The 144,179-nt window shown below is 42.8% G+C and overlaps 1 protein-coding gene across 1 annotated transcript; it reads right to left on the minus strand.

Annotated features, from left to right (window-relative positions):
- Positions 1-376: 376 nt before the first annotated feature.
- Positions 377-80,688, minus strand: LOC109872996 (polypeptide N-acetylgalactosaminyltransferase 10). Its single transcript, XM_031808319.1, has 8 exons — positions 80,409-80,688; positions 59,141-59,246; positions 58,567-58,705; positions 49,097-49,263; positions 18,002-18,187; positions 17,597-17,780; positions 9,737-9,854; positions 377-1,403 (listed from the first exon to the last, which is right to left on the minus strand). Exons 1-8 carry the CDS (start codon positions 80,565-80,567, stop codon positions 1,278-1,280), a joined length of 1,185 nt encoding a protein of 394 aa, XP_031664179.1. The 5' UTR covers positions 80,568-80,688; the 3' UTR covers positions 377-1,277.
- Between the last annotated feature and the right edge of the window lie 63,491 nt (positions 80,689-144,179).

Raw genomic sequence — 144,179 nt, forward strand, 5'->3', positions numbered from 1 at the left:
GCCCCGTACCGGCAGTAGAAGGGGTCCGGATATTGTAGCCCAGGAGTGAGCCGGGAGATAGTTCTTGCATGGGTTAGCCCCAGGCTAGTTGGTGCTAGCTCCAGGACGGAAACGTTAGCCAGGAGTAGTCAACCCTGGTTGCGGTTAGCTAGCTGTGATGATCTAGATGAAAAAGGTTCAGAGTTTGTGGTAGGAATTCGGGGATATGGAGAGAAAAACAGGTCCGGTATGCTCTGGTTTGAAACGCATTGTACAAACTGGCAATAGCTGGTCGCTAGTTAGCTAGCTAGCTTCAGTTGAGGTATTCAAGTCTGGAGGTAAATAGAAACACTTATAAAAAATAAAAACACAAATCCACACCACATTGGGTGAGGCGGGTTGCAGGAGAGTATTTTGAAGTTGAGGTTTAGGAAAAATATTAAAAAGAACGCAAAGAAAAATATTTATACAAATGGGATGAGACAAGACAAAGACAAAGACGTCTGACTGCTACGCCATCTTGGATATCTAAAATGTGAACTGGCTTCTCAGTTTTGTTTGGGGAAAAATTCTGAATCATTCAATTACTGGATGCAATGTAGCAGTCTACTGTATTTGGAATATAAAACTGAATTAGGCCTAAATATATGAGCTTGTTTCAGATCTCCATACCTGATCTAGTCCATCAAATATTCCTTCTCAGATAGGTCTACAATTAATGTAATATGCCTTGTTGTCATTGGTGAACTGACTAGGCTATTATCACATCATTAGCAGCCTTCTGTTGACATACAGTAATATAAGGATGACAGATCAAATACTGATTAATTAAGTCTAACATAACTTTCTGTGAAGGACGGTATTAGCGGAAAAGCTCTCACTTCTATCCACGCACAGCGCACACTGAACTACCGCAAAACTGTACGCTTCCTTGTCAATGTGCTCGCAGATATCAAAGCATGTGCCGCCTGCTAAATAGGCTACACATACACACACGTTCAGGAGCAGAGATGTTGTTGGTCAAGCTATTTAACGAGTGGGGGGAAAATGCAAGAACCGGCAGAACCCTGCACATATTAGAGCAAGTGCACATAAAAGCAGGGCAGTAAGCTTAATAAAAAATACAAATAAAAAACTTGCCTCAACTTAGCAAAGTAGCAAGATTGATACGGTACCAGCGTACATGAACCTCAAATTGCGTGCATGGTACACAAAATGCATACAGGTCTGCATGATATACTGTAGTATGTTTTTCTTTGTAAATCCTTTTCTAGAGGAGAAAAGAGGAAAAGGAGGGTCTAGGAACCAACACTCACCCTAGCCAGGCTGACCCCGCCAGGGACCTTGTAGGGGACGTACTTCCTGTAGATGTGACCCACCCTGGAGCACGGGATGTCCTCCATACGCCCGCCACACATCCACACCTGTGGAGAGACAGCGAGAGAGGGCGGACAAGGTAGAAGGAGAGAGGTTTAACACAGCCAGCTGTGTGGGGGTCAGGGCATCACTGCAGTGTTAGTGGGTGTGTCACCTGTGTCAGTGTGTGCCTGTGGTGTGCAGCTGTAAACAGTATGAGGACATGAGAGGCTGACAGGTACTAGGAAAGCAGGGAGGGAGAAAGAGAGTGGTTCCAGAGGGAGGGATGGAGGAATTAGAGAAAGACCAATATGGATTTTTGGGGTCAAGGAGGCTGATGGTTAATATTTTAGGGCGATATTCAATATCATAATATTTCAAAAACCATACATTTTACTAATTTTTTTTTTTACCAATCTAAGTACATAACATAATGTTAATACTTTTATTTGAATTGTAATTCTCTTGATAAACTGGGTAAATTAAGATGGCATTGGTCTACAAACAATACAGGTGAAAGAATATTCAATAGGAGTGTGTGTATGGATTGAGTGATTGAGCTTGTTTAGGCTGATCAGTGGAGTCTATGGTGCTACAGACGACAATCTGTTTTCCTTCCATTTGGGATGGACATTAGCCTAATGATCAACAACATTCGCATAGAAGCATCACTCCAGGATGTCACGCCTGTATGGAAGGACATATAGGCACTGCTGTTTGAGAATATAAAATAATATCTTTTCAATTCAAATAGCTCCTACGTAACATGATTTGTGATCGGGAAAAAGTATATTTTTCCAGCTGTCAGGACGCACCCCTAAACATCTCAGTTGCCAGGACAAAATTTTAAACAACTCAATTGGCTAGTTTAGACATTTGCCAAGAAATGGGCGGGTTGTAACTTGATCCTACTGCTACACATCTCCCTTCATCGCTCATATCACTTGGTGCCGTTTACTGTTACTATGAGAACTAGCTCAACGGCGATGACATTTGCTACCAAGCCATAAATGTGCATAATATCTAACAAGGAGAGGGAGGGTAGGAAAAATTTGTTGGACAAAGCCTATGGGAAAATGTTGTTTTTGTCGAAAAAAAAAAGTAAGGTCTGTGTTAAACACAGGTTTAAGAGATCTTACACGTTTTGCTCTATGAGATAATCTTCATCCGCCAACATCTCTTTGTGAATTTAAAAAAATGTATGTAATCCAAAAAAGCACAAAGGCTTTATAATTCATAAATGTCTTGTTAAATTGACTGATATGTCAGAACAAAACGTATAAGATCTTCTAAGCCTGTTTTAACCTCAATTTTCAACGGTTATCCCAAACCCCTATTCTTTCCCCATAGGAATGGCTGAATGAAACCTAGGTAACTAATGAATTTATGTTTTTTAGGATTACAAGCTGGCAAGCTTCATGGCCAACATTTATTTAGGCATTTTAAAACAGTTTCTCTTTTCCCTATTACGACAATCATCTAATCCGACTTGCAACCGTGAATTTACAGATACGATTGCAGTTGGTCAGATCAGCACACCAGTAAATAGATAACATTACATCGCAAGTCAGATTGCTCGTTCCCGAACATGATGCATGTGCAGAATGATAACCAGCTAATGTTAGCTAGCTATGTTGGTTATTAGCTCCTATCTGATATCTCAGCACCATGGCATAGTAGCTAATATAGCTAGCAAACTAACACCGCAGATGAACGGATTAGTTATCGTAATCGTCGCTAAAAGGTAACATAGCTATCTGCTTAGCTAGCTTGCTTATTGCATGCATGTTCCGACATGTCAACATAAGCTTTATTTATTAGTGAATTAACTAAACTAATATTTGCAACAGGAGTTTGATTTTGGTCACTGTGCCAATTCATCCTTTTCTTAATACTGCACGTGTCTGTTGGAGAATGAGCTAGTTTGCCGCTGTTGATTTTCCCACCAAGACATTCCTTGGCATTGTTCAGTGCTCATGGCTCAGGCGGTGAGTGGCGGCTGGCATAGTAGCAGCTTTGCTGTGTAGAGGGACTATCGGCTAAGCCGATAGAAGGGCCGACAGCCGATAGATTAGAAAAGTCCAATATCAGCCTGATATATCGTCTCGGCCGATTATCGATTGTTCTCTAAGAGGGATGACGGATAAAGGTAGCAGGGAGGCGCACAATAGCTATACAGTGACATCACTAACACAGATAACAAGACTATTATAAATGCCTCATGGGCCTCTTTGGACAGACATTTGACTAAGACGGAAGGAAAACCTGACTGTAGAAGACAGCATGATGCTAAAGGCAGGCCTGAAATGTCACTGTGTGAATGTGACATACTTCAGGTTGACTCTTCTGGGCTAGGTGAAAGCTTTGAGCCATGGGCCAAAACAAGTCTACTGTGAACTTTGTTCTGCAGGCCTGAAAGGGACAAGAGGTTGTCGGAGGCACCATCACGTGGAAACTCCTCATTCTGATTTGTAATCCTCCATTTGTGTGTGCCTCAAAAGTATTCTCACTTAAAAAACCTCAAGGATCCGCCCCTTTGATTTTTTTTTTTGTTGCCTAAAATGACATACCCAAATGTAACTAACTGCCTGTAGCTCAGGACCTGAAGCAAGGATATGCATATTATTGATACCATTTGAAATGAAACACTTTAAAGTTTGTGGAAATGTGAAATTAATGTAGGAGAATATAACACATTAGATCTGGTCAAATATATTGCAAAGAAAAAAACATGCGTTTTTTTTGTACCATCAACTTTGAAAGGCCATAATGTATTATTCCAGCCCAGGCACAATTTAGATTTTGGCCACTAGATGGCAGTAGTGTATGTGCAAAGTTTAAGATGGATCCAATGAACCATTGCATATATGTAATCTGTAAAGATGTTGTATCAAGACTGCCCAAATGTGCCTAATTGGTTTATTAACGAAGAAAGAAAGAAAATGGAGGACAAAAGACAAGGGTAGAGAAAGAGAAACATGGCATAACAGAGTAAAAGCGAGGGGAAGAGCAAGAAAGGGAGGAAATACTTTGTGTAGTTTTTGCTGACTAAGGTTCCTTGTTAGATGGGCTACTGCCAGATGAATGTTTAATGGCGTCTGGGGCTGGGCAGGTGAGTCCTGGTGTTCACGGAGAAGGCCAACAGAGCATTAAATATACATCACAACTTGTAGAGGCATGGAAGGAGGTACGTACTCATGCAAGTGTACACGTGCACACACACATCACACAGATGTCATACACAGTAGAGGCTCTGGAGGCCAGGCTGAGGAGGGGATACGCCTACTGACTGACCCTGGAATGAGGTCACTAGTACGACTGTGGAGCTGTGGCTAACCCACAACGGGACATTTTGGCAGAGCGGCAATGAGTTAGAGATGATGCCAAAATATTCTGCATCTTCTGCAATTACTCTGATACTTTGAATCGCGCTCAAGGACATCAAATAAATAAAAAAGTTTTGAAATTAAGGTTGGGTAAGTAATCAATTACACTTTTTGTATGTCTCTGTCAGGTGGTAGGCTAATTAGACGGCAAGATGTGGCAGTATCCAGAGCCACATGCTGGTGTTGGCATTATACTATATACACGTTCTCTTTAACCACACATTTTAGCCTTATTCTAAAATTGATTAAATCATTTTTGCCCCTCAATTATAAACAAGACCCCATAATGACCAATCAAAAACAGGTTTAGAACAAGTATTCAAACCCTTTACTCAGTACTTTGATGAAGCACCTTTGGCACCGACTACAGCCTCAAGTCTTCTTGGGTATGACGATACAAGCTTGGCACACCTGTATCTGGAGAGTTTCTCCCCTCTCAAGCTCTGTCAGGTTGGATGGGGAGCGTTGCGTCGCTGCCCAGCTGTTTTCAGGTCTCTCAGAGATGTTTGATCGGGTTCAAGTCCGGGCTCTGGCTGGACCCCTCAAGGACATTCAGAGACTTGTCCCAAAGCCACTCCTGCGTTGTCTTGGCTGTATGCTTAGGGTCATTGTCCTGTTGGAAGGTGAACCGTCGCCGCAGTCTGAGGTCCTGAGAGCTCTGGAGAAGGATCTCTATGTACTTTGCTCCGTTCATCTTTGCCTCGATCCTGACTAGTCTTCCTGCCCCTGCCGCTGAAAAACATCCTCACAGCATGATGCTGCCACCACCATGCTTCACTGTAGGGATGGTGCCAGGTTTCCTCCAAACGTGACGCTTGGCATTCAGGCCAAATAGTTTAATCATGGTTTCATCAGACCAGAAAATCTTGTTTCTCATGGTCTGAGAGTCCTTTAGGTGCCTTTTGGCACACTCCAAGCAGGCTGTCATGTGCCTTTTACTGAGGAGTGCCTTCTACCATAAAGGCCTGATTGGTGGAGTGCTGCAGAGATGGTTGTCTTTCTGGAAGGCTCTTCCATCTCCCACCAAGTCTAGAGCTCTGTCAGCGTGACCATGGGGTTCTTGGTTATTTCCTTGACCAACACGCTTCTCCCCAGATGGCTCAGATTGGCCAGGCAGTCAGCTCTAGGAAGAGTCTTGGTGGTTCTAAACTTCTTCATTTAAGAATGATGGAGGGCACTGTGTTCTTGGGGACTCTTCCCCAGATCTGTGCCTCGACACAATCCTGGCTCGGAGCTCTACAGACAATTCATTTGACCTCATGGCTTGGTTTTTGCGGTGACATGCACTGTCAACTGTGGGACCTTTTACCTTTTATAGACAGAAGTGTGCCTTTCCAAATCGTGTCCAATCAATTGAATTTAATACAGGTGGACTCCAATCAAGTTGTAGAAATATCTCATGGATGATCAATGGAAACAGGATGCACCTGAGCTCAATTGAGAGTCTCATAGCAAAGGGTCAGAATACTTATGTAAATAAGTATTTGTCATTATGGGGTATTGTGTGTCATTGGAAGGAGGATGCACCGGATCTCAATTTCGAGTCTCATAGTAAAGTGTCTGAATACTTATGTAAATAAGATATTTCTGTTGTTTTTTTGTTGAGAAAGTGGGATCAAGAGTTCTAGCAGAGTGCTGCCAGTGGATTAGAGTGCAGAACTGCTGATCCCTCCACCTTTACTGATGACCTCTAAAACCCCTGTGATACAGAGCAGGGTGGGCAGCCGATAATACAGAACCTATCACACACTACATTCAATGATCTTTAATAAGGCACACCTCAATCTCTCTCTGCCCACATCGGGGCCTAACATACAGTGGGGAGAACAAGTATTTACTTAATTAATTACTTAAAAATCATACAATGTGATTTTCTAGATTTTTGTTTTAGATTCTGTCTCTCACAGTTGAAGTGCACCTATGACAAAAATTACAGACCTCTACATGCTTTGTAAGTTGGAAAACCTGCAGTGTATCAAATACTTGTTCTCCCCACTGTATATGTGTTCGTCAACTGAGGGGTGGGTTTTGCAAACATAAAACGCTATTCAGAGTTATTTTAATTTTGTGGTTACCTCACCCGTGTCTTTGGTTTTAGATAAAACAACCATACTTACAGTATCAGAAAAACACCGCAGGATTCCAATTAGCAACAGTAGATACAGTTGAAGTCAGAAGTTACATACACCTTAGCCAAATACATTTAAACTCAGTTTTTCACAATTCCTGACATTTAATCTTAGTAAAAAATCCCAGTTTTAGGTCAGTTAGGATCACCACTTTATTTTAAGAATGTGAAATGTCAGAATAATAGTAGAGAGAATGATTTATTACCAGCTTTTATTTCTTTCATCACATTCCCAGTGGGTCAGATGTTTACAAAAACTCAATTAGTATTTGGTAGCATTGCCTTTAAATTGTTTGTTTAACTTGGGTCAAATGTTTCGGAGAGCCTTCCACAAGCTTCCCACAATAATTTGGGTGGATTTTGGCCCATTCCTCCTGACAGACCTGGTGTAACTGAGTCAGGTTTGTAGGCCTCCTTGCTCGCACACGCCTTTTCAGTTCTGCCCAAAAATGTTCTATAGGATTGAGGTCAGGGCTTTGTGATGCCCACTCCAAAACCTTTTATGGTCCTTAAGCCATTTTGCCACAACTTCGTAAGTATGCTTAGGGTCATTGTCCATTTGGAAGACCCATTTGCGACCAAGCTTTAACTGATGTCTTGAGATGTTGCTTCAATATATTCACATAATTTTCCTGCCTCATGATGCCATCTATTTTGTGAAGTGCACCAGTCCCTCCTGCAGCAAAGCACCTCCACAACATGATGCTGCAACCCCTTCATGGTTGGCATGGTGTTCTTCGTCTGCAAGCATCACCCTTTTTCCTCCAAACATAACAATGGTCATTATGGTCAAACAGTTCTATTTTGTTTCATCAGACCAGAGGACATTTCTCCAAAAAGTACAATCTCTTTTATGGCGGTTTTGGTGCAGTGGCTTCTTCTTTGCTGAGCAGCCTTTCAGGTTATGTCAATATAGGACTCCTTGTACTGTGGATATAGAGACGTTTGAACCTGTTTCCTCCAGCATCTTCACAAGATAATTTGCTGTTGTTCTGGGATTGATTTGCACTTTTCGACAGAGACAGAACGCATCTCTAGGAGACAGAACGCGTATCCTTCCTGAGCAGTATGACGGTTGCATGGTCCCATGGTGTTTATACTTGCGTACTATTGTTTGTACAGATGAACGTGGTACCTTCAGACGTTTGGAAATTGTTACCAAGGATGAACCAGACTTGTGGAGGTCTACAATTTGTTTTCTGAGGGCTTGGCTGATTTATTTTGATTTTCCCATGTCAAGCAAAGAGGCACTGAGTTTGAAGGTAGGCCTTGAAATACATCCACAGGTACACCTCCAATTGACTCAAATGATGTCAATTAGTCTATCAGAAGCTTCTAAAGCCATGATATCATTTTCTGGAATTTTCTAATCTGTTTAAAGGCATTGTCAAGTTAGTGTATGTAAACTTCTGACCCACTGGAATTGTGATACAGTGAATTATAAGTGAAATGATCTGTCTGTAAACAATTGATGGAAAAATTACTTGCGTCATGCACAAAGTAAATGTCCTAACCGACTTGCCAAAACTATAGTTTGTTAACAACAAATTTGTGGAGTGGTTGAAAAACTAATTTTAATGACTCCAACCTAAGTGTATGTAAACTTCCGACTTCAACTGTACATAATTCCGAAGATCTAGCAAACAAAAACCCTGATGTAGCTTAGAACGTTTCAAAATACAACTTACTAAGAAATTCACTGCCTGTGTTACCAAAGTATTGTCTGACAGCAATGAAGAGAATATTCTCTAGTCTTGGCCATGGTTTTATTATCCGCTTCTCTCTGAATTCCAACAGTAGAGAGAGACAGCATTACATTGGTAAAAGGCTCCAGAATGATCTAAATGAAGGGTCGCTTCTAACATTTTAGACTCCTATATCCAGACCAGGGCTGAGACCTGTCAAGGGCCCAGACGGCAAATCAACCTCTAATTTGATGAGAGGATGGGTTGATCTGCACCCTCCCCAAACGTTACCTAGGTTTTCATGTTCTAATGCAGTATTTAGCCAAGCAGAGGAGTGCCACTTCAACTTTCTGCTGACTTTTACGAACACTGGCAGTATCAGTGAGCTGAATATAAGTGAGTCTGTAAGAGCCTTGTGGTTTTAAAACCAAAATTGAATTATTTTGATGAGCTTTCCAAAAAACTTTAGCTCCAAAGGGGAAAGGGAGGGCCGGAGTTGGGAGACAGTGGAGAGACTTGTGCTTTACATGCAGCGAGAGTCCGCATAATAAATGGCTATCCTATGGAATAATTCATAGTGAGGCAGAACTCTAAAGCATAATCTAATATGGTTTCTGAGTATGATGGATGTAGGAGTTCTCCGAGCAGCAGAGCGGATTTGAACCAGAATGATTGAAACATGAGGTGAAATCTGAATACCAACATCCACCATTGCCTTAAAGCTAGTTAGTTAATGGGTTTCTGATAAAAACTTGGCAGCGGTGGCTTCAGCTTGTTGATGGTGGGACGGTTCGTCAATCGGGGTGTGCAAACCTTTGTTCCATCCCAGCACTGACACACCTGACTCAGCGGTTAGCGCATTGGGCAAGCAACTGAAAGGTCACTGATTGGAATACCCGAGCCAACAAGGTGAAAAATGTGTCGATGTGCCCTTGAGCAAGGTACTTAACCCTAATACGCTCCAAGGGTGCTATAGTACTATGGCTGACCCTGTAAAACAACATTTCACTGCACCTATCGGGCAAATTATTATCAGGCCCTTTATTATGAAGTGTTACAGTAATACTGGGCTGGAACAAAAGCCTGAACCTCCTGTGTATCTCCAGGACTAAAGATCAAAGAACACTGCTGTAAGTCAATAAGGGCATCTTCCCAAAAACAACTTTGCCATCTTAGTGTCCATTGTCATTGTGGCGTTTTACCTTGAAAGAGATTTCGTACTGCTCTCCTCCCCAGATCTCCAGTCCCGTGTCATATCCTCCCAACTCCCAGAACCACTTCCTGTCCACGGCAAAGAGTCCGCCAGCCATCACAGGAGACCTGATGGACAAAAAGGGGGGTGGGGTGTAAGACAACACCAATACATGTCACACTCATACCCCAACATGATGACATTGTCCCTCAATCAATCACTGGCTTCAGACCAGCCAAAATGACAGGAAGATATTAATTCTCATGAAGGATAAATCAAAAACATGTAAGTCAGTGTGGAAAGGTGACTGCTATGGCAGGCCTGCGGTTTATAACCGTCTTTATAGACTGTTTGTGCGAGTTGAAGGCTTTATTACTCAACCACACTCATCAATTTGGGAGTTAACTGCAGGCTTACCCTGGGTTCTCTGAACACAGAAACAATTAAACCATCAACGCCACGGCGGAACTTGACTGGCATAATAAGCACCATACTCAACTCATAATGTTAAACACATAATAAAACTCCATTTCCACTGTACAGTAGGATAGTTTCCCTCAAGTGGCGCTCAATGAAAATCAGGACATAGCCTGCATCGAGGACGTCTTCCCCACAGTGACTGTATGTACATATGCCAACCAGAAGCCATGGATTACAGGCAACATTCGCACTGAGCTAAAGGGTAGAGCTGCCGCTTTCAAGGAGCGGGCCTCTAACCCGGAAGCTTATAAGAAATCCCGCTATGCCCTGCGACGAACCATCAAACAGGCAAAGCGTCAATACAGGACTAAGATTGAATCGTACTACACCGGCTCCGACGAGCGTCGGATGTGGCAGGGTTTGCAAACTACTACAGACTACAAAGGGAAGCACAGCCAAGAGCTGCCCAGTGACACAAGCCTACCAGATGAGCTAAATAACTTCTATGCTCGCTTAGGCAAATCACACTGAAACACGCATGAGAGCATCAGCTGTTCCAGATGACCGTGTGATTAAGCTCTCCGCAGCCGATGTGAGGAAGACCTTTAAACAGGTCAATATTCACAAGGCACTGGGGCAGACGGATTACCAGGACGTGTACTCTGGAGCATGCGCTGACCATCCGGAAAGTGTCTTCACTGACATTTTCAACTTCTCCCTATCTGAGTCTGTAATACCAACATGTTTCAATCAGACCACCATAGTCCCTGTGCCCAAGAACACTAAGGTAACCTGCCTAAATGACTACCGTAGCACTCATATCTGTAGCCATGAAATGCATTGAAAGGCTGGTCATGGCTCACAACACCATTATCCCAGAAACCCTAGATCCACTCCAATTTGTATACCGCGCCAACAGATCCACAGATGATGCAATCTCAAATTGCACTCCACACTGCCCTTTCACACCTGGACAAAAGGAACACCTATGTGAGAATGCTATTCATTGACTACAGCTCAGCGTTCAATACCATAGCTTAGTGATGAGCTTTGAAGGTACTAAGGATCCTGGGACTAAAACACCTCCCTCTGCAACTGGATCCTGGACTTCCTGATGGACCGCCCCCAGGTGGTAAGGGTAGGTAACAACACATCCGCCATGCTGATCCTCAACACGGGGGCCCCTTAGGGGTGAATGCCCAGTCCCCTCCTGTAACCTCTGTTCACTCATGACTGCACGGCCAGGCACGACTCCAACATCATCATTAAGTTTACTGATGACACAACAGTGATCATTGACAACGATGAGACAACCTATAGGGAGGAGGTCAGAGACCTGACCGTGTTGTGCCAGGACAACAACCTCTCCCTCAATGTGATTAAGACAAAGGAGATTTTTTTTTATTTTTAAAATTTATTTCACCTTTATTTAACCAGGTAGGCTAGTTGAGAACAAGTTCTCATTTGCAACTGCGACCTGTCCAAGATAAAGCATAGCAGTGTGAACAGACAACACAGAGTTACACATGGAGTAAACAATTAACAAGTCAATAACACAGTAGAAAAAAAGGGGAGTCTATATACATTGTGTGCAAAAGGCATGAGGAGGTAGGCGAATAATTACAATTTTGCAGATTAACACTGGAGTGATAAATGATCAGATGGACATGTACAGGTAGAGATATTGGTGTGCAAAAGAGCATAAAATAAAATAAATAAAAACAGTATGGGGATGAGGTAGGTGAAAATGGGTGGGCTATTTACCAATAGACTATGTACAGCTGCAGCAATCGGTTAGCTGCTCAGATAGCAGATGTTTGAAGTTGGTGAGGGAGATAAAAGTCTCCAACTTCAGCGATTTTTGCAATTCGTTCCAGTCACAGGCAGCAGAGTACTGGAACGAAAGGCGGCCAAATGAGGTGTTGGCTTTAGGGATGATCAGTGAGATACACCTGCTGGAGCGCATGCTACGGATGGGTGTTGCCATCGTGACCAGTGAACTGAGATAAGGCGGAGCTTTACCTAGCATGGACTTGTAGATGACCTGGAGCCAGTGGGTCTGGCGACGAATATGTAGCGAGGGCCAGCCGACTAGAGCATACAAGTCGCAGTGGTGGGTGGTATAAGGTGCTTTAGTGACAAAACGGATGGCACTGTGATAAACTGCATCCAGTTTGCTGAGTAGAGTGTTGGAAGCAATTTTGTAGATGACATCGCCAAAGTCGAGGATCGGTAGGATAGTCAGTTTTACTAGGGTAAGTTTGGCGGCGTGAGTGAAGGAGGCTTTGTTGCGGAATAGAAAGCCGACTCTTGATTTGATTTTCGATTGGAGATGTTTGATATGAGTCTGGAAGGAGAGTTTACAGTCTAGCCAGACACCTAGGTACTTATAGATGGCCACATATTCAAGGTCGGAACCATCCAGGGTGGTGATGCTGGTCAGGCGTGCGGGTGCAGGCAGCGAACGGTTGAAAAGCATGCATTTGGTTTTACTAGCGTTTAAGAGCAGTAGGAGGCCACGGAAGGAGTGTTGTATGGCATTGAAGCTCGTTTGGAGGTTAGATAGCACAGTGTCCAAGGACGGGCCGGAAGTATATAGAATGGTGTCGTCTGCGTAGAGGTGGATCAGGGAATCGCCCGCAGCAAGAGCAACATCATTGATATATACAGAGAAAAGAGTCGGCCCGAGAATTGAACCCTGTGGCACCCCCATAGAGACTGCCAGAGGACCGGACAGCATGCCCTCCGATTTGACACACTGAACTCTGTCTGCAAAGTAATTGGTGAACCAGGCAAGGCAGTCATCCGAAAATTCTTATCTGCCGATAAAAATATGGTGATTGACAGAGTCGAAAGCCTTGGCAAGGTCGATGAAGACGGCTGCACAGTACTGTCTTTTATCGATGGCGGTTATGATATCATTTAGTACCTTGAGCGTGGCTGAGGTGCATCCGTGACCGGCTCGGATTGCACAGCGGAGAAGGTACGGTGGGATTCGAGATGGTCAGTGACCTGTTTGTTGACTTGGCTTTCGAAGACCTTAGATAGGCAGGGCAGGATGGATATAGGTCTGTAACAGTTTGGGTCCAGGGTGTCTCCCCTGCGGCAGCTTACCAATCCTTGGGGATTTCAGACGATATGAAAGAGAGGTTGAACAGGCTGGTAATAGGGGTTGCGACAATGGCGGCGGATAGTTTCAGAAATAGAGGGTCCAGATTGTCAAGCCCAGCTGATTTGTACGGGTCCAGGTTTTGCAGCTCTTTCAGAACATCTGCTATCTGGATTTGGGTAAAGGAGAACCTGGAGAGGCTTGGGCGAGTAGCTGCGGGGGGGGCGGAGCTGTTGGCCGAGGTTGGAGTAGCCAGGCGGAAGGCATGGCCAGCCGTTGAGAAATGCTTGTTGAAGTTTTCGATAATCATGGATTTATCGGTGGTGACCGTATTGGTCCCTGACTTCCCTGAACAGTTGCATATCGCGGGGACTATTCGATGCTATTGCAGAACGCCACAGGATGTTTTTGTGCTGGTCGAGGGCAGTCAGGTCTGGAGTGAACCAAGGGCTGTATCTGTTCTTAGTTCTGCATTTTTTGTGGACTGTGATTGTGGACTAAAGGAAAAGGAGTACCAAGCAAGCCCCCATTCTCATCGACGGGGCTGTAGTGGAGCAGGTTGAGAGTTTCCTTGGCGTCCATATCACCAACAAACTAACATGGTCCAAGCACACCACACCAAGACAGTTGTGAAGAGGACACAACAAAACTTATTCCCCCTCGGGAGACTGAAAAGATTTGGCATGGGTCCAAAGACTCCAGCCACCCTAGTCAGACTGTTCTCTCTGCTACAGCACGGCAAGTGGTACCGGAGCGCCAAGTCTAGGTCCAAGAGGCTTCTAAACAGCTTCTACCCCCAAGCCATAAGACTCCTGAACTGCTAATCAAAAGGCTACCCAGACTATTTGCACCCCCCCCCTCCCCCCACGCTGCTGCTCTCTTATTATCTATGCAATACCGGTGCCCCCGCACATTGACTCTGTACCGGTACCCCTTGTACATAGCCCCACTATTGTTATTTACTGATGCTCTTTAATTATTTGTTATTTTTATCTCTTACTGTATGGGGGGGGGGTATTTTCTTAAAACTGGTTATGGGCTTGTACAGTGCCTATTTTTTTGTGAAGAATCAACAACAAGTGGGACACAATCATGAAGTGGAACGACATTTATTGGATATTTCAAACTTTTTTAACAAATCAAAACCTGAAAAATTGGGCGTGCAAAATTATTCAGCCCCCTTAAGTTAATACTTTGTAGCGCCACCTTTTGCTGCGATTACAGCTGTAAGTCGCTTGGGGTATGTCTCTATCAGTTTTGCACATCGAGAGACCGACATTTTTTCCCATTCCTCCTTGCAAAACAGCTCGAGCTCAGTGAGGTTGGATGGAGAGCATTTGTGAACAGCAGTTTTCAGTTCTTTCCACAGATTCTCGATTGGATTCAGGTCTGGACTTTGACTTGGCCATTCTAACACCTGGATATGTTTATTTTTGAACCATTCCATTGTAGATTTTGCTTTATGTTTTGGATCATTGTCTTGTTGGAAGACAAATCTCCGTCCCAGTCTCAGGTCTTTTGCAGACTCCATCAGGTTTTCTTCCAGAATGGTCCTGTATTTGGCTCCATCCATCTTCCCATCAATTTTAACCATCTTCCCTGTCCCTGCTGAAGAAAAGCAGGCCCAAACCATGATGCTGCCACCACCATGTTTGACAGTGGGGATGTTGTGTTCAGGGTGATGAGCTGTGTTGCTTTTACGCCAAACATAACGTTTTGCATTGTTGCCAAAAAGTTCAATTTTGGTTTCATCTGACCAGAGCACCTTCTTCCACATGTTTGGTGTGTCTCCCAGGTGGCTTGTGGCAAACTTTAAACGACACTTTTTATGGATATCTTTAAGAAATGGCTCTCTTCTTGCCACTCTTCCATAAAGCCCAGATTTGTGCAATATACGAATGATTGTTGTCCTATGGACAGAGTCTCCCACCTCAGCTGTAGATCTCTGCAGTTCATCCAGAGTGATCATGGGCCTCTTGGCTGCATCTCTGATCAGTCTTCTCCTTGTATGAGCTGAAAGTTTAGAGGGACAGCCAGTTCTTGGTAGATTTGCAGTGGTCTGATACTCCTTCCATTTCAATATTATCGCTTGCACAGTGCTCCTTGGGATGTTTAAAGCTTGGGAAATCTTTTTGTATCCAAATCCGGCTTTAAACTTCTTCACAGCAGTATCTCGGACCTGCCTGGTGTGTTCCTTGTTCTTCATGATGCTCTCTGCCCTTTAAGGGACCTCTGAGACTATCACAGTGCAGGTGCATTTATACAGAGACTTGATTACACACAGGTGGATTGTATTTATCATCATTAGTCATTTAGGTCAACATTGGATCATTCAGAGATCCTCACTGAACTTCTGGAGAGAGTTTGCTGCACTGAAATTAAAGGGGCTGAATAATTTTGCACACCCAATTTTTCAGTTTTTGATTTGTTAAAAAAATACATTAAATGTCGTTCCACTTCATGATTGTGTCCCACTTGTTGTTGATTCTTCACAAAAAAAATACAGTTTTATATCTTTATGTTTGAAGCCTGAAATGTGGCAAAAGGTCGCAAAGTTCAAGGGGGCCGAATACTTTCGCAAGGCACTGTAAGTAAGCATTTTACTGTAAGGTCTACACCTGTTGTATTCGGCGCACGTGACAAATAAAATTTGATTTTAAATCTTGTTGAGAATCCCAAGGAAAAACATACTCCTGTCAAAACTTGTGTGTGTGTGTGTGTGTCAGTGGTCAGGCGTGTGTCAGAGATGCATAGTTTGGTAAGTCTTTGTTATGTGTGTATTCAACTGGGGCCAAAATGGTAGTAGTCATTTGCCCCTCCGTGATTTGATGTGCTGTCACTCTCATGACATTTAAACTTATCTGATGGGGTTCTAATAAATCAGTTGCAGAGGGGTGATTATGAACGTAGTGTGCTAATTGATGAACCAGGCAGACAGGATTTGTACAGAATTTGGGGGGACCCTGAATGGCATCCTTATTACTGGAGACGTGTCCCTGACTGGAAGGGCTATCAGAGGGAGACAATGAGACTATTAAACAGGCAGGCTACAGTCTCCACATACACACCACAGGCTGTCATGGCAACTGGCAGCCCCCTTCAACTCTAAATTGGAGGCAGAGATGAACCCTCTCTGGATGGATATTGGAGGGGAGAGAGAAGTTAGATGTTCGAGTGACTCGTAAGAAGGCCGGGCAGGCAGATGTCTGGGTCCTAAACTTCTCTGTTAGAATGATCAATTAAGGGAAATCGATAGTTACATATCGCAATATTATTTTGGAAGATATTATATTGAATCTTTGACTCCAAGTAACGATTGGGGGGGAAAAAATATTTTTTAAATCTGGTAGGTAGCGTGAGCTAGTCGGCTGTACCGGCGCCAAAACTCTGGTAATGTTCATCCTATAGCTTGTTCTCCATCTTTTTAAATAGCGAGCCAACATGTTTCACACTTTCATTTCTATGACTGATCAAAACTAATTTTCTCACGCTCTCCCTTGTCTCTCTGCAGCAGACATATAGTGAGCAAAATGTTCGGAACATCAAAATGCAATTAAATCGCATTATCGAATTGCAATACATATCGCATCGGAACTTAAGTATCGTGAGGTCTGTGAGGTGAGGTGAAATTCCCAGCTCTAATGTCTGGAATGCTGAATTACATCTGTTTGGGGGCATTCAAATGGCAGAAGTCTTTGACATTCAACAGCGTGAACCCAGAGGCTGCGCCACACAGATAAAGAAGGTAGCCGTGGAGGCAAAGGGATGTCTTATGTAAAGCATTTATCAGCAGAGGACTGCTCAGCTGAGGTTACTCCCTCACTGGCACCACGTCATTTCTATTCCACCCCTCCCTCCTTCCTGCCCTCTCCTCAAATTTATCATCACACTATTCTGTGTCGCTTTGCAAGAATTACAATTCCATTTAAATTCGACCATGAATATTCAGTCACAATTTAGTTTTACTTCAAATTGCAAAGCCGATATTCCCAATTTCAGTCTATTGACCTCTGAGGGAGCGCTCACAAAAGTGTGGAGCCGAGAGAATCCTTGTGTCATCTTGCAATGAAAGGGGAGTGGAGCATATTGCCCATCAGGCCAGGAGGCATGGAGCATGGAGGGATTTAGAGGCTTTCACACCCAGGGGCCAGCATGGACGTTTGCCCCCTAATATGTTCTCGTCAGTCCATCTAACCCACTTCTCATTTCATGCTACTGCACTGTCAATCACACAGAAAATGAGTTGACTCAAACTGTGTGGCATCTGGTGACTAGAAATGGGATCATTCTAAATGTGCTGATTTGTTGGGTCCTGATGTGCTTTCTGGTCACGTGACTCACTCAAAGGGTTCGCTAGAGTCCTCTTTTGTCAGCTCCGAGGGGATGGGGATGCGTTTGTAGTACATCTCCCAGTCAAACGCCCCTCGCATGGCATCGCCCGCCTGCGTCTCGTAGCCAAAGTTGTCGTGGTCGATCACGTCGATCATCGGACACACGATGGACTTCCTGTTTTCGGCGATACGGTCTAAGAGATAGAGCATGAGTGGGGAGAAAGAAAACCAGACAGAAAGCGGTATATGGCCTCAGTCAAACATCAGTGTTAAAATGTTGCCCCCTTTGGTCAAGGTAATAGGCACATTGTACAGATGAGTAATTCATATAATAGTATATTCATCTACCACAGAATGACCAAAAAGAAACTATATAGCAAAGCATTGCGCAGTGTGCTCTAACAGGATGACTCACCCAGCAGCGGGGGCAGCCAGTTGATGTTGGCTTCACAGTGGGAGTCCAGGAAGGTGATGACCTCTCCATTGGCTGCTGCCGCCCCCAGTAGACGGGTCCTGATGAGACCCTCCCTCTTCTTGGTGCGCAGGATCCTCACCTTGGGCAGCCGTACCATGTACTCCTCCAGAGACCCCTTTAGGTGCTCTACAGGGAGAGAGACAGGAGAGAGGGGGTTACAACACAGTCAGACGAACATGCACGCAGACAAACATATGCATACACTGCATCCCTCTAGTAAGGCCTCCAGGAGCACTGAAGGAGACCCATCAATACAAAAGAACAGACATGAGAACACGTGAACTCAAACACACAAATTCAGAGGAACACACAGTAGGTCTGGCACAATTAAGTGATAATGCCCAAGAAGCCGGTGTTTGGAGGATATATTGGCACTGGTGTTAGGCCCATGATGAAGTTGAGTTCCAATATATCCTCCAAACACCGGCTTCTTGGGCATTATCACTTAATTGTGCCAGGCTTCGAGGGCAATATAACTTTTATACAACGTGTTACCATAAGATATATTAAATTGAGTTGCACACTCTATATATAAACTCATAAAATATATATATATATATAGATACATATATAAATACATATATATATATACATATACAGACATATATACACACATACATACACACATATATATATACACACATACATACACATATATATATACATATATACATACACACATATATATATACACACATACACACACATATATATACACACATACATACACACACATACATATATATACACACACATACATATATACACACATACATACACATATATATATACATATATACATACACACATATATATATACACACATACACACACATATATATACACACATACATACACACACATACACACACACATACATATATATACACACACACACACACACATACATATATATACACACACACACACACACACACACACACACACACACACACACACACACATATATATATATATATATATATATACACACATACATATATATATAGTGCGGCAAAAAAGTATTTATTCAGCCACCAATTGTGCAAGTTCTCCCACTTAAAAAGATGAGAGAGGCCTGTAATTTTCATCATAGGTACACTTCAACTATGACAGACAAAATGAGGGAAAAAAACAGGAAATCACATTGTAGGATTTTTTATGAATTTATTTGCAAATTATGGTGGAAAATAAGTATTTGGTCACCTACAAACAAGCAAGATTTGTGTCTCTCACAGACCTGTAACTTCTTCTTTAAGAGGCTGTCCTTCACTCGTTACCTGTATTAATGGCACCTGTTTTGAACTTGTTATCAGTATAAAAGACACCTGTCCACAACCTCAAACAGTCACACTCCAAACTCCACTATGGCCAAGACCAAAGATCTGTCAAAGGACACCAGAAACAAAATTGTAGACCTGCACCAGGCTGGGAAGACTGAATCTGCAATAGGTAAGCAGCTTGGTTTGAAGAAATCAACTGTGGGAGCAGGTATTAGGGAATGGAAGACATACAAGACCACTGATAATCTCCCTCGATCTGGGGCTCCACGCAAGATTTTACCCCGTGGGGTCAAAATGATCACAAGAACTGTGAGCAAAAATCCCAGAACCACACGGGGGGACCTAGTGAATGACCTGCAGAGAGCTGGGACCAAAGTAACAAAGCCTACCATCAGTAACACACTACGCCGCCAGGGACTCAAATCCTGCAGTGCCAGACGTGTCCAGGCCCGTCTGAAGTTTGCTAGAGAGCATTTGGATGATCCAGAAGAAGATTGGGAGAATGTCATATGGTCAGATGAAACCAAAATATAACTTGTCATGTTTGGAGGACAAAGAATGCTGAGTTGCACCATACCTACTGTGAAGCATGGTGGTGGAAACATCATGCTTTGGGGCTGTTTTCTGCAAAGGGTCCAGGACGACTGATCCATGTAAATGAAAGAATGAATGGGGCCATGTATCGTGAGATTTTGCGTGAAAACCTCCTTCCATCAGCAAGGGCATTGAAGATGAAACGTGGCTGGGTCTTTCAGCATGACAATGATCCCAAACACACCACCCGGGCAACGAAGGAGTGGCTTCGTAAGAAGCATTTTAAGGTCCTGGAGAGGCCTAGCCAGTCTCCAGATCTCAACCCCATAGAAAATCTTTGGAGGGAGTTGAAAGTCTGTGTTGCCCAGCAACAGCCCCAAAACATCACTGCTCTAGAGGAGATCTGCATGGAGGAATGGGCCAAAATACCAGCAACAGTGTGTGAAAACCTTGTGAAGACTTACAGAAAACGTTTGACCTGTCATTGCCAACAAAGGGTATATAACAAAGTATTGAGATAAACTTTTGTTATTGACCAAATACTTATTTTACACCATAATTTGCAAATAAATTCATAAAAAATCCTACAATGTGATTTTCTGGATATTTTCTTCTCATTTTGTCTGTCATAGTTGAAGTGTACCTATGATGAAAATTACAGGCCTCATCTTTTTAAGTGGGAGAACTTGTACAATTGGTGGCTGACTAAATACTTTTTTGCCCCACTGTAACTTCAGTTATGGATAAGACCACTGATTGGCTGTGGCTGTAATTAACCTAGCTATCGGTGTCTGCCTCTGTCATGTTTCCGAGGGCATTATTTTTCATGAGCACAATTCATAGCCAGGGCATGGAGAGTAGTTTACCCATGAAGACATGACCACAGAAGACCTTGAAGCACAGCAGTGAGATTGCTTACAAAAGCATGCTTCTATAGTTGAATATGAAGAAAAAGTGCACAGGCATAAACGACATGGATGGCTACTTCAACAAACATGTGCATACACATCCCTCGAGACCTTATTCTTTTACAGTCAATACTTAAGATTTTTACAGCACAGAACTCACATTCTTTTGTTGCATTCACCCTTCAGGGAGTATCTTTAGTAAGGCAATTACTGACATATTAGCAATGTTTTAAGCACGAGAACATATTTAATTGTGATAAGGTATTTAACCATTCCTTTATAGATGTAAGGCATAGAGGAGAAAATAGCCTCAAGAAGAACTCTCGCATAGAAGGAAGAAAAACAAGTTATTGGTAGCTGTGTTTTTTCAATACTTTTCTCCCAATCTCAAATCTATCCTCAGAGCAGTAGCTACACCGCATCAAAAATAAATCAATCCACTCTAATAGGACTTTATAAATCTTCAGGCCTGACATCTGCATTTCAATAAAAATGTAAAAATATCAGGGAAGTTAAATCTAGACCTACATTCAGTTGAGAGAAAACATTCTCTATTACAATAACAACCTGGCCATTCTGACTGGATAATATAACATGACTTATATGGATTTGTTGTTCAAGGTCAGTGTGTGTAACAAAGACAATCAAATCAAATGTATTTATAAAACCCTTTTACATAGCAGATGTCAAAGTGCTTAAACAGAAACCCAGCCTAAAACCCCAAAGAGCAAGCAATGCAGATGTAGAAGTACGGTGGCGAGTAAAAACTAACTAGAAAAGGCAAGAACCTAGGAAAAAACCTTGAGAGGAACCAGGCTCTGAGGGGTGGCCAGTCCTCTTCTGGCTGTGCCGAGTGGAGACATAATCAACATCTATATGTGCAACCGAATTAACTCGACACGGATGACATCAAATTCACATTAAGGCCCTCAAATAATGGATTAAGGTGATTGCAGGCAAATTTCCATAAAATCTCCTGCCCCCACCCCCCTCTTCCAGCCACAGAGGAGAGCCCCATATCCTGTCTTCGTTATACTCCAGCAGGCCAGTAATTAAATCAGTCAGATTCTCCCACTCTCCAGTGTTCCCTCTCCCTCATTTCCCTCTCTTTCACCATCCTTCTCACAGCAGTGCCCAGACACATTACTGAGTTATTCCTTCTGACACCACAGTGAAACTTATAGGGTGAAAGCTGGAGTTGTGTTTTACATGAGTACATACCGCATTTTTATCTATACCCTTTATTAGTTATTGGAAAACTGGATGTATGGCAGGTTCATTGCATTTAGAAGTTGTTTTGCTACAAAACAATCTTAATTGGGAGGGATCTTGAGCCATTTTATTTGGTAAAGTGTCCATATAATGGTAGTTTATAGATTTTTAAGTTCAGAGGCTTCTGATATAAAGGGTTTGCCCAGGTCCAGTTGAGTGTGAATATAACTGTAACCACTCACTGTGCACACAGAACACTCCTCCTTTCATTAAAATGGCCTTACTCTGGGCCTTGTACAATATAAGCACAAAGCACGAGGCCCCTTTAACAGACAACCTTTTATGGGAGGACACAATGGCTGAGCTTAACAAAGGAGGGACTGAGAGAGACATCCACCACCCACCACCAAACTCTCCGCAATCAGGTGAACAGCATTTTAACTGTCAGCACTAAAGTAAGATTCATTCAAACGCAGTGGTAGCGGCGGCAGTAGAGAAAAATGATAATGCATCACATTACGCATTTGTGTCGGCCGTCAGGGCTGGAATTGGAAGAAGGGCCCCAGAATCATATCTACTATAAAAGTAATACAATGTAATGAATTGCAGAGGATGGGAAGGCAATGCCGGAGGGACCGTTTCCAACGCTGCCTGATAAATGGACCAGCCAAACAGAATAATTTCATATTGGGACCCTGTGGATCAAAAAGGAGGCTCTTCCACAAAATTACTGGGTATATATAAAAAAAATATATCACCTGGGCTGCTCCCCCCCCCAGACACTAGGCAACAAGGGACACGCATTACAAATGTGAGTCCGTCACTGGCCTCCCCTTCCTGGCAGCCACAAATTGGATTCCAAAGATCGGGGGAAAAGCAATGACCCTTTCAAAACTTTTTCTAAAACGGTTGCTGGGCTACTAAAAGTGGCTCACCAAGTGTGTTTAAACCTCTCGGTCTGATTTCTCAGTGGTCCGGGGCTTGTCTTTTTGGCTGCCCAATGCTCTGGAAGGGTAGACTTGATCCAAAGTGACAGCTGGGCCAGGTTTCTCAATCTGTCGCTCTCTCATTTCTTTACCTCTCACTCCATTTCTCAATCTTTCACTCTCACTTTCTCCAGCTTTCCATCTTTATCCCACCTCCCCCACTCTCTTTTTGGCAGGATGTGTTGTGGGTAGTGAGACTGTCTGCTGTTAGCTCTTTAGGGAACCTGCACTGACCAAATTAAAAACCATCTCCATGGATCGCAGTATCAAATATCAGAATCACCAAAGTCCTCAAGTTCCCATCTGTTACACAACCCCCACGATCAGCCAGTGAAACACCTGGGCGGTGGTAGAACAACAACAGATAAAGGTCCGGGAGAAAGAAAAACACCATATGGTGGGCACAGCAACAACGTTTGAAGTCAATACTCAATTACATTTGCATTTGGTTTAGCAACATACTAGGCTGTTAGAATATTATAAATTGAGCTCTAGTTTGACATTGGAACAAGGACTATGAGGGAAGATGAGGGCAGGTCCCCTCATATGCACCGTCAATAAATCACAGGTTATGAATGAACCATTATGAGATTGATTTTGGCTAATTCTGACTGAAGCACACTGACAAACTTTACTTCATGCTCCCCCAGACATCCTGTGATTAGACAACGAACATTTTCATTGTGAAGTGACTAAGGGAAAAGGTTACGGGGTCAAATTTTGAATGGCTAATAAATGCATAAATTATCCCGAAGACTCATCTGGTTTACTCAAATTGGGAAGGAAATTAATCTGTGGAATGAGCGGGAAGGTGATTAATCTGTGGAATGAGCGGCACCCTGCTCGGCAAAAACATTAGACTTTATTAAATGTGGGACAGGGAATATGATTGGGGCTGTGACTTCATCTACATGAATAATTTTACGGTACAGATGAGGTGTTTACTACCAAGCGCCTCAAATATAATTTTTCTGCTTGGAGGAACATGTCACATTTCCCCAAACAGCTAATTGAATGAACGCAACAACATGAGAGAAGCAAGTCACGCAAGCAGCAGCAATTATATGGCAAAACGGCAAAACATTCACAATGATTAATATTGCTAATGAAGCCGATATGGTTTTAGAGGTGTCTTTCAGCATATCAAAAGGTTGGTAATGTCAAGTCTATAAAAGGACCTGAGTCATGTGCAGCTTTATCTACAACAGAGTCACACAACCTTGATATGCCAAATGCACTCATGTTGTGAATTTAAACCAACATACCCTTTTCAAAACAGATTTACAACACACAGTGTACACAGAAGCAACTTGCAATGTGTGGGTATGACTGTTTTCCTTATGTAACAAATAGCAAGAATGTCAAGTGCCAAAATCAGTAAACACTCTTACCCAGTAACTTAGAAGTTACCAACTTCATGACCATGAAGCATAAACTGACACAAACAAATGAATTAGTTCCATCCAATGAGTTACAGTGTGAAGTAACTGAGTGTTTTGATTTGAACTGCTGTGGTCTAGAGACATCTGGGAATGGGAGAGACAGGGACAGTATAGTACATTTGGGGACACATGATCAGTAGCAGAGACAATCTCTGGTCCCACAGCCATGTTCTCCTAATGCACTTTTTAAAATTCAATTAGCTTCCAATTACAGTGGAGGCAATATGGCCCAGGGAGGATCTGTCTGAGGTGGTGAATTCATTCCCAGACGCTTGGCAGCACACCAAAGACTGCAGTGGGGCCCAGAATGTATTCCTCCAGCAAAATAATCAAGTGTCCTTCTGAACTTCATCACACTCCCCTCTCCCTGGGCATGCTGCTATGATTTGCTAAGGATTTTTTGTGTGGCCACCATTAAAAGTTATGTCTGTAAGGATGATGGGCTTGGGAGAGTATGAAAGGCTCCCTATTCTGGGATTTGGATGAGCCATGTACAGAGGGAAATACTCAGGGAGTAAACGGGTAGTGGGGATATGGTAAGAGATTTTACAGATGAGCACTGACTACACACAGGCGTACAATAAATCATAGAAACCAGCCTTATAAGTGATAAGTAGCGTTTCTAACAGGAATGGAGTGACAAACGTTTGCATAGGAACAGTGTTTGATGAAGGGTAAAAATACCTCACAGAGCTAGTTAGCTCAAAGAACCTGAAGACGTCCTGGTCCCGTTACCTTTCAGTCAGCCACAACTGTTCTCTTATTCACACATTTCCAAACTCTCACACAGTCTCACAAACGACTAACAAGTCTGAGGACGCATGGCGAGTTGCACAATTCTGAACCTCTGAAGCCGCAAAAGAACAAAGTTGTGGCGCTCCGCTCCGAGTTCAAACCAGTTGAGATACTCAAATCCCTGTTGTTTGTTCATTTTCTAAATATTATTTCCAGCTAAGAGAAAAAATGTGTCAATGAAATATTCATGAGCCCAAACTCTGAGCAGAGGAGTGGGAAGATATGTGTTCTAGTGCATTATATCATTCATTTGTTTAGCAGAGATCTGCCTCTCTTCATCCAGGGCGACGTATCCTCCTTAGCACAATAAAAAAAGAAAAGAGTTTCCATCCACAAACTCATTACGAAGAGAGCTATAAAAAAATATTTAAAAAAAAAACTGGGGCAATTGAGGCAAAGTACTTTGCTGTAGGGGTAGGACAGCTGCTCCCCATTAAAGAGTGAACAGTGAAGCCAACATCCTTCGGATCACCAGCGGGCTGCTTTAACCATTCGGCTGGTGCCCTGATTGAAGTCTCCCTCTCCCCAGAGCTGCTCCCATTAGCAGAACAGCAGGAAATGGGCCTTCTGCTCTCCGGGGTAGGGCTATTCAAATATTTGTTTTTTTTTAGGATGACAACAATGACTCCATTAAGCCATCCAACTTCTCAACAGTTATTTTGAGATGGTGGTCCTCTGTAGCTCAGTTGGTAGAGCATGGCGCCAGGATAGTGGGTTCGATTCCCGGGTTCACCCATACGTAAAATGTATGCATGCATGTGTAAGCGTCTGCTAAATGGCACATATCATTTATATTATTTATACCATTAGATGCTAATGAGCCAGGGCCCCACAGGGAGCGGCACTAGCTCGCCCCAAAATAAACTCAAATTAAGACGTAAAAAATTACAGATTAATGAAAACATTCTCACATCATCGACTACAGATGGCCTGCATGAGCGCATGCATAAACACAGCAGCACAGGCTCCTGAAGAACTCGTCAAAAATACAAAAGGAGAGAAGTTATGACAAATGAGTCTCAGACAAAAGGAACAGTAATGCCATCTCCGGGGGCTGATAAAAAGCCTTCCTTCAAATCAAATTGTATTTGTCACATTAGCCGAATACAACAGTTGTAGACCTTACAGTGAAATGCTTACTTACAAGCCGTTAAAGAGCAGCAGTGAATAACAATAGCGGGGCTATATACAGGGGGTACCGGTACAGAGTCAATATGTGGGGGCACCGGTGTTGAGGTAATTGAGATAATTATGTACATGCAGGTAGGATTGTTAAAGTGGCTATGCATAGATAGAGTAGTAGCAGCGTGGGGGGGGGGGGGGGGGCAAATAGTCTGGGTAGCCATTTGATAAGCTGTTTAGGAGTCTTATGGCTTGGGGGTAGAAGCTGTTTAGAACCTAGACTTGGTGCTCTGGTACCGCTTGCCGTGCGGTAGCAGAGAGAACCCTCTATGACTAGGGTGGCTGGAGTCTGACGATTGTTAGGGCCTTCCTCTGACACCGCCTGGTATAGCTTGACTCTGGTGATGTACTGGGCCGTACGCACTACCCTCTGTAGTGCCTTGCGGTTGGAGGCTGAGCAGTTGCCATACCAGGCAGTGATGCAACCCGTCAGGATGCTCTCGATGGTGCAGCTGTAAAATCTTTTGACCATCTGAGGACCCATGCCAAATCTTTTCAGTCTCCTGAGGGGGAATAGGTTTTATTGTGCCCTCTTCACGACTGTCTTGATGTGCTTGGACCATGTTAGTTTGTTGGTGATGTGGACGCCAAGGAATGTGAAGCTCTCAACGTGCTCCACTACAGCCCCATTGATGAGAATGGGGGTGTGCTCGGTCCTCTTTTTCCTGTAGTCCACAATCATCTCCTTTGTCTTAATCACGTTGAGGGAGAGGTTGTTGTCCTTCCACCACATGGTCAGGTCTCTGACCTCCTCCCTATAGGCTGTCTCATTGTTGTCAGTGATCAGGCCTACCACTGTTGTGTCATCGGCAAACTTAATGATGTGTTGGAGTTGTTTGGCCGTGCAGTCATGAGTGAACAGGGAGTATAGGTGGGGACTGAGCACGCACCCGAGGGGCACCTGTGTTGAGGATGTGTTGTTACCTACCCTTACCACCTGGGGGCGGCCTGTCAGGAAGTCTAGGATCCAGTTGCAGAGGGAGCTGTTTAGTCCCAGGGTCCTTAGCTTAGTGATGAGCTTTGAGGGCATTATGGTGTTGAACACTAAGTTGTAGTCAATGAATAGCATTCTCACATAGGTGTTCCTTTTGTCCAGGTGGGAAAGGGTAGTGTGGAGTGCAATAGAGATGGCATCATCTGTGGATCTGTTGGTGCGGTATGCAAAATGTAGTGGGTGTAGGGTTTCTGGGATAATGGTGTTGATATGAGCCATGACCAGCCTGTCAAAGCATTTCATGGTTACAGACATGAGTGCTACGGTTCGGTAGTCATTTAGGCAGGTTACCTTAGTGTTCTTGGGCACAGGGACTATGTTGGTCTGCTTGAAACTAGAAGTCGACCGATTAATCGGAATGGCCGATTAATTTGGGCCAATTTTAAGTTCTCATAACAATCGGAAATCTGTATTTTTTTCTCCACCTTTATTTAATCTTTATTTAACTAGGCAAGTCAGTTAACAACCTCTTACGGCTTTGATCCCCATACAGGGATCAACATCGGGGGAAATTTCAGAGTGACTAACTAAAAATACAACGTCGTAACATTAAACATTCTTGAAAATGCAAGTGTCTTACATCCTTCAAAAGATTAGAATCTTGGTAATCAAACTATGTTTTCTGATTTAAAATAGCTATTACAGAGAACAAATACCATGCGTTTGTTTGATAAGAGCGATCAACAAAAAACATTTTCCGCCATGACAGTTTTGACACATTCACATCTGAAGGTAAAATTATGACTTACTTTCTGATATCTTGCTCTTATTTCTCTTCATGAGGGTCAAAGTGATCAAATGAAGTGCTGTTTTCTTCGATAAAATCCATTCTTATAGCATAAAATGAAACATTTTGTAAACCGTTTGTGTCGTGAATTCCATCTCTATCAACTTTTGACGGAGCATTCAACGTAATTACACACAGTAAACAATTGTTTATCTAGTCATAGTTGGTTTCAGTGCAATCCTCAGGATGTTTGCAACACAGCCAAACTTGATTGTTTTTTTTGCGGGGAGTATTGACCGAAGTGAAATGATTTGAAGACATCGAGCAACGACTTCATTGAGCAGCAATAATATTAGCGAAGCTTCGTTGATTGACTGTATTTCTGCTCAATGACCACTGATCTTCTTGAAATCTAGCTGGGTAGATAGCCAATGAGCTGAGGTAAATGCCAGTATGTGATGGTTATGGGTTGGACCACCATCCCTTGGTTGTAAACGCACGCGTAACGAACTGAATTCTCGCCATTGACCATCAGACTATTTCCAGTCACACTTGTAACGCACAGCAGTGTTTTGGAAAGTAGTATTTTGGAAAGTGTTTTTTCAACGATTTCATTGAAGACATCATGGCGAATAAATCAGGAAAAGCGAAGTCCAAGTCTAAGTATACAGATTTGCACCAGGTTATAGAAGAGATTGATCGGGAAAGTGAGACAGATTTTTGTTTGAGGAATCTTTGAGTGAACACAGTTATGATTGAAACATTGAGCTGTTTCTACAAGGACAGGACGTACTTCTGGACTGGTAAGTGCTAATGCCATTTTATGAAATATAAATATAATTTATTTTGCAAAAACATATTTTTTTGCAATTTGCAATGAAATGTGTGATGAAATGTGTAAAGTACACATTGGCTATAGTGTGTGTGTGTGTGTGTATGTATGTGTACGACCCATAACCTGTGTGTGTTTGTTTGTTTGGGTGTGTTTGGGTGTGTGTGTGTGATATATATATATTCCATGTCAGATATATATATTTTCCATTTTTTATTCAAATGGAATGGAGTAGAACAGCAAAAACACATGGCCACTGCGCGTGCTACTCCTCACCATATCCATAAGAATTGGATGCTGTTGGGGGAGGCTCATAACATTAAAAAACATATTTGTATTGTTTCTTTCAGTGATAGCGACTCCGACTGGGAGGTCCGGTGCCAATCTGCCCGCTCTACCTCTGCCCCCTCTACTCCTGACTCCAGTGGTGTTCATATGCCACAGCTTATTACTGCAGGCATGACTGTGCATCAGGGACAAAAGGGCACAGCATGGAGGCGTCGTTGTGTTCTGTGTCGCATGAAGTCCCCCATCACCTGCACCACTTCTTCAGTTTGCCTCTGCTTTACATCAGAAAGAGACTGCTATGGGACATGGCACAGGCAGCAAAATATTGTATAGAAGACTTCCAAAGGGTTTACCCCTATTAAAAATTGCTTTTTGATATGTTGTATATAGTTATGTCATTTCACCAATTCGGCCACTTGGGTGCATTTGGGCAACTTGTGTGGGACACCTGGGTGACTTCATGCTAAATGTCATGTAGCTCACCCATTCCTGAAGTTATCAGTCTGAAACTTTGCACACCTACAGGTGTCCTCTTGTGTTGTCCATCAAAATTATCTCCAGCATCCTATCTGACTGTGTGGCTATTCTAGTACATGTGAAAGATGATGCTACAACAATAAAAAACAGAAAACGTATGCTCTTTCTTTCCACCAGATCTACTGTGTTATATTTTCCTACATTCAATTAACATTTCCACAAACGTCAGAATGTTACCATTCAAATGATACCAAGAATATGCATATCCTTGTCTCTGGGGCTGAGCTACAGGCAGTTAGATTAGGGTATGTCTTCAGGCAGAAATTGAGAACAAGGGATGCAGCCATAACAAGTTAAGGTCCATTACCTCCCCTTGCAGTCAGTCTTTCCTCAACTCCTCCATCTCCATTTCGCTCTTGCATTCTCTCCATTGGTTTGCAAAGTTTCTCACTCAATCACCAAGTCTCTCTTCCCTTTTGTTTCTCACCTTCATTTCCCTGTTCCATCTCTTCCTCCCACTCTCACCCTTTGACAGATTTCACAGGGTCTGATAAAGTTCAAAGTGGCTCCACCACTGCTGCCAGCGGTGTCTGGCGGAGGGCACAAACATTATGAAACCACACCTTAATTCACTGTTGCTTAATGATGATTAGAAATGGGAGGTGGGCATGCCAGGGTTTAAGTCACCAGACACAGAATCAGTCATGTTACGTCAGGGGAGAAAAACAAGTTCACAACAACACCCAAGCCTTATTTGGGGTTGGTTATGACTGATGGTGATGACAGATGCCACAGAGCAATATGGAGGCCATCTCAGTGTCATCTTCCCAGATGTGTTAGTGCAGGTCGGACAGTATTTCTACCGACTACCTAAACACACTGTCTGTGGGACAGGGAGATGGGAGGTGAATGCTGCAAGACCAGCCAAGGTCAAAAGGCAGGCCAGGGGGCCGTATGTGGCCCGCGACCTGATTCAATACGACCCGCGGAATCATTTATTTTGAAGGCACGTATAAATAACTGCATGAGGACAGACAGTGACTGACAGGCTGACACAAACGTCACAGTTACAAATAGTAGCTAGCTAGAAATTGCGCAAAAATTAGTTTAAGGTTTCAAAGAAAAGGAAAGTAGACAATGAATATAGGGTGTTCCAGCAAGAGTGGACATCGAAATGTTTCTTTATTGAGGTATCAGGGAAAGCTGTGTGCTTCGTGTGCAAAGAGAGCACCGCTGTCTTGAAAGACTACAACTTGTCCCGACACTTCCAGGCAAAGCATGCAGAGAAATATAGGAATATATATTCTGAACAGAGGACAAGTGCAGCAAAACTGCATTCAGCAAACAACGGAAATTCATTAAAGAATGTTTAATTGTCTGTGCAGCAATACTTTGCCCCGACAAGAAAGAGCTGTTTGAAAATGTTTCCCTGTCAAGACAAACAGTTACACGGCGTGTTGAGGACATTGCAGGTAAAGGATTTCACCCATTTCTCCTTGGCACTGGATGAGAGCAGCGATTCACGTGACACGGTGCAGTTGTTGATATTCTTACGAGGCATAGCCCCAGACTTTGGCCTTTTGAAAAGGATACAAGATCAAGTAGCTGAGCTGAACCCAGATCAGAAAATTATTTTCCTGCATTGCATTATTCATCAGGAGGTGCTCTGTAAATGTGTTCTGAAAATGAGCAATGTTGTGGATACAGTCACTAAAGTGGTACATTTCATAAGAGCAAAATCTTTAAACCACAGGAAATTTCTCTCACTGTTGGAAGAGAGTCATGTAGATCTCCCCTACCACACAAACGTGAGATGGCTGAGTTTGGGGAAGGTGTAAGAGGAGCAAAATTGCAAGATTATGTTATAATACTTTTATTGCATCAAATGGTTGTTTTATGCAAAAGAATAGAGGGTTCTTATAAACTCTATTGTGTCTGTGTGAATTGAAAGTGGGCCTCTAGGAGATAACACTGACAGGAGATTTACGATGGCTTTTGGGTGATAAAACCTAGAGACCGCATTCCAGAGCATGAGTTAATGTTTCTGTTCTATAAGATACCAGGGAGAGATGACCCCAGGGCCAGACCTTGGTCTCTACACAAAGATAACTGTTTTAACAGCATATACTGTCTGCTGTGAATTATAACTATTTGTTATACTAGTCTTAACCTTGTGACCCATTCCATACATCTGTTGTTTGTCATGTATACTGAAGGGGGTGCATCTTCGCTATAAAATACCTTTGTACTTTTGTCTCGGGGCTCTCAACAAATCATCTGAGGGCGATTCATCGACCAGCCATCATTATTGTAGAGCACTCAATTGATTCACTGTATGTGTGTGTTGTATTGACCTGCTCCCTTATTAATAAGTGAATAAAGATTTAGTTTAAGCATAACTCTGACTTGTGTGATAAGTTTCTCTCATTTGATAGTAAAGAAATGAACCACCACAGGTGTTTAAAATGGGGTGGGACCTGAAGTTGGAGATTAATTTGCAAAAACTCAACAAGGAAAATATGTGGATTTCACGCAACTGCAAGATTTATTTATTTACCTTTATTTAACTAGGCAAGTCAGTTAAAGAACAAATTCTTATTTTCAATGATTGCCTAGGAACAGTGGGTTAACTGCCTGTTCAGGGGCAGAACGACAGATTTGTACCTTGTCAGCTCGGGGATTTGAACTTGCAACCTTTCGGTTACTAGTCCAACACTAACCACTAGGCTACCCTGCCGCCCCAAGACAAAGAATGGTTGGCTGATTTTGCCTTCACCGTGCACATCATGACCCTAATGAATGAACTGAATTCCAAACTTCAAGGAAAGGGCCTTTTTGCACATCAAGATGTAAAGCCTTGTCAAAGCCTTCAATGGAAAATTACTCCTCCTGATCCTCCAAGTAGAAGCCAACTATCTCCCCCAACTTCTGACATTATTAGCCTGTTCCCTATCAGATAACCAGTGGGAGAAGTATACATCGCTGCTGTGTACTTTGAACGGTGAGTTCTCATTGTTTTGAGGATTTCAACATTTTGGAAAATGACATGGTGTTGGTTTCCTCTCCTTTCAACTTCAATGTGGATAACGCTCCCACTGACCTGCAACTTGAACTTATCGATCTTCAGTCTGATGCAGTGATTAGAGAACTATTCAAAACAATATCACTGATGAGGTTCTATGCATCTCTCGATGAACAAAACTTTCCAAAGATTAGGAGACATGCTCAGAAGTTTGTTTGTAATGTTTGAGTCAACCTATGTATGTGAACAGACATTTTCAGTGATGAAATATAACAAGTCAAGGCACAGATCATCTCTTACTGACTCTCACCTCTCAGCAATCCTGTGCATAGCGATGTCAAAAACTATACCTGACTTCACTGCTCTCGTCAATGCCCATCAGACTTCACTCCTCACACTGATTGAGTAGTTTAAAAGGTAATTGTGAGAGCCCTCTTTTTCTTGTGTTTTTGTGCATACCCGTTAACAAGAGTTCTGTCCGTGGTGCTGAATGCAGTGTACTTTTTTCTCCATGTAGTTCATTGCACGTTTAATATTGAAAATACCTACCAAAAGGAGAACATGGATGTGGTTTATTTCTATGCAAGTTAAAAAAGTAGCATATCTGGACGGGATTTACAGTAGATATACAGTGGGGCAAAAAAGTATTTAGTCAGCCACTAATTGTGCAAGTTCTCCCACTTAAAAAGATGAGGCCTGTAATTTTCATCATAGGTACACTTCAACTATGACAGACAAAATGAGTTTTAAAAAATCCAGAAAATCACATTGTAGGATTTTTAATGAATTTATTTGCAAATTATTGTGGAATATAAGTATTTGGTCAATAACAAAAGTTTCTCAATACTTTGTTATATACCCTTTGTTGGCAATGACAGAGGTCAAACGTTTTCTGTAAGTCTTCACAAGGTTTTCACACACTGTTGCTGGTATTTGGCCCATTCCTCCATGCAGATCTCCTCTAGACCAGTGATGTTTTGGGGCTGTTGCTGGGCAACACGGACTTTCAACTCCCTCCAAAGATTTTCTATGGGGTTGAGATCTGGAGACTGGCTAGGCCTCTCCAGGACCTTGAAATGCTTCATACGAAGCCACTCCTTCGTTGCCCGGGCGGTGTGTTTGGGATCATTGTCATGCTGAAAGACCCAGCCACGTTTCATCTTCAATGCCCTTGCTGATGGAAGGAGGTTTTCACTCAAAATCTCACGATACATGGCCCCATTCATTCTTTCATTTACATGGATCAGTCGTCCTGGTCCCTTTGCAGAAAAACAGCCCCAAAGCATGATGTTTCCACCCCCATGCTTCACAGTAGGTATGGTGTTCTTTAGATGCAACTCAGCATTCTTTGTCCTCCAAACACAACGAGTTGAGTTTTTACCAAAAAATTATATTTTGCTTTCATCTGACCATATGACATTCTCCCAATCTTCTTCTGGATCATCCAAATGCTCTCTAGCAAACTTCAGACGGGCCTGGACATGTACTGGCTTCAGCAGGGGGACACGTCTGGCACTGCAGGATTTGAGTCCCTGGCGGCGTAGTGTGTTACTGATGGTATGTTTGTTACTTTGGTCCCAGCACTCTGCAGGTCATTCACTAGGTCCCCCCGTGTGGTTCTGGGATTTTTGCTCACCGTTCTTGTGATCATCTTGACCCCACGGGGTGAGATCTTGCTTGGAGCCCCAGATCAAGGGAGATTATCAGTGGTCTTGTATGTCTTCCATTTCCTAATAATACCTCCCACAGTTGATTTCTTCAAACCAAGCTGCTTACCTATTGCAGATTCAGTCTTCCCAGCCTGGTGCAGGTCTACAATTTTGTTTCTGGTGTCCTTTGACAGCTCTTTGGTCTTGGCCATAGTGGAGTTTGGAGTGTGACTGTTTGACGTTGTGGACTTTTATACTGATAACAAGTTCAAACGGGTGCCATTAATACAGGTAACGAGTGGAGGACAGAGGAGCCTCTTAAAGATGAAGTTACAGGTCTGTGAGAGCCAGAAATCTTGCTTGTTTGTAGGTGACCAAATACTTATTTTCCACCATAATTTGCAAATAAATTCATAAAAAATCCTACAATGTGATTTTCTGGATATTTTTTTCTCATTTTGTCTGTCATAGTTGAAGTGTACCTATGATGAAAATTACAGGCCTCTCATCTTTTTAAGTGGGAGAACTTGCACAATTGGTGGCTGACTAAATAATTTTTTGCCCCACTGTATCTGTCAACATAGTCATACAAATGACATATAAACCTCTATTGATTCTGGCCCGCGATGGCAAAAATATATTCTAATGTGGCCCTTCATGGAAAACAATTGTCCAGTGCTAGACTGTGTACACAGCTGTTGATTAGATAGGGAGTTTAAATGTAATATACTAATAACACAATGCAGAAGGGAATGTTCTGCACCGCCTCAGCCACAACAACCCTGCTATTACTGTTAGATAATGTCCTGAATTACATCTCACACAAAATATTGTATCTAGCTAGGCTCCATACTTACGTTTACCTTCAGCAAGTGAATATTTTGGAAATAATATTTTGGGTAAAAAAATATATATAGTTTAATCAAAATGCAATAGTGCAGGGAAAACCTGTTGATATAAACTTACTTTCAGCAAACTTAACATAATATTTGTATGAGCATAAGATTCAACAACTGAGACATAAACTGGACAAGTTGCACAGACATGCGACTAACAGAAATGGAATAATGTGTTCCTGAACACTGTTACCCCACTCTTCCACCAAGGCACCTGCAAGTTCCCGGATATTTCTGGGGGAATGGCCCTAGCCCTTACCCTCCGATCCAACAGGTCTCAAGACGTGCTCAATGGGATTGAGATCCGGGCTCTTCGCTGGCCATGGCAGAACACTGACATTCCTGTCTTGCAGGAAATCACACACAGAATGAGCAGTATGGCTGGTGGCATTGTCATGCTGGAGGGTCATGTCAGGATGAGCCTGCAGGAAGGGTACCACATGAGGGAGGAGGATGTCTTCCCTGTAATGCACAGCATTAAGATGGCCTGCAATGACAACAAGCTCAGTCCGATGATGCTGTGACACTACGCCCCAGACCATGACGGACCCTCCACCTCCAAATCGAGCCAACTCAAGAGTACAGGCCTCGGTGTAACACTCATTCCTTCGACGATAAACGCGAATCGAACCACCACCCCTGGTGAGAGAAAACCGTGAATCGTCAGCAAAGAGCACTTTTTGCCAGTCCTGTCTGGTCCAGCGACGGTGGGTTTGTTTCCAGAGGTGACGTTGTTGCTGGTGATGTCTGGTGAGGATCTGCCTTACAACAGGCCTACAAGCTCTCAGTCCAGCCTCTCTCAGCCTATTGCGGATAGTCTGAGCACTGATGGAGGGATTGTGCGTTTCTGGTGTAACTCGGGCAGTTGTTGTTGTCGCCATCCTGTACCTGTCCCGCAGATGTGATGTTCAGTTGTACCGATCCTGTGCAGGTGTTGTTACACGTGGTCTGCCACTGTGAGGACGATCAGCTGTCTTCCTGTGTCCCTGTAGGTCTGTCTTAGGCGTCTCACGGTACAGACATTGCAATTTATTTCCCTGGCCACATCTGCAGTCCTCATGCCTCCTTGCAGCATGCCTAAGGCACATTCACACAGATGAGCAGGGACCCTGGGCATCTTTCTTTTGGTGTTTTTCAGAGTCAGTAGAAAGGCCTCTTTAGTGTCCTAAGGTTTCATAATTGTGACCTTAATTGCCTACCTTCTGTAAGCTGTTAGGGTCTTAACGACCATTCCACAGGTGCATGTTCATTAATTGTTTATGGTTCATTGAACAAGCATGGGAAACAGTATTTAAACCCTTTACAATGAAGATCTGTGAAGTTATTTGGATTTTTATGAATCATCTTTGAAAGACGGGGCCCTGAAAAAGGTATGTTTCTTTTTTTGCTGAGTTTATTATCCTGCTGTTCTCAGGAAGAAAGCTACAACTAGGGTAACTGGTGCTCTGACTCAATTGACAGAAAGCAATGACAAGTGATTGAGTGTCAGTGGAGAACGGGAGAGAAAGAGTAAAAATAAAGGACGACAACAGGAAGAGAGAGGTGCATGTGTCAGGGTGTGGACGGGGGGGGGTTGGTGAGGAAGGATAAGGGGACGGAGAGTCATGCATTTGAGCCATTCACTCAATTGATCCCATTGGGCCCGAGTGAGCAAGTAATTGAACGATCAATCTGTAAATGACAGGCCTCCATCACATAGCGCCGCATGGCGAGAGCAGTGGTCTCGCTACAGTCCCGTTGAGATGAATGGGGCTCCATCATCAGATGCAAACACCTGGTGCAGAGTTTTCAAGCAATTCCCAATAAAATAAAGCCCTATTTAGACAGAGGGACATTTTAGTGGCACAATGAGTCTCGGTATGAGCTTAAAACCTGTTAAGGCTAGGGCAGAATACTGCCCCCGTTGGTGAAATGCGTGCCCATAGTAAACTGACAAAAAACATTTTTTTAAATTGCTAATATATGCATATAATAAATATTATTGAATAGAAAACACTCTAAAGCTTCTAAAACCGTTAAAATTATGTCTGTAAGTAAAGCAGAACTCTCAGGGCACTCATTCTCCCAAACTCTCTCTTGTCATCCAAAAAGTTGGCCCAACTTTGACGTCATCGCCCCCACCCTTCCCAAGCACCTACAGTCCTGGGAACAGTTCCTATGCCTTCAGCGCGGTGTCCGCTTTCAATGGGGCTTCTCATTGTGTGAATCGCGCGCTCACGAGAGTAATGACGGGCCGAATCCTTTCGGTCGCGCGAGAACTCACGCGCATTCTGCGCCTGTGGTGTCTTTCTTTCAAGATTGATTAAACGATGCGTGTGTTTCTCTTTGTCCTGAGAATTGCGGTGAAGCTATATAGCATGCTAACGCTGTGTTCTGAACCAAGTTTGACAAGTTTAGTCGACATATAATATGTAATTTCGACGTTTTGGTGCGAACTAACTTTACTTTTTGGCTGCATTTCAACCGAAATATGTCGTGTTTGATAACCGAAAGACACAGACTTCAAAACTAAAGCTGTTTTTGGTAAGTATAAACCCTTCCAGGTCTTCTGATGGAAGAACAGCAAAGGTAAGGGAACATTTATGTGTTAAATTTGGGTTTCTGTGGACTCCGAGATAGAGGAGCCAAAATGCTAATTCCTGAGCGCCGACTCACATTATAGCCTAGTGAACGAAATCTGTAAAGTTAAAAATAAATGTAACACAGCTGTTTTTTTACGAAGTGTATCTTTCTAAGTATATGTAGAACATGTATATTTAGTCAACGTTTATGATGTGTATTTCTGTTATCTGGCAGAGTTACCATAATTTCTCCAGGCATTGTTGTAGCATTTTTTAGCCATGACCTTCTATGTAAACCGTGATTTATGGATATAATTAGCATATTATTGAAAAAAACATAAATGTACTGTATAACATGTCCTATTCCTGTCATCTGATGAAGATTTTCAAAAGGTTAGTGAATTATTTTACTTTTAATCCTGCTTTTGTGATTGCATCTATTGTTCTACAAAATGGCTATGTAAATTAGCCTATCTTTGGTGGTGGTTTGACATAAATATGTGCTATGTTTTCGCCGTAAAACATTTTAGAAATCTGACTTGGTGGCTAGATGAACAAGGTGTTTATCTTTCATTTGAGCTATTGGACTTGTTAATGTGTGGAGGTTAAATATTTCTAAGAATATTTTTTGCGTTCTGTGTGCTACTGTGTCAGTTGAGCAGTGGGGGGAGGTGCCCTAGCGGGACGTGTGGTGCCAAGTAGTTAATGCAGGCAAACTTAAATCCGTTTGACCTAATTTCTACCGGTAAGTCACATGCGCAACCAGAGGAAACCCCCTTTACTCCACACACAGAGACGCGTACAACGCTCTCCCTCGCGCTCCATTTGGAAAATCTGACCATAATTATATCCCGGACCATAATAGTTTGTTGGGGATGTGGACACTAAGAAACTTGAAGCTCTCAACCTGTTCCACTACAGCCCCGTCGATGACAATGGGGGCGTGCTCGGTCCTCCTTTTCCTGTAGTCCAAAAATATCTCCTTTGTCTTGATCACAATGAGGGAGAGGTTGTTGTCCTGGCACCACACGACCAGGTCTTTGACCTCCTCACTAATCTGGACGCTAATAAGAAATCCCACTATGCACTCAGACGAACCATCAAAACAGGCAAAGCGTCAATATAGGACTATGATTGAATCCTACTACACTGGCTCTGACACTCGTAGGATGTGGCAGGGCTTACAAACTATTACGGACCACAAAGGGAAACCCAGTCGCGAGCTGCCCAGTGACTTGAGCTTACCAGACTGGATAAATGCCTTTTATGCTCGCTTCGAGGCAAGCAACACTGAAGCATGCATGAGAGCACCAGCTGTTCCGGATGACTGTGTGATTACACCTTCAGGTCAACATTAACAAGACCGTGGGGCCAGATGGATTAAGGACATGTACTCAGAGCTTGCGCAGAACAACTGGCAAGTGTCTTCACTGACATTTTGAACCTCTCCCTGACCGAGTCTGTAAATCCTACATGTTTCAAGCACACCATCATAGTCCCTCTGCCCAAGAAAACGAATGCAACTTGCCTAAATGACTACCGCCCGCCGCACTCACGTCGGTAGCCATGAAGTGCTTTGAAAGGCTGGTCATGGCTCACAACACCATTAAACCTGGAAAACCTAGACCCCTCCAATTCGCATACCACCCCAACAGATCCAGAGATGACGCAATCTCAAATCGCACACTGCCCTTTCCCACCTGGACAAAACCTATGTGAAGATGCTGCTCATTGACTACAGCTCAGTGTTCAACACCAGTGGATGCTGGACTTCTTGACGGGCAGCCCCCCATGTGGTAAGGGTAGGTAACAACACATCTGCCATGCTGATCCTCAGCACGGGGGCCCCTCAGGGGTGCGTACATGCTTAGCCCATGTACTCCATGTTGACCCACGCATGACTCCAACACTATCATTAAGTTTGCTGACGACACAACGGTGGTAGGCCTGATCACCCACAACGATGAGAGAGTCTATAGGGAGGTGGTCAGAGAACTGGCAGTGTGGTGCAAGGACAACCTCTCCTTAAACATGAGTAAGACAAAGGAGATGATCGCGGACTACAGGAAAAGGACGGACGAATACGCCCCCATTCACATCGACGGGGCTGTAGTGTAGCGGGTCGTGAGTTAAGTTCCTTGGTGTCCACATCACCAACAAACTATCGTGGTCCAAACAGGGAACGACAACACCTTTTTTTCCTCTCAGCAGACTGAAAAGATTTGGCATGGGTCCCCAGATCTTCAAAAAGTTATACAGCTGCACCATCGAGAGCATCCTGACCGGTATCACCGCCTGGTATTGCAACTGGTCGGTAACCCTAAAGAGGGTAGTAAGTACATCACTGGGGCCAAGCTTCCTGCCATCCAGGACCTATATGCTAGGCGATGTCAGAGGAAGGCCCAAAGAAATGTACAAGATTCCTGTCACCCAAGTAAGGTAAGCGGTACCGGAGCACCAAGTCACTTTACCCCTACCTACATGTACAAATTCACACGACTAACTTGTACCCACGCACATTGACTCGGTACCAGTACCCCGTTTATAGCCTCATTATTGTTATTTTATTGTAAATATAGTAAATTATTTTCTTAAAACTGCATTGTTGGTTAAGGGCTTTTAAGTAAGCATTTTACTGTAAGGTGTTGTATCCAGCACATTTGTAAAAAAAATAATTAGGCAAGTCATTTAAGAACAAATTCTTATTTACAATGATGCCGCCCCACATGCGCCACCCCACGTGACAAAAAAACATATTTGATGCTGTGGCACTAAAGCCCCATGTCACATACAGGAAATGGGTCCGATGTGATTTAAACATGGGGGAGATGGAACAATCTGGACAGATTAAATCAATTAGGGGGAAATCTCCATGAAAATGGCTTGTGGGAGAAGGCCAGTGGGGGCCATCAGTCAAACAGCTGCCTGACAGCATCCCCCCCCCCCATGGGAGAATATAGCGTAGCAGTCTGGTTGCCATGTCAACTTGGAGAAAAGCGAGGCCCACTTTTCTGACAGGAGCTGCGGGGGATGAGTTTAAAACATGTAAAATCGTGAGAGAAATGGAAACCCTTAGAGCGATCTGAGGGGCTTTGCTGATACCTACAAAAGCAGAACATGATGAAGCAATATGTGACAGGGAAAGAGATCAGCTGATCGACCTCACAGACCAATGACTGTGCACAAAGCCCTCAGAGCTGACTAGCATCCTCCCTGTATGGCCCTGACAACCCACTAGACAACTTTCTGCATAGTCTCTGACATGCAGAACAACTTCCTGTGCTGAGCGCTGTTTTGTCTGCTGCACCGTAAAATCACTTCTGCTCAATGTCAAATGCTGCATGAAAACAGTAGGCACGGAGTTGAAGCACACAGGGCTCTAATGCCACCCTGCAGGTTGTCAGAGACCAAAGGACATGGCCGTTTAAAAAAATAATATTTTTTTTACACATTCCTGAGGTGACTGACAGCCATTCCACCACAGTACCAGGCCCCTTCCATCTCCTCATGTGTCCACCAAACTGGGTGTCCAGGAAGGAGAGGGGAAGGGGATGAAGAGTGAAAACAGAGCCCCTCCCTAAGGGTGGGAAGAGGAGACGGATGGAAAAAAGAGAGAGCAAGTGTCGCTCGCACACTATCTGTGACTCAGACCTCACGCCTGAGCTGCTCCATGGAATTAGAGCTGCCCACAAGATAGACCTGGCAACACAAGGTGATCGTGGAAAAGACAGAGGGAGAGACAGAGCGAGACAGCAAGGTTTAACAGCCACAGAGAGAGAGACGGAGAAAGAAATGTTACAGAGGATGGGAGAAACGGGCAAAGAGGGGACTGTGTGTGTGTGTGTATCTCCTATTCATGAGTTTTTGCACTCTGCACACCTATACTCAAATTGAAGATCTCATGATGAGGCGAGGGAAACAATGATACAGAGAACATACACTGAATGGAAGTTACACTGAGAAGTCCAACAACAAAAGACTGACTTTGCAGTGACTTACTGAAGAGGAAGAAAAAGGTTTTGGTTGAAAAATCCAAATGAAGCTGTCAGAAGACAAATAGAAATGATCAAACATTGCTTGTGATACAAAAAGCTGAAAAAAGTCTAGATGACGCAGCAGTTTGTTGTGTACTGCTGTAATTACATAATATGTACACAAGGATGTAATTACCATTTTTATTTATTTTTATTTCACCTTTATTTAACCAGGTAGGCTAGTTGAGAACAAGTTCTCATTTGCAACTGCGACCTGGCCAAGATAAAGCATAGCAGTGTGAACAGACAACACAGAGTTACACATGGAGTAAACAATTAACAAGTCAATAACACAGTAGAAAAAAAAGAGAAAAAAAAGAGTCTATATACATTGTGTGCCAAAGGCATGAGGAGGTAGGCGAATGATTACAATTTTGCAGAATAACACTGGAGTGATAAATGATCAGATGGTCATGTACAGGTAGAGATATTGGTGTGCAAAAGAGCAGAAAAGTAAATAAATAAAAACAGTATGGGGATGAGGTAGGTAAAAATGGGTGGTCTTTTTCCGAAAGACTATGTACAGCTGCAGCGATCGGTTAGCTGCTCAGATAGCAGATGTTTGAAGTTGGTGAGGGAGATAAAAGTCTCCAACTTCAGCGATTTTTGCAATTCGTTCCAGTCACAGGCAGCATAGAACTGGAACGAAAGGCGGCCAAATGAGGTGTTGGCTTTAGGGATGATCAGTGAGATACACCTGCTGGAGCGCGTGCTACGGATGGGTGTTGCCATCGTGACCGGTGAACTGAGATAAGGCGGAGCTTTACCTAGCATGGACTTGTAGATAACCTGGAGCCAGTGGGTCTGGCGACGAATATGTAGCGAGGGCCAGCCGACTAGAGCATACAAGTCGCAGTGGTGGGTGGTATAAGGTGCTTTAGTGACAAAACGGATGGCACTGTGATAAACTGCATCCAGTTTGCTGAGTAGAGTGTTGGAAGCAATTTTGTAGATGACATCGCCAAAGTCGAGGATCGGTAGGATAGTCAGTTTTACTAGGGTAAGTTTGGCGGCGTGAGTGAAGAAGGCTTTGTTGCGGAATAGAAAGCCGACTCTTGATTTGATTTTCGATTGGAGATGTTTGATATGAGTCTGGAAGGAGAGTTTACAGTCTAGCCAGACACCTAGGTACTTATAGATGTCCACATATTCAAGGTCGGAACCATCCAGGGTGGTGATGCTGGTCAGGCGTGCGGGTGCAGGCAGCGAACGGTTGAAAAGCATGCATTTGGTTTTACTAGCGTTTAAGAGCAGTTGGAGGCCACGGAAGGAGTGTTGTATGGCATTGAAGCTCGTTTGGCGGTTAGATAGCACAGTGTCCAAGGACGGGCTGGAAGTATATAGAATGGTGTCGTCTGCGTAGAGGTGGATCAGGGAATCGCCCGCAGCAAGAGCAACATCATTGATATATACAGAGAAAAGAGTCGGCCCGAGGATTGAACCCTGTGGCACCCCCATAGAGACTGCCAGAGGACCGGACAGCTTTCCAATCCTTGGGGATCTCAGACGATATGAAAGAGAGGTTGAATAGGCTGGTAATAGGGGTTGCGACAATGGCGGCGGATAGTTTCAGAAATAGAGGGTCCAGATTGTCAGGCCCAGCTGATTTGCACGGGTCCAGGTTTTGCAGCTCTTTCAGAACATCTGCTATCTGGATTTGGGTAAAGGAGAACCTGGAGATGCTTGGGCGAGTAGCTGCGGGGGGGGGGGGGGGGGTGGAGCTGTTGGCCGAGGTTGGAGTAGCCAGGCGGAAGGCATGGCCAGCTGTTGAGAAATGCTTGTTGAAGTTTTCGATAATCATGGATTTATCGGTGGTGACCGTGTTACCTAGCCTCAGTGCAGTGGGCAGCTGGGAGGAGGTGCTCTTGTTCTCCATGGACTTCACAGTGTCCCAGAACTTTTTGGAGTTGGAGCTACAGGATGCAAACTTCTGCCTGAAGAAGCTGGCCTTAGCTTTCCTGACTGACTGCGTGTATTGGTTCCTGACTTCCCTGAACCGTTGCATATCGCAGGGACTATTCGATGCTATTGCATTCCGCCACAGGATATTTTTGTGCTGGTCGAGGGCAGTCAGGTCTGGAGTGAACCAAGGGCTATATCTGTTCTTAGTTCTGCATTTTTTGAACGGAGCATGCTTATCTAAAATGGTGAGGAAGTTACTTTTAAAGAATGACCAGGCATCGTCAACTGACGGGATGAGGTCAATGTCCTTCCAGGATACCCGGGCCAGGTCGATTAGAAAGGCCTGTTCACAGAAGTGTTTTAGGGAGCGTTTGACAGTGATGAGGGGTGGTCGTTTGACTGCGGCTCCGTAGCGGATACAGGCAATGAGGCAGTGATCGCTGAGATCCTGGTTGAAGACAGCGGAGGTGTATTTGGAGGGCCAGTTGGTCAGGATGACGTCTATGAGGGTGCCCTTGTTTACAGATTTAGGGTTGTACCTGGTGGGTTCCTTGATGATTTGTGTGAGATTGAGGGCATCTAGCTTAGATTGTAGGACTGCCGGGGTGTTAAGCATATCCCAGTTTAGGTCACCTAACAGAACAAACTCTGAAGCTAGATGGGGGGCGATCAATTCACAAATGGTGTCCAGGGCACAGCTGGGAGCTGAGGGGGGTCGGTAGCAGGCGGCAACAGTGAGAGACTTATTTCTGGAGAGAGTAATTTTCAAAATTAGTAGTTCGAACTGTTTGGGTATGGACCTGGAAAGTATGACATTACTTTGCAGGCTAACTCCTCCCCCTTTGGCAGTTCTATCTTGACGGAAAATGTTATAGTTGGGAAATCTCCTGAGCCAGGATTCAGACACGGCAAGGACATCAGGGTTAGCAGAGTGTGCTAAAGCAGTGAGTAAAACAAACTTAGGGAGGAGGCTTCTGATGTTGACATGCATGAAACCAAGGCCTTTTCGATCACAGAAGTCAACAAATGAGGGTGCCTGGGGACATGCAGGGCCTGGGTTTACCTCCACATCACCCGCGGAACAGAGGAGGAGTAGAATGAGGGTGCGGCTAAAGGCTGTCAAAACTGGTCGCCTAGAGCGTTGGGGACAGAGAATAAAAGGAGCAGATTTCTGGGCATGGTAGAATATATTCAGGGCATAATGCACAGACAGGGGTATGGTGGGGTGCGGGTGCAGTGGAGGTAAGCCCAGGCACTGGGTGATGATGAGAGAGGTTGTATCTCTGGACATGCTGGTTGTAATGGGTGAGGTCACCGCATGTGTGGGAGGTGGGACAAAGGAGGTATCAGGGGTATGAAGTGGAACTAGGGGCTCCATTGTAAACTAAAACAATTATAACTAACCTGAACAACAGTATACAAGGCATATTGACATTTGAGAGAGACATACAGCGAGGCATACAGTAATCACAGGTGTTGAATTGGGAGAGCTAGCTAAAACAGTAGCTAAAACAGTAGGTGAGACAACAATAGCTAATCAGCTAGCACAACAACAGCAGGTAAAATGGTGTTGACTAGGCAGGGAGAGTCGGATTAACTACACACAGAGCCTGAGTGCGGCTGGGGCCGACAGATAAAACATAAACAAGCAGAATGGAGTACCGTGATTAATGGACAGTCCAGCATGCATCAGCTATGTAGCCAAGTGATCAGTGTCCAGGGGGCAGCGGTGGATGGGGCAGGGAAGCTGGACTGGCGAGTACAATGACTAAATAGCTTGTAGCTAGTTAGCTGGTTAGCTTCTGGAGGTTCTTGAGTGTGTTCTAAAAATTAAAAATAATAGCGATTCCGTATCACATTGGGTGAGGCAGGTTACCGGAAGGTATAAACAAATTTAAAAATCGAAAAGAGATTGAAAGTAAATATGGGTCCAGTGAGTGTTTGGGACGCGGCGATTCAGACGGTTAGCAGGCCTGTGCTAACAAGCTAACAGTTAGTAGGCCGGGGCTAAACAAGGTAGCAGTTAGCGGACCGGGGCTAAACAAGCTAGCAGTTAGCGGACCGGGGCTAAACAAGCTAGCAGGCCGAATTAGCAAGCAAGGAGATAGCAAGGGATAGAAAGTTAGCCTTTGGGGGGGCGTCACGATGGGGGTGAGTCTGTTTATGCCTCTTCATGCGGTGACATCGATAGACCGGTCGTGGGTCCGGATATTGTAGCCCAGGAGTATGCTTCGGTGGTAGCACAGGAGCTCTGGCCGGGCTAGCTTCAAGCTAAGTGGGTGGAAACGCTAGCCAGGAGCCAGCTAGTTGTGAAGATCCAGTTGAAAATGTTCCGTTTGCGGTGGGAATCCGGTGGGAATCCGGGGATAAGTATGTTGATGATTACAAACAAGCAAATACCTACCATGTGTTTCATCAACAGTACTACATTGTTTTATTTCCTATAACCAGCTAAGCCAATTGTAACCAAATCTAAACAAAATGTGCATTCCTCCAGATAACATATAACAATATCTGAATTACTACAGGTTACCTAGCTACGGTAGTTCAACTGGTGTACAACTGGGGTACGACAGTTGAACTTAGCTCATGAGGCATTTACAAGTTATATTCTTCAAGAATCAAATTGGTAGATATCATGAATTTAGTCCAAAAATGGATGTAGCAACTGCCGATTGTCCCTGCCACCATGCAGTTTCCTTAGGCTAGCACTGAACTAAATGGATTTTCTAGCTGGAAAGGTAGAATTGCTACCTCTCTCGACATAAGACTAAGAAAGCACACACTTTCTCCGGCTAGCTTTGTGATAGCTAGATAGGCTAATAGCCCACGAAATGAACGCTCAAGTCTTTCTTAGCCAATGTGGCAAGGATCAAGCTGAATTTGCCTAGCTCTCTGGAAAGCAAGCTAACCACACCAGCATTCCTTCCTACACTTTTTGCCCAAGGAATACTATTCTCGTAGGCATGGAGCCTGCTGCCCCTGAATAGGGAGAACCGAGCAGGGCTCCTGCCCCAGCACACCTATGTCCATGCAGGGCTAAAATAGCAGGAAAGGACACACACTCTTCGTGTATTGCCTGCTTGGTGTCTGAGCACGCTAAGGCAGACCCAGAGTCTTACGTGCACTGCAGGGACCTTCCCTCGACCACACACAGACGGCGACTGCATGCTCAACTTATGCAGCCTCTCGGACAAGGAGGAAGCATATTTCATTGACATTCCCGTCGAGCCGAAGGAACTGTTTGGGACGGCTATTGCACCACGCGGCAAAAGTATTGAATTTCTGCGCTGCAGACCCGGGAACTGTGACAACCCGGTCTACCCCTCCACGGGCCAAGGCTTTGTGGCAGTGAAAGGACAACACGCTGGAACCAGGGTTTCCCATACTGCAAAGCCCCAATGCAACAGGCAGCGAACCCACAGGGTTTCCTAAAAGAGGCCGACACTGGGGGAAACAGCATTTTGCTGCAGCCACGTCGAAGTTACTAATTCCCCTGGAGGGGAAGAAGGGGCGCTCGACCTGGATTGATTATGGGACTGAATAGGAATCAGACCCTGGACAGCATGAGCAAAATAATTTGTTAATTTTTCCTGAGCAAATATGACTCCTCCACAGCACTGTGCCAGAAGCCATTCAGTACAGTGTGCGGTCAAGCAGCATTGAATGCTCTGTGCAACCCCACGTTTAAAAGTTAATAGTATGTGACCTATAGCCTTTACAGTCTGTACTTTACCAAAGACACTGCAGATCACATTATAGCCTTGCCTATTCTGCTCCCCTATAACAAAGTCATGCTCAATATTCTATCTATAGAGAAAGTGAATTCTGAAATATCCCAGGAGAAAGTTTGGGCATGAAATTATGCAAAACAGGGATTTTTTTGTTGTTGTGGTATTTCCCCCCCGTTTCGATCTCGTCTTATTGCTGCAACTCTCCAACGGGCACGGGAAGCGAAAGTCCAGTTATGTGTCCCCCGAAACATGACCCGCCAAAACGCACTTCTTAACACCCACCTGTTTAACCCGGAAGCCAGCTGCACCGACCAAGGTCAGCCTGCATGCACCCGGGCCACCACAAGGAGTTGCTAGAGTGGGATGAGCTAAGTCCCCCTGGCCAAACCCTCCCCTAACCCAGACGACGCTAGGCCAATTGTGCGCCGCCCTATGGGACTCCGGATCACAGCCGGTTGTGATAAAGCCCAGGATCAAAGCCGGGTCTGTAGTGATGCCCCTAGCACTGTTATGCAGTGCCTTAGAAAGCTGCACCACTCGGGAGGCCCTACACAGGGATTTTAACCGATATGATTAATCCCTCCCCACTGACACACAACAAATAAAAAGATAACAGTAATGTTAATTAATGCAATATTGGTTTTGAAGAATTAAACTTGTAAAAAACATTAAGTGAACCAGTGAGGACCCCACGTCATTCCATCTCTTTGCTCCTACCTCAAAGGCACTGAACAATTAATTCCTAAAGTGGAGATGGTCAACACATCCGTCAATGAGTCCAGGGTGGCGGTGGCAGCGGGAGCTAATTAAAGATGAATTAAACATTGTGTGATGAAGGCAGGGTGGAGGCTGAGAGGGGCTTGGAAGAGAAGAGCTCAGCTGCGGCAGTCTGAGCCTCATTAATAAATGACCACAGGATAGCCCTCTGCAAACAGCCGAAACACTAGTAAACAAATGAGTCACTTGTACACTGAGGAAGCATTTGACACTCTAGACCCAAAATGTTACAGACCTTTATCCATCCTGCCCTGTCTTTCTAAAGTCTTCGAAAGCCAAGTTAACAAACAGGTCACCGACCATTTCGAATCCCACCATACCTTCTCCACTATGCAATCTGGTTTCCGAGCTGGTCATGGGTGCACCTCAGCCACGCTCAAGTTCCTAAACTATATCATAACCACCATTGATAAAAGACAGTACTGTGCAGCAGTCTTCATCGCCCTGGCCAAGGCTTTAGACTCTGTCAATCACCGCATTCTTATTGGCAGACTCAATAGCCTTGGCTTCTCAAATGATTGCCTCGCTTGGTTCACCAACTACTTCTCAGATAGAGTTCAGTGTGTCAAATCGGAGGGCCTGTTGTCCGGACCTCTGGCAGTCTATGGGGGTGCCACAGGGTTCAATTCTCGGGCCGACTCTTTCCTGTGTGTGTGTGTGTGTGTGTGTGTGTGTGTGGGCACCGATCGGTTCAAAAGCATGCATTTAGTTATTGAACCAAAAAAAACACAAAAAAACAAGGACATTTCTAAGTGACCTCAAACTTTTGAATGGTAGTAGACACACACGCACGTGCGTACCTTTGTCACTGAAGTCGTCCACCAGTATGACCTCAGCGATGAGCTCAGGGGGAGAGCGGTTGAGCACGCTGTGTACTGTCCTGAGCAGGGACGACCAACCTTCGTTGTGGAATGGGATGATGATGCTGGTGTTGGGCAACTTCTCCCCATACAGCTTCTGTTTACAGCTAAATACACACACAAACAGGCAAATAAAATAATAAGCAACAAACAAACAGCAATTGCCAAAAAGCAAATAGAGTGACTACTGAGGGGCTGTAGAGCACGGTTGGTCTTCATAAAGTGTCTGAGTATAAGGATCAGTTTTAGCTTTTAAGAGCATAGTGAATAACATTACATGGCCGGGTGGGACTAATCCTAGATCACTCATAGTGTGAGATTCTTTATGATGACAGGCCCTGGTGTTGCACAAAAGTTATCTTCTGGAGAGATCAACAATACTTTAGTATTATCATGTAGGCCTAGTATTCATGACCCACAAATGTAACCGTACGCAATGATATATCATTACTGTGTATCACAATATTAGGTTATATAATATGATTACTATATTGAATAATCATAGATAATGAAAGCGGCAGTTTCTGGTTCATTGGTAAAAATGAGAGCTAGAGCAGAGCACTAGGCCACATCTAATTTGTTGCAAAACATTGAGACAACTCAGACCAATTACGAGCACACCCACATTTCCTTGCATTGTATCGCTAGAGCAATGGAATTTAGTGGCTTCCTTCATTGGAATACTGTCACAGCGAATCAAAGACATTGAATGTATCAAGACCAGATATCCACTCTGCAATTCCGGTGGTGACAACATGACTGTCACCACGCGGGAGCGGGCCTCCAGGGCAGACAGGACCACCGATTAGATACGGGAGAGCAGGTGTGGCCACCTCATTGGTCTAACTGACAGAGTGATGGGCCTGACAGCAGATTGTCACAGTGACACTTCAGCTGTCAGATGGCCAAGCTCCTGCCACAGCATCCTCTTCATCATCCCTCACTTTTTCACTAAAGAGGAGAGGGTCCCAGGTCCCACAGATAGTGCTGTGAGAGACCGAAAGCGGGAGAGAGGGTGAGAAAGAGGAACAAAGAGAACGAGTGTGAGATAGCTAATTGCTCCCTAATATGCAAAGGCGGTATACTGGGGTATTTGGAAATAGTCACAGGAGGGTTTTTTAATACGTTTGAAAAATAGAAGGAAAAAAATGCAAGTTTTCAATACATTTTAATATTTGTAGCAATTGTTTTTCTAAACCCTGCAGTCAACTTGTGCAAAGCGTTAGGAGATAAAGCAGATTGCGTTCTTCATTTCACACATCACATTATTTTACATTATGAAGCTTTACCGTAGTTCCCCAGAACAGTTGAGCCAGTCACGTGTTTGTTAGTAAATAGCACAACAGGAGAAAAGGGGAGCAGGTGAGTCCAGCTGTGTATTGACAGAGGTAGCGCTCTATACCGAAAACCAGTGTTTTTGGGATGTGCAACAAGTTGTTTCTTTCCCACACGTTCCGCAAAAAATAGCTTCATTTTCATCGGATAAACAGAAGGGCAACGCTACTTGGCTGGCAGCCAAATGAGTAAATGGGCTTACAATTTTTTTTAAAGCAACGTCTTTTTTGCAAAATCGATTCATGGCCATCATATTTCTAATGTTTAGGCCTATCATAGAAAGAATGTAGCCAGCTACATTTGCTAACGTTTTGCTTTAAGTTACTCTTGCATTTTACCAGAGATAAATAGGCTGGCTACACCAGGAAAATTACCAGAGAAAAATACCTACAAAAGTCCGAGCACTGTGTGCTTAAACTCTCATCCGAGTTTAGAAGTGCAACTTAAGTACAAAATCAGTTAGATGCCTAGGCAGGCCCTTTGCCTTTGCTACTTTAGACTCCACACAGAAACCGGGTGTAGACATGCTGCTGGAAAGCCAGTACTGTTCTTCCTTCAGACAAGCATTCCTCAAAATGTTGTTTATTTGAACAATGTCTCTCATTCACATTCACTTGTAAATGTTCAAACTCACCCCCCAAAAAATACATTTGGTAGCTCCTACCTATATACGTATAACTTTATGAATTGGATTGCCGGTCTTTGGAATTTTTTAAATTTATTTTCATTTGCGCTCGTTAGTATATTTAGCTAGCAGCCGCCATGGAAATACACTATTACTTGTGCTAATTTTAGCATTTTTGAAAGACATGTTTCTTTTTGCATTTGTCGCCCCCTTGTGTACTAAACAGATAATATTGAAAATCCCAGGGTGAGAGACATAACGATGTGAAAATGTGGATACCGCCTAACCCTACTCCCTAACCAGACTCCTTAGCAGGGCTCCTAAGGACAGAGCAAGGGAGTAGAGCGGCGTAAAAAAAATTATAGGGAAAGTGAGACGCCAGCCACAGAGCTTGGGCGAGTGACTGCGGCAGCGGGCAAGCCGTAAGCCACCGCTTCATTACACATTATTAAACAACCCACAAATTTGCCAGATCGGACCCTTAAATTCCTCTGAAGGGGCCAACGTGTCATTCCCATGGCTGTTGAAACGTCAATGGGCTGCTTGGAGCGAGATGGCTAGGGACTGTAAGAGCACTGAGCAGGCAGTAGCCCATTCCGCAGAGGCTCTACTCACTGAAATTAGACTAGGGGAAATGTACCCAGAAGAAGCCAAAAGGCCCTGGATACTAAGACCCAGATGTCTTTATCCAACACCATTGAACAGCTTAGGGAACATAAGCTATTCTCTACTGGCAGTTACAAGTCGTTATACAATGCATTCGGAAAGTATTCAGACCCCTGGACTTTTTCCACTTTTCAGCCTTATTCTGAAAATGCTAAAATAGTTTTTTTCCCTCATCAATCCACAAACAATATCCCATAATGACGAAGCGAAAACAGGTTTATAGAATCTTTTGCAAATGTATTCAAAATAAATACATTACATAAGTATTCAGACCCTTTGCTATGAGACTCGAAATTGAGCATCCTGTTTCTATTGATCATCCTTGAGATGTTTCTACAACTTGGAGTCCATCTGTGGTAAGATCAATTGATTGGACATGATTTGGAAAGGCACACAGCTGTCTAGGTCCCACAGTAAAAAGTCCATGTCTTAGGTCAGTTAGGATCACCATTTTATTTTAAGAATGTGAAATGTCAGAATAATAGTAGAGAGAATGATTTACTTCAGCTTTTATTTCTTTCATCACATTCCCAGTGGGTCAGAAGTGTAGATATACTAATTGAGTGTTTGGTAGCATTGCCTTTAAATGGTTTAACTTGGGTCAAACATTTCAGGTAGCCTTCCACAAGCTTCCCACAATAAGTTGGGTGAATTTTGACCCATTCCTCCTGACAGAGCTGGTGTAAGTGAGTCAGATTTGTAGGTCTCCTTGCTCGCACACACATTTTCTATGGGATTACATCCACAGGTACACCGCCAATTGACTTAAATGATGTCAATTAGCCAATCAGAAGCTTCTAAAGACATCACATAATTTTCTGGAATTTTCTAAGCTGTTTAAAAGGCACAGTCAACTTAGTGTATGTAAACTTCTGACCCACTGGAATTGTGATACAGTGAATTATAAGTGAAACAATCTGCATGTAAACAATTGTTGGAAAAATGACTTGTGTCATGCATAATGTAATGTCCTAAACAACTTGCCAAAGCTATAGTTTGTTAACAAGAAATGTGTGGAGTGGTTGAAAAACAAGTTTTAATAACTCCAACCTAAGTGTATGTAAACTTCTGACTTCAACAAGAACACAAAACATGTAAGCTACATGTCAAGCTGTCTTTGAAGCTGTCTTTGAAAAGCCAGTCAGGTAAAAAGCTTGTGTTTACATTTAAAAAAATGGGAAGTGTTGTATTTTCAGACAGGTAGCCTACATTGTCTAATTCTCTGTATGGTAATAATACATTTTATTTTGTAAAGTGGTTTCTTGCATCATATAAACACAACGTAATGTACAGTCACCTATTTGGCCCATGGTGTTACAGACAAAGTAAAACAGTTATGCCATGTAGGACTGCACTGAACACCACACACAGGCCATCATAGAAATCAAAAGCTATTTCCATGTGAAAATGTTATGGGATTTGCTCCATTTGTTTTGTTGGTAGGCCTACATTAGCCAAAAAAAACTATAAGGCTACAGCTTCAGTGTTCACTGTAAATGCGCGCCGGAAGTTGCACAAAATTCTCACAATGTTCAAGTTTCCGCTCACAAGACCAAAGATTTGCTCAGTGCCCCAAAAAATTGGAAGGAACATTAATCTCGGCACAACGCCTCTCCCCATGTGACCTAATTGCTGTGTGCAAGTACTGAAATGCATGTGTAACTGATAGATGCACACACGCACATGTTAATATTTTTAAATATATAGTAAATTGTACGTTTTTTTAAAGTTGTGTCGGACCTCAGTAAGACTACCTGTTACCATTGGCATCGGCTAATAGGGATCCTAAATCAATCAAATCGGTTGTTATTTTACATTATGAAGCTTACCCTAGTTCCACAGAACAGTTGAGCCAGTCACGGATTTGATTGTAGATACACATCAGTCAGAGCTCCGTCTGCTGATAGAATGTCTGTTAGTGAATTCTCATCGGAGTGGAGAAGTGCAACTGAAGCCCGAGATTTGTCTTAAAAACAGAGCTTACATTACAATAAGAAGCATTTTAAATCTGCAAGATATTTCTTATGAATTCTTTGTTTCCTGCGTGAAAAACGTAGAATTCTTCATTAACGCGACCCCTAACTTTAATTTGCTAGTTAATCTAAGTAAGTGGATGAATTAATAAGGTGACAGGGCATCATATTATCAAACACGGCAGAAAGCTTGTGACAAGTCAAATCCCTTTGGATTCGTTATTTGTACAGATGCCACCATCTTGATTTCCTTGCGTTTTTTCTCCTCTTCGTTCTCAGCCCATCTTCTCCTCTCAGAGCAGAACAGGCAGGCTCATTGCCCTAGCGACTCCAGACATACACAGCGTGTAGCGTACACACGCTGCTCCAGAGCTAGTACGGTTCTTCCTTCAGACAAGCATACGTCAAAACTTTGTTAGTTTGCACAATGTTGCTTGTTCACAGTCGCTGTAAAATGTCCAAACTCACCAAAAATGACATTTGGTAGCTCCTATCTGTATATGTATAACTTCATGAGCTGGATTGCCCATCTTTGCAATTAGTTTATTTTCGCTTGCACTCGATAGCATATTTAGCTAGCAGCCTCCATTGACATTCACTATTACCTTATCTGATATATATACATTGGGCAGCAATTTTTTTTTTTATGTGCCCCCTTGTGTACTAAACCGGTAATACCGTATATATCCCAGTATGAGGAGGAGGACAGTATGAAAATATGAATACCGCCCAACCCTAAATCAGATTATCATCTGAAATCAAGATACCTGACGGGACTTTTAAAAAGTGCAGAAAATCTAACAAAAAAACGTTCTACCACAGTGCCCAATGTTATTTTTGTGAAGACCATTTGGTTTGGAGTTTGGACAAAGTTTCTATGTGAAAACTATGTATGCTGAACAAAAATATAAATGCAACATGCAAAGTGTTGGTCCCATGTTTCATGAGCTGAAATACAATATTCCAGAGATTTTCCATGTGCACAAAACTCTTATTTCTCTCTAATTTTGTGCACAAATTTGTTTACATCCCTGTTAGTGAGCATTTCTCCTTTGCCAAGATAATCCATCCACCTGACAGGTGTGGCAAAGAAGCTGATTAAACAGCATGCTCACCACTCAGGTGGACCTTGTGCTGGGGATAATTAAAGGCCACTCTAAAATGTGCCGTTTTGTCACAAAACACAATGCCACAGATGTCTCAAGTTGAGGGAGTGTGCAATTGGCATGCTGACTGCAGGAATGTCAACCAGAGTTCTTTACAGATAATTGAATGTTAATTTCTCTACCATAAGCCACCTTCATTGTTAAAAAAATTTTTGGCCAGTATGTCCAACTGGCCTCACAACCGCAGACCATGTGTAACTACGCCAGTCCAGGACCGCCACATCCGGCTTCTTCACCTGCAGGATCGTCTGAGACCAGGCACCTGGACAGCCGATGAAACTGATTAGTATTTCTGTATATAAAAAGCTATTTTGTGGGAAAAACTCCCAAGTGATTGCAACAACACATCAGTAGGGTAAAACTAACCTGTCTCACGACGGTCTAAACCCATCCTGCCCATCTCACGTTCCCTATTAGTGGGTGAACAATCCAATGCTTGGTGAATTCTGCTTCACAATGATAGGAAGTGCCGACATCGAAGGAGTCGCTATGAACGCTGGGCCGCCACAAGCCAGTTATCCCGGTGGTAACTTTTCTGACACCTATGCCCTCCTACCCATGGCTGCACCACTGCCCAGTTAAGTCCATAGATTAGGACCTAATGAATTTATTTCAATTTCCTGAACTCACTCGCGCATAAGAGGGATGCTTGCACTAACGGTACTGGCCCATGCACTGATCAAATACACCACTGGAACTCTGATTAAGATGTTTACATGTACTAATCATTTGAAAGACTGCTCAGAAAACAAGGTGCTTTATTTGGCGTACGCTTACTTCGATTCTGACCTTACACCGATTAAGATAAGAAGAATAAGGTGTTGAGATGACTAATGCCATACTAGGCCTCACAGGTCTGTGAGAGCCAGACATCTTGCTTGTTTGTAGGTGACCAAATACTTATTTTCCACCATAATTTGCAAATTAATTAATTAAAAAGCCTACAATGTGATTTTCTGGATGTTTTTTTCTCATTTTGTCTGTCATAGTTGAAGTGTGCCTATGATGAAAATTACAGGCCTCTCTCATCTTTTTAAGTGGGAAAACTTGCACAATTGGTGGCTCACTAAATACTTTTTTGCCCCACTGTAAATATACTCAATAGCTTATGAGGAAAGTAGCTATATCTTCAAATATGAATGAAATACACCTTCCACTTAATGCTCACATGCATTTTGTATCATCAGGAGCATGTGAAACAACTAGAGCCCAACCCCCATGTGATTTTTTCCCCCGATTCCCATTTTAGGGAGGCAAAAGTCCCCGATTACTGATATATCTGCCGATATTTTGTTTTAGGGGTGGAATGAAAAAAACAGACCTAGGTTTATACAACTTTTGTGTGAAAGGATTAAACAGATATTCTGAATGATGCTTTCAAGAAAATATAAATGTCCTGAATGAGAACATTTTATTTGTGGTTTACAGGATTTCCACCAAAAATAAACTAGATCCTCTATATGCTAAACCACCACAAAGGGTCACTGGCCAGATTGTTTAAATCAAAGTAAATCTGAAACTGCAGTTCACAAATGTGACCAGATTCAGGAAACTAGAGGTATGTAGAATGTCACAACTTAACAGGAGAGCCGTTTGAATGTCCATTTTTTATTTTATTTATCAAAATGCGTTTTTGGGCAGAAATGTCTTCCTGAACATGTGAACTTTCATGTGCCTTAATAACACACTCGTATGCCATCTGTAAATACAAATACAATTATTAAATTACGAGCCTTTTTGGTTAAGCCAAAGAAAGAGCTGCCAACCTTCCCCACTAGCCATGATTGGCTGAGATAATGCGTGGGCTGGACATGCTGAGAGAGGAGTCCGGATTGGTCTGCCATAGAAGCTTGTCAGTCTGTGTGGTAATCCTATAAAATGCTGATAAAAAAATATATATTGTGTAGTGGAGCTGCATACGTGTGGCTCTCCACTTCCTGGAGGATCAAGTTTTGAAAATCAGCGGAATTAGAGTATGATAGCTAAAGAGATGGAGGCAACACCGGTCTCCGGATTTCATCTTCAAATTAAGGGCAACCGTGGTATGGCATTCCTGACAGGGAGACGCATCCACGCATGATGATGTATACAGGTAAGATAGCTAGTGTAATATTTGAATGTAACGTTAGTCTAGCGTTACATTCAAATATTACACGTTTTCTAATTTTGACAGAGTGGCTTCATTTCAAGCTAACGTTAGTTGGTTGGCTCCCTACCTGACGTTATTATTAGTTTCCCAGAGACGTTTGTTGTTCCAGTTCGAGCCTAATGTTAGCTAGCTAACATTGAACATGGTTGGTTAGCTCCCAGCACTGTGGCATGGTTGGCACTGTTTATTAACTAGCTAACGTTGGCTGGCTGGCTCGTTAGCTAATGTTACGATGTGACGTGTACAACACCCATTGAATACGTCTGCACAAAAGCGCAATTAATTTGTTCCAGCAGAGCTGGTTAGGCTGTTTTCATGTTATCCAGAGGTAAACAAATCATCGGCCAGAGCGTCGAGTGTGCACTTCGAGAGCGAAACGAGATGGGTAAGGGTGTGAACGATGCTGAATGGGTATAGACAAAGAGCTCTTCACTAGATAGCAAAACATTCAAAAGATGATTTTCTCAAAAGTGAGTTTACAAGTTGATCAACTTTCAAAACAGAATTACTTTCCCATTGTTCCTCAAATGCAGTGTATGATATACCATTTTGTAGCTGAGTCTACTTTTATATAATGTAAAAAACACCACTTCAAATGTTGTTAATCCAGGTGGTGAGTCACAAATAAACATTGAAAAGCAGTAACATGTCGTTCGGAACGTCACCACTAGGTTTCATCATCAGCATTTGTCTCGAGTAGATTTACTACAGTATTTACAGTCAAAGGTCATGTAAACTAACACTTTATGGCAACCTCGCAATGAGTGTATGTTACGACAAAGGTTAGCTGTTCATTACGACAAATGTTTTCTTAACTCCTCATGAATGCAAGCCATGGCCTGAATGATAGAGCTGCGACAACTGTCTTGCTTTTTGCAGATAGCATATTTTGGAAAACTAACTAAATAAGCCCACTGTCTAAAATAAATAGGCCCAGACAGTAATCGTGTTATTTTTGTATCATGGACAGGTGTTCACTTTTGCACCAGTCCAGTGTTAGAATATAAGTAGCACAGATTGCTAGCTAGGCTAACTACCTTGCTGGATAGATAGCTAAGCTAATGTTAACTAAGTGAGAATGTGATGAAGATAGGGCTGGCTGCTTGGTGAAGTGTACTTTTGATTATTTACATATTCAAATACGCTGACTACGGCAAGCTACTCACCGTCAAACCACCAGGCAGACTCTCTCTCACGTTGTTACTTAGGGCTTAATTATGTTCAATGAGCAACTCAGAGCGCCCTCTTCAGGCAACCATTGAATTTTTTTTTAAATGAGCGCAAATGAGCAGACGTATTTGTTTATGTGTATATAATATCAATGCTTTATCAGTGGAATAAAGACAGATAAATATTTTTGTGAATGTCTAATGTCAGCCGATAATATCTGTCAACCGTTCGGGCCCAAGAAACAACGGTGACTAAACTCTACTTGTCCTTTCGAAGGAATGTGGAGTTGACAAGCTGGGTAAATTAAAAGAGAAACACGCACTCACTTTGGGTGCCGGATGTCTGCGACAGAGCGGTTGAGGGAGATCCTATCGCTGACATAGATGTTGAACCCATTCTCCCTGTAGGCCTGGTCCACCCGGTCAGTGTCCGTCAGAGGAAAGGGCTTACCCTGCTCTCCGTTACCTACGCACACACGCACAGAGAGAACAGAAGAGACATGAGTGCAAAGATAATGTCAACTTAGGTTGAAATGCCTTGGTCCATCCATCTGTTGTCATGTTCTAGCCAGTAATGATCTGCTTTTCTCTGACAGACAGTGAAAGTACATGGACTTAGTGTCAGCTAAAATCCCTTCTTCTGTCTGAGGTACAGTACCTGCTGAATGAACCATAAGGACATTGGAAATGTCTTGCAGTCTGTCGAGCACATCAGTTTTAAATGGCCTACAGTTGTTGTGTTAGAATCAAAACCATTGAAAAGCTCATGTTCCTACAAACATATAATGCCTTGTGTGGAATCATTTGTTATTGCAGTATAGTTGTGGGCTTCAAACCTCAAACTAAAAAGGGGAGTGTGTGTGTGTGTGTGCGCGAGGGATTTCCTGAAGTTCTGTCCTACCAGAGCGAGCAGCATCTCTCCTGATTGCCTCGTAGTCGTGCCAGTCCTTCCTCCGCATGCCGTCCCGCCCCACCTGGGCATCCTTCTGGGGCCGGACGTTTACTCCCTGCCAAAACACACAGGAACAGAGGGTCAAACATCAGGACATACACCCACACACAGAGGGAATCACACACATACAGTACAGAGGGTCAAACGCATCCACGCATGCAGCACACACACCAGGAACAGAGGAACATATCAGGACACCTCACTAACCAGCAACCCTTATACCAGAGCCTGTGAGGCTTGATGCTCAAGTAGCTATATTAGTAGGTCTACATCACATTGGAGAGCATATTCATAAACATAACCATACAAGGAAATAAACAGTTGCCCATTCCCCAACAGCAGAGAATCTTGCAAACACACAACCATTACCAATAGTCATTATGGGATTTTTTTTGCCATCAGTTATAATTAAATGTAAGAGCTGGTCCTTACGTGCTGCTATGCTGGTCAGCATTTTTCAGAGGTTTGAGAACTGTTCTTATGAGAGCAGAGCAGAAGTGGAAAATGGGAATGAAGGAACTCAAGTATGGAAAAACTCATTTGACTTTAACACCAGAACTGGCATAGGCCAATAGCCACTGACATTTGATTATTATTATTTACTCAATCTCAACAAAAAACATCCTGCCACTTCCCTGACTTTTCCTAAATGTTTGTATTTTACATTGCTCAGTTGTCACAATTTTGAAATCAAGTATTTAGAGCCTTTTAACCTGTTTTTTTCCACACCTATTCCCAACTAACCTGCCAAGACAATGCGATGTAGGAATTTGGTACCCAGCCTGGCGCTAATGCGTCTCTCTCTCTCTCTCCTTACTGAATGAATCACAGATGATTGAATGGGCGATGAGTTTGTGTTATGCCTATTTATTAGAGTTGGTGTTCATGTTAATAACTCCACCACGCGCCTTGCAGGTTGGTACCATTCTCTTACCTTTTACTTTGTAAAAGGAAGCTGTTACAGGACGGTCTTATTTACTAGAACTATATCACATTTATTGTAAGGGAAACAAAAACATGCAAAACATATTCTTGACTATCAAAGTTGATGAGCGAGGGGAAACAAACTACACCAGTCAGCCTGAAACTAATTTCACACATAAGAGTTAGCCTAAAGACAATATTAAATATCTGCTAAATTCATATAGGGGAAACACTGCTTCACAATGTCTCAATTCCATCTCAGTAGGGGAGGAGAGGTCACAGTTGGTGTCAGGTAGGATGTCCATCGGCCACGAGGTGAGAGAGCAGTGAGGTTAGCACTGGGTCAGACTAGAGTCAATGGACCGCTCTGAAATAGACAGACGCACACGGTCCTTCATACACATAAAATCCCTAGCAGAAAAGACACGCTAGGTACAATTCAATCCATCACTTGGTTTTAGCTATGGAAGAACAAGGAATTTTGGAGACATAGCAGTAAAAGTACAAAAACAAACTCAGTGCTGCGAAGTTCACACAATGGAAATGTATAACATTTAATTTCATGCTTGTATCCCTGTGAGAATATCAATCCCAAGGCTCGCACATGCTCGCTTTCACATAGGTAGCGCACACACTTCTCTACTCCATTGAAAAACACATGCAGTGATTTGGCCATTAATCAAAGTCATCATCCATGTTCTAAAACGGATCCCTTTTAGGCGGGCAGACGTCACAAATTTGGATCACAACACAATGGGGAAATAATTAGCTCAATGGGAGGTTGCAATTAGTGAAACATTGTTCATGCAAATGGAAAAGCCTAATTGAATGGATCTCAATTAATTACTCAAATCAGTCTGCTAAGTAATATCACTGTGATGCGAAACAAACACACAAATACAACTTTTTGGTATTCGGGGTTTGGGCAGGGTACACCGTATTTGCAATGTATGTATGTAGGCTACTACTATCTAGTCTAGGCCAATTTGTCAAACCGATTATACATCAAAGGCCCACATAAAAGTTTAAACTGTTGGCCAGTGTGTGTGTGTGTGGGGGGGGGCTAATTAGGCTACAGTACTGAGCCGTAAGTGCTCCTGGTTAGGTTAGAGCTGTGTACTTATCTATTTGTCAAACAGCTGACATAAATACACCTGGGGGACTGCACACTGGCCTGAGGTCACCACACCTCCACTTTCACCACAATGTCCCTTTCTACATGTTCCCTGGCCAGAGGTAGAGGCATGAGAGGCAAGGCCACTCAAACCCATTAAAACGGCAGTAAACACTCAACTAGAGCTGCTAAAAAGGTAGAGACACGCTGACAAAAGTAAGCTTCAATTTAACAATCTGGAACAAGATTATTAAAAGTTGGATGCTCTACATTGGTGGTGGATGGAGTGAGTTAGGCCAAGACAACAAATGTAACACTTTTTGAAACCGAAATATGTTGGATCTTAATTTGAGCACCCTGTTGCAAGGTAACTTTCCTGCAATGCAGAAAATGTCAACCTTGTAGTGTATTTTAGTTTTAAAAAGGGCTTCTGAAGTTTGTAAGAAAAAATATTTAAACCAATACAAAAATGTCTGAATTCTTATCCACATTTCCTGTTGCTGTAAATGATTATTTTCCTGCTGTAACAAACTGTCTTTAATTAAGATACAGCGCTTTTCACTACAGATGTAGTATGTATATACCATTATAGATCCAATCCATCATGACATGATTTCACTGCACCGCAAATTACACAGGCCCTATGTTACAGGGTTAGGCCTACATTATGATAGATTGCTTTTATCCTTGTCAGAGGCATTGTACCAGTTTGACCACAGATCAGCTTTGTAAGCAGGTTGATAACAGTAGGCCTAGGCTACATGCAGAACAGACACTTTATCACTGGCACAAACACCAATTAAAAACAAGCAATTGAAAACAATGATAGAATAGTAGGGAAATACTTCCCCTCTCTTCAAAAGCTTTGCATGTCTCATTGTGTATGCATCCGACGGCCCTACTGCCACTGTACGTTGAGATTTACTTCATCCTCACAGACACACAGCAAGCAGAGAAAATCATCTCTGACGGACAGGTAACCTTATTAATCACCAGCTTAGACTCACTGTCACACTTCTGTACTGAGGCAGGCATTGAGATCAAGCCTCAGTTCAAGAGAGCCGCTCTCAAAATGTCACGACGAGAGCCTTTCCCCTCTGCACTGACGAGGACCGACAAGTCGATCTGTGCTTCCTCCTCCTCTGAAGCAAGATTGTGCCTCAGCATTTCCTTTTGATACAAATTTCAGAACACGGCGTTATGATATTCCACGGAGGCTTTGCTGCTCTAACAAGACCTTCGGAAACAAGACAAGGAGCTTCGGAAAACTTTTCACTGTGTGTAGTGACAGATGAGAAACGATAGAGGTGGGGGGGGGGGGAAAGCGAGAGAAAGAAAGAGAGAGAGAAAGAAAGAGAAGAAAGAGAAAGAAAGAGAGCGAGAGCGAGAAAGAGAGAGAGCGAGAAAGAGAGCGAGAAAGAGAGCGAAAGAGCGAGCGAGAAAGAAAGAGAGCGAGCGAGCGGGAGAGAAAGAAAGAGAGCGAGAAAGAGAGAAAGAGAGAGAGAAAGAGAGAGAGAAAGAGAAAATAAACAGAGCTGGAAGGAGCGATAAGGCCAAAGAGATAATGGTGGTTTGTGGCCCTCCTATACCCTCTTCTTCAGTTGAAGACCGAGCTCCACTGTGGACCTCAGAAGAAAACAAACATGCCAGCAATGGCATATTCATAACCAGAAAAGCTGTTGTAACTACTGAATACTAAAGTAAGGGAAATGAAACCAAACATTACCCAACAGCAGTCGGATCCCCTTTTTCACATTAGAGCACATTAGCATTACTCATCCTACGATGCGTGTACTGGCCCAGACTTACTATACAAAAGGCATAACAAGCATCCGTTCCACCGCTGAACATCAGGGTGAGTCCCACTACATTCATAATCAACACCATCAGAAGACTCCACGCAGGCAGAAACTCATTTCGTTTCAACACAGGCTCTTTTCCATTCCATCAGTATTCAAGGCACAGCACAAACACACTAATAGGGCAACGCTCAGACGTATCTCTCGTTCTGCACTCAGTCTTTATAAGTAACGGTCCATGATGCCGTATCTCTCGTTCTGCACTCACAGTCTTTATAAGTAACGGTCCATGATGCCGTATCTCTCGTTCTGCACTCACAGTCTTTATAAGTAACGGTCCATGATGCCGTATCTCTCGTTCTGCACTCACAGTCTTTATAAGTAACGGCCCATGATGCCGTATCTCTCGTTCTGCACTCACAGTCTTTATAAGTAACGGCCCATGATGCCGTATCTCTCGTTCTGCACTCACAGTCTTTATAAGTAACGGCCCATGATGCCGTATCTCTCGTTCTGCACTCACAGTCTTTATAAGTAACGGTCCATGATGCATTTGCAATCAAGCACAAATTTGGCTAAAAGCAGAGAGAGGTAAAAACACTGGCCCATTTTACCAGGCTGAGTGATCATTAATTAACTTCAATGTACCCTCTTAATGGTCTACTCATCTGATGGCTGTTCCTAGCAAATCATGTGTGTGTGGGGAGGAAATATGATGTATAAAGTAAAGTGTGTCGACTGCATCCTGTCATTAAATCAGTAAATGGTAAGGCAGCAGCGGACGCCTATTATTTGCAAAAGGCAAATAACACTACACGGCTGAAATAACTAGCAAAACAAAAGGCTGGTCAGACATCCAGTCAGACAGAACAGCTTCGTGGCATGGCACGGTGCAGCTGGCTGTCAGAGGCTGCTCACTGGATGAGCATCAGAGAGCTGGTCCCAGTGACCTTAGCCAGGTCTGTAAATGGAGGGATTTGATGACCACCCTCTCTGAATCACACGAACCTCATTTCCATCCAGCTGTGGTCCATCATTAATCTCACAAACACCAGATTATGAGTGGCACTGAGGAGGGCTGGGGTTGATATTGCGTCCTCTGCTTGGACTCTCGTCACACAATAGAACTCAAATAGCGTTCCAGATTTTTGATGCAAGAGACTCATACACGTGTCTCATACACGCACATGCAGACGCACACACTCTGGCTCTGGGTTCTCTGGTTGTCCTGCTTCTTGTGGTACGTCATCAAATGGCTACCCAGACTATTTGCATTGCCCCCCCCCCTCTACGCTGCTGCTACTCTGTTGATTATCTATGCATAGTCACTTTAATAACTCTACCTACATGTACTTATTACCTCAACACCGGTACCCCCGCACATTGACTCTGCACCGGTACCCCCTGTATATAGCCTCCACATTGACTCTGCACCGGTACCCCCTGTATATAGTCTCACTATTGTTATTTTACTGCTGCGCTTTAATTATTTGTTATTTTTATCTCTTAATATATTTTCTTAAAATTGCATTGTTGGTTAAGGGCTTGTAAGTAAGCATTTCACTAAGGTCTACACCCGTTGTATTTGCACATGTGACAAATACAATTTGATTTGATAATGTGATGTTTGGCATGAGACTGGCGTTACTGGCTCTCCTAGAGATCTCCAGATGTCTAAACAAATGCACAACCCAGAAGGTTGAGGACTAAGCCTCGTCTACCCCCTCAGGTTAGCTCAACTATGGGGAATAGAGAACTGTGTTAAGATGGAGCTCTGAAAGATGCACCACTGTAGTCCTCAATAAAATGTGTAAAACTGCAGAAGACACCAGTTGGACTACAGACGTGGACACAACTGAATATTTCTCTTCATCGAATGCCTGTCAAACAAAGCTAGCGCCCAACTCGTTTGATTTGTATATTCTGTCCATTCGTACCAACTGAACGCACATCTAGCAGATTTCACAAGTGAAGCATGAAAGTCTGGAGTATCTGAACAGTTGCTTGAAATGGTTTTCATCCTGAAGAACACCACAAATGTACCAATCACTATTCAAAAACAAGTGCAAGAAATGTGCCTCAGGTTTTAGGACATCTACATCAAAACTGTGTTTGTCTTCATTTCGCAGTGTGTATAGACAATGGAATATAAAATATATTTAGGAATCTTGAACGGAAATGCAATCATTAACATTATGCAGAGGTTTTCAAGGCAATAATGACTTTGTTGAGTTCGGGGCCGTGCTTGCGAGGACGATGGGCAGCTATCTGGTATAGAACGCTGGAATCAAAACTATTGTGTAGGGGAACAACCTGTATAGCATCCAAATAATTAAAACCGTCTTCGGGAGGTATGGATTAGTAAACAGATTGAGTTCCGCAGCCAGATCCCCAGCCAGAGAAAGAGTGTTATTGGATAGTCTTTATTTGGAAGAGAGCTCTTACTACCAGGGGCCTGATAAGAGAAGGACTGCCCATGCATTCTCTATGAGGATGGGAATCAGAGAACCGCCGGTCAATACTTGCCTGTCTGTTTCCATAGCACCTGCTGGGTGAGGGCTGAGCTCTGCTTTCCCACATGAAGACGGATCAGACGCAGCACAGCCATGCCCTTCTGAGATACAATCAGCTGCCTCCCCTCAATATTTTCACAGACTAATAAACCAACCAAGGAAGTCTGCCCTCTGCATATCACCTCCCTGATAGTCAACAAGATCCAAAACACCTGCCAGGAAAGTGCACTCACTGTAAACTGTTATCGTGGCCTTAAGTTATAGTTCTCTCTCATTTTGTGTCTCAAGTTTACTGTGCCACACACGTTGAGGTCAACCGAGCTCAGCCAAGAGGAAAGTGACTGGTGTGAGACCGAGGTTGTTCTAAGCCTACATTCCATAGGCAGGGACCGACAGTGAGGCACTCAGACCCCCCCCCCCCCCCCCTCCCTCCTTTAGGTCTTTTCATCCTAGCAAGGCCGCCACACAGCCCCAGCTCCCAGCAGGAGACATCATGCAGGCCCCGCTGGGCTGTGTCTACAGAGATCCACTGCCACAGCCAGGCTTTCCACAGGCACGCTCAGTATCTTGGTTTGTCTCTCTCCCTCTCTCTGTTCCAGTCTGTTGGAAGTGGAAATGAGAATAGGGGTGGGAGGGATTGTTGCCTTCATACTCCTGAAGGCAAGTCACACTGAAATGCTTGGACACACACAGGGAGGTGGTGAGAGGGAAAGAGCTGGTGTGGTCCTGCATGCCAGGCTGTACACTGACAGAGGAAGTACAGCAGCTCCAGAGGTCAGTAGATCATATCTAACACAACACACCTTGCAAAGAGAGCCACCACAATAGAGGATCAAGATTATCTTGACATAACACCACAAATGGTTTTAGATGGGCCAAGAGCGATGGAATGAAAGGGACAAACTCACACCATTTCTACCAAAGCATCATTCTTGCAAGTGGCAACTAATGGATATTCTTTCAGTGTACATTCATATAACATTCCTTCTTACAATCAAAAGATCCTCATGCAACATACTCATACGGCATACTAAAATAATAAGAAGGGTGTGAGTTTGAGTCTTGAGGCAATGAGTCCCTCATTAACAATTTAGTCCTAAAAAAATCTGCTCAGTGCAACCAAGGAAAATCCCAAGAATGATATTCAAAAAGAGGACTGTTGAGCTGAGTTGTCGTACGGGTTTGGAAGGCCCTAGTCATTTGAAAACACGATATTTCCACTTTACTTATGCAGGTTCCAACTCCTAGTACCTCACAAATAGGTTTAACTACCTGTTTTTGACTCCCTACAGTATTTACTCTGCTTCATACTGACAGCTATGCCTGCAGTCAGTCCGCCCCATCCTGGCCCTGATCTCCTCCACTGCCCAGACGGCACTGTGGGACTCAGGTCCCAGACGGCACTGTGGGACTCAGGTCCCAGACGGCACTGTGGGACTCAGGTCCCAGACGGCACTGTGGGACTCAGGTCCCAGACGGCACTGTGGGACTCAGGTCCCAGACGGCACTGTGGGACTCAGGTCCCAGACGGCACTGTGGGACTCAGGTCCCAGACGGCACTGTGGGACTCAGGTCCCAGACGGCACTGTGGGACTCAGGTCCCAGACGGCACTGTGGGACTCATTTGACCACAAGCTTTGTTTCTGTACATGTATGCAGAACAATAACAGACAAGTGAACCGCACACTGCGCCAAAATACTTATTGTAAGTACACACAACAGCATGTACTCAATATAAATGGGTAGCTAGCTATAGGGGTGCTGTTAGGTTGGGGCTGGGGCCACCCTAATAAAGGGGTGAGTTTTAAAACAGCAAGTCTACAGTTACAAGGCTGCAGTACTGAAATATTCTGAGGTCAATTTAACCACAGGTCCAGGTTGGCAGACGCTGCAAGCAATATACACACAGCCAACCCTACCAGACAGCTGTCCCCCTTATCACCTAGTCCCCAGGATATGCTGAAATTACAATATCGGTCAACCGGCCTCTCCACCATCTCCATTATAATTGTACTTCATTTTAATTTAACTACGTAAGTCAGTTAAGAACAAATTCTTATTTTCAATGATGGCCTACCCCGGCCAAACCCTAACCCGGACGACGCTGGGCCAATTGTGCACCGCTCTATGGGACTCCCAATCACGGCCGGTTGTGATACAGCCTGGAATCAAACCAGGGTCTTTAGTGACACCTCTAGCACAGATGCAGTGCCTTAGACCGCTGCACCCTCGGGAGCCCCAAGGAGGGCACTTCAGACAAACAAGAGCATAGTATGGTGAGAGAATGGTCTTACAGGATTGTCAGTCAAAAGACATATTGACCAGATATAACCTCTGAACTTCGATCCTTTGCTGACTCAGTCTCTTCCCGATGTCTCTTGCTGCACAATTAGGCCCATGTTTTCCCATCACCATATGATCATTAGGCCACAGACACTGCAAGGCCTACTCATCCTCTTGATGACTGGTCCAGACCACCATGCTGCCAGGTCAGGACCAATTACATTTCAATATGAGAAATATGCAGTCAGTGTCTAGGGCACAGCCATAACTTACAGCCCTGCTGGATGCTGCCATGATCAGAGTATTCTCTGGCACCACCCCAATCCCATCGGAGAGAAGTGCTGTTCAAATAAGCTCCGTCCTTATTATCATGTCTGGAGGAGGCAGCAGGGTAATAACATCAGAGAAATATGGTAAAACATTAACTGCTGAGGCAAGGTAATACCAGCTCTAAGTGCAGTCTGTATGTTCCTACACAGAACCTACTGTGCCCCTGTCATTTCATGGCTTCCTTCCTGCACATCAGCACCAGGCTCTGTCTAAAAAGCCATTTCAGTCCACTCTCCTCCAGTCCCCTCCATTAAGGCACAAGCATCTCCCGCCCGCTATCCTTGCATGCTGAATGGCAGGGACAGTAAGCAGAATTCAGTGTGCACTTGAGTAAGCCATCTCTTCTCCTTTATTCACATGGTGGGCTCCACATCGGCGATGCTGTAATGTGGAGGGACAGATGTGGCTTACGTAACACCCAGGAAAATCAGTGTCTCGCTGAGGCTTAATCTTCATGACACCCCACTCTTGATGGACCATCACAAGCCTGCCACTGCGGTGCAGGGCAGGCCATTCTACAGCAGGTCACACTGCAGCAATCAATGAGCAGTTCTCTTAAGAGGAAATCAATGGGCGGATCGCTTGCCTGTGTTTGTCTCAAACGGAAAAGTGGAAAAGGAAATTACCACAGGAGGTAAATCATAATAATGCATGAATGAGTTTGAATAATTTTTACGTTGAAGCACTAATTTATTTGATTACAAAAGCAGTGCTTCAAACATTTTGCCAACTTTTAACTCATCCAGCAACTGCATGAGTGAACAAGATCATACGTTGACTGTATTTTCCTCATTAACATTAGACATCAATAACAACATCACACAACCAAGCGCTGAGTAACTCCAAATAGTTTTCTTTAATTTGCAATTAGAGAAAGTTGAGAGACTACCAGTGACATATAACGGGAAAAACAGAAATGTGTGAAATAAGAATCAGAACCCAGCTTTGCCGCCCGCCAGTAGTTTGTAGAGAAGCCGTGGTCTAGTGGAGCAAAAAAATGCAGCAACTCTGACAAAGACAGCATCTAAATTTTTTCAAACAGCTGTTCTGAACTGCGGGTTCAGTGTCTGTGAACGTGCTTGAAGAACAGGAATGCCTCTGTTCAAATCCTTCCTCTGATGTGTTAGAAGAAGACATTTTGCCTCTGATCTCTGAGTATGTGAGATCAGAAAGACTAAATCAATCCCTCTTCCCCCGTTTTCTGTGTATTTTGAAGAGGTCTTCCGTTCCCATGATTCCTAAAGGATTAGGCTCTTTAGGAGAACTACCAATGAAAGTAACCCGAGCGAGCACAATATGTTATGGCCTATCTGTACTTTTCTGTAGCCAAGCAGTCATCTTGGTCTGTAGAAAAGCAAATCAGAAACAACCATGCGGATCAGGCCAGACTAAATTAGTAGGTCTGACTCAAGCATTTCTGCAGTATAAAAAAAATGCAGCTCAAGTCTCACTGGTGGAGAGTGACTCAGAGTAAGCATACTTCAACAAGAGCCAAACATCCCTAATACCAAATGTTTGAGAAAATGTACTTAGACATCAAGATTATGACTAGGGATGCTGGTGATTTCTTGCCTGACAAAAATATACGGTGCATTCGGAAAGTATTCAGACCCATTGACTTGGTCTTATTCTAAAATGGATTCAATTGTTTTTCCTTCATCAATCCACACACAATACCCGAAAATGAAAAAGCAAAACCAAGTTTTTAGAAATGTTTGCAAAAGTATAAAATTAAAAACAAATACAAAAATATCAGATTTACATAAATATTCAGACCCTTTACTCAGTACTTTGTTGAAGCACCTTTGGCAGCAATTACAGCCACGAGTCTTCTTGGGTATGACGCTACAAGCTTGGCACACCTCCCATTCTTCTCTGCAGATCCTGTCAAGCTCTGTCAGGTTGGACGTGGAACGTTGCTGCACAACTATTTTCAGGTCTCTCCAGCGATTTTCGATCCTAATCTGACAATTATATGCATAGTCTAGTTTCTGGGCATGAGAAATAGGCAGTTTCAAAAGGGTGTGTTTTTTTGTGTGCCAAAAACGAAAATCCTGCCCCCTACACTCAAGAAGTTAATTCCTAGGCGGTCATTGAAAATAAGAATTGGTTTTTAACTGACTTGCCTAGCTAAATAAAAGGTAAAAAAAAAAAATTGAGACGAGATTAGAGTTGTTGGTTAGAGCTGCCCCGCCCTAAAAAAAATATATATATATATATATTTTTAAACTAAACAAAAAGAGATCTCAGGAGATCCAATATTAAGAATTGTTGACTTGCATGAAGCTGGAAAGGGTTACAAAAGTATCTCTAAAAGCCTTGATGTTCAAACTGTCTATAAATGGAGAAAGTTCAACACTGTTGCTACTCTCCCTAGGAGTGGCCATCCTGCAAAGATGACTGCAAGAGCACAGCGCAGAATGCTCAATGAGGTTAAGAAGAATCCTAGAGTCAGCTAAAGACTTAAGGAAATCTCTGGAACATGCTAACATCTGTTTACGAGTCTACGATACGTAAAACACTAAACAAGAATGGTGTTCATGGGAGGACACCACAGAAGAAGCCACTGCTGTCCAATAAAAACATTGCTGCACGTCTGTAGTTAGCAAAATAGCATCTGGATGTTCCACCGCGCTACTGGAAAAATATTCTGTGGACAGATGAAACTAAAGTTGAGTTGTTAGAAAGGAACAGCACACCAACATCAAAACCTCTTCCCAACTTTAATGTATCGTGAAGGGAGCATCATGGTTTGGAGTTTATTTGCTGCGGGAGGCCCTGGACAGCTTGCTATCGGCGACAGAAAAATGAATTCCCAAGTTTATCAAGACATTTTGCAGGAGAATGTAAGGCTATCTGTCCACCAATTGAAGCTTAACAGAAGTTGGGTGATGCAACAGGACAACGACCCAAAACACAGAAGTAAATCAACAACAGAATGGCTTCAACAGAAGAAAATATGACTTCTGGATTGGCCCAGTCAGAGTCCTGACAACCCGATTGAGATGCTGTGGCCTGACCTCAAGAGAGCGGTTCACACCAGACATCCCAAGAATATTGCTGAACTGAAACAGTTTTGTAAAGAGGAATGGTCCAAAATTCCTCCTGACCGTTGTTATTAAATCCCAGTATTCACATACTTTTCCATCCTGCACTGTGAATGTGTAAATGGGGTGTTCAATAAAAGGCATGAACATGTAAAATTGTTTGTGTGTAATTAGTTAAGCAGACTGTGTATAACAAAAAGATCAGATCAAATTGTATAACAAAATTATGCAGAAGTCCAGGTAATTCCAAAGGGTTCACATACTTTTCTTGCCACTGTATTTTTGGGAAAGAGTGGTAAGCAGCCTGAAACCTATAGCAGTAGCCATTGCACGGATTGAGGGAGACAATGCCATTCTGTCTGATGACTCTGCTTGCAGGTATAAGCGAAGAAATCCATACAGCCCTGTTGCTCCAAGCAGAGGAAACTGCAGTTCGGTTCAGAAATACATCAAAAAGCGTGAAGACTTCTGCCTGAAGCACATACAGTTGAAGTTGGAAGTTATACACTTTAGCCAAATACATTTAAACTAAAGTTTTTTTACAATTTCTGACATTTATTTCAAGTAAAAATCCCCAGTCTTAGGTCAGTTAGGATCACCACTATTTTAAGAACATGAAATGTCAGAATAATAGGAGAGAGAATGATATATTTCAGCTTTTTATTTATTTCATCACATTCCCAGTGGGTCAGAAGTGTACATACACTCAATTAGTATTTGGTAGCATTGCCTTTAAATTGTTTAATTTGGGTCAAACGTTTCAGGTAGCCTTCTACAAGCTTCCTACAATAAGTTGGGTGAATTTTGGCCCCTTCCTCCTGACAGAGCTGGTGTAACTGAGTCAGGTTTGTAGGCCTCCTTGCTCGCACACGCTTTTTCAGTCGTGCCCACACATTTTCAATAGGATTGAGGTCAGGGCTTTGTGATGACCTCTCCAATACCTTGACTTTGTTGTCCTTAAGCCATTTTGCCACAACTTTGTAAGTATGCTTGGGGTCATTGTCCATTTGGAAGACACATTTGCAGCAGAGCTTTAACTTCCTGACTGATGTCTTGAGATGTTGCTTCAATATATCCACATAACTTTCGTACCTCATGATGCCATCTATTTTGTTCTGTGCACCAGAAAGTACGATCTTTGTTCCCATTTGCAGTTGCAAACTGTAGTCTGGCTTTTCTATGGCGGTTTTGAGACAGTGGATTCTTCCTTACTGGACAGCCTTTCCAGTTATGTTGATTTAAGACTCATTTTACTGTGGAAATAGATACTCTTGTACCCGTTTCCTCCAGCATCTTCACAAAGTCCTATGCTGTTGTTCTGGGATTGATTTGCACTTTTCACAATGTACGTTCATCTCTAGGAGACAGAACGCATTTCCTTCCTGAGCGGTATGACGGCTGGATGAGGGCAAGGTTCTTGGCAGTCTGGCAAAGTACACTTCCAAGCAAGGGCTTTGGGATGGAGACACAATATGGCAGTCGTGCCAACATATCTCATCAGCCACCTGGTGGAAGGGACTTTGTGGATCTGAGGCTCTTTCCCCGTTGCCTCAATCCTCCTCCAAATCCCACCAACATCAGCTGCCTCAGAGAGCAACTGGTCCTTGTTTGGGAACACACACACACACACACCAAAGCACGCAACAGGCTGACCACTACAAGGTTTGAAAAATTGGTGGCCATCCGGGCAAATTAAGCTTTTTGAGCCTGCCAACGAACCGTCCTCAACGAGGTTGGAAAGTGACAGTGAAGATGAGGCCTCAGAGTCTGATGTTCAAGATGTGGACATTGAGGAGGTCCAGGGAGATTACATGGAAGCCTGAGAGGAGGACAACCAAAGCTTTAGTTTCTAGACTATCATTTTACAGATGTTGAAAACGTTTTTTGGGAGATGCGATGGATCATTCAATATTCCCTTTTGTTGTTCAATGAAATCATCCCATGTGAAGAATCAACTCATTTAATTAAAGTTCAATTTGTAAGTAAATGTATTAGATTTGTTTCTATTGGAAGGATTTAATCATTTGCAATTAATGTCTACTTATGATAAGTTAAAAGGTTTGTCTCCATAAGATATAGTAAACATATCCAATGCAAAAAAACATTACATTTAAATGGAGTTCATATTAATTTGCATATATTCCCATATGTTCCCACCTCTGAATATTCCCCAAAATGTGCAACCCTAGTCTGAGGTCCTGAGTACTCTGAAGCAGGTTTTCATCAAGGTTCTCTCTGTACTTTGCTCCGTTCATCCTTTCCTTCGATTCTGACTAGTCTCCCAGTCCCTGCTGCTGAAAAAACATACCCACAGCATGATGCTGCCACCCCCATTCTTCATCGTAGGGATGGTGCCAGGTTCCTTGTGCCTTGACACAATCCTGCTCAGAGCTCTACACAATTCATTTCAAATCAAAGTTTATTTGTCACGTGCGCAGTATACAACAGGTGTACAGTGAAATGCTTACTTACAGGCTCTAACCAATAGTGCAAAAAAGGTATTAACTGAACAATAGTTAAGTAAAGAAATAAAAACAGTGAAAAGTAACAGTAGCGTGGCTATATACGGTAGCGAGGCTATAAAAGTAGTGAGGCTACATACAGACATCGGTTAGTTGGGCTGATTGAGGTAGTATGTACATGTAGATATGGTTAAAGTGACTATGCATATATAATGAACAGAAAGTAGCAGTAGTGTAAAAGAGGGGTTAGTGAGTGGTGGGTGGCGGGACACAATTCAAATAGCCTGGTTAGCCAATGTACGGGAGCACTGGTTGGTCGGGCCAATTGAGGTAGTATGTACATGAATGTATATAGTTAGTGACGATGCATATATGATAAACAGAGAGTAGCAGCAGCGTAAAAGAGGGGTTGGGGGGGGGGGCAGAAAATGCAAATAGTCCGGGTAGCCATTTTATTACCTGTTCAGGGACTTGGGGTAAAAACTGTTGAGAAGCCTTTTTGTCCTAGACTTGGCACTCCGGTACCGCTTGCCGTGCGGTAGTAGAGAGAACAGTCTATGACTGGGGTGGCTGGGGTCTTTGAACGTTTTTAGGGCCTAGAGGTCCTGGATGGCATGCAGCTTAGCTCCAGTGATGTACTGGGCCATACGTACTACCCTCTGTAGTGCCTTACCAGGCAGGGATGCAACCAGGATGCTCTCGATGTTGCAGCTGTAGAACCTTTTGAGGATCTTAGGACCCACGCCAAATCTTTTTATAGTTTCCTGAGAGGGAGAAGGCTTTGTCGTGCCCTCTTCACAACTGTCTTGGTGTGTTTGGACCATTCTAGTTTGTTGGTGATGTGGACACCAATGACCTTGAAGCTCTCAACCTGCTCCACTGAATGGGGCTGTGCTCGGTCCTCTTTTTCCTGTAGTCCACAATCATCCCCTTAGTCTTGGTTACGTTGAGGGATAGGTTGTTATTCTGGTACCACCCGGCAAGATCTGACCTCCTCCCTATAAGCGGTCTCGTCATTGTCGGTGATCAGGCCTACCACTGTTCTGTTATCTGCAAACGTAATGATGGTGTTGGAGTCATGCCTGGCCATGCAGTTGTGGGTGAACAGGGCGTACAGGAGGGGACTGAGCACACACCCCTGGGGGGGCTCCAGTGTTGAGGATCAGCGTGGCAGATATGTTGTTACATACCCTCACCACCTGGTGGTGGCCCATCAGGAAGTCCAGGATCCAATTGGAGAGGGAGGTGTTTTAGTCTTATAGTATTGAGGGTACTATGGTGTTAAACACTGAGCTGTAGTCAATGAATAGCTTTCTCACATAAGTGTTCCTTTTGTCCAGGTGGGAAAGGGTAGTGTGGAGTGCAATAGAGATTGCATCATCTGTGGATCTGTTTGGGCGGTATGCAAATTGGAGTGGGTCTAGGGTTTCTGGGATAATGGTGTTGATGCGAGCCATTACCAGCCTTTCCAAGCACTTCATGGCTACAGACGTGAGTGCTACGGGTCTGTAGTCATTTAGGCAGTTTGCCTTCGTGTTCTTGGGGACAGGGACTATGTTGGCCTGCTTGAAACATGTTGATATTACAGACTCAGTCAGGGACATGTTGAAAATGTCAGTAAAGATACCTGCCAGTTGCTCAGCACATGCCCAGAGCACACACCCTGGTAATCTGTCTGGCCCTGCAGCCTTGTGTATGTTGATCTGTTTAAAGGTCTTACTCACGTCGGCTACGAAGAGCGTGATCACACAGTCATCCAGAACAGCTGATGCACTCATGCACGCCTCAGTGTTGCTTGCTTCAAAGCGAGCATAGAAGTGATTTAGCTCGTCTGGTAGGCTCATGTCACTGGGCAGCTCGCGACTGTGCTTCCCTTTGTAGTCTGTAATAGTTTGCAAGCCCTGCCACATAAGACGAGCGTCGGAGCCGGTGTAGTATGATTCAATCTTAGCCCTGTATTGACGCTTTGCCTGTTTGATGGTTCTTCCCAGTGCATAGCATGATTTCTTGTAAGATTTCTTGTAAGTCCCGCACCTTGAAAGCAGCAGCTCTACCCTTTAGCTCAGTGCGAATGTTGCCTGTAATCCATGGCTTCTGGTTGGGGTATGTACGTACAGTCACTGTGGGGACGACGTCCTCGATGCACTTATTGATAAAAGCCAGTGATTGATGTGGTGTACGCCATCGGAAGAATCCCGGAACATGTTCCAGTCTACAGTCCTGTAGTTTAGCATCTGCTTCATCTGACCACTTTTTTATAGACCGAGTCACTGGTGCTTCCTGCTTTAATTTAGCTTGTAAGCAGGAATCAGGATGTTAGAGTTGTGGTCGGATTTACCAAATGGAGGGCGAGGGAGAGCTTTGTACGCGTCTCTGTTTGTGGAGTACAGGTGATCTAGAATTGTTTCCCCTCTGGTTGCACATTTAATACGTTGATAGAAATTAGGTAGAACTGATTTAAGTTTCCCTACATTAAAGTCTCCGGCCACTAGGAGCGCCGCCTCTGGGTGAGTGGTTTCCTGTTTGCTTATTTCCTTATACAGCTGAGTGAGTGCGGTCTTAGTGCCAGCATCTGTCTTTGGTGGTAAATAAACAGCCACGAAAAGTATAGCTGAAAACTCTCTAGGCAAGTAGTGTGGCCTGCAATTGATCACAATATACTCTACTTCAGACGAGAAAAATATAGAGACTTCCTTAGATTTCGTCCACCAGCTGTTTACAAATATGCACAGACCACCCCGTCACGGTAGGGTCTACACTTGTTGTATTCAGTTCATGTGACAAATAAAGTTTGATTTGATGAGTCCAAATTTGAGATTTTTGCCTCCAACCGCTGTGTCTTTGTGAGACGCAGAGTAGGTGAACGGATGATCTCCACGTGTGTGGTTCCCACTATGAAGCATGGAGAAGGTGTGAGTGTGCTTTGCTGGTGACACTGTCTGGGATTTATTTAGAATTCAAGGCACAATTAAACAGCATGGCTACCACAGCATTCTGCAGCAATATGCCATCGCATCTGGTTTGCGCTTAGTGGGATAATCATTTGTTTTTCAACAGGACAATGACCCAACACTCCCCAGGCTGTGTAAGGGCTATTTAACCAAGAACGAGAGTGATGGAGTACTGCATCAGATGACCTGGCCTCCACAGTCACCCGACCTCAACCCAATTGGGATGACAGAGTGAAGGAAAAGCAACCATTAAGTGCTCAGCATATGTGGGAACTCCTTCAAGACTGTTGGAAAAGCATTCGAGGTGAAGCTGGTTGAGAGAATGCCAAGAATGCGCAAAGCTGTCATCAAGGCAAAGGGTAGCTACTTTGAAGTATCTCAAATATCTTTTTATTTGTTTAACACTTTTTGGTTACTACATAATTCCATTTGTTTTATTTCATAGTTTTGATGTCTTCACTATTATTCTATGATGTATAAAACAATAAAAATAAAGAAAAACCCTTGAATGAGTAGGTGTGCCCAAACTTTTTACTGATACTATATAGTCATTCAATAAAAAACAAGTGCCATTGAAACGAATTAGCTACGTTACCTGCTCGGCTCTAGTGGGGTCACAGCGGAGCTTTGCAGTGGCAAAAGATGTCATGAGAAATTGCTGCTGCTTGTAATATTTCACTTCATATGCAGTCAAAATGCCTGCCTCTGCACTTCTAGTGTTACCCTCTGCACTGTTCTTCAAGTAAATGTGTTTTTGTGGAAATTGTTCAAAGTAGCCTTATGCATATCGTTGTATGGTATGTTAAACATAGCAATCACTGTTTTTTGTTAGTTTTTTTGCATACATTTTATGGTGAGAAATAGGAGTCTCAGTGTTACTCTAGAATTGCCCTATACAGGAAACAAATGTGATAGAGCAACATCAGACACTGCATAAAATGTAGCTCTGCAATAATACAGAACCAACCTTACCACAACATTCACTGCCTTAATTTTACCAGGCAAGTTGACTGAGAACACATTTTTCATCATCATAACCCATGGATGCACATTAACTGTCTTTACACGGCATCCAGGGGCCATCTGCACCTGACTCTCATCAGCACGCGCTCAGCCTCCGCCACAGCTAGCAGCGCTCAACGCTCGCCTTGTCTGAAGAACGAGGGGAGGAAATGTTTTACAACAAAGTCTGCCTCTAAACAAACACCTCTTTTATCCCATCTCTGCTTTTAATCCCAAGGTATTTTCCTCCCCGCCTTTAACGAGTGACTGCGCTCTCTCTGCATCAATCTTCTAATCTTCCAAAGGCTTAACACATTCACAACAAAATCGAAATTCCGAGTCTCTAAACATACTGAGTTGATGTTTTATCTCAGCTGTCATCCACTTTTAAAGGTTGTAGGGTGTCGTATTTACTGTGCCAGTTTCTGCATGGGATAATGAATCAAAATACAGTTTTCATAGAATGTTTGGGAATGACGTAGAGTAAGGCACGTGAAAATTATATAGCAATATAGTCAGAAAGCGGTCGTGAGTTTAAAATGACCAATTAAAATGTATTGACACCGCAGTAAATAAAACGTGTCAATCTTGTCCAGGACTGGACTCTACACACGCCATAGCCAATCAGAGCTACAGTAGGCCCATATGAAAACAAACCATTTGTCACACGGGCCTGGTATCATTCACTTTGAACTGGGCCGTGTGTTTACAGGCAATAACAACAGCTCAACTTAGACCATTAGAAAATAGAGATGCACAATATAAAATCGGTGAACATATAGGAATCGGCCGATGTCTAGTTTAACGCCCGATGTGCCAAACCGATGTCAAAGCTGATGTGCATACCTATATAACAAAAGGTACATGATGTAATGACATCACGTAAACCTTCAATGTAGGACAAGCTAGTTAACCTAGTAATTTCATTAACTATGTGTAGTTAACTAGTGATTATGTGAAGATTGATTGTTTTTTATAAGATAGGTTTAATGTTATCTAGCAACTTACCTTGGCTTCTTGCTGCACTCGCGTAACAGGTGGTCAAGCCTGCCACGCAGTTTCCCCGTGTAATGCAATGTATTCGGCCATAATCAGTGTCCAAAAATGCCGATTACCGATTGTTATGAAAACTTGAAATCGTCCCTAATTAATCGGGCATTCCGATTAATCGGTCGACCTCTAGTTTAATTGCCTTTGAATATTATTATTTTTTCTGTAATGTTAAAGGCCAAATTCGGTTTTTATCTCATTATCAAATCATTTCTGTGTGATTGTTTTAAATTAAAATGGTTAAAATAAACAAAAATAGCTTCTTAGCAAAGAGCAATTTCTCAAGCAAGAATTTAGCTAGGACTGTCTGGGAGTGGTCTGAGTGGGGAGGGGGAAACTGAAAACTAGCTGTTAAAATCGGCAGACAGGTTTGGAACTCATCTTTCTTATTGGTCTATTAACTAATTCAGGTGGGCCAGAACTCCATCCCACCAAAACAGGCTATTATTTCAGAAGGTCTTTTCAAACAGCTCTTACACTAAATGGGCATGATCATATCAGCATTTTCACAGCATTACCTCAGTGTAGAAATATATATAAAAACAGGAAATCCACGTTGACTGCATTTGGACTTTAACACTCCCCACATAATATTGACTGTAAAAACTACCCAAGTGGCATTGTACAGTCTGGTCCCATCGTTGATGATAGTATCCAAATCAAAACAGTATCACTTCCAAATAGGAAGTTGCAATATTTTGTTTCCCAACATACACTAAGACTTTTGTAATTTCAACAATAAAACACTGTAGAATGCACAGTAAAATACCATACATTTATTTTACATCATTAATACAACTTAGACTTTTACAAAATATGCTGTAATATATTTCACAGTACTATGTTCCTTACTGTAACACATTACAGCATCCCTGTACATTTATAGCAGTAGAGCTGTAATATGTTTTACAGTAAGGAACACAGTAGTGTAAAATATTACAGCATCTCTGCTGTAAAGCAAAATTACAGTATAAAGCTGGAAACTCTGGTGTAAGTATAGGCCTAAAAGCTGTATATTTACAGGGAAAAGTTGGACAGTGTAGCATTTAATTTGTTTTGCTCTGACTATAGCTACCGGTTCAATAAAGTGCAAGTCGGATGGTGAAAACAAACTGTTGTTTCACACCACAAAACCCCGAATAACAGCGCAAGAATGGCCAACAGGCTAGCGCGTGTTCTAACACCTGACCCAGCAGAAAGACATGTTTTAAGACCGCAGCATATTTGCGCTAGGTCAACAACCAGTCGTTCACATCCTGAAGTCTAGCTGTGTTACAAGTTACAACGCATAGTTCCAGACTAGGCTACGTGGCCTTTTCAACATCCACCCGCGTACAGTATCTAGCTGGCATTATCCCCCCCACATTATTCTGAAAGTTCGACATTAGAGACAACATGCACCATTTCAAGAAAAAGGAATGTAGCGTAACTAGCTAACAAACTAATGTCATTGCAAAGGAGATGACAAGCAGTGAGCCACGCAATAATGCATGAAAAGGTGATGTAGAAACTTGCTAAACAGCAAATTGACAACGGAATAACTGCTGTCAAAGCCCCACATGGTCGAGCTAGCGAAATGTTAAGCTAGCTAGTCAGGTACATCACACAATTGCAGATATTTTACATGCGTGCTAGCTAGGTCCATTACCAACGTGATCGGGCAGTCAGCAACACCGAGGTGATACCAATAGGTTTTTCAGTTGCAGCGCAAGCCAGGCAAACGGTGCACGAGCCAACCTTACCTGTATTTGAGGGATGCCACCCGGTCCCTCCACTATTTCTGGCGAGTTCTCAAAAACTCGGTCTCGGTATAATGACCACAGACCAACGTTCGGCAGGAAAATAAGAGCGGCTATAAGTAACCCTGCGAACTGCAGTAGTCGTTTTTCTTTTCGCCTCATCTCTCCAGAATAAATGTGAGAAAAACTGTCTACAATGTACTCCCAACTGCTTCCAGGTGGACAACTTTCAATCTGAACAAACCAACGATATAATGTTGAAGCTGCGGGAACTTCCGCTAGGGGGAGTGAACCAATATCGTAGTTGGGAGCACAAGGACAGACTTTTGCATTCTTTGTAGTGAATAATGATAATAAATATTTGAATCCCAACCAGTTTACCTAATTATACTGCAACAGCACAATATGTTATATTAGATCACCTGCATACCTGTAGAACAGTTGAAAGTTACTCTCATGGTCCCTTGGTGACAATAAAGTGGAGTCACTCAGATTGACCAACAAAATGTACATTTGCATTAATGTAGCGACTTCAATGCAATTTATTCGTGGCAAAATTAGAGGGTTAATGATAATAGAAAATATACTCTCCGAAATTAAATGTAACATTGTAATTCAAGCATTTCTATTGGTAATTGTAAATAATGTGTTGAATCTTGTGGTTGTTTTTTCCTAGGCAAATGTATAAAAACCAACGTGTGTTAAAGGCCCAGTGCAGTCAATAACGTGTTTTTCATGTGTTATATATATTTCCACATTAGCAGGTTGGAATAAAACTGTAAAATTGTGAAATTGGTGCTGCATCTTGGAAACCAAGATTGTTCTTAGGGCAGGCCTGGTTGTAGCTAGATATGTTTGAGTTGCGTTGGGGACAATTTTACCAAATCCTAACCTTTTTCCTAACCTGCCAAGTTAATTCTTCTAACCTACCACGAAAAAGTGACTTCTGCTAGTCAAAACCGGCAGACCTGCCCTGATAGCAGTGTGAGTAGGCCTATCTACTAATGTGATACAGCGCAATTGATGATAATGCTCTTTTAGTGTTAATAGACCGCCTGCAATCAAATCACATTTATTGGTCACATACACATGGTTAGCAGATGTTAATGCGAGTGTAGCGAAATGCTTGTGCTTCTAGTTCCGACAGCCTGTTTTGGTGGGATGGAGTTTTGGCATGCCTGGTGACTGATGTCATTGGAATGGGGGTGACAAGCAGTGAGACACGCAATAACACATGCAAAAGTCATGTAGAATCTTGTTAGGTAGCAAATTGACAAATTGAAGAACTGCTGGCAAACAGCCTCACTTGTTAAGGTACCTAGTCAGGTACATCACACAATTGCAGATATTTTACATGCTAGCTAGGTCCATCACTGAGGTGATACCAAGAAAGAGAATTCCAAACCTCTCTGCCAATAACAGCTAGTTTTCAGTTTTCCCCTCCCCACTAAGACTACACTCAAACCACTCCTAGACAGTCATAGCCAAATTCTTGCTTGAGAAATGTATTTTGATAACAAAGCTATTGTTGTATCTTTTTGACAACTTTGATTGAAAACAATCACAGTAAGGTACTTAATTGTTACCCAGAAATGATTTAATATTGAGACAACATCTGCAGTGGGCCTTTAAACACCTGGAAATGTTGTAATGAGAATCCTAAAATGATCCTCTCTCATCCCTTTCATACGTGTCTTGAATGGCAGAAGACCTTAAGATGACCACAAGATGTCGCCGAATCAAAAGAGGGATATAAATTCAACATTGAACATTTTTTTTACATCATTTGCGCTGACCCGCATTTATTAGACTGGCAAGCCATTGAGTTAGAATTCTCTTTGTAAATGTCAGAACGCTTTTTGTCTACTCAGCATTTTAAAGATTTTTCTCATATCACCAAATCAGCATGCATTGTTGTATGGTATTAATGATTGAAAAGGTAATAATGATATACAATTCTACACATTTGGCATCATGCCATCAACTGATAAAGGAAAGCTGCAGTTTGATCTAATGTGCTGTTGTGAAATTACAATCCAGGGTTCAAACAACAGGCAATTTCATATGACCGCAGTGCAGTGTCCAATGCCCAGTCAGAATAAAATACTTTTGTAGTTATAACACAGAAATGTATTTCAAGAAACAATGGTGCCCAACTGCTCTTATTATTAACTTATAGAATTGTGTCACACCAAGTGGACAAAATGTAATCAATCAGAACTATTTGGTATTATCATGAGTAGACTAGGAGAGTATTGCGCTGGGGAGGGTTCTCTTGCAATAAGGAATTACAAACTAAATGGCAGGAGTACATGGCCTGAACAGATTGTAAGCTTTATTAGAAATATTTATCAAAATATTACACTACTCTGCCATTGCCATAAAAGGGGTACATTTCTTAGTCCTTGGGTGTGATATCTTTTGAATGTATAGTATATATGAAAATAATAAAAAGCAATGAAAACATGTTGTGGTGAAATCATATGGAAGGCTTATTGTTAACAATAAGGCCCAAAATCGACCATATAGCCTGAGATTTCTAACGGTTTGACAGCTTTTATCCCTTGGTGTAACATGAAGATGGTGTCACACCAGAGAAAATAGCTGTCACTCTGAGGGACATAACCCATTAATAAACCTCTATAATGACCATTTTAAATAACACTTACTTGCATTAGACCTAATCGCATCATGTTGCAATTGTGATTCTTTTATGTGTTTCTGAGTGCAATATTTATGTTTTCATTCTCCCAAGTCTTGTTTCCTACGGTTGACCTCTGAATCTGTCTCTGCCTTCTGTGGATTTTTTTATATTTTTTTTACCTGGCCCTAGAGATGGTACACGCAGAAAATGGGGGCTGTCTGTGGTTCTCCCATTCCTGGTTCTCACTCCCTGCATTAGACAATCCATCCCATTGGTCCCTCTCTCTCTCTGTCCTACCAGTTTCACTCCTCCTGACTGATCATACATGATACACCCTGGAAGGGCCCCCATCAACCGTGCCTCTTTTGGAGCCTGTTACCCCCCTGCTCTCCAATATGCCCGGCCGGCCTCACTCCGAGCAAGACCCAGTCGATCCGTCTGTCTCAGTGGTCCTCTGATAGCATTCCGGGGGAGGGCATGGCATGCCTAGGCAATGATGCCTGGGGCGGGCACCATCCTATTACACCCTGACATCAGAGACACACTTCGTTTCTCAAACCCTGTTGTTGTCTCTGTCGTGCTGTATGCTCAAAAAACCCACCAAGAGAACACTTCTCGAGTAGCTTGGCTATGGGTAGGTCGGAGCCTACCACTGGGTGTGCACACTTGTGCTTGGGTCTCCCCTATCAATGGAGGACTGTGCCCCTGAGCCTCTCTGTGAGCCCAGGTAAACCTCCATTTTGTGGTGGGCTACCTGCTTGATCCTGCCAGTAGCATACTCTTGTCCCAAAGATTAAGCCATGCAAGTCTTAGTACACACGGTCGGTACAGTGTAACTGTGAATGGCTCATTAAATCAGTTTTGGTTCCATTGATCGCTCCAATGTTACTTAGATAACTGTGGAAATGCTAGAGCTAAGATATGCCAACAAGTGCTGACCTTCAGGGACACGTGCATTTATCAGACCAAAAACCCATATGGGGTGCTTTTTCAGGTGCCCCAACCGCTTTTAGTGACCCTTCGTGGCACTGTCTGCCCTATCAACGTTCAATGGTAGTTTCTGTACCAACCATGGTGACCACAGGTAACAGGGAATTAGGGTTAAATTCTGGAGAGGGAGCCTGAGAAATGGGTAGCACATCTAAGAAAGGCAGCAGGCACACAAATCCACTCTTGAGTCGGGGAGGTAGTGACGTAAAATACCAATACAGGACTCTTTCAAGGCCTTGTAATTGGAATGAGTACACTTCACATCTTTTAATGAAGATCCATCACTGATGTTTACAACTGATGTTTAGAAGCTTTTTTACAGTGGTCAGAAACTTCTGAAAGTGTCATTAATTATGTTTTAAAAGTCAAATTTTACTGCCTGTGGTGTATTGTCCATCGGTGTGACATAATGTGCCATGGGGTGACATAACGTCCCATGGGGTGACAGCAATAAATTAAAGGAAGAAAAATGTTGTCTTAAGTATGAGGTAGGTAACATAATAATAATACACATATAAGATACATGCTTTTTATCTAGGTTTAGTGAAGTTACTGTTAATCAAAATGTAATAGCAAGACATTTGGTTATCATGATTATACAAGGAAATTCTGTGTTTTTCATTTGAAATGCCAGAATATGATTTGTGACTTATTTAAAGACATCAGTAACTAAATAATGAGTAAAAAGTTTGACATCCCTGCATTATATGAACATTAATGATATCACACTAGAGGATAAATTAAAGGCACTAATGCATGACATGCTTCATTAAATTGGATATTAACTCAACATTTATGGAGGCCATATAACATTTTGAGTTGTTTAGACATAGTTTATTACAGCTATATGTTTTTTTACTTTAATTTTTGAAGAAATATATGTTTTAGTGGCAACTACCCAAGTATAGAAGACAAAAGAGCACATATGTTGCTCTGTGCTGTATTTGTGTTTCCTTTGGAATCATGCAGCCCTGTGTCTTTTATAGAATGGGTTCACTGGGTTAGGAGCATTTCAGCAGCAACAAATTATTGTGTATTATGGAAATGACAGCTCCCTATGGGGAGTAATCAGATTCCTGTGTTGGTTCAAGGGGATTTTCAATTGCTGGTTCAAAGAGATTGCATATATTGATTACATGTCTTCATACATTGAGGAAGAGACGCACGAGTGTGCAACATTGTTTGGTTATTTATACATACTTACTTAGAAATGTATGGTACTAAACATGCAACATGCACAGAAACCATGAAATGTGAAGCATGAATGGAGAAGGACATGTAATTACATAATTGTTGTGCTATTGCGTATTTCATCAAGCTATGATTTGAAAATGCTTAGTGTAACCTATTATTATTAGTCACCCTTCCTGTCCACACAGAATGTGGTCTCTCCAAAAGATGGTGATTATAATGCTTCAAGATCTAATTGAAACATGTAAGTCCCTCACCTATTGATTATTTTTTCTCTCCTGAATAAAAAAAAATAAAAAAAATTCTCCTGATCCTACCCATTACATGACAGGTTCAGTGATTAGAGGACACCTCAAGAACACCCTGTACACTGCACAGACCAGACTGTCATGTATTTATCAGGAATCAAGGTAAGACCTAGATGCAGACTGTCGAAGTAACACTGTTTTTTGTAGCAACAGGGGTAGGCAAAGACAGGTCAAGGCAGGCAGAGGTCGAAAATCCAGGTTATGGCAAAGGTACAGGACGGCAGGCGGACTCAGGGTCAGGGAAAGGCAGGGTTCTGAAATCCAGAGGTGGGGCAAATGTACAGGACGGCAGGCAGACAGGCTCAGGGTCATGCAGAGATGTCAGGCAGGCGGGTACAGGGTCAGGACGGGCAAAGGTTGTCTCATCGTTGTCGGTGATCAGGCCTACCACTGTTGTGTCATCAACAAACTTAATGATGGACAGGTCGTGCCTGTCCATGAGGGAACAGGGAGTACAGGAGAGGACTGAGCACACACCCCTGAGGGGCCCCCCTGTTGAGGATCAGCGTGGCTGATGTGTTGTTACCTACCCTTACCACCTGGAAGACCAGGTCAGGAAGACCAGGATCCAGTTGCAGAGGGAGATGTTTAGTCCCAGGGTCTTTAGCTTAGTGATGAGGATTGAGGGCACTATGGCGTTGAACGCTGAGCTGTAGTCAATGAATAGCATTCTCACATAGGTGTTCCTTTTGTCCAGGTGTGAAAGGGTAGTGTGGAGTGCAATTTGAGATGGCATCATCTGTGAATCTGTTGGTGCGGTATGCAAATTGGAGTGGGTCTAGGGTTTCTGGGATAATGTTGTTGATGTGAGCCATGACCGCCTTTCAAAGCATGTCATGGCTACAGACGTGAGTGCTACGGGTCGGTAGTAATTTAGACAGGTTACCTAAGTGTTCTTGGGCACAGGGATTATGGTGGTCTGCTTGAAACATGTTGGTATTACAGACTCAGACAGGGAGAGGTTAAAAATATCAGTGAAGACACTTGCCAGTTGGTCAGCGCATTCTCGGAGTACACGCCCTGGTAATCCGTCTGGCCCAGTGAATGTTGACCTGTTTGAAGGTCTTACTCACATAGGCTGCGGAGAGCGTGAGTCGCTCGGAACAGCTGATGCTCTCATGCATGTTTCAGTGTGACTTGCCTCGAAGCGAGCATAGACGTTATTTAGCTCATCTGGTAGGCTCGTGTCACTGGGCAGCTCTTGGCTGTGCTTCCCTTCGTAGTCTGTAATAGTTTGCAAGCCCTGCCACATCCGCATCCACATCTACGTTTATCCGCTCAACGTCAGTTTAGCTCATGCCGGTTCAATTTACCTTGTCTGTGTTCGGGCGTTAATTAAATGAATATGTCTCCAACAAAGCATTGGTTTGTTTACATGATCCATGGTCACTCTCACAGGACTATCCTTTGAGGTAGGAATAGTTCTGACTAATTTGTTATCAGAGGCGGCTCAATGCCTAGCCCTCACAGAATTAACACTGGTAATGGATTTTAGCGTACGCAAGTCAATCAGATGTAAATGGCCTGCCACTTGGGGATAATGATGCTAAAATTTCCCCTGCTTTGATGTTCAGCAAATTACTTTGATTCCCAGAGCATTGATCAAATCCACTGTGAGCTTGTGACACGGGCAGAAGGGGGAGGGCTGCTGTATCCATGTAAATCCTCATATTCTGTAGTTCAAGAGTTCATCTATAATTCATGTAATAAGACATAACACGGATTGAGTTGTCATAACTCTTACTTGTGTGGTGGTGGATGTGAGTGGAATGTTTTTCCTGACAGAAATAGAAAACCGGGAAAAACATTAAACATGCTATGGCTTGAAAAGAGTGAATAATCTTTGTTTAACCTGTGCTCACCCCCAAAACATGTCTGCCAGTCAAGTGCAAGTGCTATGTAGTGTGCGTAGAGGATCACACTTGGCTGGTTTTGGATTGATTTTAGGATTTTTTCAATGTTTATTTCCAACGTTAGGTGATTGAGACAGCATTAGCTGACAATGTCATGAAAACAATGTGCAGGCTTGAGTGGGGCATGTGTTATTGTGATTCTGAACGATCAGATAGTTAGCAACAATGGTGGAGTTTGTTTCGCATGGCCCGGTGCCCTGGGTGGGTGAAGTTTCACTTAAGGACCAATGGAATCAGTGTTGCCAACTAATTTTCAGGGTAAGTTGCTAGAAGCAGGTTGATTTGTTGCTAACAGTTGCTAAATTACGTTGTGATGTCATTGCGTGATAACATAAAACTACATCACTACGTAAAAAAAATAATAACGTTACTCAAATTGACTGTCCATCTTGGCAAAAAATATGATTTGACATTTGTTCCGGTACAGACTACCACTCTTTTCTGTACTTCTGTCTGTACAATTTTGATTGAGACATGTTGATTGATGTTGTAAGTTCTGTTCAAGATCAAACATTCGTGACCAACTTTATTCATTGGGTTTGGCTCGTTGAATCCGTGCTACTGCTGCTGCAGTCAGCCAACAATGATTTGCAATTTGCTGAAATTGCTGCTGGCCTGCTGCTGCCTGTGCACCAGCTGAGCGCCTGCTGGTGACGTCACTCACAATGCACTTTTGCAGCCAGGCACGTGTGTTGTGACAGTGTGTGACGTTTTTGTGTCATTTAGAGGGAAAATGCATGCATTTTATGTGCTAAAAGTTCCAAATAAACATTTTAAAGTAGCTAAATTTGTTGCTAGGTGCTGTTTGAAAAAAAAGTTGCCAGGGTAGTCTGAAAAGTTGCTAAATCTAGCAACAAAATTGCTAAGTTGGCACCACTGAATGGAATGATCTAAAATGACCAAACTCTGTTCACCTGGGGCACCTGGCCATGCAAAACGAACTCCACCATTGACAAGAAGCTGCTATTTGGGGAATCATTATTGATCACATGGCTTGTTATGAGGTGTTAATATGGCAGAAATGTGCTAGTTTGCTAACCAACAACTCTAACAATATATTTGAGAGATGTGCTCATTGTGCCAATGTATTTATGTTTTCATTAAACATTTGGAAACAAAATAGATTTTACAAGTTGTCAACAGTCTAAGCCTACCCCAAAACTGTGCACCCGGCGGTTTTGTTGCTAAACAACCAACTGTCTATAGTTTATGACATCACGTGATACATGTATAATAAAACATAAACATTTTGTTGTCCAAAGAGATTTTGTTTTGAAAAGCAAACTGTAAGCTAGCTAGCCTGACATTTAAACTTATAGCATTTTAAACAGCAATCGGTCGACAGTATGGGAGAAAAGTTGAGCCACCCTTGTTTCTAGGAAACCATATACAAAATGTATAATTTGAACAAATATTTAGCAAGAGGTCATAATTTCATGGAGTCTGTGAAGGAGGAAACCACATGGAAAAAGTGACAAGCAAGCTAGGTAAAAAAAAAAAATATTTTCACAAAGTCAAATGACTAGAGGTTAGCGGTTTCATGATGCTTGTATCTAAATCAAAGTTGCTCATTTTAAGATTGTTCTCTACATCAGTTGGGGTCACAACAAGTATCAATGTAAGGCCCTAATCCTAGCATGAAAATGCATCCTTGTAGCTGTGTGAGCTAATGTAGTCAACATGTTTGCCTTGGGGTAAGTTGAGCCAATGACCATGGGGTAAATTGAGCCAATGGTTGAGCTAATGGCAAATTGAGCAGATTTTCTTCCCAGGCGTAATGCAAGGCATTTTCTCTGAGATATGAGATAACAACATGGCCTGGCCAATGTTGAAAGTGTTTGTTAGGTGTTAAGCCTGTTTTAAAACATGTTTCAAATGATTAAAAGTCAAAAAAGCGATTGTGATTGTGTTGTATTGTAATATTTAATTCAGTGCAGAAATGTGTAGTTAGTTTAACTTACCCTGTCCCGCGGCTCAACTTACCCCATACCCGGGAAAAGTTGTGGGACTTTTTTGGGACAAGCTATGTTTTCAAAACTGTAATGTTTACATGAATTCAGATTATTTTAAGATTTTAAATAAATTAGGCCCTAATCTATGGATTTCACATGATTGGGAATACAGTCATGTGTTGGTCACAGATACCTTTAAAAAATGTTAGGGGCGTGGAATTGAAAACCAGTCAGTATATGGTGTGACCACCATTTGTCTCATGCAGCGCGACACATTTGCTTCTCATAGAGTTGATCAGGCTGTTGATTGTGGCCTGTGGAATGTTGTCCCACTCCTCTTCAATTGTTGTGTGAAGTTGCTGGAAATTGGCAGGATCTGGAACACGCTGTTGCACACGTCGATCGAGACCATCCCAAACATTCTCAATGGGTGACATGTCTGATGAGTATGCAGGCCATGGAAGAACTGGGATATTTTCAGCTTCCAGGAATGGTGTACAGATCCTTGCGACATGGGGCCGTGCGTTATCATGCTGAAACATTAAGTGATTGTGGCGGATGAATGGCACAACAATGGGCCTCAGGGCCTCCCGAGCAGCGCAGTGGTCTAAGGCACTGCATCGCAGTGCTAGCTGTGCCACTAGAAATTCTGGGTTCGAGTCCAGGCTCTGTCACAGCCGGCCGCGACTGGGAGACCCATGGGGCGGCGCACAATTGGCCCAGCATCGTGTGGGTTAGGGGAGGGTTTGGCCGGCAGGGATGTCCTTGTCCCATCACGCACTAGCGACTCCTGTGGCAGGCCGGGCGCAGTGCACGCTGACACGGTCGCCAGGTGTACAGTGTTTCCTCCGACACGTTGGTGCGGCTGGCTTCTGGGTTAAGTGGGCATTGTGTCAAGAAGCAGTGGGTTGAGTTTGGTTGGGTTGTGTTTCGGAGGACGCACGGCTCCCGACCTTCGCATCTCCCGAGTCCGGACGGGAGTTGCAGCGATGACACAAGACTATAACTACTAATTGGATACCACAAAATTGGGGAGAAAAAGGGGGGAAAAAAACTGCAAAAAAACAATGGGCCTCAGGATCTCGTATCTCTGTGTATTCAAATTGCCAACAATAAAATGCAATTGTGTTTGTTGTCCGTAGATTATGCCTACCTATACCATAACCCAATCGCCACCATGGGGCACTCTGTCCACAACGTTGACATCAGCAAACCGCTCGTTCCCACGAGGCCATACATGTGGTATGCGGTTGTGAGGCCGATTGGACATACTGCCAAATTCTCTAAAACGATGGTTAAACAAACATTAAATCCTCTGGCAACAGCTCTGGTGGACATTCCTGCAGTCAGCATACCAATTGCATGCTCCATCAAAATTTGAGATATCTGTGGCATTGTGTTGTGTGACAAAACGGCACATTTTAGACTGGTCTTGTATTGTCCCCAGCACAAGGTGCACCTGTGTAATGATCATGTTGTTTAATCAGCTTCTTGATATGCCCAACTGTCAGTCAAGTGGTTTGATTATCTTGGCAAAGGAGAAATGCTCACTAACAGGGATGTAAAAAAAAAAATCACAGAAGTTTAGAGAAATAAGCTTTTTTGTGTGTGTGGAACATTTTCTGGGATCTATTTCAGCTCATGAAACATGGGACGAACACTTTACATCTTGCATTTATATTTCTGTCCAGTATATATTTTCCTGAATGTAAAAAAATTGCTAAATTTACTACACTCTCCCTCTTATTTACAGGCATTGTCAGAAATATTGATGCTCGTTGCTTTGTTTGTATGTGAAAATAAATATGATGTCATGTTCTACTTGATCTTTGAGTCTTCTTGGGTGTTGGCACACCTGTATTTGGAGAGTTTCTCCCATTCTGGTCTGGCTGGGCCACTCAAGGTCATTCAGAGACTTGTCCCGAAGCCACTCCTGTGTTGTCTTGGCTGTGTGCTTAGGGTTGTTGTCCTATTGTAAGGTGAACCTTCGCCTCAGTATGAGGTCCTGAGCGCTCTGGAGCAGGTTTACATCAATGATCTCTCTGTACTTTGCTCCATTCATCTTTACCTCGATCCTGACTAGTCTCCCTGTCCCTGCCGCTAAAAAACTTCCCCAAAGCATAAATTCTGCCACCACCATGCTTCAAATCAAATTTTATTTGTCACATACACATGGTTAGCAGATGTTAATGCGAGTATAGCGAAATGCTTGTGCTTCTAGTTCCGGCAATGCAGTAATAACCAACGAGTAATCTAACCTAACAATTCCACAACTACTACCTTATACATACAAGTGTAAAGGGATAAAGAATATGTACATAAAGATATATGAATGAGTGATGGTACAGAATGGCATAGGCAAGATGCAGTAGATGATATCGAGTACAGTATATACTGTACATATGAGATGAGTTATGTAGGGTATGTAAACATAAAAGTGGCATAGTTTAAAGTGGCTAGTGATACATGTATTACATAAAGATGGCAAGATGCAGTAGATGATATAGAGTACAGTAAATACACTGCTCAAAAAAATAAAGGGAACACTAAAATAACACATCCTAGATCTGAATGAAATATTTTTATTAAATACTTTTTTCTTTACATAGTTGAATGTGCTGACAACAAAATCACACAAAAATTATCAATGGAAATCAAATTTATCAAACCATGGAGGTCTGGATTTGGAGTCACACTCAAAATTAAAGTGGAAAACCACACTACAGGCTGATCCAACTTTGATATAATGTCCTTAAAACAAGTCAAAATGAGGCTCAGTAGTGTGTGTGGCCTCCACGTGCCTGTATGACCTCCCTACAACGCCTGGGCATGCTCCTGATGAGGTGGTGGATGGTCTCCTGAGGGATCTCCTCCCAGACCTAGACTAAAGCATCCGCCAACTCCTGGACAATCTGTGGTGCAACGTGGCATTGGTGGATGGAGCGAGACATGATGTCCCAGATGTGCTCAATTGGATTCAGGTCTGGGGAACGGGCGGGCCAGTCCATAGCATCAATGACTTCCTCTTGCAGGAACTGCTGACACACTCCAGCCACATGAGGTCAAGCATTGTCTTGCATTAGGAGGAACCCAGGGCCAACCGCAACAGCATATGGTCTCACAAGGGGTCTGAGGATCTCATCTCGGTACCTAATGGCAGTCAGGCTACCTCTGGCGAGCACATGGAGGGCTGTGCAGCCCCCCAAAGAAATGCCACCCCACACCATGACTGACCCACCGCCAAACCGGTCATGCTGGAGGATGTTGCAGGCAGCAGAACGTTCTCCACAGCGTCTCCAGACTCTGTCACGTCTGTCACATGTGCTCAGTGTGAACCTGCTTTCATCTGTGAAGAGCACAGGGCGCCAGTGGCGAATTTGCCAATCTTGGTGTTCTCTGGCAAATGCCAAACGTCCTGCACGGTGTTGGGCTGTAAGCACAACCCCCACCTGTGGACGTCGGGCTCTCATACCACCCTCATGGAGTCTGTTTCTGACTGTTTGAGCAGACACATGCACATTTGTGGCCTGCTGGAGGTCATTTTGCAGGGCTCTGGCAGTGCTCCTCCTGCTCCTTCTTGCACAATGGTGGAGGTAGCGGTCCTGCTGCTGGGTTGTTGCCCTCCTACGGCCTCCTCCACGTCTCCTGATGTACTGGCCTGTCTCCTGGTAGCGCCTCCATGCTCTGGACACTATGCTGACAGACACAGCAAACCTTCTTGCCACAGCTCGCATTGATGTGCCATCCTGGATGAGCTGCACTACCTGAGCTACTTGTGTGGGTTGTAGACTCCGTCTCATGCTACCACCAGAGTGAAAGCACCACCAGCATTCAAAAGTGACCAAAACATCAGCCAGGAAGCATAGGAACTGAGAAGTGGTCTGTAGTCACCACCTGCAGAACCACTCCTTTATTGGGGGTGTCTTGCTAATTGCCTATAATTTCCACCTGTTGTCTATTCCATTTGTACAACAGCATGTGACATTTATTGTCAATCAGTGTTGCTTCCTAAGTGGACAGTTTGATTTCACAGAAGTGTGATTGATTTGGAGTTACATTGTGTTGTTTAAGTGATCCCTTTATTTTTTTGAGCAGTGTACATATACTTATGAGATGAGTAATGTAGGGTATGTAAACATCATATTAAGTGGCATTGTTTAAAGTGGCTAGTGATACATTTTTTACATTCATTTCCTTCAATTTCCATTATTAAAGTGAGCTGGAGTTAAGTTAGTATGTTTGTAGCAGCCACTCAATGTTAGTGGTGGCTGTTTAACAGTCTGATGGCCTTGAGATAGAAGCTGTTTTTCAGTCTCTCGGTCCCTGCTTTGTTGCACCTGTACTGACCTCGCCTTCTGGATGATAGCGGGGTGAACAGGCAGTGGCTCGGGTGGTTGTTGTCCTTGATGATCTTTATGGCCTTCCTGTGACATCGGGTGGTGTAGGTGTCCTGGAGGGCAGTTGGTTGGCCCCGGTGATGCATCATAGGGATGGTGCCAGGTTTCTTCCAGACGTGACACTTGGCATTCAGGCCAAAGAGTTCAATCTTGGTTTCATCAAACCAGAGAATCTTGTTTCTCATGGTCTAAGAGCCCTTTAGGTGCCTTTTGGCAAACTCCAAGTGGGCTGTCATGTGCCTTTTACTGAGGAGTGGCTTCCGTTTGGCCACTCTACCATAAAGGCCTGATTGGTGGAGTGCTGCAGAGATGGTTGTCCTTCTGGAAGGTTTTCCCATCTCCACAGAGGAACTCTGCAGCTTTGTCAGTGACCATCAGGCTTTTGGTCACCTCCCGACCAAGGCCCTTTTTCCCGATTGCTCAGTTTGGCAGGGCAGCCAGCTCTATGAAAAGTCTTGATGGTTCCAAACTTCTTCCATTTAAGAATGATGGAGGCCACTGTGTTCTTGGGGCCCTTCAATGCTGCAGAATTGTTTTGGTTCTTTTCCACAGATCTGTGCCTCGACACAATCCTGTCTCGGAGCTCTATGGACAATTCCTTCGACCTCATGGCTTAGGTTTTGCTCTGACATGCACTGTCAACTGTGGGACCTTATATAGACAGATGAGTGCCTTTCCAAATCATGTCCAAACAATTGAATTTACCACAGATGGACTCCAATCAAGTTGTAGAAACATCTAAAGGATGATCAATGGAAACAGGATGCACCTGATCTCAATTTGGAGTCTCATAGCAAAGGGTCTGAATACTTATGTAAATAAGGTATTTTTATTTTAAATTTTTAATACATTTGCTAAAATTCCTAAAAACATGTTTTTGCTTTGTCATTATGGGGTATTGTGTGTAGTTTGATGAGGAACACATTTAAGGATAAGGCTGTAATTTAACAAAATGTGGAAAAAGGATAGGGGTCTGAATACTTTCCGCATGCACTGTAGGATCTTAATTTGATCACTCTTTTGTTGCTGACAGTTTCCCTGCATTGCAGGAAATGCAAACTTGTAGTCTATTCAAGCTACAAAAAATGTTCATTAATTATAATCCACAAAATAATTCACACTTCCTGTTGCTGCAGGATTATTTTCCTTCTGTAGCAAACACTCAAATTAAGATCCTACAGTTAAATATCCATACAAGGCCTCAGGCTGTCCTTACACTCTGAGAGTATTGTAATGGAGTCATTATCAACAGTGAAATGGCTAATCAAATGGAAGCGATGAACTTGGTCATGCAGACTGATGTATTATGTATGCTTTTGTGTGTGAAAGCTTTGTTTTAGAGCACTACTACTTGGTTATTATTATCTTACCAGCAGTGCAGGAAAGACTCTAAAAGGCTCTTGTGAGATTTTTATGAATGGAGTTATCTCCCAAGTACCTCATGTAGTGTGAAAAATAAAACTTTCATTATGTACTATCCTGGTGTTCTCATGCATAACTTAGTAGTGACTTCCCACTGGGCACACCACATCATTTTAATGTGGATAATTGGGTAATATTTGGTTGAGACGTTGATCAGTGAGATTACAGCCTACAGTATATTCACCCACTCAAAAAGACAGACAAAAGTTAGATGAATTTCCAATGTGTTATCACTATGCCTTCAACCATCAAAAAGCACAACTAATTTCCAATGAAAAAAACATCCTATGCATCATATCTTGAACATGCATGCTTTATATGATTACATGAGAAGATAACAGTAAACTCAATGTGGCCATGGATGTGTTACTCATTTTAAGGTTGAATGTTACATTGGTTTGTAAGATAGCCTAAACTTTAGGCTATTTACTGTATTCAAAAAGTTATATTGAATTGTGTTTGGTTGTCAACCTAACCAATTATCAACATTTGAAAGAGATGTATCTTCTGCTTGGATTGTTCCATCTGAGCCACTGACTGTGGTTTAAATTCCAGTTTGTCTACAAATGAATAATTGATATGTTGGATTCACATCTCCATCTCAACCAAAATCAAAGTTAAAGAATAGGACTAAATCAAATCAAACTTAAAATTTTTACGATAAATAAAGTTTGATTTAATTTAGTCCTAGTCTTTAACTTAGATTTTAAAGATGGAGAGATGGAGACATGAATCCCAACATATCAATTATTTGGATAAATACTTGGATAAGATTTATTGCTGCTTACTATCTTAGTGAAAATATTTAATGTCATTATTGTTGGCTTGAGGTAATGAAATAGGACCCGCAGGGAGATACAATTGGTATTTTACACAAATGTTGCTTTGCTCTCATCTTGTTAGTCCTACAGTATGTTACTGTGTTTCACCATCCATTGTGGTCCACCTATCTCCAGACCTCCTAGCATCAATACACTTTGGTCAATAGCAGAGTTTGCCAAACTTTTTAACTCAGGCCCCCCATCCAGCATTGGGGAACATCCCGCGGCTGCTACATTTGCCATGTCATGTGTGTTCATGTGGTATTTGAGTGACTCAAACATTACAACAAAATCAATTGGCTAAAAACCTAGTTGAAAAACGTTAGCCGACATGGGCTAGTTGATCTAGACATTTTTGACAAGTTATAAATTGCTCTCAATGACTGACATGACAAAAGTAAAACTGATGATGCTCTACATATTTTTCAAATAGCACCTTGTGCATTCTACTACTACATTTTTCAGGAGTAAGTTGAAAGCCAGACTGAGTTCCTTGGGAACCACTGGTCTATAGTGGGTGTATGGCCATTTATTACATATAGATGAACTGTAACAGAGTTTACAAAAGCCTATCAATTCCATTCAGAATTATTTTCCCTCAGCTGAACAAAGAAACAATTTGAGAAGCATATTGTCACGTTCGTCGTAATGATGAGACCAAGGCGCAGCGTGAGTAAAGTTCCACATAATTTTAATAAACCGAAACTCACTGAACAAAAACAACCAACAACCAACAACCAACAACCAACAACCAACAACCAACAACCAACAACCAACAACCAACAACCAACAACCAAACGAACCGTGACGCTACTGTTGTGCACTCAGGCAACTAAATGTAGACAAGATCCCACAACACAAATGAGAAAAATGGCTACCTAAATATGATCCCCAATCAGAGACAACAATAAACAGCTGTCTCTATTTGGGAACCATATCAGGCCAACATAGACATACAAAAACCTCTAGACATACAAAAACTAGAGTACCCACCCTAGTCACACCCTGACCTAACCAAAATATATAGAAAAACAGAGATATCCAAAGGTCAGGGCGTGACACATATTCCTTAAACATCTCAGTACCAGTGTAATATTGCTTTTCATGAAAATATTTTATAGTAATCCTCCAATTACGTTGCTTATTCTTGTATTGATAATAGCTCTGTCATGAACTTGGTGAATGCATTGTCAAAGGATAATCAATGCTCTTTATATGTTTGTACATAGCTCTGTGGAAATACATACTTTGAGTTTTACAAGAGCATAAGAAGAGCCCATCAAGTTCCATGTTTCATTGTTCTCTGTTTCTTTCTTTTGTGACAGTTAATAAGGAGATTTGCCATGTGACTCACTGTACCACAAGAGCCTTAGAAAATCCCCAATATGGGCCGATTGAGAATTACTGAGTGTTCAGACTTGTGGCTGTGGCTCAGATAAACACACGCCGGCCCTGCGCACGCACGCACACACACACACACACACACACACACACACACACACACACACACACACACACACACACACACACACACACACACACACACACACACACACACACACACACACACACACACACACACACACGGCTATATTCACTTAACACCCATATAAATAGGAGCGAGCAGTGACATATCCCGTGCATGTCAGGAACTAAAGTGTAAATTAATGGCAAATATGTGTCGTTGACAGTACCGTCAGCAGCTAGCAAGCAGTGTGTGTCCTCAAGTGTAAAGTCCCTGTTTTTACTCTCTACTTTTCACAGCTGAGGTGTTGTGGTTGCTGCCTATATGCTGCCCATGTCTCACCCTGTTATGAAGCAGCATGGCAAGCCACAGCCAGCTTATCAGATCACGCTCTGGAATGAGCCTAGCTGCACACGGGATGTTGATTTGTCCCTGCACATTTCGCAGGGTGTCAGAAACATGACTAGGGTGGAAATATTCCATTCTATTGTATGACAGGGTGGATAATTGGTTGTCAATAACAATCTGTCTCCAATTTGAAATCCTGCGTCTTGCCATGGCGTGATATGCATTCAATGCTCACACATCCGGGAGCAATCTAAAGACATCAGGAGATAGAGCATGCAGTGAAAAGGACATTTCTAAAGGATAAGAATTCCATTTGGAAACGCAGTGCATTGGAAAATATGCTCTACGTATTTTCACTTTTGTTTGTATTTCATCATTCGTCTCGGTTTTATACTTGAAGTATATCTAAATAACTACACACTACCTATTGTGGAGCCAAACATACAGTATACATATGCTGTAGGAGATGGTAATGACTTTGGAAGGGGTCGTGTCCTGAGATGCCAGAAACACATGATCCATGATGAAACCTATGAGAAGTTGAAAGTGATATTGACCAGTGAAATAATATTTGGTTTGACAGCACTGACAGATTTGTCAACAAACTAACCTGATTGCATTGCAATGTGAGGGTCCATATTCAAATGGAACAGTTTTTTGTTGTCATGATCAAGCTCTCTCTCTGTGCCTCTCTCTCGCTCTCTCTCTCTGTCTTACATCAGTAGCAGTCAGAAGGGTTGAGAACCTCTTATAAATAAGCTCTGTGGGAATGTCCGCTGCCCTGAGCTTTCTATTTTCCTTCCCTTATCACTCCTTGTGTTTTTTAAAATTGCTTTACAGTTTTTCCCAATTGCTAAAACATAATTTTGCAAACTAGTCTGGTTTTATCAAAATACTTAACACAATTCACAAAACCACACACCCAAACTGCAAAATACCTCATATATCCTGCAATATGAAGCACTGCAACCAAAACTACAGATAGCATTATCAAAATCAAACGTTTGCACGAAATGGCCCACACTTCATTCATATTACCAGATGTTTGTCTAACCAACTACACACTGTTGGGCATAATGAAAAGCACTCTCATCTTTAGTATGCTTTGCCATAATACGAAAATAGTTCAAATTGTAGAAAATCTTCAGATGCACAGAAATATTTGCAGATACACACACATGCTGTTTAAACAGTTTATTTTGTATTTTTCACCAAACAAGTCAGTGCAACATATGCACAGCAGATATATTTACATTGGACTGAACAAAAATATGTTCACAAAAAAACAGTAAACTGAAAAAGAAAATTGCAGAAAAAATGTGCAGAAAAAATATATCGAAAAAAAGAGGCAAGAAAAATAATTAGGCAGCATCTTGCCGCACAGCTGGGTCTGGCCACAACACCTCGTCCACGTCACAGGCAATATCTTCCCTTGCCAGACATCGAGGGAAGAAGTGCCTTGAGTGCCTTATCCATCCCTGAATCGCACCCACAATCTCATCACATGCCTCTTCCATAGCCTGCACAAGAGGCCTGCGCACAAAGGGCTCTTCTATGGGGTTCAGAAATGGTGAGTATGGTGGGAGGTATTTCACGAGAAATGGTGGGTGGTCAGCAAACCAGTTTTGGACTGGGGCTGCACGATGAAAGCTCACGTTGTCCCATACTACAACGTACCTGGTTCTTTGATGATCTGCATCATTCATACGCTCTGACGGTGGAGGACACCATGCGTATTGGAGATTGCAGCGCACATTGTGATGTTCCCACCACGTTGGCCAGGAACATCTATAATGGCTCTGTGGCCAATGACGTTTCTCCCACTTCTTCTGGTCTTTGCTAGGTTGAACCCAGCCTCATCTATAAAGATGAACTCATGTGGGATTGCATGAGAATCCATTTCCAGTACTCCCTGAAAACAAAGAACAAAAGCAGTCAATATGGTGTTATCCAGTACACTGGGAAACAATGTTGCGTGTAGTGTACTGCAGTCAATATTGTACTTACATCCACATATGCTCGTCTGACCTCCTTGTTTCTTTGAGAGTTTCTCTCAAACGGCACTTTATAAAGTTGTTTCATTCTGATTTGGTTTCGCGTGAGAATGAGAGCCAATGTGGACAGACTGACTCGTTGAATGTTGTTGAATATGGTGTTGTCTTGGATGATGTGGCTTTGAATTTCTCGTAATCTGATTTCATTATTTTCCAAAACCAAGTTCACAATATTAGCTTCCTGTATCCCGGTGAACATTTGGCCCCTTCCTCTATATCATAGTTGCATCTCTCAGTCCTTTAGAAAAACAAAAAAACAAAAATATAGGGCTTGGACAATGCAGCCTAAAGATATTTGCCCCACAGTAGAGTAAATTCTACAGGGAATTTGTGCAGTTAGTGTATGACATCAGCCATTCATGAAGTAAACAGGTGTCACCCAACTGATACACTATGACATGGGGTGTACTACATAGTGTGAAAGAAATGTTGGTTACATACCTGTACTCCAGTCTAAATGTCCGGATGACACAGGCGACAGTAAAACGGCTCAAGTTGGGCTGCACTCTCTGTCCAGCCTCTCGCATTGTCAGCCCATGGTTGATGACATGATCAACCAAGGTTGCTCTGATTTCATTTGAAAGATGTCGTCTTCTTTGGCCATGAACTTCTCTACCAGCTCTACCCATACCTCTCACTCTTCCGCCCCGTGTTTAGACTTTTGGAGACTTGAGAAGAGGTTTTGCTCTCTGTGTGTCTGTTTAAATAATTGTGCTGTACATGTCATTTTAGTGTGTTAGCAATTGGAAAAAACTCTAATACACTATCCCAAAACATGAATCCAAACTTGTTTCCCTGGGCACCTTGCAGAGTCAGCTGGCTTTTAGCAATCAGTTATTTATTTATAGCCAAAATTATATTGCATTTTAACTCAGCTCATTTCCAGAATGCTCATGAAGTGTCATTCTCACTGTTCGACATATCACACCAACACATAGGGAAACATACAGAAAAGTATGGTAAAACATAGAGGGGTACATTATAGGAAACATTATTAGATCGTTGGCATATTTCCCAGTCGATTCAAACCCACAAATGCAAAAGTCAAACACCATTAATGTTTTAGTATTCAAAGGCCCAACAAGTTAGATTTTTATTGGCAATCCTTATCATCTTCAAACTTGTTTTTCCTTTCAGCTGGTTGCAGGCTAAGACATTGATTTCTCCTGCAGCAATTCTTGCGCTGTAGAAAAATATATTTTCTGTCCCGTTTTATGTGCAATTAATTCGCACACAATCAATATTCTCTTCGACTCTTTAGCCGTACCTCAGAGAAAGAGCAGCCTATTCAATTCCCAGCATGTTCCATTTAAGTTGGCCATTGAGACTCCTTATCGAGCTCAGCATCATTTTAGAGGGGAATGGCAATCCAAACGTCTTGCCCTCCCTCCCTCGCACTTCCTCTCACCCCCCTCTCAGAATTTAATTAAACCAGGTAAAGGAGTGCATATCAATATGACTAGCTTTTGTCTGCCAGTGTGTGTAGGCTATCGGTGGCAGTGTGACAAAGGCACAAAAGGTATGGCAAAAGGGAATCCATACAGTGTTGCCGGCTGAATATGAGGCCACAGGCAACAAGACTCTAGTGAGCTGGGTATTGTTGTAATTGGGAACATTTAGGAGCCCTAGTGAAGGTTAACATTAGTAATCCACTGTATTATACGCAAGATGCCAACTGACCTTTGGGCACTAAAGGCTGTTATACAAGAGTGAGTCAAACAATCTGTGCATGAGATCCTAAAAGGCAATAAACAACAACAGTTAACCAAACAATAGAGATGGGTTTAAATGAAGTTTTGTTGTTTTGGTTTCAAAGTTTCTTGAATGGCCAGAAACCTTAGACTGCTCTGCTGAGTCTCTTCCAGGGTCTTGAATGGCCAGAAACCTTAGACTGCTCTGCTGAGTCTCCTCCAGGGTCTTGAATGGCCAGAAACCTTAGACTGCTCTGCTGAAGCTCCTCCAGGGTCTTGTTAGCAGAACGTTGGTCAGTGAAGGATTTCAGAAACTTTGATTACAACAAATGTAATGTTTAAATAAGTAGCCTATATTACTGCGACAATGATCAATTGGGTTAAACAAATACATACAGATTTTGATTGTAAACAAGTCTAGCACTTTTGCCAAAGAAACAAAATAATTTGCCCATACCATAGATGTTGAATTTCAACCAGTTCCCTCTTGGCATTGCTTAATGTGGCCATTCTGCAATGAATGAAAAAATAATACAATTTCTTAAATGATTTAGCATTGATTCTCTGCTGCCCAGACATCGGCTCTAAAGCAAAATGACAGCAACATTAATCATTGAACACTGGTCATTTACAGGCCTGAGAAAGGACAATAATGCATGGTGTCAGTGTGTGTGTCTGGGTCTAAAAGCATAAAACAAAAGGCTGGTTAAGCCCATTGAGACAAAGCTCTCATTAAAGTCAGACTACCCGGAGGAGAGTGAATGGACAGAATAAATCCTCTTTCACTGGAGAGCCTGTGTCCAAGTTATCCCACGCTCATATTGGCCAAAATGGAAGCAGTGCCAGATATATCCCACTAGGCACAAACTGGTTGAATCAATGTCGTGTTGAAAATCATTTGTCAACGTATTGTGACGTAGAATCTACGTGGAAATTACATTGGATTTGAGAAAGGTATTTAAAACTGTTGTTTTGAGGGTGAAATTTCAACCACAGGATTGTCATCGTTGTAACCAATTTTCAACATAGACTAATACTGTATACATTTTTTGGGACTTTGTACCTTTGAAACAACGTCAAATGCTTATCATTACATATACTATCAGAAAAAGAGAACAACAACAAACAGAATGGGGAGCACCTCCTACTGGAGAGTTTATCTATCTACAGCTATTAATTTGGTCTCCCATCAAGGATTTTAGCTGAGCGCAGTCCTGCTTAGCTTTGATGTTCATCACTGACTACTGATAGTTCTCTTAATAATTAAATATAGTCACTGTTGCTAGCACAGCCATTTGAACAGAGCAAATGAAAGCTAACCATACTTTAGAAGTCATATATCATCAATGATACTATTCAGGCCTATATAGCATTTGCAAAGTTATCAACAGCTGTTGTTTCAATTCAACCCAGGTTAAAAAAAATTGACAGTACATATAGGCTTAGGGTTTGGGGTGGCAGGGTAGCCTAGTGGTTAGCCTAGTGGATAACCGGAAGGTTGCAAGTTCAAACCCCCCAAGCTGACAAGGTACATTTCTGTCACTCTGCCCCTGAACAGGTAGTTAACCCACTGTTCCTAGGCCGTCACTGAAAATAAGAATTTGTTCTTAACTGACTTGCCTAGTTAAATACAATTTCAAAGGTAATAATTAATATGTTGGTTTCAATCAAAAATCTAAGTTATGAACTTATGAAATATGAACAAATCAAAAAAATAGATTTTTGGTTGAGATGGACAGATGAATCCAACCAACATGATATCATAGGAAAACTGGCACGTTTTTGCAAAAAGTTAAATGTCACCGTAGCTGACGTTTTTGTCAATACATTGCAGTCAATGGGAAAGATGAGCGTCAGAGGGTTCACGTTTCCTTTATTTCATCTCTCTCTCCTTCACACTCTCCCTCTTTCTTTCCCCTTCTCTCACTCTCCCACCTCTCTCTCCCTCCTCACCCCTCCACTTTCTCTGCCTCCCCTCCTTCCCCCTCTCATTCTCTCTCCCTTCCTCACTCTCCCCCTTCTCTCTCTCCCTGTTTCCCCTCCATTTTCACTTCCTCCTTTCTCTCCCTCCCTCTTCTGTCATCTCTCTCTCACTCTCTGTCTCTGCCTCTCCCTCCTCTCTCTACCTCCTCTCTCGCACTTTTGTCTGTTTGTCTGTCTGACAGAAAGGCCCGACAGACAGACAGACAGGCAGACACAGACAGACAAAAAGATGCAGACAGACAGACAGACAGACAGGCAGCTAGGCAGACAAACAGACAGACAGTTTCATGTTTCAAGTCAATATATATATATATTTTTTTACCAATATCCTCTTCAGAATTAATTCAAGAATTAATGTGTCGAATGGAGGTATAACATGCTTTTGGGTCAATTGACTTCGAATTCTATATGCCGGATCATGACGGTCCCTTGTTCACAAATAGGTACAAATTGGGAAGATTAAACATTTTTAACCCTTTCAAACCTCCCCCTATGAACCCCAATGAAATTCAATGTACGGCCTCCGGGGGACACTCTTTAACGTTGCCCTGAGTTTCAAGGCTTTACGTTAAGAATTGATCATTCTACAAAGGATGGAAGACTGTTTTTGTGTAACTGCGGGAGAGAATGAATGACTGTTGAGGATTAATTAAGACACTTCCTGTTGCCACAGCAGTCATCTTTTCACATTGACTGCAATTTATTTACATGAGATTGAATTGGTTGAAGCTTATCTTTTCCCATTTACTGCAATGCATTGGCATAAACGTCAACCCTGCGATACTCATCTTTTCCCATTGACTGCAATGTACTGAGAAAAAAAGTCAACCCTGTGCCACTCATATTTTTCCATTGATTGCAATGTATTGAGAAAAACGTCAGCTTTTATCTTTTTGAAAAAACATGCCAAGATAATATTTTCAGGCTGATAATGGGCTGATCCAACATATACATAATTCATTTGTAATTTGAATTGTGTTTTGTTATCAATGCAACCAAATATCAGCATCTTCTGCTTTGATAGTTCCATCACAAAGCTCAAAATGTACATCTCTTTCAAATGTTGATATTTGGTTGCATTGACAGCCAATCACAAATCAATATCCCTTTTGCATTACAGTTAAAAGCACATTTTCGCGAAAAATGACATACCCAAATCTAACTACCTGTAGCTCAGGACTGGAAGCAAGGATATGCATATTCTTGATACCATTTGAAAGGAAACACTTTGAAGTTTGTGGAAATGTCAAATTAATGTAGGAGAATATAACACATTAGATCTGGTAAAAGATAATACAAACAAAAAAACATGCATTTTCTATTTTTTTGAAAGAGAAAGGCTTTAATGTAATATTTCAGTTCAGACGCAATTTAGATTTTGGCCACTAGATGGCAGCAGGGTGTGTGCCAAGTTTCAGATTGATCCAGTGAAGCATTGCAACACTGGACAATATGTTGTATCAAGTCATAATAAACGGCTCTCTATCCACCGGATGTGTACCAAACTCACAAAAATTGGCAGTAATAAAGCTTCTCTTGAAAAAGCCAAACCCAGAAAATATAAAAAACTATCGGCCTATATCGAATCTTCCATTCCTCTCAAAAATGTTAGAAAAGGCTGTTGCGCAGCAACTCACTGCCTTCCTGAAGACAAACAATGTATGCGAAATGCTTCAGTCTGGTTTTAGACTCCATCATAGCACTGAGACTGCACTTGTGAAGGTGGTAAATTACCTTTTAATGGCATCAGACCGAGGCTTTGCATCTGTCCTCGTGCTCCTAGACCTTAGTGCTGCTTTTGATACCATCGTTCACCACATTATTTTGGAGAGATTGGAAACCCAAATTGGTCTACACGGACAAGTTCTGGCCTGATTTAGATCTTATCTGTCGGAAAGATATGTTTGTCTCTGTGAATGGTTTGTCCTCTGACAAATCAACTGTAAATGTCAGTGTTCCTCAAGGTTCCGTTTTAGGACCACTATTGTTTTCACTATATATTTTACCTCTTGGGGATGTAATTCAAAAACATAATGTTAACTTTCACTGCTATGCGGATGACACACAGCTGAACATTTCAATGAAACATGGTGAAGCCCCAAATTTGACCTCGCTACAAGCCTATGTTCCAGACAGAAGGAAGTGGATGGCTGCAAACTTTCTACTTATAAACTCGGACAAAACAGAGATGCTTGTTCTAGGTCCCAAGAAACAAAGAGATCTTCTGTTGAACCTGACAATTAATCTTAATGGTTGTACAGTTGTCTCAAATAAAACTGTGAAGGACCTCGGCGTTACTCTGGACCCTGATCTCTCTTTTGACAAACATAGCAAGACTGTTTCAAGGACAGCTTTTTTCCATCTACGTAACATTGCAAAAAATCTGAACCTTTCTGTCCAAAAATTATGCAGAAAAATTTATACATGCTTTTGTTACTTCTAGGTTAGACTACTGCAATGCTCTACTTTCCGGCTACCCGGATAAAGCACTAAATAAACTTCAGTTAGTGCTAAATACGGCTGCTAGAATCCTGACTAGAACCAAAAAATGTGATCGTATTACTCCAGTGCTAGCCTCCCTACACTGGCTTCCTGTCAAGGCAAGGGCTGATTTCAAGGTTTTACTGCTAACTCACAAAGCATTATATGGGTTTGCTCCTACTTATCTCTCTGATTTGGTCCTGCCGTACATACCTACACGTACACGGTCACAAGACGCAGGCCTCCTAATTGTCCCTAGAATTTGTCCCTAGAATTTCTAAACAAACAGCTGAAGGCAGGGCTTTCTCCTATAGAGCTCAATTTTTATGGAATGGTCTGCCTACCCATGTGAGAGACGCAAACTCGGTCTTTACTGAAGACTCATCTCTTCAGTGGGTCATATGATTGAGTGTAGTCTGGCCCAGGAGTGTGAAGGTGAACGGAAAGGCTCTGGAGCAACGAACCGCCCTTGCTGTCTCTGCCTGGCCGGTTACCCTCTTTCCACTGGGATTATCTGCCTCTATCCCTATTACAGGGGCTGAGTCACTGGCTTACTGGTGCTCTTTCATGCCGTCCCTAGGAGGGGTGCGTCACTTGAGTGGGTTGAGTCACTGATGTGATCTTCCTGTCTGGGTTGGCGCCCCCCCTTGGGTTGTGCCGTGGCGGAGATCTTTACTCTGCCTTGTCTCAGGATGGTCTGTTGGTGGTTGAAGATATCCCTCTAGTGGTGTGGGGGCTGTGCTTTGGCCAAGTGGGTGGGGTTATATCCTGCCTGTTTGGCCCTGTCCGGGGGTATCGTCAGATGGGGCCACAGTGTCTCCCGACCCCTCCTGTCTCAGCCTCCAGTAGTTTATATGTCGGGGGGCTAGGGTCAGTCTGTTATATCTGGAGTATTTCTCCTGTCCTATCCGGTGTCCTGTGTGAATTTAAGAATGCTCTCTCTAATTCAAATTCTCTCTCTCTCTCTTTCTCTCTCTTTCTTTCTTTCTTTCTTTCTTTCTTTCTTTCTTTCTTTCTTTCTTTCTTTCTTTCTTTCTTTCTTTCTTTCTCTCTGAGGACCTGAGCCCTAGGACCATGCCTCAAGACTACCTGGCCTGATGACTCCTTGCTGTCCCCAGTCCACCTGGCCGTGCTGCTGCTCCAGTTTCAACTGTGCTGCCTGTGGCTATGAAACCCTGACCTGTTCACCGGACGTGCTACCTGTCCCAGACCTGCTGTTTTCAACTTTCTAGAGACAGCAGGAGCGGTAGAGATACTCTGAATGATCAGCTATGAAAAGTCAACTGACATTTACTCCTGAGGTGCTAACCTGTTGCACCCTCGACAACCACCGTGATTATTATTATTTGACCCTGCTGGTCATCTATGAACATTTGAACATCTTGGCCATGTTCTGTTATAAATCTCCACCCGGCACAGCCAGAAAAGGACTGGCCACCCCTCATAGCCTGGTTCCTCTCTAGGTTTTTCCTAGCCACCGTGCTTCTACACTTGCATTGCTTGCTGTTTGGGGTTTTAGGCTGGGTTTCTGTACAGTACTTTGTGTCATCAGCTGATGTAAGAAGGGCTTTCTAAATACATTTGATTTGATTTGATTCATTACTATGTGACAGCTGGAGATTTAATTTCAATATGGAAACAATGTTGCAAATGTCCAAGAGACAGACAGCAAGGTTTATACAAATCCCTGCTGTTGAAAACCAAACGCTAGCCTAAAAGAAATGGGAGATAATGTCCAGATGCTTTTTATAGTGGAGATCAAGTTTATAAATTGCCTGGATGGGCTGATGAGACAATGAGCCATGAGATTGAACAGAGTAAATAAGCATTTCAACATCATAGCTTTAGCCAGTGGTAACTTGTGGAATAGACACCGAATGGAATGAAGTTTTAACCAATCAGCATACAGGATTAGAACCACCCGTTGTACAAGTAAGGGATCAACTTTGAAATAATGGATAACTCAGCGGGACGAGACGTTTCTCTTTGCAGACTTTTTTCCAAGGTAATGTACAGAACGGAGGCGTTTATCCTGCTTATTCCCCAGTTGCCAAAGAAAACAATACTAAAGCACATATATACCGGTATAAATAAAACATCTCCAGGGCCTCCTGAGTGGTGCAGAGGTCTAAGGCACTGCATCGCAGAGCTTGAGGTGTCACTACAAACCTGAGTTAGATCCAGTAAAGGTTAAATGTGTCTCACATGGGTATGGCAGACCATTCCATAAAAATGGAGCTCTATAGGAGAAAGCCCTGCCTCCAGCTGTTTGCTTAGAAATTCTAGGGACAGTAAGGAGGTCTGCGTCTTGTGATCATAGTGTACCTAATGAATGTGTCGGGTGTCGGGACAGGACACACAAGCAGCCAGTTTTTCTTAGCCAGTCAAAATCATGAATCAGCAAGCATCATTTGTATGGACCATGTCCAAGGGCTGCCCTCCTAAACTCGTAATTAGGCTCGAGACCCTGGTTCTCGACCCTGCCCTGTGCAACTGGGTCCTGGACTTTCTGACGGGACGCCCCCAGGTGGTGAGGACAGGAAACAACATCTCCACCACGCTGATCCTCAACACTGGGGCCCCACAAGGGTGAGTTCTCAGGCCTCTCCTGTACTCCCTGTTCACCCATGACTGCTTGGCCATGCATGCCGCCAACTCAATCATCAAGTTTGCAGACGATACTACAGTGGTAGGCTTGATTACCAACAACAACGAGACGGCCTACAGGGAGGAGATGAGGACCCTCGGAGTGTGGTGTCAGGAAAATAACCTCACACTCAACGTCAACAAAACAATGAGATGATCGTGGACTTCAGGAAACAGCAGAGGGAGCACCCCCCTATACACATCGACGGGACAGTAGTGGAGAAGGTGGAAAGTTTTAAGTTCCTCGGCGTACACATCACGGACTAACTGAAATGGTCCACCCAAACAGACAGTGTGGTGAACCTCAGGAGGCTGAAGAAATTTGGCTTGTCACCAAAAACAGTCAAACCTTTACAGATGCACAATGGAGAGCATCCTGTCGGGCTGTATCACCGCCTGGTAGGGCAACTGCTCCGCCCCCATCTGTAAGGCTCTCCAGAGGGTAGTGAGGTCTGCACAATGCATCACAGGGGGAAAACTACCTGCCCTCCAGGACACCAACACCATCTGATGTCAAAGGAAGGCCAAAAAGATAATCAAGGACAACAACCACCTGAGCCACTGCCTGTTCACCCCACTATCATCCAGAAGGCGAAGTCAGTACAGGTGCATCAAAGCTGGGACTGAGAGACTGAAAAACAGATTCTATCTCAAGGCCATCAGACTGTTAAACAGCCATCACTAACATTGAGTGGCTGCTGCCAACATACTGACTCAAATCTCTAGCCACTTAATAATAAAAAATTTGATGTAATAAATGTATCACTAGTCACTTTAAACAATGCCACTTTATATCATGTTTACATAGCCTACATTACACATCTCATATGTATATACTGTACTCCATACCATCTCCTGCATCTTGCCTATGCCGTTCGGCCATCTCTCATCCATATATTTATGTTTACATATTATTATTCATTCCTTTACACTTGTGTGTATAAAGTAGTTGTTGTGAAATTGTTAGATTACTTGTTAGATATTACTGCATGGTTGGAGCTAGAAACACAAGCATTTCGCTACACTTGCATTAACATCTTCTAAACATGTGTATGTGACCAATGCCATTTGATTTGATTTGATTATATATAACGAAATGTCAATAGAAAAAAAGGTAAAATGAAAAATGCAGCTAGTTTGTTGTCTTTCCATCTTCAGTTTTAAATGATTGTGTTAGCTGTGCTGTTGGCTAGATCCTCTGAACAACAGTGTCCTGACGAGAGAGAGCACATTTTTTATGCCAGGTGAAATCGCGCATCATTAGCTCATTGTTATGGATGTATCCAAATAAATGTCACTAGAAAACTGCTTAAACAAACGCAAACGCAGCTACTTTGCTGTAAATTAGCCGTAGTTGGCTAGCTAGCAAGCAAGGGATAAGAATGTTGCCAGCCAGCATGGCAATGGAACATTTAGAACGAACGACTGGGTCACGTTCATAGATACAGTTCAAAAAGGCTTAAAGACTGGGTCGGGTCTCTGGCAACCGAACCGATAGAACAAACAACCAGCAGGCTTGGGTAGCAACCTTAGATTTGTGTCAGGACTATATCTCGTGGAAGGATGAAATAGTTTGATTAAATCCAGCAAAATAATGTTTTTAATGGAAATATGTCAGTCATTATTTGAATATGATGGTAACCTGTTGTATAAAAGTGATGCGGCACTTGAAGCCAAATTGAATACATTTTTTATATTATATTTGACATGGCACAGGTGTCTTGTTTTTTGTAAGCCCATAACCATGTGTGTGAGGTGTATACTTTAGTTTCAAAGTAGACTGGTTTAAGACTACCAATAAACACTTTATGTGACCCAGATTTAGCCCACTGCTGTAAAAGGTTTGATGGTTGAAAGCGCAGTGATAACACAACTAAACCAAAAATCAGACATTGTTCTTCCATTGGCATTTGGCTGTGCTTTTAGATGGTTGAAAGTATATAAGTGGTACACCAATCAGGGCTTTGATTGGCTCGACAACAGTAATAACGGGTGGTGTGTAAAGAAATAACATCTATCAGGTGACATCCTAAAAACTGCTTTAGGGACATCCCTGTAAAATGCTGAGGACACAGGAATGTTCTTGCAATGTTCCCATGAAACGTGTCTAGAACCTTAAAATCGTATATTCTGAGAACATGGCAACTGTGTTCTGTTTGGCGTGACATTGATCGAATATTCTCTTAACCCTCAGAAAACTGGACACATGAATGTTCTTGCAACATCCCATGAAACGTGTCTAGAACATTAATATCTTATATTCGGAGAGTATGGAAACCTACTGGCGGGGTCCTGACACACACATGGTCAAAGCAGGAGCACCTCACATTGTGATGGGGGTTATTGATAGGTAATTTCCCTGATACTTTAACTGTAACAAAAATAGTCGTTTTCAGTTTACCCGGCTGACATAATGTTAAGTTGTGCAAACTTGTAAATTACAATGTAACTATTTTGTTATGTAGTTCTTTCAACATATTAGTGTTTAGCCAGTTTGGAAGCTAAAGTGTTTTTTGTGAGAAGACCGATTTTCGGGATGTCTCATGGTCTGACAAACACCACTTTATCTTTGCCACCTTTCACCACAGAAGTGGAAGGGCGATGTCGGCGGATGCGGTGAATTGAGACACAGCCCATGTAAAAAAGAAATTCTAGGCTAAGGCTTAACTTGATTTGCTGAGTTGACCTAGGTGCTGTAACTTGAAAAATATAACTCACTCAGAAGCTGCAGTAGAACTAAGGCACCAGCCATGAGGAAGTAAGCCTAGAGAGTGCACGCCCCTCTCTGGCACTGTGATGGGTTCCCTGATCAACACCGCTGAATTCTGATCACAGCCAGCCAGCCCATTCAGTACCCTCATTCCGAACGTATTACCGGCAGGGCGCCCTCACAGCCTTCATCAGCCCTCTATACAAATACCATCTAATGGACCTGGCAGATGGCACAGCTGATGCCTGCTTGGATGTCTGGAGGTGGATCTTGAATTTGGACAACAGCTCACTTCAGGATGAATTGAGAGGGATAGGACTGTTGTTTACCTGCTATTTACTGTCTGTCTTTAGCTCCATATGTGAGCTCTCAGAATGTCTTTTCATACCAGTATAAAGCATTCTGACTAAAGAATTTAGAATAAAAATACTGTATTTATGCAAGTTACTCCTGAATGTAGCAATTTACACTCCAGGTCGGTTTGAAAATGTCAGATTTAGACACTGATGCTGCTGGGAGTAGTTTGGGGGTAGGGGGGCTGCGATTGTTTTGCCAACATGGGGAGGAGATGCAGAAAAAAAGAATGCTGAAGACATCTATATTGGTCTGCAAATACATGACCCAGTACACTACTTTTGTGAATTTCTTTTTACTAAATGTATCTCAGTGTTTACCAGCATTTGTAACTTTAGTCTGATAGGATAATTATCTGTACAAAACAGTTAATCTGATAATACTTGAAGAATATATAATGACTTACTTGATATAGTTTTCCAGTTTCTTGAAATACTTTGCAAATAAAACTTGTGATAACTGAAATGGCCTATTCATTCATTTTCCATTTGAATTAACAAACACTCACTACTACTCAAACTAGTGAGTGCATAGATTTTTATTCTGGTCCCCTATGGGAATTGAACCCACAAACCTAGCATTACAAGTGCCATGCTCTACCAACTGAGCCACATCATATCATCACAAACCAATTGATGTCTCAATGTACTCAATGACTGTATTGCACATTGGCCAGCCTATGTACAATACATTAATGCACTGTACATTTACATTAAGTGGTTTGTAAGGATGGTCAATTAATACTGCACAAACAAAGTGGTTGTTTCCAAGTTATTTGATCAATAATTTTTTAAAATTTGATGTGGATGTTTGTTTCTTTGCCCATAACTTTGCACCTTTTGAGGTGAATGTTTGACGACAGGGTTTTATTCTTTCTGGATTCCATTAGAATGACATCACAGAGAAAGGGACAGGGTTTTATTCTTTCTGGATTCCATTAGAATGACATCACAGAGAAAGGGACAGGGTTTTATTCTTTCTGGATTCCATTAGAATGACATCACAGAGAAAGGGACAGGGTTTTATTCTTTCTGGATTCCATTAGAATGACATCACAGAGAAAGGGACAGGGTTTGATTCTTTCTGGATTCCATTAGAATGACATCACAGAGAAAGGGGCAGGGCAAAAAGTCTTACAATTCCAACTATTGAATCCTGCAAGTATCTGTTCCTAATTATACAACTACCTTTTTTGGCAAAGCAGAGATGCTGAATTTGTTTGTTGTTGCCCGCCCTACAGAAGTCTATATCGGTCCGCTAAAAGTAGTAAAGACCCGGGGAACTATTTTTATAAAGAAAGAAAATTCAGCAAAAAGTAATACATATTTGAATATATTTGTATTTTATTGAGATTTTTCAGGGAGTGCTGCAGCACCCTCAGCTCACCTACTCCCCGCGGCTATGCTGATGAGCACCTACATTGGAACGCAGTGGCTGTACAGTAAAATGCTATACATGACGTCACAGCTCTGTATGGGATTCAACTGACAGCTGTTTTAAACTTGAGAAACTCCACAAGAAGATGCCCCCATCCCTCGCACTAATTGGGCTGCTTTTGCACATTTTTTGTTTTCTGAGTGAGGGAGATGCTGTAAATCAAGAGGATTCGATGTGTTAGGACAGATGAAATGTGGAGTATTATAGTAAATATCGCTTTGATGTCACACAACCATACAACTAGGTACTTCACGTTTCCATATAATAAAACGTATACAATTTACAGTATCAATGTTTATGATCGCTATGTTTGATGTACAGTTACAAGGTGAAATGCTGCCTTACCTTATGTTGTTCTGAATAGAATGAGCTTATGTTTGCCGTATTGTGTAGAAAATTTGCCACAGAACACTCACCTGAATGCTGTCATGACTCCATTCTATGCGCATCAAAATTACTATCTCTGAAGTGCCTTGTGAAAGACTAGCCTGTCATGTTGGTAATGGAACAAGCTTTCAAATGATGCCCACCTGATCCAGATTGTGATTTAAAATGATGATGGCAATGCAGGGCTTTTTTCCAAACAAAAAAACGACAAGTGTACTTGCTTTAGTTTCTCAACGGCACAGCTAGGAGAGCAAAAAAAACACACCTAATAGTTGAAGGCTCTTTCCTTGAGTCATAAAAGTGCATTGAAATTACTTAGGAAGTGCACACTTTGGAGAGGTGTGTGACCACTTGGAGACACCATTTAGACCTCTCACTCAAACTCTTGTCATTGTTTTTGTCACACCCTGATCTGTTTCACCTGTCTGTGCTTACCTCCACCCCCATCCAGGTGTCGCCCGCCTTCCTCATTATCCCCAGTGTATTTATTCCTGTGTTCTCTGTTTGTCTGTTGCCAGTCTGGTCAAGCTTACCAGCATGTTTTTCCGTGCTCCTGTTTGCCTAGTCTGTTTTTCTAGCCCTCCCGGTTCTCACCCATTCTGCCTGCCCAGACACTAAGCCCGCCTGCCTGACCATTCAGCCTGCCTTGACCTCGAGCCTGCCTACCCCCACTGTACCTTTCAGACTCTGACCTGGTTTATAAACTTCTGCCTGTCCCCGACCTGCCCATTGCCTGCCCCTTGTATTTCAATAAATATCAGAGACTCAAACCATCTGCCTCCTGTGTCTGCATCTGGGTCTTGCCCTGGGTCGTTATAGTTTTGTCTTATGATGCACTACCCCATATTTTAATTATGTTACTGAATGCATCCAGAATATTTTCAGATTCCGTTATCAACAAATGCTGCAAAAAGTACAGTATGTGTAAAATGCACATAAAATCAACAATGTGATGTTTGGATACAGTCTTGTGGCAGGTGAACTGTTGTGTCCTCAACTTTGGTCAAATAATTTCCACATAATCTCCCTTTCAATTGCTACCATCGTTATGCATATGCTTCATATATTTATTCTGAAATAAATATTTACATTTAGCCCTATCCATATAGGCCAATTCCCACGTGTGTAAAGGGTTAACCAATTTTTGCTTATTTTTCTCCTATGAGCTCTCTGAAAGAACATGATGCAGGGGAACTGATGCTCTCTAAGATGCTCTCTATGATGCTCTCTACTCAGTCAACATAAACAGCTTCTGATGCAAAAACAAATATCAGGGGGAAAAAGTAAAAGGGACTGACATTGTCTGATTAATAATTCCCTCTCATCAAACAGTCACATTCGAAACCAAGATGGGAGAGAGGAGCCCAAACATATAAACACTTTACATATTTTGTTTTATTTATACCCATTTTTAATTATGCAGTGAAATAGTTGCATTTGAAACGGAAACCACAAAAAATAAGTGTCTGTTGGTATTGGGATGAGACATGATTCTTTGGCAGTAGTTCTCAGTCTCGGGCCAGACATTATATTTAATGCTGTGTTCAAGATTAATTTTAGGACTTGTGGAGGCCAGGAAACAATCATACGTCAACTTGAAAGCTAATGTTCCCCAGAAAACACTCTCCATTAGACATTCATCACAGGAAATAGTGAAGGGATGATACACATTTATGAGAAGGGTGCCTTGATATGACTATACGGGTTTGCTACCATCATTTAATCAGTCTGTTGTCGCAGAAACATTTCCTGTGCAGCAGGAAATGCAAATTGTAGTGTATTCAAGGTTTAAAAAGGCTTCTAACAATTGTAATTTCCACTTAAAGATTTCAGACTTGATTTCCCATAACGAAAATGTATCATCCCTTACAAAAATGTCCATTAATTATGATCCACATAATAATTCACATTTTCTGGTGCTGCAGGATTGTTTTCCTGCTGTGAGAATCAGTGTAATTTGTATCCACACCTTTACAGTTCATATTTCTTTATTGATCCTAACAGTCCACTCACCTTCATGCTACAGAATTATTGCATAAGAGTTGGTTTGCACACGTTCAAATATTGTAATAAGTTTAGCTACTCCTGCAAGATTATTTCTGAGTTCGTTTGTTTTGCAGTAGTGGATTAGGTACTGAGGAACTCACTAAGTCAAGCTGCCATCAAAATATTTCCTGACATTTCTGAATGGTGTGAAATTACAAAAATGTATGAATACATTTCATCCTTCGGGACTTACCACCAGTTATATTCTTTCACTCTCTTTATTTCTGCTGAGGCTGAGAGTTTGGGTTTTCACCCAGACTCTTCCTTCTGTTCCGGCCATCATCCTCTGTAAACATCAGTCTGCAGGCGTTTAATTATGCCTGGCACTGGAGAGAGAACCCAGAGAGAGGGAGAGGGAGAGCAAGGGAATGAGGGGGAAAGAGAGAGAAGAGAAGATAAATAACACTTTGCCCATATATTCCTACCTTCCTGTCTTTTACACAGAAAAAGGCACACATATTTCAAGTCAAATAGAAGGTGTTTTAAATAAAGCTTCAATATATTATTAATCAAAGCCAAGTGATGTAGGCCCACCTCCAACTCTACCAATATCTCCCAGTGCCAAGCAAGCTCTGGGGTGCTGTGTGTGTGTGTGTGTGTGTGTGTGTGTGTGTGTGTGTGTGTGTGTGTGTGTGTGTGTGTGTGTGTGTGTGTGTGTGTGTGTGTGTGTGTGTGTGCGCGCGCGCGCGTGTGTGTGTGTGTGTGTGTGTGTGTGTGTGTGTGTGTGTGTGTGTGTGTGTGTGCGTGTGCATGTGTGTGTGTGTGTGCGTGCGTGCGTGCGTGCGTTCATTCGCGTCTGCACACGCATAGCCTTGCAAATAGTTCAAAGTCTGAGTCTCACCCACAGCCTGGTGGGTTTCTGTGCATTTTGACATAATAGAGCATAATAGAGCATTTGCCAGGATGGGGACATACTGTAGTTTCAACCACATTTACTGATATAAAGTATCAGGCACAGGAGTGTGAATACAATGAATACGTCAATGTGAAATTTTCCCATTACTTTAAAGTTTTAAGTTGTATTGTCACATACACAGGATACAGCATGTGTAAAACAGTACAGTGTTTTACACAGTGTTGTACTGCCATCAGAACAGCTTCAATTCTACAGGGAATGGACTTCACAAGGTGTCGAAAATGTTCCACAGGGATGCTGGCCCATGTTGACTCCAATGCTTTCCACAGCTGTGTCAAGTTGGCTGGATGTCCTTTGAGTGGTGAACCATTCTTTATACACACAGGAAACTGTTGAGAGTGAAAGACCCGTCAGCGTGGCTGTTTTTGACACAAACCAGTACATCCTGGCACCTACTACCATACACCGTTCAAAGGCACCTAAATCTTTTGTCTTGCCCATTCACCCTCTGAATTGCACACATACACAATCCATGTCTCAACTGTCTCAAGGCTTAAAAATCCTTCTTTAATGTAACGCCCGTCTGAAGAAGAGGACCAAAGCGCAGCGTGGTACGTGTTCATGACAATTTATTCAAACTGAACACTGACACAAAATAACAAAGTGGAACAAAACGAAATAGTTCTGTCTGGTGCAGACACACTCCGGCCGCAACACCTGACTCTAAACGGGAGGGTCCGGGTGGGCTTCCTTTACGGCGGCGGCTCTGCGCACTGTGTCTCCGGTGCGTCTGCACAGCCCAGTGCATCCTGTGCCTGCGCCCCGCATATGCAGGGCGAAAATAACCATCCAGCCAGGACGGGTTTTGCAGGCTCTACGCTCAAGACCTCCAGTGCGCCTCCACGGCCCAGTGTATCCTGTGCCTGTCCCCAGAAGGACAGGGCCTCCTGTATGTCCCCCCAACCTGGTGAGTCCTGTGGCAGCTCAACGTAAAATACTGCCCATACGTCTCCTCCCTCCAGTGATGATCCATGGCAAAAAGCCTCCAGTGATAATCCATGGCAAGAAGCCTCCAGTGATGATCCATGGCACGAAGCCTCCAGTGATGATCCATGGCACGAAGCCTCTGGTAAGGAATCATGGCACGAAACCTCCAACGAAAGCCTCCAGTCCGGAGCCTCCAACGACGGTCTCCAGTCCGGAGCCTCCAGCGATGTCCTCCAGTCTGGAGCCTCCAGCGACGTCCTCCAGTCCGGAGCATCCAGCAACGGTCTCCAGTCCGGAGCCTCCAGCGACGATCTCTAGTCCGGAGCCTCCAGAGACGGCCTCCAGTCCGGAGCCTCCAGAGACGGCCTCCAGTCCGGAGTCTCGAGAGACGGCCTCCAGTCCGGAGCCTCCAGAGACGGCCTCCAGCCCGGAGCCTCCAGAGACGGCACTCAGTCCGGGGCCCGCAACGATGGTTTCCAGTCCGGGCCCCGCAACAAGGGTTCCCAGTCCTGGGCCAGCAACAAGGGTGCCCAGTCCGTGGCCCGCAACGAGGGTGCCCAGTCCGGGGCCCGCTATGAGGGTCCCCAGTCTGGGGTCGACGTCGAGGGTCCCAGCACCAGAGGTGCCACCAAAGTGGGGTGAGCCAGTGGTGGAGCGGGGTCTGCGTCCCGCACCTGAGCCGCCACCGCGGATAGATGTCCACCCAGACCCTCCCCTATAGGTTTAGGTTTTGTCCTCACCTTTTGGGGGGGGGGGGGAACCTGTCACGCCCTGACCTTAGAGATCCTTTTATGTCTCTATTTTGGTTTGGTCAGGGCGTGAGTTGGGGTGGGTATTCTACGTTCTATCTTGTCTATCGTTGTTTCTGATTGAGAATCATACTTAGGCTGCCCTTTTTCCCACCTGTTTTTGTGGGAAGTTGACTTTGTCTAGGGCACATAGCCTTTAGCTTCACGGTTTGTTTTTTTAGTGTTTATTGTTTTGTTCTGCGTCATTGTCCAAATAAAGAGAAAATGTACGCTAACCACGCTGCACCTTGGTCCTCTTCTTTTAACGGCCGTGACATTTAACCTGTCTCCTCCCCTTCATCTACACTGATTGAAGTGGATTTAACAAGTGACATCAAGTGATCATAGACTGACCAGGTGAATCCAGGAGAAAGCTAAGTCAGCAAAATAGCAGGTGTTCATAATGGTTTGTGCACTCAGTGTAGATAAGAAATAAAATATGTGAAATGCGAGAGAAGAAAAAAAGAAAATAAATCCGAGAAAACTGTTCTATTCAAGTCAGGTCAGTGGAGTGATTGGGAAAGGAATGTACATGATAAAAGTGGCAGATAGCAGGATAAATACTAATGGTAATAGTAGCAGCAACGAATGGTAATATTATTTATTTTATTTTATTTATTTCACCTTTATTTAACCAGGTAGGCTAGTTGAGAACAAGTTATCATTTGCAACTGCGACCTGGCCAAGATAAAGCATGGCAGTGTGAACAGACAACACAGAGTTACACATGGAGTAAACAATTAACAAGTCAATAACACAGTAGAAAAAAAAGAGAGTCTATATACATTGTGTGCAAAAGGCATGAGGAGGTAGGCGAATAATTACAATTTTGAAGATTAACACTGGAGTGATAAATAATCAGATGGTCATGTACAGGTAGAGATATTGGTGTGCAAAAAAGCAGAAAAGTAAATAAATATAAACAGTATGGGGATGAGGTAGGTAAAATTGGGTGGCCTATTTACCGATAGACTATGTACACCTGCAGCGATCAGTTAGCTGCTCAGATAGCAGATGTTTGAAATTGGTGAGGGAGATAAAAGTCTCCAACTTCGTTCCAGTCACAGGCAGCAGAGAACTGGAACGAAAGGCGGCCAAATGAGGTGTTGGCTTTAGGGATGATCAGTGAGATACACCTGCTGGAGCGCGTGCTACGGGTGGGTGTTGCCATCGTGACCAGTGAACTGAGATAAGGCGGAGCTTTACCTAGCATGATCACTATAATCTATCAATTATGGAGGCAACATGTGTGGTGTGTGAGTGTATATGTGAGGTGTCAGTAGTGTGTATGAGTGTGTATGTAAGTATGAGTGTGAAGAGTGTCAGTGTAGGTGTGTGTGGCTAAGTGGCAGAGACCTGAGGATGGACATAGAGTCCATGCAGGTAGTCTGTGCAGATACCAGTACCACCTGTTGGACAGGAGCATCTAAAATATGTCAGTCTCGGGTGGATGGAGTCCTTGGCAGTTTTCCAGCCTTTCTCAGACACCACCTGGTATGAATGTCTTGGATGGTTGGGAGCTTGCCCCCAGTAATGTTCTGGGGTGTCCGCACCACCCTCTGTAGGACCTTGTGGTCGCGGTTGGAGCAGTTGCCGTACCAGGCGGTGATACAACCAAGGATGCTTTCAATGGTTCACCTGTAAATGTTCCCGAGGATCGGAGAGGCCGTGCCATATCTCTTCAGTCTCCTGAGGGAGAAGTGGTGCTGACCAGTAGTCAGTAGTTTCAGTAGTTTTGTCATGAAAATCATGAAAATGTCATCAAGTTGTCAGCAAATTTATTTTGATAGTTAAAATATTCTGCCGTTACAGAACTTATTGCTTGTGAACCTGTATGTCCAATTTGTCTGATTGGTTTTTAATTTGAAATATATAAACTTTTTTTAGTGTGTTCAACATCTTGGAATCTTAGGGGAAAGAGATGTTAATCTGACCGTTTCAGCTGCTCTCCTCAATTCTCAGTCTGCGCTTCACTGTAGTGTAGGTGAGTGCAGAGAGGAGAGGAGTATGGCTATTATTGTTTTTTTTTAAACGCTTTGGTGCTATTTTCACAAGTATGTGATGAATTTTCAAAACTCATAGTACAAAACTCATAGTACAAATTGGTAAATTGGCAAGTCATATTCAAAACTTTTTATTGTGCATTAATTTTGTTTGGAGACATCTTTCACCACTCAACCATTGAGTAATAATAATTGTTTAATATGAAATATATTGATTTAATCACCAAAACACAACATTATGATTTCTTCTCAATTTAGTTGTGTAACAACCAGCTAATCCAATAGCAAAAAAGTGAAGATACATGTTTCAAAATTGACCTAAAATGTTACAGTACTGTAAAATACAATACATTACACTGTTTTCACAACAGGTAATACACTTGCACTACCCATCAATCTTGACCCATCAAAAATGTATATAAAATGTCCATAATTTCTGTCCTACGTGTAATCAAACATGTGATAATTGAAGACATCATTTCAATCATTGATGCAAAAATATATTGTTCAGATATAATTATAACTATAACTATATTTATATAACTATAAAACTGCACAGCGTATGTGATCAGAACTAGATTAAGCATACGACACAATTAAACAGACCAATAACAGCTATAAAACAAACCAAAACAAGAGAAACCTATATTCAGCCAGGTGAATCATTTTGATTCTGAACATTACATATAGAAATATAATGAAGAGGACTCTATAGGTAAACTGTAGTCAAATTAAACAAATGAAATGAATAAAAGAAACATACGTTTAGCAGATGCTAGTTTGCATCAAGTCTGTCTTGAGCATTTGGCCTTAGGTTCTCATCGACATCGCAGTAAATGTCCTCATTGATCATGCACCTGGGGAAAAACCTTTTGGCATGGGGAATCCAAGCCTCACATTTCATTGCATACCCCATCCATGGCCTGGAGGACAAAACATAGAATGCCCACCCCAACTCACGCCCTGACCAAACTAAAATAGAGACATAAAAAAGGAACTAAGGTCAGAACGTGACAGTACTCCCCTCAAAGGTGCGGACTCTGGCCGCAAAACCTAAAGCCATAGGGGAGGGTCTGGGTGGGCATCTGTCCGCGGTGGCAGCTCTGGCGCGGGACATGGACCCCACTCCACCTTAGTCTTGGCCCACTTAGGTGGCGCCTTTGGAGCGGCGACCCTCGCCGCCAACCCCGGACTGGGGAGCCTTGCAGCGGGCCCCGAATAGACGGGTGGCTCCGGCAGCTCCTGACTAACGGGCAGCTCCGGCAGCTCCTGACTGACGGGCGGATCCGGCAGCTCCGGACAGGAGGGAGACTCTGGAAGCAAAGGGCAGGCGGGAGAACCTGGAGGGAGGAGACGGAGAGACAGCCTGGTGCGTGGGGCTGCCACAGGCTGGGGAGACCTACAGGAGGCCTGGTGCGTGGAGGAGGCACCGGATGGACCGGGCTGTGGGGGAACACTGGAGCTCTGGTGCGCAACCTTGGCACCACTCCTCCAGGCTGGATTAATTACCACTTTAGCCCGGACCCTCCAGAGTGCAGGCACAGGTTGAACCGGGCTGTGGGTGAGCACAGGAGATCTGGTGCATACCACTCGCCCCTCTCCCTTAGGCTCAATGCCCACATTCGGCCGGCACGGGCGGAGCGCAGGCATAGGGCGCACTGCACCCGCCCAGCGCCCCGGAGACACAGCACGCAGCGCCGGCGCAGGATACCCTGGGCCAAAACGGCGTACCGGAGATCAAACACACTGAGTCGGCACAATACGCCCTGGCTGGATGCCCACTCTCGCATGGCACTTGCGGGTGGTACGTGTCCATGTTAATATTTATTTAAAATGAACACAAAACAAAATAACAAGAATAAACGAAAATGAAACAGTTCTGTCTGGTGCAGACACAGAGACAGAAAACAACTACCCACAACCCATAGTGGGAAAACAGGCTGCCTAAGTATGGTTCTCAATCAGAGACAATGATTGACAGCTGCCTCTGATTTGGAACCATACCAGGCCAAACACCTAGAAATATCACACACAGAACAGAACATAGAATGCCCACCCCAACTCACCAAACTAAAATAGAGACATACAAAAGGAACTAAGGTCAGAACGTGACGGACATGGTCATGTGGATGGCAATCATACACCTTCCACCTGTATTGTATTATTATGCATCATTTTTTGTACATATGTATTATAGTTGTCCTGTGTGGCTCAGTTAGAGGTGGGCTCAATTCCCACTGAGGTCACATACAAAAGTGTGTGGACTCACTTTGGTAAAAACACCTGCTACGTAAATGGCATATATTACAGTACTGGATTGGCCAATGCAATTATAGTAAAGCAGTGTGAAACCCCCCTATCAAAAATACCCCAGCAACTTAATTCATGTTTACTGTATAGGGGATGAATTACATACAGTACATCTTTGATGTCAATATCAGATAAAAAACAACAACTTAAAAATCAGAGGCATAATAGTACATTACAGTATATATCATACTTTATATGGTTATAATTTACAAACAGACATTTTTATTATGTAGTTCTCAAAATCTGTAGTAGACAAACAGGTATAAAATCTATAGGTTTAGCAAACGGGTACGTGATTATCAATTCAGAGCAGACATATTAAGTAAGAGTAAAATGCATTTTAACAAATGAGGAGAAAATCATATCAAAGGTAATGTGAGCATTTTATTGTGAAATGCAATTACTTTTTAATGCAATTACTGAAATGCAACTGTCGGGCCATCAGCCATACACACATGTACACTCTAGACCATGTGTAAAAAAAACTGCAAGAGTCTGGATGACCTCTACTAAACACTATGTACTGATTCAGGGATGTGTGAAGGACCACAGGGATGTCCAGCACGAATATAGCCAAAGTATGTCAGAGCAAAGTTTTTTTTATTGTCACCACATAACAACACACTCCGGTTCACTTTGGGTACTTAGAAACCACACACTACAGCAGGGTGTGTGGTTTCTAGGAGGAAAGAGATACATGGAAATAGAATTTACCAAGCAACTATACACACCAAGGCTATACAAGGAAATTAGGCTTATACCTATTTTTATAACACTTCATTTTAAGGGGTCCTTATTACATTATAATTATATGTGTAATTACACTGTAACAAGTATTGTAATTAACCGTAACAAGACATAGATAGTGTAATAACAACATGTAACTGGTAGTAATTGCCGTATGTAATTACAGAGGTGTAACAATGAATGCTTGTTACCATGCTTGTCACAAATGGGCAGGCTTCAACTAAATTCACTAACTAACTAACTAACTAACTAACTAAGTGTCGCTTCTTCTCAGCTGCATACAGTAACAACTGTCACAAAGGTTGTCATCACTCGTGGATGAGCTGGGTGTCTGAGACATTATAACCTATGCTCAATAGACTCTAATTACTTACCCTTGAATGTGCACTGTTCAAACTGTTGCCCCTAAAATAAAGTGCACCATCTGTGCTAATTTGGTTGAACTGGTAAAAACAGATGAGTAGGTCAACCTCACTGACTGGGATCTAATATGGGTGGCATCCCAGATGTGGAAAAATACAGTATTTTAAAGCGTAGTACATGTAATGTTTGCCTAAGCACAATGTAATTACTGGTTGTCACACAGGATTTAGCTCATTAAAATGAAGTGTATCTTGAGCTGTACTTGTTTGTAATTCATGTGTACTTTATACAATACATTACCTATCCTGACAACCTGGCCCTCATGTTAAAGCTTATTGATGTTTCACTTCAGTTCAGAATAAGGTACGTAAATTATGTGAAACTTCCAGAAGCTTTAAGCTTTATGTTTTTCCAGTCCCACAAACAGCCCTCACACTGTCACTCAGAAACTTATTCCAGTGTCTGTCTGCCTGCCATCCAGGGTTTCTGTTAGGAAAATTTGGCGCCGGACAAAGTGACTAGGAAGATTTCAATTTACCAGACATTTGAGAAATCCATATGCATTCAGATCCGACCTGGCACAGCCAGCTCCATCAATAAACAAGGGATATTGTCCAAAATAGCCACATTTACGCATCCTTAAACAGCCTATGACAAATGACAGAAACACTATTTCTTGTTTCGATGTTTAGCATTAGCAAAACTTTATAGCCAATTAAAAAAATATATGTTTTACTTTCCTAAAACAATCATTTTTCATCTCATCATTCAGCTGTTGGAGATGTGAGCACTAAATGCATCAGAGCATTGCATTCATAGGCCTATAGGCTTAGGTGTCCACTGTATGATATTAATAAATAAAATTTAAAACGTTTTAATTTATATATACAGTATATATTTATGTACAGTACCAGTTAAAAGTTTGGACACACTATATATATATCTTTTAGAGTTGAATTCGGGAGATGGTAGCTCTATAAACAGCTTGTTCCATGTTTCCCCCAAATTCCTAATGAGTTCATTGTTACATGATTAATTTAATCGGGTAACAATTAAACATAGTTGATTCGATAAATAACAGTCATCACATTAATGAAAGTCACATCACGACACCTGGCCTCCACAATCACCCGACCTCAACCCAATTGAGATGGTTTGGGATGAGTTGAGTGAAGGAAAAGCAGCCAACAAGTGTTCAGCATATGTGGGAACTCCTTCAAGGTGAAGCTGGTTGAGAGAATTCCAAGAGTGTGCAGAGCTGTCATCAAGGCAAAGGGTGGCTACATTGAAGAATCCCGAATATAAAATATATTTTTTATTTGTTTAACACTTTTTTGGTTACTACGTGATTCCATATATGTTATATCATAGCTGTTGAAGTCTTCAGTATTATTCTACAATGTAGAAAATAGTACAAATAAAGAAAAACCCTGGAATTAGTAGGTGTGTCCAAACTTTTGACTGGTCCTGTATATATAAAGGAAGATATGCTTAGGCCTAGCCCCAGAGAAAGAGTGAGAGAGATATGCAGGCAGAATGCTAGGACACCAACACGCATTTCTTTATATCAGATGGATACTATGTCTGCTATACAGATAAAGGCGTACAGGAGGCTAATTCGTACATTTTCTATCAAAAATATATTGTATAAAGATAAGCATTATATTGTTAGATTATAGGAGTAACTATTGTAGGTCAAAAACATTTTCCTCATCTCAGGTTCAAATGGAGCGCCAGTGCGCACTGCCTACATATCATACTGTAGGCTTGACGTACCTAAAGATGAATAATAGTCACACCACACCAAACCCAAGTTTCTAAACTTAATTTGGGTAATATCAAAAGTTAGTCAAGCCATTGTTTATAGGGAAAATACAAGCAGGCTATTACATTGTGGCAAACACAGCATTACAGTTGGCACTTAATTTGCAAATTTAAAGAACTGGTTTCGATTAAATAAATACTTTTACAATAATAATTGTGATATACAATAATAATAATATTAATGATAAAACAAATGATTTTAAATTCAAAATGTATCTTTCTTGAATAGTGAGTTGCACAGTAGCCTCTTCTCATCTTAGTCCACCACAATATTAAACTTGTCCACATGGAGGACATTCCTCTTCCACTTCATTTTAACTTGCTAAATCCTGTGTAGCACCTAGTAATTACATTGTACTTATGCAGATATTACATGTACTCTGTGGTGTACTAGTGTGCTTATCCTCCCACTTGGATTGTGCATCCAGAAACTTTAAAATGAGGGCCAGCTTGCCAGGATGGGTAGTGTAGTGGAGGACTGTATATTCTTAGGCTTTTCTTAGGACTATGTGTTCTCTCCCAGGTGCTTGTAAGGGCACAGATGACTGACACGTAGGATTCCAGTTGAGGTAGTTTAATGACGCTGATTCACATAAAGCAGAAATGGCACAGCACAGCACCGTGTATGGTTTGACAATTGTGTTAACCAAGAGTGTGTGTGCTTCTGAAAAGGGAGAAATTAAATGCAATAATAAATGGCAGATACAGTATAAGCTTAATAAAACCTCCAATTACATAAGAAATAAATAATATGGCTACAATAGGTTATGTGCTGCACAGGACAATACAACCTAACAACTTGAATGTATATAGCTACATCCACAAGGCTCATTGCTAACAAAATACCAACATAATCTATACAGCATACAGCGGCTTGTGAAAATATTCACCCCCTGTCATGCCCTGACCTTAGAGAGCCGTTTTATTTCTCTATTTGGTTAGGTCAGGGTGTGATGTGGGGTGGGCATTATATGTTTTGTTTTCAATGTTTCTATATTTCTATGTTTTGGCCAGGTATGGTTCTCAATCAGGGACAGCTGTCTATCGTTGTCTCTGATTGGAAATCATACTTAGGTAGCCCTTTCCCTCCTTTCAGTGTGGGTAATTGACTTGTGTTAGTGGCACTTAGCCCTCGTAAGCTTCACGGTTGTTTATCTTGTTTCTTGTTTTGTTGGCGTCATTCCATAATAAAGGAAAATGTACTCTCACGCTGCTCTTTGGTCCACTTCTTTCGACGGCCGTGACACCCCCCTTGGCATTTCTCCTATTTTGTTGCCTTACAACTTGGAATAAAAATAGATTTTTGGGGGGGTTTGTATAATTTGATTTACACAACATGACTAAAACTTTGAAGATGCTAAATATGTTTTATTGTGAAACAAACAAGAAATAATACAACAAAAACAGAAAACGTGAGCGGGCATAACTATTCACCCCCACAAAGTCAGTACTTTTACGAGCCACCTTTTGCTGCAATTACAGCTGCAAGAGTCTTGGGGAATGTCTCTATAAGCTTGGCACATCTAGCCACTGGGATTGTTGCCCATTCTTCAAGGCAAAACTGCTCCAGCTCCTTCAAGTTGGATGTGTTCTGCTGGTGTACAGCAATCTTGAAGTCATACCACAGATTCTCAATTGGATTCAGGTCTGGGCTTAGACTAGGCCATTCCAAGAAATGTACATGTTTCCCCTTAAACCGCTCGAGTGTTTCTCTAGCAGTATGCTTAGGGTCATCGTCCTGCTGGAAGGTGAACCTCCGTCAGTCTCAAATCTCTGGAAGACTGAAACAGGTTTCCCTCAATAATTTCTCTGTATTTAGTATCATCCATCATTCCTTCAATTCTGACCAGTTTCCCAGTCCCTGCCGATGAAAAACATCCCCACAGTGAAGCACGGTGGTGGCAGCATCATGCTGTGGGGATGTTTTTCATCGGCAGGTGTTCTCGGGGTGATGAGAGGTGTTGGGTTTGCGCCAGACATAGCACTTTCCTTGATAGCGCTTTCGCTTTCCTTATGGTTGGAGAGTCTTCCACATGATTTTGGTGAACACCAAACACGTTTGCTTATCTTTTTCTTTAAGCAATGGCCTTTTTCTGGCCACTCTTCCATAAAGCCCAGCTCTGTGGAGTGTACTGCTTAAAGTGGTCCTATGGGCAGATACTGCAATCTCTGCTGTGGAGCTTTGCAGCTTCTTCAGGGTTATCTTTGGTCTCTTTGTTGCCTCTCTGATTAATGCCCTACTTGCCTGGTCCATGAGTTCCGGTGGGCGGCCCTCTCTTGGCAGGTTTGTTGTGGTGCCATATTACTTCAATTTTTTAATAATGGATTTAATGGTGCTCCGTGGGATGTTCAAAGTTTCTGATATTTTTTATAACACAACATTGATCTGTAGTTCTCCACAACTTTGTCCCTGACCTTTTTGGAAAGCTCCTTGGTTTTCATGGTGCCGCTTGCTTGGTGGTGTTGCAGACTCTGGGGCCTTTCAGAACAGGTGTATATATACTGAGATCATGTGACAAATCATGTGACACTTAGATTGCACACAGGTGGACTTTATTTAACTAATTATGGGACTTCTGAAGGTAATTGGTTGCACCAGATCTTATTTAGGGGCTTCATAGCAAAGGGGGTGAATACATATGCACGCACCACTTAAAATATTTCTCAAAATTTTTTGAAACAGGTCATTTCTTTCATTTCACTTCACCAGTTTGGACTATTTTGTGTCCATTACATGAAAGCCAAATAAAAATTCATTGAAATTACAGGTTGTAATGCAACAAAATAGAAAAAACAGGGGATGAAGGTGTCACGTTCTGACCTTTATTTCCTTTGTTTTGTATTTATTTAGTATGGTCAGGGCGTGAGTTGGGTGGGCAGTCTATGTTTGTTTTTCTATAATTTGGGTATTTCTATGTTTTGGCCTAGTATGATTCTCAATCAGAGGCAGGTGTCATTAGTTGTCTCTGATTGAGAATCATACTTAGGTAGCCTGGGTTTCACTGTGTGTTTGTGGGTGATTGTTCTTGTCTCTGTGTGTTGCACCAGATAGGGCTGTTTAGGGTTTCACACGTTTCTTGTTTTGTTGTAATCAGTTGTTCATGTGTACGTTTACGTATTAAAAGAACCATGGACACTTACCACGCCGCATATTGGTCCTCTGATCCTTTTCGCCTCTCCTCTTCGGAAGAAGAGGATGAAATCTTTGACAGAAGGGGGATGAATACATTTGCAATGCACTGTACATCCATACAACCACAGGGTATATAAAACTAGACACTGGTGGAAATTATACTGTACACTGAAACTTTGGTTTTAGAAGTGGGGGTACATAATAATAATATTTTTTTTTTTGTCGGATAAACACTCCAAACAGCCTACCTGACCGCTTGGAGGTGTCCACATGGTCCTAAAGCAAACCATTGCCTCATTTTGTATCACATTCCAATGATAAAACTGGGGGGGAGGGGCAAAAATGCCATTTCACAATGTGGGGCATCCCCAGTGGAAGTTGTACCCCTGGATGAAATGCTAAATGTCTATTACAGTTGCTAGCTTGCGGTAAAAATGCTAATTAGCATAATAAAGAGGAGTTCATCCACAGTACACGAACGGTAAGAAATATCAACTCACATTTCTGTAGGACGCACACTGGCCTTGGCTAAAACAAAGTATGCTTGGTAAAGGTAATCACAGGAGATGGCTGGAACTTGGCTTGTGTACTTTCTCTTAGTTACTTCCATCTCCTCAGTTAGAGCTCACCAAGCGCGCTCTGCTCCAAATCACCGGTGGGCGGAGCTACAGCTCTCCTATGATGAACTAATATTTACTCTCGATAGTCTTTCGTACAGGTAGTGTGTTGTTTTAGAACACTTTAAATACAAGTAAATACCCCTCAAGATACACTTTATTTTGCCTAGCTAAATCATGTGTAACACCTAGTAATTACATTGAACTTACATGTACTATGCTTTGAAATAGTGTGTTTTTCCTCACCTGGGATGACCAAGTTAACCCAGATGGTACACTTTATTTTGGTGGCAAGTACTAGCAATAATGTTGAGTGAAGATATATTTTCTACAGTGCACATTCATGGGTAAGTCATTAGAGCCTATTGAGCATAATCTCTTGGACACCCAGCGCATCCACGAGGGGTCACAACCTTTGTGACAGTTGTTAATGAATTGGATGCAGCTGAGAAGAAACAAAACACACACAAAGTTGGTGAATTTAGTGGAAACCTGTCAATTTGTAACAAGCATGGTAACACGCATTCATACACCTGCCAAATAAGAAAGGCACTGCCACTGTAGCATACAATCACACCAGTAAAGGATGGACTATCTGCACAATAAGGATGCAAATGTGAGATAATGGCATCAGACTGAACAGCCCCCATGTTACCTTAACATTATCATTAGCAGTGGGCTACAATTATTTAGCAAGCTAGGCAGGTCATGCAAACAAATGATTAGCCTAGCAAGCAAAGGAACATACATGAGTACAAACACCCATCCCTGCAAACATACTTTACTGTCAACACTGAAACAGGGCTACTTACATTACTTAACGCACACAGTACCACAACAACAACTTCTTTGTTGTTAGCTTTGCTCCCATGTGTCCATTCCCCTTTCTTTATCAGATTAGCCCCACCCAGTAGACAGGCACCAGCAAGGTAATTAGAGGACACACAGGAGCAGCTAGTGCTTCGTTGGCATCTCAATCGTGGTCTGTAAGGGCCTTTTTTATATCCTGACCCTACACACCCTACTTAGACACAGGCAGTAGTGCTGACACATAACATTGGGAGTACAGTACAGCGTTTCTGTACCAGTGACTGGTGAGACATGGTTCTCCTCCTCTTTAATAACAAGCTCATGTTTAAATCAAATACAATATGTAAAAACACCACTGGAAAACTCACCACTGGACCTCTGCTCTAGACATTATGTTTCCCTCCCTGTTGTGCTGTCTATCTGCCTCAGCATCTTCTCTCTGTGCTTCTTTTGTTCTCTGTCTGTCTGTCTGCCTGTCTGATTATGCCTTATACGTTATGAAAACCACACTAACAACTTAGTCTATATTAGTAAGTTAGTGTCTGTCATATGTGTTTCTCTGAATCAACACCTACCATAAGTGTTAATTACTGCAGGGCTCCAGATGAACCTTTTCCCCTGTTGGTACTAACTTTTACAGTTGATGGCACCAGCCCATGGGTCCATGTTAAAAAGTAATTCATAGTGCTTTATTAAGGAGTGTAATAATTAGACTACTGAGGTATTCAAGAAATAAGTTGTTTAATTTCATCTAACATGTTCAAGCAGGAATGCATGACTCAAGATATGTTGATGTACCATCTAATCAAGTGACATTTTGGGTTGACAATTAAACAACAGTTGCTATATTTTATTGTCGAAATAGGACTCCAGATTTTCAGGATTTTTGGGGTTTGATAGAGATGAATTACATACGTCTTTATATGCGCTAACTAACATCATAGGCTTATTAATTTGGGGTTCAACACAATGAGGAAGTGGAAACTCAAAACATATTAACTAGATCGCTAACTCTAAATATAATAGACTACCCACTGCTAGTAGCCAAGCATTCATCCAACAGTAAATGTAATGTCCTAAGAAAAACTTTGCAGTTGCAGGCTACTACCCATGAGACCTATAGGCAATTTTGGTATTGTCACGACTTCCGCCGAAGTCGGCTCCTCTCCTTGTTCGGGTGGCGGTCGACGTCATCAGCTTTCTAGCCATCGCCGCTCCATTTTTCATTGATCCATTTGTTTTGTCTTGTTCTGCAAACCTGGTTTGCATTTCCCAATCACACTGCATGTATTTATTCCTCTGTTCCCCCTCATGTCTTTGTGTGATATTGTTTGTTACGTGTCAATTTTGATGCGCCAGACTGGTTTCGTATTATTCCATGTTTTGTCACGAGGTATGTTTATTTGTTTGAACATAATCATTGTGACTGTTTGCGCTTTTTTGCACTTTTGCCAATTGTCTGTTGGTTTCTCCTGCCTCAATAAAGTGTGCGCCTGTTCACAACTCTCTGCTCTCCTGCACCTGACTCCGCTACCAGTACGCACACCCTTGACAGGTATCTTGTAGTTGTCACTGTATTAGACTCAGCAGAAGTGATTAGATGATGTTCAAATGTTGAAGGTGAAATGGTGCTGGAATGGTGGAGGCAGCTTCTGTTTTCTTTGCGACTTGTGGTAACTCTCTGTGGTAACTCTAAATCAATAGTTGTTCAGTAGTCCAAAAATGTCGGACTTGCTTGACCATGCTGTGGGTCATGTAACTGTTTGTTACATGCCTTCCCTAGTGTTTTTTTTTCTCCACTACTACTGTTCCATTCAGAAAAAGTCTTTATAGCATAGTATTACGGTTGTATCGTAGTATCTCTTCCACTGTGGATTAGAGACCATTTATTGAATCTCCCTCCTATTCTTATGAATGGCTCACACAATGATTATTGTTGCTGTAAATGAAAAGCCTGAGATGATCCCATATGTGAGCACAATGTGGACGGTACATAAAGACAGGTGTTTTTAAAGGCTGATGGAGCAGTTCAGTAAAATAATGAGGGCCAACAGGATTTCTGAGGGAGCTGGGAGCCCAACCTATCTCCAATGAACTGCATGATCTTTCTTTATGCTAAACCACATGTGTCATCATCAATCCTCACATTGTGTCTGGTTACTTATTTCACTGAGCATTTTCTCTAGGGCCAAAATAAGATGCTTCTCAGAATGGTTCTTGCACAAATGGGCTCTGTGCTGGCCAGGATAAAGATACTGAGAGCAGTGGAATGGAATGTGAAGGGCATGCTCTTTGCCATTTGAGTGTGCGTGTGTGCATACGTGTGAGCATGTATGTATTGTAAGTGTGCATGTACAGTGGGGGTCCATAATTATTGGCACCCTTGATTAACATGCGCAAAAAAATACTGTATAAAATTAACAATACACATATTGAGCTATTTTGTATGCTCAATACATTTTTTGTGGAAATGATATTATAATATGCTAATACAATTGCTCAGAGAAAGAGATTTTGTTTAAGAAATAATACAAAACGTCTAACAAAGATAGAGGTCAAAATGATTGGCACCCCTGTATTCAATACTCCAGCACCCTCCCCTTGAGAGGATAACAACACTGAACCTTTTTTCTAAAACTATTTATGAGATTGGGGAACACATTGGGAGGGATCTTAGACCATTCCTCCGTACAGAATCTTTCCAGATCCTTGATATCCTTTGTCTGTGCTTATGGACTGCCCTCTTCAATTCAAACCACAGGCCATGAGACACAATTTAGATGTTGTGGTCAATTAACCACTTCTTTATGGATTCTGATGTGTGGTCAGGGTTATTGTCTTGCTGGAAGACCCAGTTGCTGCCAGGTGTCAGTTTCCTTGCAGAGGCAACCAGGTTTTTGGCAAAAAAAGTCCTGGTACTTAGTAAAGTTCATGTGTGTCTGTGGCTCGTGTCTACTATGCAACATAACACAGTGAAGTACCAGCGAAGTCCATTACTGAAGTGCAGCATATTTGCCCACAACCTTCTCACCATGGACCAAGTAGGAGAAGTGTGTGGGCAAATATGCTGTACTTCTCCCCACACACTTCTCCTACTTGGTCCATGGTTAGAAGGTTGTGTGTGGGCGTGTGTGGCTGGTGGGTGTAATGTAATGGAGAGATTGAAATAAAAGTAATAGCAGCTGACCTTAAATTTCCTGGCAACTCCAACAACACAAGTTGTGTGACCTCTCTGAGGTTCAGGTGAGAGACTTTATTTGAGTTTTGTAGGGTTCTGAGTTGTGATGGTAATCAAGATATGGAGAACAAATGTCAAAACTCTTGAATCCAATTAAAGTCTTTCATTTACATCGTGACGAAAGGTTGTTGCTCAGACAAACACCTCACCAAAGTTTGTCATCTCCATTTACTGTCAACGTACACCACATGTACATTCTCATTGGTCAGTACAGAATCACTTTGTGAATTGGTCAACATGGCAACATATGGCTTCTAGATAATACTGAAGGTCATGTATGAATTGGTATATCTTATCCTCTTTGTTTCCCATGAGAAGTTCAAAGAGGCCCATACCTTTCCGAGAAGAGTTATCTAGCACACATGCAATGAACATACTACTAGGTGATGTATCCAAACATCCTGTATATACGAGTGAGAAGCATGTTTTAGCCCTGTTAAAGAGATGTATATATAGTCAGTTCCCATCAGACTGTCATGGCAGGATAAAGTTCAAGGTCACATGGATTTAGAAGTATACGTTAAGGCAGCCCACACAGCACTGAAAGTCTTCATATTCTTCCTTATTGAAGGGTATCTGCAATATTTAATGCAACTCTTTTGAAAACTTTCAGAGAGAAAATCCTTCTCTAATGATGCATGTACTTCAGGTAACCTGTTTTGCAGGGATCGCCATATTCATTGTGACATTCTGGAATGCCACCATTTTGAGAACAATGTGCCATTTGGAATGGTGATCCAGGCCTTCATTACACAGTCATACACCCTCGTTGGCTTCCCCTATCCTAAAGCTGTGCATGCATCTTTTAAAGTGTCACACACTCCATAGAGAGGAGAGCAAATGCTGTATACATGGAGTGTTGAATATGTATTAGTTTCAGTTTGTCACCAGTGTTGATCTTGGGGGTTGTGTGTGTATGAGTGTGTACTGTACACGTGGGTGCATGTGTGTGCACACTGAGGCGTGCGTGTTTTTGTGTGTGTTGTGCGTGTGTGTCTCGTGTGGTGGCAGGGGCACTTCAACAGGCAGCAGCAGGAGCTGTCATAGCAGCCTCTCACCCAACCCCATGCCTCATTACTACCTTGGAGAAGCACTGGGAGCTCTGCATGGCACTTTCGACCTTGTTCAACTCACAAAACTTCCCTCAAACTGTCGAGTTACCCCACAGTTTGACTGGTCTTGACTCTCATGGGTAAACTCTGTGGCTTCTCTTCGGTGTGAAAATCTTTAAAGTTGTCTGCAGTGTAAATGCATCAACTACTCTGCAACCAACTCACCGTGACAGAGAGAGTTTGGCACATTTGAAAAGAAAACAACATTTGACTTCCAGTATTTTCCCATTTTCAGTTGGAACTGCTTGAATCAAGTCACACTGAATAGAAAGGCATGGAAAGGAAGAGTCTAGGTAGGACAGTTATGGTATGTTTATCATTACATTGATGGTCCTGTGAATAGGCCGTAAGTGTCTCCTGGATGTACAGTATATGGATAGAGACTTTTATCAAGCTCTAAATCCACTCTCTCCTCAGGTATTATGTGAGACAAGACTGTAATCTAATAGGATCCCATGATGCCAATAGCCTGCGTGTGTCACGTTCTGACCTTAGTTCCTTTGTTTTGTCTTTGTTTTAGTATGGTCAGGGCGTGAGTTGGGGTGGGCAGTCTATGTTCTTTTTTCTATGATTTGGGATTTCTGTGTTTGGCCTGGTATGGTTCTCAATCAGAGGCAGCTGTCAATTGTTGTCCATGATTGAGAACCATACTTAGGTAGCCTGTTTTCATCCTTGAGTTGTGGGTGGTTATTTTCTGTTCTGTGTTTTGTGTATTCACAGTACAGGACTGTTTTGTTTCTTTCGTTGTCGCTTTATTATTTTGTTTCAGTGTTCGATTGTTCTATTAAATCAATATGGACACTTACCACGCTGCGCATTGGTCCTCCTCTTCTTCCACCAACAACGGCCGTTACAGCTTCTAATGAACTCTCCAGCCTGAGGCTACACCTTCTGGGTGTCTAATGTGTGCCACAGGATGTTCACTCACTCACTCCTTCTCTCTCTTTATACTCTCTGCATACATAGGTTTGGTTTGCTCATGGCAGAACTAGGCTTGGTGAAGCAACCGTCTGTGCTCGCATACTCCCTAAAGACCTCCGCTTGAAAAATAATAAGAAAAAAACACTTAAAATAGTCTGAATTAATGTAAGATAAATCAAGAAATCTGTCATTAATTTTGATGTTTTTTACAAGGAGGTCTTAGCCGCACAATTTTACCTCTAGTTAAGATGTTTGGTGCAGTATTTCTCAAGTTAATAAAGGTGCATGAAAACTTGTCGTCTCTCGTTGAATGACAACACTTCATGTTCCCACTCCTACTAGGAGTAATACCTGTCACATACTGACCTAAGTTCATTTTTTATATCTCTATTTTAGGTTGGTCAGGGCGTGAGTTGGGGTGGGCATTCTGTTTTTATCTATGTTTGTATTTCTATGTGTTTGGCCTGGTATGGTTCCCAATCAGAGGCAGCTGTCAATTGTTGTCTCTGATTGAGAACCATACTTAGGCAGCCTGGTTTCACTCTTGAGTTGAGGGTAGTTGTTTTCTGTCTCTGTGTCTGCACCAGACAGAACTGTTTCGTGTTGGTCTATTTTTGTTATTTTGGTCTTAGTGTTCTGAGTTTAGTAAATATGAACATGGACACTTACCACGCTGCATATTGGTCCGATCCTTCCTATTCCTCCTCAGATGAAGAGGACAGCCGTTACAATACCATTGACCACATCACAGACGAATGGGCAAGAACATCCAGAAAAAAAAACTGCCAAAACATACAAAAATGTCATCATAATATATGCGCAAACTGTTTCGACTGGAAAGTACAGTGGCTTGCGAAATTATTCACCCAGCTTGGCATTTTTCCTATTTTATTGCCTTACAACCTGGAATTAAAATATATTTTGGGGGGGTTTGTATCATTTAATTTACACAACATGCCTACCACTTTGAAGATGCAAAATATGTTTTATTGGACACAAACTAGAATTAAGACAAAAAAACTGAAAACTTGAGCATGCGTAACTATTCACCCCCTCCCAAAGTCAATACTTTGTAGAGCCACCTTTTGCAGCAATTACAGCTGAAAGTCTCTTGAGGTATGTCTCTATAAGCTTGGCACATCTAGCCACTGGGATTTTTGCCCATTCTTCAAGGCAAAACTGCTCCAGCTCCTTCAAGTTGGATGGGTTCCGCTGGTGTACAGCAATCTTTAAGTCATACCACAGATTCTCAATTGGATTGAGGTCTGGGCTTTGACTAGGCCATTCCAAGAAATGTAAATGTTTTCTCTTAAACCACTCAAGTGTTGCTTTAGCAGTATGCTTAGGGTCATTGTCCTGCTGGAAGGTGAACCTCCATCCCAGTCTCAAATCTCTGGAAGACTGAAACAGGTTTCCCTCAATAATTTCTCTGTATTTAGCGCCATAGATCATTCCTTCAATTCTGACCAGTTTCCTTGTCCCTGCCGATGAAAAACATCCCCATAGCATGATGCTGCCACCACCGTGCTTCACTGTGGGGATGGGGTTCTCGGGGTGATGAGACGTGTTGGGTTTGCTCCAGACATAGCGTTTTCCTTCATGGCCAAAAAGTTCAATTTTAGGGGAGTTTGGGGAGTCTCCCACATGCCTTTTATGTGTGCTTAGGTTATTGTCTTGCTGGAAGATCCGATTGTGGCCAAGTGTCATCCTCTTGGCAGAGGCAACCAGGTTTTGGCTAAAATGTCCTGGTACTTTGTAAAGTTCCTGATGTTGTTGACCTTAACAAAGGCCCCAGGACTAGTGGAAACAAAATGGCCCCATAACACCATGCCATTGCAAGGCCCACTCTTGGCAGGTTTGTTGTGGTGCCATATTACTTAAATTTTTTAATAATGGATTTAATGGTGCTCCGTGGGATGTTCAAAGTTTCTGATATTTTTTATAACCCAAACATGATCTGTAATTCTCCATAACTTTGTCCCTGACCTGTTTGGAGAGCTCCTTGGTTTTCATGGTGCCGCTTGCTTGGTGGTGCCCCTTGCTTAGTCGTGTTGCAGACTCTGGGGCCTTTCAGAACAGGTGTATATATACTGAGATTATGTGACAGATTATGTGACACTTAGATTGCACACAGGTGGACATTATTTAACTAATTATGTGACTTCTGAAGTTAATTGGTTGCACCAGATCTTATTTAGGGGCTCCATAGCAAAGGGGGTGAAAACATACGCACCACTTTTCCTTTTTACATTTTTTTCAGAATTTTTTGAAACAAATTATTTTTTTCATTTCACTTCACCAATTTAGACTATTTTGTGTCCATTACATGACTTCCACATAAAAATCTATTTAAATTACAGGGGATGAATACTTTTGCAATGCACTGTATATGGTAAGCTTTACCCCTCTTCCGCCTCTTTATCATATCTTTAATGTCTTTTCAATACTGTCTGCTAGCCTTTACACCGCCATAGAATTGCAAGGGGGAGTAGAGGCTTCAAGAGGAGAAGGTAATAGGACACCCATTTTACACCAGAGTAGAATGTTGTTCTTTGACTATAGTTCAGCGTTCAACACCATAGTGCCCTCCAAGCTCATCACTAAACTAAGGAACCTGGGATTAAACATCTCCCTCTGCAACTGGATCCTGGACTTCCTGACGGACCACCCTAAGGTGGTGAAGGCAGTTAACAACACCCGCCACGCTGACTCTCAACACTGGGGCCCCTCAGGGGTGTGTGCTTAGTCCCTTCCTGTAGTCCCTGTTCACCCATGACTCCAACACCATCATTAAGTTTGCCTACGACATGATGGTGGTAGGCCTGATCACCGACGACGATGAAACAGCCTACAGGGAGGAGGTCAGAGACCTAGTGTGATGCCAGGGCAACAACCTCTCCCTCAATGTCAGAAAGAATAAGGAGATGATCGTGGACTGCAGGAAATGGAGCGCCAAGCATGCACCCATTCACATCGACAGGGCTGTAGTGGAGCAGGTCAAGAACTTCAAGTTCCTTGGTGTCTAAGGACCTATCATGGTCCAAACACACCAACATAGTCGTGAAGAGGGCACGACAACACCTCTTCCCCCTCAGGAAACTGAAAAAAAAGATTTGGCATGGGCCCTCAGATCCTAAAAAAGTTATACAGCTGCACCATTGAGAGCATCTTGACGGCTGCATCACCGCTTGGTATAGCAACTGCTTGGCATCCGACTGCAATGTGCTACAGGGGGTAGGGCGCATGGCCCAGTACATCACTGGGGCTGAGCTCCCTGCCATCCAGGCCTTAAACATTTTCAAAGACTCCAACCATCCAATTCATAGACTGTTCTCTGTGCTAGCGCATGGCAAGCATTACTGGAGCACCAAGTCTCGGTCCAAAAGGCTCCTGAACAGCATTTAGAAATGCCTCAAGAGTTGCTTCTCAGTGCTCAAAATAGACTGACACAACAATACTAACTATCACAAATAACTGTGGACATATCAATGTTTAGTAATGAGAGATGTCTATTGTCAGCATGATATAAGTCAGCACAATCTCCATCCCATCTACAGTATTCACCCATGCCAGGCCCCCTCTATGACTAGATACTGTACATCATTAGGGCCAAGCTTTTCCCTTTCATACTCAGGAAAACCTCCTGTCCCTACACATCCCACATCCATCCAAAATGTGTTGGTATTTGTTCCCCCCAGATAAGACATTCAGAAGAGAGGTTGGTTGAGCTCCAGTCAGTACTCTCAGTCAGTGGCCTACATAGGCCCCAGCCCAGAGGAGAATATTCCCTCTCCACATCTGGCCTGCTCATAATCTCCCAGTTTATTACAGGAAGCAACAGATAGCCAGCAGGGGGAAGTTAATAGAGATACTAGAGACATGCTCCACTTTCTCATATTTCTCAGTGCATTTTGTGTCACTTGGCTTGGTGTAGTTAAAGGATATTCCCAACGCATTGGATTTCATTGGGAGCGGTTTAGGATTCTGTAGGTGTTTCTATTTTAGTGGAGGAGAGCATTGATGTGACCCTGAGGGAAGGTTGCTAGTATTGCTGCCAGTGATCCTGTCAAACCCGTGTCCACCCAGTGGTTGATGATGAAGAGAGACCCTGGTACATCCGTGCCCTGTAGCTCCACAGCACTCTTCTGCAGCTAGCTCCTCTATACATGGACCAATGTAGGGATGCCATGTCCTCCACTGGGGAGGAGAGAGAGATAGAGAGAAGGCAGAGAGAGTGAGAAGAGAGAGAGAGAGAGAGAGAAGAGAGAGAGATAGATTGACATTTAGCCAATATTATAAATCCAGTGGTGTGTATTCATAAATGCAAAGGGAAGCCAGGCTTCCCCCCAAAATGTACCTAAATAATCTATGTTTCATCTCTCTGTGTTTCATAATTTTCCTTCAATTCGCAAGAGGCTGAATGTATCTCACCGGAGAAAGCAAACAAACAGCGCCCCTCTGTCTCTGTATGTGTAGCCCATCTATCTGATGCTGTCTGGTCAAAAAAGAGTATGACATTGTTGCTGTCCATAGCATTGAATGCAAGTGAAGCCAGTGAGCATTTGGCCTCACTTGATAAAAAGTATAAAATAATAGCCCATCAACATTGAGCTAAACTGAGTGAGCTCAACCGTGAATGGTCCTGGAGCACCAAAAAAAAGTGTCAAAGGAAGCCAGTTTGGATTTGGCTTCACACCAATCACATCACATTGAGAGCAAAACGTCATTGACAGAAAAAACTTGAATTGTTGCATCTCGTTGTGTTGTTGTTGTCTTCCCGTGGCTAGCTAGCTAGCTAAAATGGTCCCTTTCCTAAATTAGCCATGGATGGAGATAGGGATTTCGACTTTGGTTTTACTTAATCCGACCTACTGGCCAATGATTGTAATGACGATTCTGATCCAACCATAAATTCATACATTGTGCCCCTGGCCTGAGTGGATTGATATATTCAATATGTAGCTAGATCTAGGTAGGCTAATGTAAACTAGCTGGCTCTTCATTGCCCATGAAGTTAGGCTAGCGAGCAAGCATTTTATCCAGGTAGCCTAGGACAACAAAAACTAAAAGAGTGTACTGTATGACAGAGTCATAGACCGTTTAGGCAACATGAAAGAGAAGAGGATGGCATCGGCACTAGGGCGAGTCAACATGTAGGGCGAGTCAACATGTTTTTTCCTACTCACACGCACGCACACACACACACACACACACACACACACACACACACACACACACACACACACACACACACACACACACACACACACACACATACACACAAACGCAGAGAAATCAGAACCAAGGACAGCTACATCATATTTAGCTTACGTTGATTGGACTATCTGTTAGTTGTCACTGTATTAGACTAAGCACAGGTGATTTGATGATGTTGAAATGTTGAAGTTGAAATGGTTCTGGAATAGTGGAGTCAGCTCCTGTTTTCTTTGCAACTTACGATAAACTCTGTGGTTCTAAATTAATAGTTGTTAAGTAGTCTGAAAATGTTGGAAAATTCAACTTGCTTGACCATGCTGTAGGTTATGTAGCTGTTTGTTACATGCATTATGCTTTGTGGACTTCACCGGACAGAGGTTGCTCTCAGGTTTTCTGATGAAACAAAGGTGTAGTTGAATTTATTCTGCCACTGTGTCTTCTTATTGTATCGGGCTTAGGCCTCTGTTTCACGGTGGCAAGGCATATAAACTAACAGGTTATAGAGCAAACAACACAATTATCACAACAATTTTATTTTGGCTTGGCTTCCCCAGTGACTTTACCCATGCACCACTACTGTATAATAGATGATGGTGGAAATTAACAAGCATACATAATTATTTATCCTCATCCTTATAACCTACAGCTTTAGAGAGGGAGGGAGAGACAGAGAGGGAGAGAGAGAGGGAGGGAGAGCAGTGATGCACATCCTGTACCGCATTCACTGTGAAGCACCGTCTGTACGTAAGGGAAAGGGACGGCAGTGGCTAAAGGTGCATACAGGCATGCAGTGTGAAGCACCGTCTGTACGTAAGGGAAAGGGACGGCAGTGGCTAAAGGTGCATACAGGCATGCAGCGTGAAGCACCGTCTGTACGTAAGGGAAAGGGACGGCAGTGGCTAAAGGTGCATACAGGCATGCAGTGTGAAGCACCGTCTGTACGTAAGGGAAAGGGACGGCAGTGGCTAAAGGTGCATACAGGCATGCAGTGTGAAGCACCGTCTGTACGTAAGGGAAAGGGACGGCAGTGGCTAAAGGTGCATACAGGCATGCAGTGTGAAGCACCGTCTGTACGTAAGGGAAAGGGACGGCAGTGGCTAAAGGTGCATACAGGCATGCAGTGTGAAGCACCGTCTGTACGTAAGGGAAAGGGACGGCAGTGGCTAAAGGTGCATACAGGCATGCAGTGTGAAGCACCGTCTGTACGTAAGGGAAAGGGACGGCAGTGGCTAAAGGTGCATACAGGCATGCAGTGTGAAGCACCGTCTGTACGTAAGGGAAAGGGACGGCAGTGGCTAAAGGTGCATACAGGCATGCAGTGTGAAGCACCGTCTGTACGTAAGGGAAAGGGACGGCAGTGGCTAAAGGTGCATACAGGCATGCAGTGTGAAGCACCGTCTGTACGTAAGGGAAAGGGACGGCAGTGGCTAAAGGTGCATACAGGCATGCAGTGTGAAGCACCGTCTGTACGTAAGGGAAAGGGACGGCAGTGGCTAAAGGTGCATACAGGAATGCAGTGTGAAGCAGCGTCTGTACGTAAGGGAAAGGGATGGCAGTGGCTAAAGGTGCATACAGGCATGCAGTGTGAAGCACCGTCTGTACGTAAGGGAAAGGGATGGCAGTGGCTAAAGGTGCATACAGGCATGCAGTGTGAAGCACCGTCTGTACGTAAGGGAAAGGGATGGCAGTGGCTAAAGGTGCATACAGGCATGCAGTGTGAAGCACCGTCTGTACGTAAGGGAAAGGGATGGCAGTGGCTAAAGGTGCATACAAGCATGCAGTGTGAATGCTGACGATAGGTTGCACTGGCTGGCAGCAGAAGGGGATAAACAACACCAGAGCAAACAAGTAAACATTCTGCTGCAGTTTACAGAGACAGAATCAATGACAATAAGATCAAAGAAATACATGTATTACTAATAATGAATAAATAAAGAGTTTATTATCAATGTATGTGCTCTTAATGTGACTACAGTAGCCTAGTGGTTAGAGTGTTGGGCCAGTAACCGAAAGAATGCTGGCTCAAATCCCCGAGCTGACAAGGTAAAAATCTGTAGTTCTGCCCCTGAACTAGGCAGTTAACCCACTGTTCCCTAGTAGGCCGTCATTGGAAATAAGAATTAGTTCTTAACTGACTTGCCTAGTTAAATACCATTTTTTGATAGGTAAGATTTTTTTTAAATACAGTGATAGGCTACATATGATCAATGGCATGAAAGAAACTAAACTTTTCGACTAAATTTCAAACTATACTGAATATCTCAAGGCGCTGTAAGTCTGAAGTGTGTGTGTCTTTCCATTGAGAGGCAGCCAGGTAGTGTTGTGTTGTTTACTGTAAGACAGACAAGCAATGAGAGGGTAAAGTGGTCTGGAAGTGGAGGCTGTTCGGTGTTGGTCCTCTACCCTTCCTGCTGCTGATTTCCCCCTGGATGCTTATGGTGGGCGGTGGTTGGGAAAAGCAAGGAACTTCTCCAGACCACGCAAAGCCAAGTAATAAGAAATCAATCTATGCAAATGCTATCTCCATCCACTACAGTGCTTACAGTCGAGTAGTTTAAGACCCTGATTTGTCTGGATGAGCTGCTCAATACTGACAGTGAGGTAAAACACAAGGTAGTGGTGTTTTTGGCATTAACAAACCTACTTTATCTAGCACGTACAGCCAACGCAAAATTCATATTTTCCCTCACACAGTTTCACAATTGTCAAGCTTAATTGATCACTACAATCTTAGGGGGAAAAAACGTTTAAACTGGAAGAACTGGTCCCGATTGGTATTTTTAAATCACTGATGAAGGATTTTGAGGCTGATTCCCTGACCTGTCAATGTTTTTAATTAGCTGTTTTATACTCTTGTGAATTCAATGGTTTTTACTAGATTACTTGTAGTTTTTCATATTGTCTGTCTGTATTTTTTTTGTAATGACTTGGTGCTGCCTATCTTGGCCAGGGCGCTCTTGAAAAGAGATTTTAATCTCAATGAGCCCTTCCTGGTTAAATAAAGGTTAAATCAAAAATAAATCAAAAATAAAGTAGTGTTCTATGGCTGTCCCCATAGGAGAACCCTTTTAGGAGACACTCTGATCCAGAGCCACTTACAGTAGTGAGTGCATGCAATTTCCTACATTTGTCTCTGTACTGGTCCCCTGTTATGGTCCCCTGTGGCAATGAACCCACAACCCCAGCATTGCAACCACCACACTCTACCAACTGAGCTACAGGAGCACAAGGAGAGAACAAGAGGAGCAGCACTCAGAGAGAACATGACGCGAAAAGTACAGAGAATGATTGCCCAGGTGAGCCTTCCCTGACCCCCACAGCCCTGCTGCCCAGTGGAGAGCAGAGACAAATAGGCCTACGGTCTCTCTCTATCTCTATGGGCTAACTAAGATTACACATTCCCTCCAACACCACTACATCATTCCCAACTCCTCTTTGTCTATTCCCAGGCTCCTGCAAGCTGTCAATGTTAATCAAATCGGCAGGGAGAAAATTAAAGTGTCTGTGTGAGCAGTTCCTATGAGTGTGATGACCTACATCACACAGGAATTAGAACCACTGTTGCTCGGACTGGGGACGGCCTGACCAAGAAGGATGAAGAGGAAGAT

The sequence above is a fragment of the Oncorhynchus kisutch genome, linkage group LG28, assembly GCF_002021735.2.
Source record: "Oncorhynchus kisutch isolate 150728-3 linkage group LG28, Okis_V2, whole genome shotgun sequence".
In the NCBI taxonomy this organism is placed as follows: Eukaryota; Metazoa; Chordata; class Actinopteri; order Salmoniformes; family Salmonidae; genus Oncorhynchus; species Oncorhynchus kisutch.

Bases quoted from the DNA above. Each gene is read 5' to 3' on its own strand.
- LOC109872996 (XM_031808319.1), bottom strand. From the start codon at position 80,567: ATGAGGCGAAAAGAAAAACGACTACTGCAGTTCGCAGGGTTACTTATA. The intron at 9,855-17,596 runs GTGAGTCACGTG...TTTGTCCATCAG, and splicing joins GACTCTAGCGAACCCTTTGA to GTCTCCTGTGATGGCTGGCG. The intron at 1,404-9,736 runs GTAAAACGCCAC...GTCTCTCCACAG, and splicing joins AGTACGAAATCTCTTTCAAG to GTGTGGATGTGTGGCGGGCG.